Raw genomic sequence first — 139,869 nt, 5'->3', positions numbered from 1 at the left:
AGGCGGACGAGACGACTCCTTGTCTCCTCCAACTCCCATACCAAACTCCGGTGCGCCATCTCATAGGCGGAAACGGTGTCCGCCATGCACTTCTCCAAGGTATACGGCCCATCCGGAGGCGAGACAACATGAGCAATGGGAGCCTCGGGTCCCCGCACCGGAAGGTAGGTGAACGGAGCCTCCCAAAGCTCACTGTGCTCGAAGCGAAGACGGGCGATGGCTTCACGTGCCACCTCTTGAATGACCATCTGCACGGAGGTACCACAGGCGCGGAAGTTGTACTTCACGGCTCCCACCACCAACCTTGGCTCAAGGTGGAGGCTCGCCATGTAGTCCACCAAACCAACACCATAGCCGCGAGCATAGACCTCGTACTCGGGCTGATAAAAGTAGTGCGAGCTCCTCAACATCTCATTGAGGATCGCCGGGAACCCAATCGTCTCCTGAGCGAGAGTCGCCATGATCATCGTGGCCATCTATCCAATAAAACATAAGAGATTAAGCATATTTAATTAACAGGTGAAGCATCAGAGAGGATAATAGCTCTAAGACAAGGGGAGGAAGTTAGCAATCAATCCTTAAGTTCAAATTTTACAAGAAATAAATATTAATGCAAGTACTCAATTTTATTTCGCTCTCAACCCCCTTTAAGCAAAGTTTTAAGTTCACTTTATGGAACCTTGGCTCTGATACCCGCTGTGAGAACCGCCCAATTTAATATTATTTTAAGCGAAACCGTCGGTCTTTATCGTGAAGATGAGAGCTAATACGCACTCGCACAAATGGCGCGCTACGGGTTAACCCACATCTAAACTACTAAGGACCAACTTAACTTTTCGCCGAAAATAACATTAAACCCGGTAGTCCCGGTATGTGCTCCAACATATGCCCAAGATCACGCATATGCACATACCGTCACAAGCTCATACATCACCATTGATCCACGAAGAGCAAATTTTAATATAAAGTTAAGCCATTAATCATTACAACATTGACATAAGGGAAGGTTCCAATCTAAAATTTTAAGGTTCAATAAAGGATAGAAACCTCGGGCTCACAATAACATAGAAGAGATAAGAATCATAAAGTCTAATGTTTATCATGATAACCCCATAAACGATACGCAGCGGAAATTATAACGATAGATAATATAATGGCGTCTTGCTCAAGGACACCATGGACCATATTGGCCTATTCCTCGCCCGCGCCGGGTTCGGCGGGGTAGAAATGGCCAAACACCACTTCCGGCTCACCTGCAACTTAGTATAATAAAGCAACATGAGTACAAAGGTACTCGCAAGACTTACGCAAATTAATAGATCAAGGAAAATGCATATGAAGGCTCACAAAAAGACTTTAGGGTTAAGTAAATTAAATAAGCATGAGCTTCATAAATCCACCATCTAGCCTCCTAGCACTTTAATTAACTTGCCCAACCAACCTCAAATTTTAGTTGATTAGATAACTCAAATCCTAAGCACCAACAAGAGGGAACGTAACATGCAACCAACCATTTGACCAAAACTTCTACGAAGATTTCGTAGGATAAAGAGCTTGCTCATAACCGAGAGCGCGGCAATTCGAATTGATTCATTAACCTTGCAAGGGTGTATATCTTTACCCACACGACACTAGGACCATGCGACTCACCCAACCGATCACATTGGGCAAGGGGGTACTCGCATCAACCTTTTCCGATAAGTTGTAACCGTCGAACACGCCTAGCTTGCGCGGAGAGTTACCTAGGTCCACCGGGGACACCCCTAAGCCTCTCTACAAAGCCTTACGGCCACGCATCTAGGACCGTGCATCGACGATTAGAACTAGAGGGTATTCGGTTTATCCACCCCATGAATGGATATGTGGTAGTACGATAAGTGCTCGATTTCCGAGGTCATCCACGGACGGTCCTTAATCGGTTCAAGCGGACTAAACCTCCGAGACTCCTTTCTCTAGGCCCTACCTTCCACTCAAACCCCGAAACCACACTTCCAACTAGACCGATCCAAAACCAACAACCCGACACCGGACAACATGTTTAAGATAATAAAATGTGGGTGAAACAAGTGATCCTATTCCAAGTTTTCCCTACAAGACATCTACCAACTCTAGGCACGAGTAAGCATTTAGTTAATTGGGTTGCAACTAGCTACGTGTGCCAAGGGCATGGATATACAAAATCAAGAGAGGACATTGCATGGAAATAGGAATAACGATGCAATAGATAAATATTTAACATAAGCATAGATACCCCAAGTGAAATAACTAAATTTAGGCAAGTTAAGTAGGTCAAGGGATCATGCTTAGCTGCTTGCCTTGGTTCTCTTCTTGTTCAACAACACACTCGGCTCCCGGCTCGGTCTCAACGAACTCGGTGGGCTCAACGGGCGCGTCCTCCGGCGTCTCGGTCACTAAAATGCATGAATGAGATGCGTGCATTAGAATGATGCCGACGACATGAAATGAGATGGCATGATGTGGAATGGAAATGAAATAACACTCAACACAAGGAGGCACGCAAGCAACGTACATGAAGCTCGATCACTCAATTAAATTCTAAGCCCGAAGGCGAACTTGCTCATGCAACAAAATAGCAAGAATAAGACATGATTTAACTTCTGCACCCAGGGGATCTTAAAATAAACTCATGAGAGTTGAGTTTGCATCAAAAACATATTTGTGGAATTACTTATAATATTTATAAATTTCAGCCACTAAACTCAAGTTAAATCTTAAAAGCCATGCAAAACATTTTCAAAAATCCTAATAAAATTACCAAGGGTACAAGACATGATAACAAGGATAACAGAAGTGGCTTTATTCATTTTACAAGCTTGCAGGCAGCAAAACCAAAAATGCATTAAAAACCTATCAAACAGTACAGGAACAATTACATAAGCTGGACCATGAGATAGAGCATTTCATAAGGAACACAACAGTATTTAGTTTGACATTTTTAGAGCACCACAAAATAAGATTAACATTTAACTTGGTTTAGTAAGGATAAACTATAACTCAAGGTACAGGATTGTAGCATACATAACATTAATTTATCTAAGTAGATCTATTACAGAGGATTCAAACAAAACAAATTTCATAATTTTTGGAGATCTACAACAATTTCTACGCAATTAACAAGATCACACATGAAATGATAAAAACAAACGAGGCGGCTAGCGCTAGATCCACCCGGATCTAGCGCCCCTGGGCGCCGACAGGCGGGCCCAGGCGGCCAGCGCGCGGCCCAGGCGAAGTCAAGGCCAGCCGTGGCCTTGACTCGCCACGGGCGCAGCCAGCGCGCGCCCACGGCGCGACCCGCCCGCGAACGCGCACGCGCGCGTCGCGACGCGGCGGCGGCCGGCAAGCGGAGGAGCGGCAGGGGGCGAACGGGGGCGGGGCGCACGCGCACCAGCCGCGCGGCACGGCAAGGGTGCCCGGCCACGGCACGGGCGAGCGGGGCAAGGCGGGGAGCGGCGGCGCGACGGACCTCGGCGGCGGCGGGAGAGGGCGAGCGCCGGGAAGGAGCTACGGACGGAGGGAGAGGCGGCGGGTGGCCGGGATCGAGCGAGGAGGATGAGGGGGGTGGTGCGGGCGCGGCCAATCGAGCGGAGGTGAAGCGGCGGCGGTGGATTGCGGCGGCGGGCGGCGCGGAGCGGAGGGAGTGGAAGAGGCGGAGGCGGGCGGTTTGGCCGGGGGAGGAGAAAAGGCGCGGCTTGAAAGGGGAGGGAGGAAGGCGCGCGGGAGGCGAAGCGCCGGGCGGCCACGCTGGACAAGCCAGCGGCCGCCGGCGTGCGCCGCCGGCGCGCGCCACGGCACGGGCGCCCAACGGGCGGGCGCAGAGGCGCGGGCGGCGCGGAGGGGGAGGCTGACGCGCGGGCCCGGCGCGCGGAGGAGAGGGGGAGGAGGCAGACAGGTGGGGCCGGGAGAAGGGAAAAAGAAAGAAGGCAATGGTTCAACTTGCAAAATCAAAAACATGCATTTCCCGGGCTCCAAAATTCTCCAAATTTTAATTGAAGCAAGATTAAACCATCAGGGACACAATTCAACCACTAGAGCTCAAAAATCTATTATGGATTGTTCACAAAAATTCAAACAACATTGCAGTTTTCAAACTTTCCAAGAATTTTATGGCTCGGCAGAGTCATCCAAAAATTGAATAAAAATATCTACAAATCACCATTTGAAATCTAGTATTTGAATAAAATCTTTGGGGGCACAGTCACATAGCAGAATTTGAACTTGCTTCACAACTTACACATAAGTCACACAAGAAAATGGATGCTCATGATGTAATTAAGTGCATATGATGCTCCTTGATGCTTGGATGATGCTCATGATGATGTTTTAAACTTTTATCCTGAGCTTTTATATTTTGGGTCGTGACAATTCTCCCCCTCTTAAGAAAATCTCGTCCCGAGATTTGGTAGATAGAAACGATAATGCTTCGGGTGTAGGAAGGCCATATTCACCTAGACAAGATAAACATCGAAGAAAGGATGTACAAGGCATGGGTGGTGTGGAATGGTGGGACACCTTTAATTTCTTTTTGATGGTGATTGTGTACACATATAAGATATCTAGAAGGATGAACTTCTTAAAGAAAGTTGGGTGTGATGGGAGAGGCTTGAGGACTCACTCATGGAAGAAGAAGTCGGGGTAGTTTTGACGCATACGATCCTCGCGTTCCCATGTGGCTTCATCTTCGGAGTGGTTGCTCCATTGAACTTTCATGAATTTCACCATACTTCGTTTCACCTTCCTTTCAACATGATCTAGGATGGCAATGGGATACTCTTCGTAGGTAAGACCCGCTTGAATATTAAGCGATTCGAGGTCGATGGCGTCGGTAGGAACACGAAGGCATTTCTTCAATTGAGAGATATGAAACACATTGTGAACGGTGGAAAGTGATTGGGGAAGATCCAATTGATAAGCCACCATTCCAATCCTTTTAGTGATTTGGAAGGGTCCGACAAAACGAGGTGCCAATTTACCCTTAACCCGGAAGCGACGAGTACCCTTGTAAGGCCGGCCACCCGCCGCCTCTCCCTCCGTCCGTAGCTCCTTCCCGGCGCTCGCCCTCTCCCGCCGCCGCCGAGGTCCGTCGCGCCGCCGCTCCCCGCCTTGCCCCACTCGCCCGTGCCGTGGCCGGGCACCCTTGCCGTGCCGCGCGGCTGGTGCGCGTGCGCCCCGCCCCCGTTCGCCCCCTGCCGCTCCTCCGCTTGCCCGCCGCCGCCGCGTCGCGCCGCGCGCGCGCGCGTTCGCGCGCGGGTCGCGCCGTGGGCGCGCGCTGGCCGCGCCCGTGGCGAGTCAAGGCCACGGCTGGCCTTGACTTCGCCTGGGCCGCGCGCTGGCCGCCTGGGCCCGCCTGTCGGCGCCCAGGGGCGCTAGATCCGGGTGGATCTAGCGCTAGCCGCCTCGTTTGTTTTTATCATTTCATGTGTGATCTTGTTAATTGCGTAGAAATTGTTGTAGATCTCCAAAAATTATGAAATTTGTTTTGTTTGAATCCTCTGTAATAGATCTACTTAGATAAATTAATGTTATGTATGCTACAATCCTGTACCTTGAGTTATAGTTTATCCTTACTAAACCAAGTTAAATGTTAATCTTATTTTGTGGTGCTCTAAAAATGTCAAACTAAATACTGTTGTGTTCCTTATGAAATGCTCTATCTCATGGTCCAGCTTATGTAATTGTTCCTGTACTGTTTGATAGGTTTTTAATGCATTTTTGGTTTTGCTGCCTGCAAGCTTGTAAAATGAATAAAGCCACTTCTGTTATCCTTGTTATCATGTCTTGTACCCTTGGTAATTTTATTAGGATTTTTGAAAATGTTTTGCATGGCTTTTAAGATTTAACTTGAGTTTAGTGGCTGAAATTTATAAATATTATAAGTAATTCCACAAATATGTTTTTGATGCAAACTCAACTCTCATGAGTTTATTTTAAGATCCCCTGGGTGCAGAAGTTAAATCATGTCTTATTCTTGCTATTTTGTTGCATGAGCAAGTTCGCCTTCGGGCTTAGAATTTAATTGAGTGATCGAGCTTCATGTACGTTGCTTGCGTGCCTCCTTGTGTTGAGTGTTATTTCATTTCCATTCCACATCATGCCATCTCATTTCATGTCGTCGGCATCATTCTAATGCACGCATCTCATTCATGCATTTTAGTGACCGAGACGCCGGAGGACGCGCCCGTTGAGCCCACCGAGTTCGTTGAGACCGAGCCGGGAGCCGAGTGTGTTGTTGAACAAGAAGAGAACCAAGGCAAGCAGCTAAGCATGATCCCTTGACCTACTTAACTTGCCTAAATTTAGTTATTTCACTTGGGGTATCTATGCTTATGTTAAATATTTATCTATTGCATCGTTATTCCTATTTCCATGCAATGTCCTCTCTTGATTTTGTATATCCATGCCCTTGGCACACGTAGCTAGTTGCAACCCAATTAACTAAATGCTTACTCGTGCCTAGAGTTGGTAGATGTCTTGTAGGGAAAACTTGGAATAGGATCACTTGTTTCACCCACATTTTATTATCTTAAACATGTTGTCCGGTGTCGGGTTGTTGGTTTTGGATCGGTCTAGTTGGAAGTGTGGTTTCGGGGTTTGAGTGGAAGGTAGGGCCTAGAGAAAGGAGTCTCGGAGGTTTAGTCCGCTTGAACCGATTAAGGACCGTCCGTGGATGACCTCGGAAATCGAGCACTTATCGTACTACCACATATCCATTCATGGGGTGGATAAACCGAATACCCTCTAGTTCTAATCGTCGATGCACGGTCCTAGATGCGTGGCCGTAAGGCTTTGTAGAGAGGCTTAGGGGTGTCCACGGTGGACCTAGGTAACTCTCCGCGCAAGCTAGGCGTGTTCGACGGTTACAACTTATCGGAAAAGGTTGATGCGAGTACCCCCTTGCCCAATGTGATCGGTTGGGTAAGTCGCATGGTCCTAGTGTCGTGTGGGTAAAGATGTACACCCTTGCAAGGTTAATGAATCAATTCGAATTGCCGCGCTCTCGGTTATGAGCAAGCTCTTTATCCTACGAAATCTTCGTAGAAGTTTTGGTCAAATGGTTGGTTGCATGTTACGTTCCCTCTTGTTGGTGCTTAGGATTTGAGTTATCTAATCAACTAAAATTTGAGGTTGGTTGGGCAAGTTAATTAAAGTGCTAGGAGGCTAGATGGTGGATTTAGGAAGCTCATGCTTATTTAATTTACTTAACCCTAAAGCCTTTTTGTGAGCCTTCATATGCATTTTCCTTGATCTATTAATTTGCGTAAGTCTTGCGAGTACCTTTGTACTCATGTTGCTTTATTATACTAAGTTGCAGGTGAGCCGGAAGTGGTGTTTGGCCATTTCTACCCCGCCGAACCCGGCGCGGGCGAGGAATAGGCCAATATGGTCCATGGTGTCCTTGAGCAAGACGCCATTATATTATCTATCGTTATAATTTCCGCTGCGTATCGTTTATGGGGTTATCATGATAAACATTAGACTTTATGATTCTTATCTCTTCTATGTTATTGTGAGCCCGAGGCTTCTATCCTTTATTGAACCTTAAAATTTTAGATTGGAACCTTCCCTTATGTCAATGTTGTAATGATTAATGGCTTAACTTTATATTAAAATTTTCTCTTCGTGGATCAATGGTGATGTATGAGCTTGTGACGGTATGTGCATATGCGTGATCTTGGGCATATGTTGGAGCACATACCGGGACTACCGGGTTTAATGTTATTTTCGGCGAAAAGTTAAGTTGGTCCTTAGTAGTTTAGATGTGGGTTAACCCGTAGCGCGCCATTTGTGCGAGTGCGTGTTAGCTCTCATCTTCACGATAAAGACCGACGGTTTCATTTAAAATAATATTAAATTGGGCGGTTCTCACAGAAGCGAAAGATCCGGACAATGTCTACAGCTCGGCGGATGGGCCCGAGGCGTACACCAACCCAAACGCCTACGAGAAGATGGTCCAGTACACCGAGGCGGCTCGCATGCGCCATGGTCTGACCTACGATCCTGCTCAGCAGCCCCTAGATACAGACATCCTGATGAGGACGGGAGGAGGGAAACAACACGGCCGGTACTTTATTGCCCACAGCGCAATCGACCTGGCCACCGTTCCCACCCTTCGTCAGGTTCGTCGATCCGACAGCACGACCTCCTTCGACGTCCCCATACGACCTCGGCAGCCAAGCCACACGCAGGTGTTGGCGGCGGTTCAGGTAACTTTAGTTTCAATCGTCGTTCATTGGTTTTACATATGTACCTTTTCTTTTGCATTGTTTGAACATCGAGAGTATAACATTGCAGTCCGAGCTGGCCGAGTTGCGGGCCACGCAGGAGTCCTCGCGGGAGGCCTATCGGTAGGAGATGGAGGCCCGAGAGGAGGCCTATCGGCAGGAGATGGCGCGCTAGCTTGAGGCTGTCCAGCAGCAAACGCAGCGTCAGATGCAGGAGTTTGCCAACTACTTTCAGAACATTCAGATCCCTGGTGTTGTCATGCCTCTGTTGCCTGCCTCGATATTCGCTCCACCACCTCCTCCTGGCCCTACAGGGACTCCGGTGATTATATATGTTTGTCCATTGTTTTGGCTTGTGCGCCCATCATGCAGGTACTAATGAGATCGCTTCTCCTTTGTGCAGACACAGTCGGCGGGTTCGAACCCGACTCCTCGAGATGGCCCTTCTCCAGGCCATGCCGGGTGGGGGCACCAGTACCAGTCGGCGCCGCAGCACGGGCTCGAGCCAGGACAATCCTCGTGGTCTACGTGGCCTTCAGAACATGATGGGCATAGGGACGACGGGTCGCAGCACGAGTGAGGGCCTTTGTATGGATCTGTGAGACGTTGTTGGACATGTTGGACTTGCGATGTTGGACTTGTTGGATGTTGGACTTATTGGCTGCGTTTGTTATGTGATATATATGTAGATTTGTGTTATATATGTGTGAATTTATGTTATATATATATATATATATATATATGTGTGTGTGATTTGCCTCCTGTGATATATATGGAAAAACAGGAAAAAAAGAAAAAAAAGAATTTTCAGCTTATTTTTAAAAAAATAAAAAACATCTTTGCCGACTGCCTTGTCGGCAGTCGGCAAAGAGAACGCCAGACACATCGGTGCCGCTTCCTTTGCCGACTCCCTGTCTGGCAGTCAGCAAAGTCTTTGCCGACTGACCTTTGCCGACTGCCAGGTGGAAAGCAGTCGGCAAAGTCTTCGCCGACTGCATTCAGTCTTTTGCCGACTGCTTTCGGCAGTCGGCAAAGAACCTGTTTCCCGTAGTGCGGGTGATTCCTGACCGGCATTGCATGATTTGTACCTCGATCCCCGACACGGCTCACATGGCGCATCTGCAGCCGAACGATTAATGAATGACCTAACAGCGAGCAAAGACTAGAGTTCTGCTGCGTCCTATACGTACATGATTGATGGCAGTGGTATGCTATGCTACTACACGCACGGCTCTCAGCTCGTGTCCAGTCCTCGATGCTTTGGCACCATCCATGATGGAGTTTCCTAGCTAGCTAGGACGACGACGTGATTACTGATGGACGACGGTAGTACTTACTCAACTAGCTAGCTAGTTCAATTGTCGCGGATTCGTAACACGATCAGGTCGGGAAGAGTCATCCTCGACTCCTCGTAGTGCTAGCTGCTGGCTCCTACATGTCTCGTCGTGTTAAACGGACTGAATCGTACCAAACCTAAAATCGTATCGTGTTTGAGCCGGCACTGCATGCCGAGGTTGTTGCGGCCCAGATGATGCATTAGGTCGGGCCGGGACGACACTATTCCTATTAGGCCGTATTAGGTTAGGGTCGTGTTTTCTCGTGCTAAGCCTAGTGCCGCCCATTGGGCCAGGCTCATTTGGCCATCTATAGGATGCACAGCAGACAGACTAGCAGCAGCCGTTACTACTAAACTACTATATTAGTGCTGTATTATTTGTTGGAGTGCTGCTCTTTGTTATAAAACAATTTACTCTTACAATCCAAAACCATAGTTTCAGGTGCAGTTAGCTTCGAGGAAAGGTTCCAATATCTCAAACCAAGGACACGTGTTGCGGGCGACTCTGTCCGAAAGGCGGCTCCAGCTTGGTAAGTGTTATAACTAGGTCCTTGTGCTCATGTATAATTTCTTTTTTAATTCAAAGCTCTTATGTACCACACGTGTAGTTCAAATTTGGAGTAGTCCAAATATAGATACAAAGAATTATATTTTTGCCAAAAAATAATAAAAATTTTATACATAACAAACATATTAAATCGAGGCCATATTAGATTGTCGTATGCAAAAAATTGGTTTCACGTTTTCGCAAAAAAAAAAAGGTTTTTTACTACGTAAACAAACATATGGAATTGATTGAGGAAGGAGGTGGCCAACCGCGAGCTTGTTGGGCTGCAGGTAGGAAAAGGGCGTGAGAAAAGAAGCTCCGTTGGGCCGGCCTGGCAAATGGAGAAGAGAGGAGGTGGAGGTAGGCCTAGGCGAGATGGGCTCGGAAATGGAAAGAGGGTCTGGGCCGAGCCATGTTTGTTCCCGAGCGAGAGAGGATTTAGGAAAAGGTTTGCCATTTCTTTTGTTTTTCAGAAATTCAAACTAGCTTCAATTTCATTCGAGCTTGATCCAAAAAGAAAAACTAAAAATATCCTTGTCCCATTTAAAATGGATCTCATCCTTGAGGCCGGTTCACAAACATATGACTTTTTTCTCACACCATGCGTCCATGCTGCTCAGCTCTCATCTTCATTTGACAAAAACAGAAACGTGGAGTCATCTTCATCCGCCAGCTTCCCAAGCACGGTGAGCTCCTCAACACCAAGTCCAGAGTTCCAGCAATACCAAAGTTTCCCTCCACCTAATTTTTCCACAAATTTCCTGCCACCACCATATGGACCTAGTCATGAGCCGCGCGCATTTACATGCTTCATGGAAGGACGCAGGAGCATATGTTTGGCCTGTAGTGGTGCAAATGTGAGATCTAACTATGCTGAGCATAGTGCAAACGTGCAAATGTTCGCATTTTTTATGGGAACTGACACCGGCTCCAACTATGCGCCCACAAAACAAAATAGAAAAAAATCTTTACTGAATGACATGTATAGGGCCTGATGGTCTGGTCGGTAGTGATAAAATGATGACCGGTAAAATTTTGTGAGATGGATGACACACACTGCCATGCGTGCGTAGGGCCATTAATGATGACTACGTTGGTTTGGAGCTACAGTATGAACCACTTTGCAAGTTCACTAATACATGAAGCATTTGTGCACGATCTCATGGAGGTAGCACTCTGAACCTGCCTCCCGTGACCAGTCCTCCTCATCTAGATAAGTTTGAGGACCATGTAGTTTATCCAGCCACTAGCTAGTATATACAAGAACGCGAGTACAAATCGCCAGGCCAGCGGTGGCATCGTCACACATATTTTGCCTCACAAGATCCTAGATGAAGAAACAGCGTGAAAATATGCGTGCGGACGAATCACATGCATTTAAGTTTGCCACACAGGGCACGTGGTTGCAAAAAAGGATACGAAGCTGCGCAAATTGAACGCACGTGCGTGCGACCACACAGAGATATTTGGATGGAGGTGGGATTAGTTGAACTGTGAAAATAATAAGAAGAGTGCATCGCCGCCAAATGAAGGCTCGGGCGAGCAGCACAAGAAATAAAAATTAGCTGACTCTACTTGGCCGGATTTACAGGTACGCCGCGGCCCAACTAGCATACCCCTTAGCTCCGCTCCTGGTGTCTGCTGAGAAAAAGTTGGCAAACCCAGAAAAGATGGTACCGGAGCCTGCGGTGGCTATGTTAATCTTAACATCCGCCGTCCAATGTTTCGGATCCAATATGACCTCGTATGCTAGCAGAAGAACCTCACGTGTATTTTTTTTCCTCGATCACCGCATAGCTCGATCAAATATCATCCTTTTTTTTAATAAAAAAAGGCCCTTGCATTGCAGGGCCAGAACGGAATACGGGCGTGTGGACGCGAGACCAAACGAGAAAAGACGACGCCCCAGGCTGGCACGTCCGTCCGTTTGCCCTCGTGCAACGCGTTTGCGTCGCCCCCGGCCCCCGCGGCGCGCGTCGTCGTCGGGCCGGCGGGACCGGGTGCCTCCTCCGCGATCGACCCGCCACGAGGACTCCACGGGACGGGCATGTCACGGTCAGGGTCCATCACGGGCCAGGCCCAGCAGGAGCGCGAGTATGTCGCCGTCGTAAACCTGTCGAGGTTTTTATCGGCTTCGGTTTGACCTGATTAACCTAAATCGAGATATATCGTAGTGGTAAAATTAATTTTTTTTCTTCACCAGTTTTGGCTTTGACGGTCAAGCCGGTTTGGGAGAGTCCTTTCAAACAGCCCCTTAAAGAGCTAAATTTTACCAATCACCCCCAGACAGAATCGAATATGCATGCTTGCAATATATTTTCCAAGCAGAGATCGTCAGAGGAGATCTCCAACTCATCACGTTGTGCCATTCTGATTTTCAAACTCACAAACTACAGATTTCACTGCTACTACTGAGGTCATTTCGCTGGTGCTCCTGTTTTACTCAACATAAAAGGAAAGAGGGCCGGTGGTCGCTTAAAAAGCCCGCCAGCATACAAATATCCATAATATAGAGCCGAGCTCTCTTCTTCCTTCCTCTAATGCTCTGAATGGGACTTGCTTGAGATGAGCTCATGGCGAGCCCCCGGTACACTGAGTAAAAGGGGAGGGTTTCCATCTTGAATCTCTAGATGACTACCACTCAGGTCGTATTTGGATTGTTATTTTAGAAGTGCAGATTGATGACTCTTAGGTGCACCTTTAACTCTCTTCAATTTAAATATTTGAGCTAATTTTTTAAAATATATAGGATCTCATTTTGAAGAAGTAGTATAAATATTTGAACTAAAGAGATTGAGGATACACATAAGGATCATCAATTTACAGCTCAAATGACTTCCACCATTCGTTGAAATGGGGCATCGAAAGAAAAAAAAAGAAAATTAGCCTGAAAATTTGCACCACCCATATTCCAGCACGTGGCCGGGTACACGGATGGATAAGTCGATGGCTCGCTCCATCGACCCACCGTCTATAAACGGCCGGGGCACCCATACGTTTTGCCAACACACACCGAGCCAGCAACACTGAGTGAGATCCACCAGTGCAGTGCAGGGCGCCATGGCGAGCGCCAGCGCCACCTCCAGCATCCTCGTCCCGGCGACCCCTGCCGCCTCGACTTCCCCTGCATGCCCGTCCAAGAAGGCCGCCGGCGCCAGCCGCCGGCGCCGCGCCGTGTCGTGCCGGGCCAGCGCCGGCGGAAACGATGGCGGCCTCCTCTGGCTGCCGCGGCGGGACGTGCTCGCCGGCCTGGGCGGCGTCGCGGCCGGCCTCGCCGGGTACCCGGACCTCGCGTCCCTCGCGCTGGAGGCGAACCCCGTGGAGAGCTGCCGCCGGGGCGACAAGGTCACGGACAAGCTGGTGGAGTGCTCGGACCCGAACCGCGGCTTCCCGTGCCCGCCGCAGATGCGGATCCCGATCGTCGACTTCGTGCCGGAGGGCGCGGTGAAGCGCGTCCGGCGGCCGGCGCACCTCCTCGACCGCGAGTACCAGGAGAAGTACAAGGAGGCCGTCGGCAAGATGCGGGCGCTTCCGGAGTCGAACCCGCTGAGCTTCGCGGCGCAGGCGGCCGTCCACGAGGCCTACTGCGACGGGCACTACCGGTACGACCCCACGGAGAAGAACCGGCCCTTCGACGTGCACTTCTCCTGGATCTTCGCGCCGTGGCACCGCATGTACATCTACTTCTACGAGCGCGCCCTCGGGCAGCTCATCGGCGACGACACCTTCGCGCTGCCCTACTGGAACTGGGACGCGCCCGGCGGCATGGGGATCCCGGCCATCTTCAAGGACTCCTTCGCCAACCCGCTCTACGACCCCTACCGCGACCAGACCCACCGCGACGCCCTCATAGACCTCGACTACATCCACTCCCCCCAAGACGTGCCACCGATCCCTTTCGTGCGGACGCCGGCGACCGCCACAGCCTACGATGAGGCTGTGCAGAAGAACCTCTGCACCATATACCAGCAGGTATATATGCATTATTGTTTGTATATATGTTTATACGTATATTTGTATATACGTAACCTCACATGTTCACGATTATTGTTGCAGCAAATCCGGGGCGGCAAGGGCCCGCGCGCGTACCTGGGCGAGAAGCTCTGCAGCGAGGCGAGCTTCCGGGTGAAGGAGATCAACGAGCGCTCGAGGAGGAGGCAGGACGGGCAGAAGATCAAGCCGAACCCGTCGGCGAGCCAGGGCACGCTGGAGCGGATGGCGCACACAGCCGTGCACGTCTGGGTGGGGCGGCCGAGCCCCACGGGCGGGTGCACCCTCAACGACGGCGCCGTCATGGGGCACGACGGCAAGCCGCACTGCGGCAACGACATGGGCTTCCTAGGCTCGGCGGGGCGGGACCCGCTCTTCTACTCGCACCACGCCAACGTGGACCGCATGTGGCACCTCTGGTCCACCAAGCTCGGCGGCGCCGGCTTCGACGACCCGGAGTGGCTGGACGCCAGCTTCGTCTTCTACGACGACGTCGAGAAGCCGCGGCTCGTGCGGATGAAGTTCCGCGATGTCCTGGAGGCGAAGAACCTCGGGTACACCTACGACGAGGAATCGGAGAAGGCGCTCCCGTGGTTCAACAGCAAGCCGACCCGGCTCTCCCCCGGCAGCAAGGGCGGCTCGGGCAAGGCGGCGGCGGCGCCGGAGTTCCCTCTGAGCCTGCGCGGCAACCAGGCCGTGGTGGTGCCTGGCGTGGCCGTGCCGGCGAAGGAGGCGGGGAAGGACCTGGTGCTGGTGGTCGAGGGCATCGAGTACGACCCCCAGACGGACAACAAGTTCGACGTGGCCATCAACGTGCCCAAGGAGGACGCCCTCAAGGTGGGGCCGCAGTACAGCGAGTACGCCGGCAGCTTCTCCGCCGTGCCGAGCTCCAAGGCGGACGGCGGGACGCTGCTCGGGAAGATCAGCCTCTTCGTCGACGGCGTGCTGGCAGACCTCGGGGCCAGCGGCGACGCCACCGTCGACGTCGTGCTCGTGCCGCGCACGGCGGGGGAGGTGAAGGTCTACCTCCCGCCGACGATCCAGAACGCGTGAGGAGAATGCAGTGCGCCAGTGGCGATGTCGTCGCAACGGTGTCCGCAAGAATAAACGGCCGGCCTTGTAGTTTGCTTGTGACATTTGTATTATAATTTTTTTAAAATTATGGTGGGGCCGGGTGTTCCCTGGAATTGCATGGATAGTGCGAATTTTTTAATTAGACAGTACAACTTAGACATTCACAAGCACGCACACTCCCCCTATGAATATATGTACAAACCCTATCTCTATGAGCATTTTCGAGAACTGAGCCGGCAAATCCTCAAGATTGATGAAGTCATCACAGATATCTTGTTATCGATGGAAACATAACCTACCACTGAAAGCACAACGCCGTTAGATCCTAAAAAATTTGCTCCCACGGGTAGTCGATCGTAGAACCTGAGGTGCTACTGAGGCTCTTGCAACCACTAAGCAAGATTGTATAAATTGCAATTTTAGGCTAAAATCAAGATCTTGCTTTTCTTTTTATCTGCAACTTGAGCGACATAATTCAGATATGAACTTACATACCACAATGAATACAAATGCAGACGATCAGTACCATTTTGTTTGGGCTCTATCAGTACCATTTTGCTCCATGCTATATATAAGATTTTTCTTAAAACAAAATACATATGCAGACGATCGTATATGCATGCACACCGTGCCCCTATAGATACATATAAAAGATTGAATGATAAATCTTGATGTTATTAATAACGAACTCGCTGCAAGTGCGTCGCTGTTGATGGCGGGCATTTCAACTACCACTGGAAGAACATTTAGCAGGTGTTAAATTTGTTCAAAATGGAAAACTTGCGAAAAGTGTCAAATTTTACTTTTGATTAAACACTGGTTTCGATGCACGCGGAGGAAGAAATCCTGTGCGCGCGATCGACAGGCTTGGGTGGCATGGCGACTGGATCCTTACAACCCGGACGAGATCTGTATCGGCCAATCATACCGGTACCGGATGATCATACCCTGCCGACGACGACCAGCTCACGTGGTTGTGAGCAGTGGGCGAGCCATGCACGTGAAATGGATGTGTGGACGTGGTTGTCCGGGTCGCGTGCAGTGCCACCCTCACAACTAGATGTACACGCCGTCGGCTAGTACATGTACGCCTGCACAACACAGAATCAGCCACGTGCAAGTAAAAACAAGTCTGCTGCGTTCGGTACTCGCAGTTCTGTATTTTTTCTGAGGGGTTTCCTCTGAATTCTTCCACTAACAGCTTTTAGACGTTTCCAATTTTCAGCTGCAGTTCATTCATAGATGATTAGCTGAGATTGTGCGAAGAACGTGCTCCGGATGTGCTTTTGCTTGGAGCATGATTGAGTAACTCCGTTATTATGGATCATGCGGTGGTTAAAACCGATTCTTATAATGACCGTGTGGAAAATTCCAAATTTTCATGATTGATATCCAACGTACCAACACATACATGAATGTTGTTTAAAGCAACGACATGTATGCATGTCTTCATTGCTATATGTCGTTAATTACAAATATGTAATATGATGAAGATTGATGCACGTGGAGAGAATTTGTTTCTCGTGTAGCAACACGCGGGCAAACAGCTAATGCCCTTATAAATTTCGAAGAGATGGGAAAGGCGTTTTGGACCGTCGGATTTGGATAGGATTATTTAGATCTGCTTAGCCTTCTAATTTCTATTCTCCTTCTCTACTTCTAATATTTCGAAAATCATGGAAAAAATTGTTTTGCCTAGCAGGAACACGACAAATCAAACTATAACATGAAACGATGAATATTCCATCTAGAACAACATAAATATAGCTATATATTGTTTAAGATCGTGGAACAATTTAATTGTACTGCTAATAGAGCAGTTCATAATATAACATGGAACATTGGATATTTCTTATTGGATCAATCAAAGTGTACCTATATTAGAACAAGTTAATTATACTATCAAAACAATAAATTGTCACAAATACTTCCTCAAAAAATAAAATAAATTGTCACAAATGGAACATCCAAAATATAACACGAACAGTGTATTTTTTCCTACTGGACAATGAAAATATAACACGAACAATGATTTTTTTCCTACTAGACATGAACATTTTGAAAATCTTGGAACATTTGAGTGGTACTAGGAAAATAATAAAGTTGTCATGAATTTGAACAATCTAGAATATAGCATGTAACAATTGATTTCTCGTATTTGAATGATCAAAATATAGCATAAAAAGAAAGTAGAGAAAATGAAAAGAAAATCTAGGTAGACTTGCACTAGGCCACATTCTCCTTGGGCCAAGTTTTTCTCACTCTTAGCCAAAAAGGAAAAGAAAACAAAAAAGTGGTCTTTTTGCCCAAAATATAAGTCCACTTCAGCAAAACTGAGAGAAGTAGAAGGCTGATTATTCTCGAAAATCCTATCCACCTTCCGGAAGATAGAAAGTCTATTTTATCTTCCATTTTAAGATTCATGCGTACAGTTGAAAGTGAATGGTGGTATTTCTTTCCCCCCCTCTGTCGTGATGAGCAGGACAACATGTGAGGGCAGGCATGCAGAAAGGACGGGGCAGCTAGCAGGTTGAGGTTGATTGCTAGTAGTTGCTACCTCCAGAGGTTTGATTTTGAATTTGAAAGTTGATTTTCTCTCTAATGCCGCATTCAATTTTAATTCCATTTAAACCATAGTGTTTATTACAATTTTCTTAACAAAATGAGCTCTTAATACAATTCTGTTGCCGACCGGTGACCACGGTGGGGGCGGTGGCACGTACGTACGTTTAGCAGTAGGCCGTACGTTTAGCAGTAGGCCTGGAACTCGATCCTCGGGGCGCTGGTGATCTTGACATCCCCTTCGCGGGGCACGATCACGACGCTCACGGGCTCCCCGTCGCCCACCCCGACGTCGGCGAGCACGTCGTCAATCGGGACGGCGAGGACCCCCGCCCGTCGGTCGCCGGGCTTCTCCTTGGCGGCCCTCACGCCGGCGAAGCTCCCGGCGTACTCTACGTACCGCGGCCCCACATCTTTGGCATTCTCCGAGGGCGCGTTGATGGCCACGTCGAACTTGGAGTTCTGGCCGGGGTCGAAATCGATGCCCTCGATCACCAGCACCTCCAGCACTTCCTTCCCGCCGCCCGGCTTCTTCTGCCGCGGCACGGACTCGATCACCACGTTCTCGCCGACTTTCAACGTCTTCGGGAAGGTCGGCGGCTCCGACTTCGTCACCGGCGTTGCCGCCGACACCGGCGGCAGGCGTCGGGTCGGTTTGCTGTCCACCCAGTCCTTGTAGCCGGTCTCCTTGTCCGGCTCCGCGTACGTGTACCCAAGGTTGGCCGTGTCCAGGACGTCACGGACCCGGATTCGGACGAGCCTCATGTCGTCTGTGCCGTCGACGAAGTCGCAGAAGACGAAGCTGGTGTCGAGCCACTCCGGGTCGTTGCAGCCGGCGCCGCCGAGCTTGGTGGACCAGAGGTGCCAGAGGCGGTCGACGTTGGCATGGTGAGAGTAGAAGAGCGGGTCCCGCCCCGCCGAGCCGAGGAAGCCCATGTCGGCGCCCTTGTGCTCCTTGCCGTCGTGCCCCACCGCGGAGCTCCCCGGGTTGCCCGTCCAGACGTGCACGGCGGTGTGCGCCATCCGCTCCAGCGAGCCGGAGGTGGTCCCTCGCAGGAGCTTCTGGTTCCCGTTCCTTCTCCTGCCCGAACGCTCGTTGATCTCGTTTATCGTGAAGCTGGCCTCGGAGCAGAACTTGTCGCCGAGGAAACACCGCGCGCCCTTGCCGGTCCGGATCATCTGCCAACAACACCAAAATGAAGGTAAATTTCGAGTAATCTTTATGTATTCTACGTCCTAGGTGCGGCTGATTATTTCAACTCAACATTAACACTGCCAACCAAACTGAACAGAAGTTACTAAACTGAATATCCGTATTACTGAATCACGTTTAGTAAAAGTTACTAAATAACCGTGAGCAATAGTTATTACTCGAAATTTATCCAGTAATTAGTTAGGCGTAGCAACACCTAGAATGTAAAATACTTACATATAGATATAAATAGTACATCTAATATATATATATATACCTGATTGTATACGGTGCTGAGGTTGCTATCAAGAATATCCTTGTACATTTCGGGATCTTGTGGCTGAGACGTAAACTTGACCGGCGGCTTCTGTATGCGGCTGAGGTAGTCGAGGTCGACCATGGCGTCGAGGTGATCCGGGTTGCGGTAGTTGTCGTTCAGAGCGGAGTTCTTTTCCTTGAACATGGCCGGGATCGCCATGCCGGCCGGCGCGTCCCAGTTCCAGTACGGCAGCGCGAAGCCGCCGCCGCTGCCGTCGCGTTCCATGTAGTGGTTGACCATGCGCTCGTAGAAGTAGATGTACATGCGGTGCCACGGCGCGAAGAGCCACGAGAAGTGCACGTCGAACGCCCGGTTCCTCTCCGTCGGGTCGATGTGGTAGTGCCCGTCGCAGTAGGCCTCGTGGATCGCCGCCTGCGCCGCGAAGCTGCTGGGGTCGGACACATTGCGCTCCTTCATCTCGGCGAGGGCGTTCCGGTACCTGCGGACCTCGTCGGGTCCCAGCTCGTGCGCCGGCCGCCGCACGCGCACCTTCTTGGGCGGCGGCAGTTCGTAGAAGTTCACAGTCTGGATGCCCGCTTTGGCGGGCGGCGGGCACGGGGGGCCGCCAATGGTGTCGCACCCGAGGAGGTCGTCCGTGACCAGCGACTCTCCGGCGCCGCAGCCCTCGTACACCTTGGGGACGTCGGCGAGGGCGAGGCCTGGGAACGCGGCGACGCCGGTCAGGCCGGCGAGCAGGTCGCGCCGCGGGAGCCAGAGGAGCCCGTCGCTGTCGCCCTCGCCCCTGCCGCTGGTCGTCGCCCTGCACGGCGTGGCGCGGCGCCGGCGGCCGTGGCACGCCCCGGTGGCGGCGGCGCTCTTCTTCTTCTTCTTCTTCCCGGACTTGAAGAAGAGCGTGGAGGGGCATGAAGAGGTGACCGCAGCTGCGGGCGCGAGGACCAGAATGGAGGTGGCGCCGCCGGCACTCGCCATCCTGCCGCCGTGCATGCCTTTGCCTTTGTGATGACACGGCAGGCAGACAACGTCGTATATATACGGAACGGTGGCCGTGATGCACGTGTAGCATGTACCTCCACATACCCCAGGTCGTGGTCGAGTTTCTAGATGTTGCAACAAGACGGTTGCTGGTGATGCCGTCGGACACACGGCGAGATTCGAGGGGGTCGGGTAGAAGACGAACGAACTCGTGAGGTACGCGTGCATCCGTTGTCGCGCAGGAATGTATCGTTACACTTTATGAACTTGCCAATATTCCTTGGCACCACGTGGCAGCCACGTCGACATCAGAAGTTCATGTGCAGCGTTTGGAATCTCGGATGAATTTTTTAAAATAGTTGAAGGATTCAAAAATACATTTTAGAAGTCTAGGGACCTGATTTAAGATAGTGAGATAAATTTAGAAACATGTGGTGCATTTTACTCTAGTTTATATGATGAACCTAATAAAAGGCGGCCACATGTATTCTAGCTAGTTATCTGCATCGGCGGTAAATGGCACCAGCATGATTTTACCATGTTGCATGCGGCGAGAAGACGAAGCACACGGGCATGCTAGGAGCATGAAATGTGTATGGGAAACCACGTACTCGAGGAAGCTGAAGTATACATTAGCATTAATTTTTCCTTTTCATTTATATATAGATGCACACTAGAAACTTGGCGCGGCGAATCTGGTGGTGTTTAGCCTATTTCTACGATGGGAGAACAACAAGCATGAGAGTATTGTTTTGCTTTTTGGATGTGCCTTCTAAATCAAATCAACCATTAACATGCATTAAATAATAAAGACTCTTTATGAATAGAGCTATATACACATAGAGCCTGCGTGGTTGGGTGGCTAACACCCAACCAGGCTCCAGCAGCCTAACTAGCCCATGTTTGGTTGCCTGTATAGCCCACTTAGCCTGGATCCCCTTGTGCAAATCGACACCCCTAACCTGGCTCCGCGGGCACGGCTGAAATCCGCATACTACCGGGGCCAAGCTCCAGCTAGCGGGCCATACAGGCGGGCACACGGGTGGAACTGGCTCCGCGGGGGCACCCCTGGCTCCGCTTGGCCACCGTATATAAGCCGGTCGTCTCGCTAGGGTAACCACCCCGGGCTACTATTCAACACTCGCAGCCGCCGCCTCCTACTCCGCTCTCGAGCTCTCTCCTCTCTGCTCTCCTCCGCCTCCGCTCTTGAGCCTCTCCTGCCGTGCCCTAGGGTTCGGAGAGAAGTGGTTGTCTGGTATGCTCCCGCCATGGAGCCAACGCGATTTGCATCGTGTCTCGCCCCTCTCTTGCCTCCCCTTTCCCTCCTCTGTCGTTTCCTCCTATGTAGATCTGCTCGTACTACTTGAAAGTTTCTTCGATGTTTTTTGTTCATGTTTAGATCTGCTAGTTTCCTTGTATTTGTGGCCTATTGTTCATGTTAGTGCGGTATTTCTGTCTGTTATCTTGGATGCTTTGATAGATCTTTACCATGAACTAGCTCTGGACCAGGGGAGACTCTTTTTTTTTCATGGATGCAAGAAGTTCTGCGGAAGTTGAGGGAGGCGAGACAAGCAAGAGACGCACGGGAGGCGAGGAGCGGTGAATGGAAGGGGACTTACCCCTAGGGTTTCGTCGCCGGTAATAAAGCCGGTGGGATGGTAAGCTCACCTATGCGGACCGGCCGGTAAACGCACCAGGTTAGCCAACGGCAACCAAACACCACCAGCCCATCTCCACCAATGCAAGCCACGCATTAGCTGGGCCTGCATTGACTTAGAAGCCAACCAAACAACCATAACTGGCCAGAGGCTTGGGCTGCCTAGGCTAAAAAGCTAAGCCTAGCTGGCCTAAACCCAGCAACCAAACGTACCCATAGATGCAGACATGCAATAGCCCATTTACCTTTTCAGTATAGGATTGTTGTGTGTGCTTGAGACTTCAGATATTCTCCTCATTTATATGAACTCGGAAGCTCCGATCGGACTGTAACCATGAGGGATGGAGAATCGCGTTATAGAATTGGCGAGAAATGGTAAGCTTTGGAAATGGTAGAAACTTGTTTCATGCGTCGGCAAAACCGCTGGCGGCGGCGGTCACCCTGCAATGCCGGCCGTTGGCTTGGGACGGTTGCGTGCTGTGCTCTGATGCTCTCATCGCACCCAGCATGTCCGACCACAAGCATCCTCATATTAGTGCGGGCTCGTTGTGTCTCCACGTGGCCGCCCCTTGGACTGCACCGCTTTGACCCCACCAGCGTGTGAAGAGGGTGGCAGGGGATGCGCGCGCAGATGCTGCGATGCGGCCAAGCCCGACCTAGGTCAACCGTCAGAGGCAGCCATCGCCATCAGCTCGTGGTAGGCCCAGCGAGAGAGTAGCCACGCTAGTACGCCGACGAGGGGTAGCCTTCCGTGCAGCGAAATGACCAAGAATTCTTAGCCAATCGGAGGACGCTTGTGGTCGGATCAGAGAGCAGGTGAAGGTGGTGCCGAGCAACTGCGCGGCGCAGTAGAGCCCGGCGGTCGCCGGTCGGCATGACAATGTGGTTGCAGGTGGTGAATGCGAATGTGACGGCGGGGTTCGCGCGGCTGCCGGCGTCAGCTGCGATGAACATCATGAAAGCCTAGGCTCTTCTTGTGTGTTGCTCTTTGTAAGGGGAAGGGAGTTTCTGTGCATGTTCAATACGATGGGAAGCGGTGAGCGTTTGCCGGAGAAAGAATACCCAGGAAGAGTATAGAGATTTATCGAGCAACCCTTGGAATGTGCTGAAAAAAAAAATCCCTGCATGCTAGCTGTGTTCCGTCCGTCCGATCAAAACAACACATGGACCAACGATAGAGTTTTACCGTAGACGTGGCTCATCCGGCGCTCGTTTTTGGCCCGATGGCAGGGTCTAGTTTCGTCTATTAGAGATGTGCAGTTTTGCACAGATCGATCTACAAACTAATATATCGGAGCCTTAGTCAAAGAGAAGTTGAGAACAAAGAGAGCATGATCAGATCGACACTGCATGGCGCAGAGCATCGATGTTGAAGCAGTCAACCGGATCTTCCTCTGGTAATTCTGCGTCTACAACAGCAACCAGCAGAGGGTGATGGCAGCCATGCATGTCATGGAGCACCGCGACAAACAATTATGGGTACACGACAGTGGTACATAGCTACGGGCATTCGGTTAGACCAAACAGATCGATTCGGTTCTACAAATTTTTACAAAATTCGGTTACCTGATAAAAGTGTAAACCGATCAGTTTCATAAATTTCTTGAGACAGACGACTTCAGTTTCAGTCAGTTTGGTTTTCGATTCCGACCGAACTGATCGATTTCCAAATCCACGGACAAAATCGATCCTCATATTCACAGACTATCCAAAATCAAGGGGAAGGGGAGGAGAAGGTGCCACAGGGGCGGAGGCGCCGGATCGGGAAAAGGCGGCGCCGGCCACCGCTGCAGCACGATGGCCTACGAGCGCCGTCGGGCGTCACTGCAGCACAAAGAGAAGGTGGCAGTGGTTGCATGGGTGCTGACGGCCCGTTGTATCACTACTCGAGCTCGGGGATGGAATGCCGAGGTGGCGTCCGGGAGCTATGTGTGGCGTGTGGTGGGGCGTTGGGTGGGGATGGGACTCGGAACTGGGGAGGGGAAGGGTTGAGTTTGAGTGACTGTGTTATACAGATAGGAGGTTTTTAATGGTATGCTGTTGTGTCAGTTTGGCTGTAATTGTGTTAGATTGTAGCGTATATTTTAGTTAACTGAGGGTCCAAATCTAATTAACTGAGTTTAATTCCGTTAATTACTTCTTGGAACCAAATTTGTGACCCAATTCTTCGGTTTTAGTTTTTTCAGTTTCGGTATCGGTTATTTCAGTCAGGTCCCTCGGTCTCGATTAATTATATGCATTGGCTAGACCTTGGGACACAACGACTTCATGGTGGCATGTGACGATATCAGTGACCTTGTTTATGCTGTTAGAGGGTGCAGACTAGGATGAAAACTGTATTTATATTATCCAATTGAAAAGGTCCGAAAACTGTATAGGCTAGAGGGCAATTTCTATTTATCACGCGCGCGAATAGGATTGGAGATATCGCACGACTCCGTTTCCAGCTTTTATACGTGCTGGCACATCATAGCGCTATGGCTGAAGGCTGAATGCATGGCAGGCAAGCCATGCAAGCTACCTCCAGCGTAAGCATGGGCACGAGGACACATGCAAGGTGATCGATATTACTGCTTAGAAAACGGTTGGGAATACAAAGCTTCAATGCGCATTTTCTTCTAAATCGTTTCTCTCTTTTTTAGAAACCGTTTGCACGATATTGTTATACACAGTTAATACAATAATCAAGATCACACATGAATACATTTTGATTCATTTACATTCATCATAGTTTAATTTAAAATGGAGTATTGGAACATTTTATATTTGCTAAAACATTTTGTTTTGTTCACAAAACATTTTCCTTTTTATTGGATATTTTTATTCGGAACAATGTTTTTCTTCGAACTTCTTTACTTGTTTCAGAACAGTTTCTCTTTTTGACTAATTAGACAATATTCTAACAAATATCTCTAAAAGATCTGGATAAAACAATTATAAATGTTCCCAAGCAATTATAATTGTTCTGAAAATACAACTGTTCCAGCTTTGCGAGTAAATTGTTCTTACTTTATAAAGTAGTATTTGCTTAAAATGTCAATCCAGATGTGATATTTTGAAAATGTTATTATAAAAGATACAGTAGTATAATGGAAACTTAATTTTAGATCACTATTTGAAAATTATGGATCATTTAGTTGCTATATTTTCAGCACGCATGTCTACCTTTTAGTGGTACAGACAAGAACAATGCTGTCCGACAGACGGCAAGACGACGAATGGACACGTGAGGCACGCATGCACGCTTTGCCGCACGGGATGATTGCATCCTTCTCGATCAGGTTTGAGAGGAAAACATCTCTGCAAGGAGTCGGCTACCTTTTGTGTGAACTTTTCATTCGGATCATTGGATAATTGGGGGCCCTATGGTTTGAGTTTCCCTGTAGGTGGCCGTTTCCGCCTCATCTTGTCTCGCTTTGGGCCAAATCTGGATCGGCCTAATCTTTCTCTCTCATACCCAAGCCCATCTCTCACGCGCGCGCGCTGGGCCCTGGGCTAGTTCGACCGAGCTTTTCTTCCCTCCCCTACCCCGACCCGCAGCCCAACAGGCCCTTCGCAATCAATTTCATATGTTTGTTCAGGTAACACCCATAGTTACATATCGATCTAATACGGCCTTGATTTCATGTGTTTTATGTATAAAAACTAATTACCGTCCTTTTCCAGAATTATAGTTTTGGATATCGATGAATTTCTTCCTTTTTATCGATAAATTACTTCAAATTCAAATTATATGTGTGGCAAATAAGAGCTTTAAATTACAAAAGAAATTATGTAGGAGCACCTGGATACATCTATGATCATATGGAAATTTGGAAGGAAAAATGGAAATGTTTTGTACTTTGGATCTAGTTTTCTTATTCTCAATAACACCTATTTTTCTCAAAAAATCTTAAATTTGGCGTAGGACCAAACTACATTTTATGGTCAATGATCAGTTGTAAGAAAATGTTGAAAAATGCATGAGGTGAGGGAAAACCTTGGTGAAGTGATAGGGGAACCAAATTTCTCCTCTTTCTCTTTCTCCCTCATCATCTTATACTCTCCCTTCACCCTTGGAGCTCCTGTTTAGGTAGAGGCTCTTGCATAAGAGCCGAACCAGCCTTTTTACTATTTTGCATATAAGATCATGCAGTCTAAAAAATGTTGCAATCGGACACTAGTGTAGGCATGCAGTTCAGATGGAAATGCAGCTGGGCATCCAGAGAGACTGCCGAAAAATTGTTTAGTGCTTCAACTAGTTATTTGAATGAGCTGCCTTAATGTGCGATGGATAGCATTCTCTTATGGGAAAGGTATGCCATTTTTTTGGTGGAGCAAGACATCTTAATTGTGAAGTAGCATTCACTGCCTCCCGTCGCTCCTCCTTGGGGTGGCTCGGGCCGAACCTAGCGCCCGGTGCCGCCGCCTCCCTTCCTCGCCGTTGCACGAGCGGCCGCCGGAAGCCCGCGCGGCTACAAGGAGGAGCGGCGGGGGCTCCACCACCCTCCTCCTCTCCTGTCACTACTATAGAATTGGTCTTTGCAAAACCAGCGGTGATACTCTATCACCGTTAGTTCGTAACACGAGCCGGTGATGATTATTTTTTTCCCTCCATTTTATCTGCTCCGATCATTCAATCCCCCTCTCATTCCTCTCTTCTCTCTCAGCCACTCAAATTTCCATACCCTCTCCCTTCCCTTCCCCGTCCCCTTTCCTCCATTCTTCCGGCGCCACCCCCTCCCTTCCTCCCGCCAGTCCTCTCTCCTTCCATCTCCCTCTTCTGTAGTGCCTCCCCCCCTCCATTTTCTTATCCTGCTGCCACCTCACCACTCCTCCCCTCCCCCTCTGTTGCAGCATGCAGCGAGCCGCAAGCTTGCGGCGAGTGGGGGGCCTCGACGGGTGCGCGGCGGCCAGCGAGCCGCAAGCCGCGGCGGGCGCTCGGGGCCTGAGCGGGCCGGCGTGCAGCGGCCGGCGAGCAGCTAGCACGCGGTGGCCGGCCCGCGGCGGGCGTGTGGCGGCCAATGAGGGTATCGGGTGCGCGGGGCCGGCAGCCACACTGGCATGCCGTGCTTGTTTTTTTTCTTTTTTTCTTTCTTTAATCAGCATCACCGCCGGTTCTAGACCCAGCGGTGATGTGCCACCCATCACCGTCGACATTAATCCAACGGACGGCCAAACTGGCGGCGATGCCGATTTGGACCCGGCGGTGATGAGGTGGTTGTTACTAGTGTTTCCTCCCCCTCGCGCTCTCTTTGGTGGCGACCATGGCCTCCGGATCCGCACCCTCGGCCTCCGGATCTACTTCCCTAGGGTGTTGGCCTGCTGGGGATTTGCGGTGGTGATGGCAGGGCCTAGCTTCGGCGGTGCGTACGTCGGGAGCGCTTGGCTTGGCTACGGCGGCGCCGACGGCCGGCGCGTGGTGGTGCCCAGCATGGGCGGCGACCGCCTGCCCGACTTCATGGCGGCAGAGCTTCACAGCGGCGGCTCGGCGGCGCCTGGACTGGCGTGATCCGGCGGTGGCGCCGGTGTCAGCAGCTGGCTCCGACCGGCATTGCGGCGGTGACGGCATGGCATGGTGGCTGCGGCGACTGCGCGTGGCCTGGGCCGGCTGCGTCTGTGTTCGTGGCTGCCATGGCTTGTTACGGCGGTGATGTAGTGGACGCGGTAACAGCCCGACTTTGGCTTCTGGCGGCGTCTGGTCAACCTGTGCAGCAGTGTGTCGGCGGCACCGTGGTGGTGTGTGCTGACAACGGTTTGCTTGGACGTATGCCAGCGTCGCCATGGTGGCATCATTGGCTACGGCCGTGTGGAGGCTCACCAGCAACACCATGGTGGTGGGGCTGGTGACGCATCGCGGTGACGATGCAAGTGAAAACCCATCCCTCGGGACGGTGTCAATGGCGCCTTTGGCATCATTTCCTTCCTGAAGATGATGTCGAGCATCTCTGGCGCAGACCATGGCTCCTGTCTGAGGCCAACGACTTGGGCGTCGGTCTTCCCTGTCGGATGTGGTGGGTGAAAACCCAACCTATTTTGGGCTGGCATCAACGACGTCTTCAGCGTCTTGATCTTCTTGAAAGCGATGAGGCAATTCTGGCAAGGAGGCTTCCTCCAGCGATGGCTGCTTCCGAAATGGTGCTTTTCTCTCTTTTTCTTCCTTTCTTTTTTCTTTTTTCCAAAAAAAGAAAAAAAGAGATTGCAGTCTATGGCGTTGGTTGTGGTGGCTCATGTCGACGTCCCAATCTGACTGGGCAGAGTTCGCGGAGGCTTGGATCGATGTCCCAATCTGACCGGGCGGAGCTTCGTTGAGGCTCGTGTTGATTTCCCAATCCGACCGGCCAAAGTTGAGAGAGTTCCGGTTAATGTCCCAATCTAGCCGGCTGTTGTTGTGTATTTGAGGCTGTTGTTGTGTATTTGAGTTTGAGTTTTCTGTGATACGGTGCGTGTTGATATCCCAATCCAACCGGCCGGTATTATTATTATTTTTGTGCCCAGTCTGAATTTATTCTTCTTTTTATTATAATCCTGCCTGGTTCGTTTCCAAAAAAAGACATCTCAATTATTCAAATAAAAATATTGAATCCAAAGATGTATGCACCTTTGGAGGGAATTAGGGCTATTTTGTGCACATGATACAGTGGAACCTTCTGTCGTTTTACCCTCTACAATGATCTGAAACTGTCTTACTTTTTTTTCCGTAAATTTTCATATCATATATGATATCCAGGTTTTGTATGTTGAACTTGTCCCTGGAAGTGATTTGAGTGAGTGAGTGCGTGCGTGTGTGTTTTTGCAATTTTGCCATATTTTACACTCAAGGATCTAAAAAGGTTTTATTAACATAGGGATGCAAGTGGATTATGTGGGTTCACAGACTAACCACTTGACTAACTTTTGTAACCAACTAACCATAACAAGAAACGGCATTTGTAATGTGTTTCTTCACAAACCACTTACAACATAAAATACTTTGGTTTACTACATTACATAATAATATGTACATCAAAGGATTCATTTCCATAGTAATCCTGTAGAATTCATGTAAGGAATTACACCTTCCATTTCCTATAAGATTGTCACGAATCATGCTTCTGAAGGACTGCCACATGGGAGGCCCTGGAAGACTTCTCAAAGGGCTTAGGTACTAGGAAAGAGTAGAGGGTTGAAGTGGAGGAAACAAACATATACATGCTCGAAGGACCATTATTCTCAAACAAACTATGTCTGCCTCTCTTGGGTGGGCGGTGTTTCTGTACAGCAATGCCCAACCCAGGAGCCTGCAAAACCTGGATGGTTGCATCCGACAACAGGCATCATTAGTTAGTTTCTCAAAATTTGGACGCCGAATGGTAGAGCTCGATGTAGTCCAGAGCAGGCCGGTTCCACGACCAGTCTTGCTCCATGACCCTCTTGCATAGGGAGTGGAACCAGCTCCGGGCGTCAAACCAAGCGGAGATCGCCCTGAAGATTCGGGCAGGAACGATGAGTAAACAATTGCTGAGTTCAGTGAACCAGGCTCTGCGAGATTGTGCTTGCCTGTTAAGGGCGTAGTCAACACCGCGGCTGTCAGCTCCGTCGAAGCTGAACCCATTCGGCTCAAGGCCTCGTGCCCGGGCCCGTTCCTTGTCAGTGTCCACGTCAAAGACAGTGTCGTGAAGACCTGAGAAACATGAGAGATCAGGTTTTGTGCTCACTTCAATCCAGAGCAGAGTGCATTGCAGTTTGATGGCAATGGAGAATAATGGTTAAGAGTTGCGGCAGCACATACCTCCAGTTTTCCGGACAATAGGGATGGCTCCATAACGCATAGCAACCAGCTGAGTTAACCCACAAGGCTCAAACATAGACGGAACCAGAATGAAATCAGAGCCGGCGTATATCTGTAGCCGGACATGGACTTGTATTAGATGGAATTTTAAAGGTACTCTAACAAGGGTTTTCATGTGGGTTGTCAGCTCACCAGATGTGAGAGAGGTTCATCATAGGTTAAACAGAGTCTCACTCGGCCATTGTTTACTCCATGGAGAACATTTGCAAAGTTAACAAAATCACCTTGGATTCGAGGGTCTGGGGCCGCACCGAGCAAAACCACCTAGAAAGCAAACATATCATTTTCAGTTTTAAGATTGCAGGCAGAAACAATTAAAAAATTTGTGTTACAGGAAATGTTCAAAGTTTTTGCTGTGATGCAAGGGAGGGACCTGTCCGTTCCATTCAAGTGTTCGATGAATCGCATGCTTGATGAGGTGTATTCCCTTCTGGGCTGTCAAGCGAGTGACTATTCCAACGATGGGCACATCGATTTCCTGTAACCCAAGCTTCTGTTGCAAGGCCTTCTTTGCAGCGCTCTTGCCTTCAACAACATTCTCAGAAGTATAATGGACCTGAATTGTTTGAAATAAATATTTAAACAGGAAACTATCTGCCACACTGGTATGCATTAGCATTTATGAACAATCAGTAACAGCCAAAGAATGGAACGTGATGCAGATTAATAAGAAAAGCATCACATGAACATTACTTAAATGATTATTCAACTTGAGAGTGTACATAAGTGGCCATCTAAGCAAAACTAGGTCATTTGTGAAATAAACAAATGTGCTATTAATAGTACTCTTTCTTTTCAGTTTACTAAGTTAAAGCAGTAGAGAAGTAGAGATGTAATAAGTAGATTATAATAAAAGCAAAATTTGTATGCAGAAAGTTTACTGGGATAAAGTTGTCGCTGTACGGATCCCAAATATCTGGATCAATCCCGTTGAGAATACCATAGAATTTTCCAAGATGAGGAGCAATGGCGCCATGACCTGACACTTCCCTTGAGTACGAATTAGAAACCTGCAGGGAATGGAAACATGTGAATAGGATAAACATAAACAGAACATAATTTATTTACCGCACCACAAGGGAATTGACTTCGCCGACGCATTTATGTACAATATTAAAACCTGTAAGAGTGTATCACTCACACATTTTTTAAAAATACATTTCAAAAAAGCGTATCACTCACAGTTGTGGCTTTATCACAATATCGCATTGCTTTCCCAATATAATGTGCTCCAAATTCAAGATTATGGATGGTAAATACAACCCCTGCATTTGCCAAACTGGACTGTGCATAGTTTTCCTTGTATAGCCAGGCAACAGGAGCACTTGACCAATCATGGCAATGTAGTATATGCTGCAAGGAGGAAATTTCAGTGGCTTTAATGAGAAGTTAAAAGAAATAACCCAATGAGGCAACTAATCCAAAAGTCGGGAACTCGGGATACACAAAAGTTAAAATACATTTTTAAATGAAAAGCCAATGAAAAAGCAAAAGAAGGTACTGAAGGAACAGAAAATTCCTGTCAGCCAAAAACCGTCAGGAATGGCCTAAATATAGATACAAGTTTTTGAACATAATGAACTGCAAGTGTGCCAAATAGTAAAGAAGGTAACCCGTGAAGAAACAATATAGCCCCACTGTTGTAATTTGTAAATAACACGTACTGGAGAAGATCCACTCTGGAGGAGAAACTCTAGAGCAGAATGACAGAAGAAGCCAAATCGACGGTCATCATTCCTTCCATATACACATCCAACTCCAAATATCCTGAGTAGTAAATGCCAAATTATTATCTTTTCAAACCTCTTGCAAGATAATGTCACCAGACAGTGAATCAAATTAGACAAATAGATCATTAAACTGATATACTCATAAGAATGAAACCACAGTATTTGGATTAAAGAAAAAACAAAAATGGGGCCTGGAATATAAAGCCAAACGTCTCAGAAAAGGTGGGCCAGAGGATTACTGAGTTTTGCTTCCAAATATTAGAAATGAAACTCAAATTAAAGAGAACTATCTCGGTGATTGATCAACTCAAATCGAACACTGAATAGCACCAAGGAAACAACAGAAAATGGAGTGGTATTTGTTAGTAGCAGAATTTTCACTCTCATTGAGAGTGAAGATGACACTAGGAGTTGGGAATTTTTCTGGGTTTACTTCTCAAACTCTACCACAATGCCATACCCTCTAGAGGGTTGGGGATACATATTTATAGGCTGCTAGCCAGCCAAGGATATGCTAGTTGCTAGTCTAAGATGCCAAACTAGATGCTGTTCTAAAAGCAGTCAAGATGCTGCTGTCCTAGCTGCTCTAAAACTGCTGTCCTAGCTGCTCTAAAAGCAGTCCAAGATGCTGAGAAATGCTGAGAAAAAACACCCTGCCCACAAAGACCAAGTACAGAGACTTATTCCCATCATTCTCCCCCTAAGTCTTGTGCGTCGTCTTGTGGGAAATCTGGACCATCCCAATCTTGGAGCAGAGCTCCAGGAACCTGATCCTCCCAAGAGGCTTGGTGAGCAGGTCTGCAAGCTGGTCCTTGGTGTTGATGTAGCCTGCCTTGATGCTCCCTTCCTCCAAACAGCCTCGGATGAAGTGGTACCTCACCCGGATGTGCTTGCTCCGTTCATGGAAAACGGGGTTCTTTGCCAGGGCCAGAGCGGACTTGCTGTACACTCGGAGATCCCCCACTCTAGCGTCTCTGCCGAGGAGATCACCGAGCAGTCGAGCGAGCCAGATCGCTTGAGTCGAAGTGGTGGAGGCCGCGATGTACTCGGCCTCACAGCTGGACAGAGCTACCACCTGCTGCTTGATCGACTGCCAGCTGACGAGGCACTTGCCAAGGAAGAAGAGGATCCCGCTAGTGCTCTTGCTGGTGTCAATGTCGCCGGCGTGGTCGCTATCACTGTACCCGACGAAGTGTGCCGCTCCGGGGCACCTCGGGTAGTAGAGGCCGTGGTCGAGAGTCCCCGCAACATAGCGGATGATTCTCTTCACAGCCTGCTGGTGCTCCGTCGTCGGTCGCTGCATGAACCGACTAACGTAGCCGACGGAGAACGCCAAGTCCGGCCGTGTGTGGGCAAGGTAGCGAAGGCTCCCCACAAGACGCCGGTACTGGGTAGCGTCCACCTCCTCTGCCCTGCTATCATGGCTCAGCTTCAGCCTTTCCTCCATCGGAGTGAGAGCTGGGTTGCAGTCAGTGAGCCCAGCTAGCTCAACGACGCGCTTGGCGTAGGCAATCTGCCGAAGTGTGATCCCGGAGTCGTCCTATTGCACCTCGATCCCCAGGTAGAAAGAGAGAGGCCCCAGGTCACTCATCTGGAAGGTGGCCTTCATCTCTTCCTTGAACGCCGCCACCTCCGCAACCTTGGTGCCGGTGATCACCAAGTCGTCGACGTAGACGCCCACCAGCAGGACATTTCCTCCATTGCCCCGCCGGTAGACGGCCGCCTCGTGCGGGCTTTGCTCGATGCCCATCCTCCTGAGCGTGGAATCCAACTTGGCATTCCATGCCCTTGGTGCCTGCCGCAAGCCATAGAGGGCCTTGCGCAGGCGCAGCACCTTGCCCTCCTTGCCGGGGATCGCGAATCCCGGCGGCTGGTGCACGTAGACCTCCTCCTTCAAGTCGCCGTTAAGGAACGCCGACTGGACGTCCATGTGGTGGACACGCCAGCTCTCCTGGGCAGCCAGCGCAAGGAGGAGTCGCACGGATTCCATCCGGGCAACGGGAGCGAAGGCATCGTCGAAGTCGATCCCCTCCCGCTGCAAGAAACCTTGTGCCACCAAGCGAGCCTTGTGCTTGATGATGGCGCCGATTTCATCCCTCTTCAGCTTGAACACCCACTTAAGGGTGATCGCGCGGTGACCACAAGGGAGATCAGCAAGCTCCCAGGTGCGGTTCTTCTCTACCGCATCCATCTCCGCCTTCATCGCGGCACGCCACGCCGCGTCTTTCTCGGCCTCTGCGAAAGACCGAGGCTCGCCGTAGTCGCACGCAAGGTGCAACTGCCCCTCCAGGTCGTGAGGCACTAGTCCCGGCACTGGCTGGTCGCCAAGAAGATCCTCCATCGTATGGTACCGCAACGGCTCGCCATCGTAGCACGCGTCGATGCGCTCCTCATCGTGAGAGAGTGGGGTAGCGAACTCCACCAGGCTGGGCTCAACGTGAGCTAGTGCTGGAGTAGACATGACCGGAGAAGTGGCTGTCGGTGCTGGAGTGCATGGCGTTGCCGACTGAGGTGGAGCCAACGAGGAACTCGTCTTAGCCGGAGTCGTGGCTGGAGAGCATGGTGTCGCCGGCTGTGGTGGAGTAGGCGAAGACGATCTCGTCGCAGCCCGAGTCCTGGCTGAAGAGCGTGGTGCTGCTGGGGTAGAAGGCGCCAGGGACGGTGAAGGCTCGGGGACTGGGGTAGGCACGCTCGTCGAAGAGGGGCTGCCTACTCCCCCAGCTCCCTCGAAGTGGAAGTACTCGACAGTGAAGTCGTCGTACGCCGGAGTCGAGCCGTCGTCCACTGCCTTGTCCCACGCCCATCCCCGGCCTTCGTTGAACACAACGTCGCGCGCGGTGCGCACACGCTGTGTCTTCGGGTCGAGGATGCGGTAGGCCTTCGAGCCCTCCGCATAGCCGATGAACACTCCCGGAGTGCTCCTGTCGTCGAGCTTGCTGACGTGGCCAAGCTCCTTGGCGAACGCGAGGCGGCCAAAGACCCGCAGGTGGGAGATCGCCGGCTTGCGCCCATGCCAAGCCTCGTATGGCGTCCTACCGTCGAGTGCCTTGGTAGGCGAGCGGTTGAGGATGTAGACGGCCGTCACCACGGCCTCTCCCCAGAAGACAGCCGGCATCCCCCTCTGCTTGAGGAGGGCCCAGGCCATCCCTACAACCGTCTGGTTGCGCCGCTCGACAACGCCGTTCTGCTGCGGGCTGTATGGCGCGGAGTAGTGGCGCTGAATGCCTTCCTCAGCGCAATACGACGCGAATTCAGCCGCCGTGAATTCGCCGCCGTTGTCGGTGCGCAACACGCGCAGCTTGTGGCCACACTCCGCCTCCGTCGCAGCCTGCGTGCGCCTGATGGCGTCCGCAGCCTCTCCCTTGCTGCCGTGGACCATCACCCACATGTAGCGGGAGTGGTCGTCGACGAGCAGCAGGAAGTAACGTCGTCCTCCCGGTGTGGCCAGTGTCACCGGGCCACACAAGTCCCCGTGAACGAGCTCGAGCCGCTCCTTGGCTCAGAAGCTCGCCTGGTGGGGAAACAGGAGCTGTCTCTGCTTCGTCAACACGCATACATCGCAGAACTGCTCCACATGGTCGAGGCATGGCAGGCCTCGCACCATCTCCTTGGCACTGAGCCGCTTCAGGGCCTCGAAGTTGAGGTGCCCGAAGCGCTTGTGCCACTGCCACGCCTCGTCGTCCCGACGAGCAGTGAGGCAGAAGGGTTGTGCCACCTGCACATGGAGGACATAGAGGCGGTTTGCGCCCCTAGTTACCTTGGCAATAAGGCGACGCTGGCGATCCCAAATCCTCATGACTCCGTCCTCAACCATCACGCGCGAGCCGTGCTCATGTAGCTGTCCCACGCTGATGATGGAGTTCCTCAACGCGGGAATGTAGTAGACTCCGGTGAGCAGCCTGTGCTCACCGGACTTGGCGTTGAAGACCACGGAACCGACGCCCTTGATCTCCACGCCGGAGGCATCTCTAAACCTGACGAGGCCTCGGACGCTGGGGTCAAGCTCGGTGAAGAACTCCCGTCGGCCAGTCATGTGGTGGGTGGCACCGGTGTCGAGGCACCACCCGTCGGTCTTGTCGTCACCGGAGCCGTCGCCGAGAAGGGCACGTGCCTTTGGCTCGTCAAGGTGGAGGAGAGCCGCTGCGGCCGATGCCGCTGGAGGTAGCTCGATGCTTGTGTGTGCCAGGAGCAGAGCTGGCTCCTCCTCCTCCGCCTGTGCGACGTGGGCCTGGCCGTGTCGTGGCTGTCGACAGTCCCTAGCCCAGTGGCCAGACTTACCACAGTTGCGGCAAACATCGTCCTGTGCCGGCTTGCGCTTGCCGACGGCGCCACCCTGGGCACCTCCGCGCGCGCCATCCTCGGCACGTCCTCGAGCCCCAGCCTGGGCACCTCCCTGCGCCTTGCGCGGCTTGCCGCGCTTGCGGCCGTCTGTCGTGGAAGAAGGCTCCCCCTTCTTCCCGTCACCTCGACAGACCTCCCACTGCTTCCCAGCGAAGTGGAGCTTGCCGCCAATGGTGATAGTGTCTGAGGAAAGCTGTGGCTCGTCGGCGTCGACGACCTTGAGTCAACCAATCGCCTCCTCGATCGACATCGTGGAGAGGTCCACTAGAGACTCGACCGAGCAAACCATCTGCTTGTACTTCGGGGGGGCGCAACGAAAGAGCTTCTCGATAGCTCTTTCCTCATCGTAGGAGGCGTCGCCGAACTGCACCAACTTCTGCCTCAGGGTGTTGAGATGGAGGGCGAAGTCGTCGAGGTCCTCACCCGGCTTGAATGCCAGGTTCTCCCACTTCTTGCGAAGTGTCTACAGTGTGGACTTGCGGGCGCGGTCGCTGCCGATGCGTGCCGCAGCGATGGCGTCCCAGGCCTCCTTGGCAGTCTCCTTCTGTGTGAGCGAGAACTGCATCTCGGGCGGGACTGCAGCAATGAGGGTGTCCATCGCCCGTCGATCCTCGTCGAAGTCGACGTCGCCATAGTACACCGCCTCCCACAAGTGCCGCACCTGGAGCCTGATCCTCATGATCGCGGCCCACTTGACATAGTTGGTCTTGGTGAGGGTAGGCCACCCACCGTCGCTGACGACGGCCTGGACCCCGTAACGGCCTTGGCGCCGGTCTGGGGAGAGGGAGTCGCGCCGCCTGTGAGGGGCGCGCTCTCTGTCGAGCCTGCCGTGTCGTCGGTCACGGGCCATCTCAGCCTCCAGCTGAGCAACCCTCTCCCGCAACCGCTAGGCCTCCAACGCGCGGCCATCAGGTGTGCCTCCGCCCGGAGCGCCGCCGCCGTGCGCGCCTCCGGCAGGAGCTCCACCGCCGTGCGCGCCTCCGAGAGCACCGCCGCCATGCTGGCCTCCTCCGGGAGCACCGCTATAGGCGTGCTCGGCTGCCCACCGCGCCGCACGCTCTCGAGATGCATCCATGGCCAGCAGCTCGAGGTCTGCGTCGGCGTTGTCGTCAGCACAGACAGAGCTGCTGGCATTGCTACGCAGAGCATCGGCCTCTGCTGCCGCCACACATGCTGCAGCCGCCGCTGCTTCCGCCTCCACCTCCGCTCTGGCTGCAGCCAGCTCCGCTGCTGCCAGCCTCGACGCCCTTGCCGCTGCGGCAGCGGTCTCTGCTGCTGCCCGCTCGCGCTCCTCCGCTGCAGCGAGTTCGGCCTCCTGCTGGCGCCGCACGTTCGAGGCGACTGAGTGCCGAGAGTGTCCTGCGGACATGGCGCGCTGCTGGGGGGCTGCTGCTGCTGCGTGGAGTGGATCCTCCATCAGACAAGCTGCTGCTTGTCTGTACAGAGGAAGGGGGTTGAGCAAGAGCAGCCGGAACTGCTGCTGCTGCCGCTTCTGCTGCCGGCAGGGGCTGCTGCGAGGCTATGGAAGGGGATGAGCAGGAGATGTTTAGGCTACAGGATAGTACGGCTCTGATACCACTTGTTAGTAGCAGAATTTTCACTCTCATTGAGAGTGAAGATGACACTAGGAGTTGGGAATTTTTCTGGGTTTACTTCTCAAACTCTACCACAATGTCATACCCTCTAGGGGGTTGGGGATACATATTTATAGGCTGCTAGCCAGCCAAGGATATGCTAGTTGCTAGTCTAAGATGCCAAACTAGATGCTGTCCTAAAAACAGTCAAGATGTTGCTGTCCTAGCTGCTCTAAAACTGTTGTCCTAGCTGCTCTAAAAGCAGTCCAAGATGCTGAGAAATGCTGAGAAAAAACACCCTGCCCACAAAGACCAAGTACAGAGACTTATTCCCATCAGTATTGACTTCTGAAACTCTAATAATCAGACAAGTGAAGAATCTTCCCAGAGATTAGAAATGAAACTCAAATTAAAGAGAACTATCTCGGTGATTGATCAACTCAAATCGAACACTGAATAGCACCAAGGAAACAACAGAAAATGGAGTGGTATTGACTTCTGAAACTCTAATAATCAGACAAGTGAAGAATCTTCCCAGAGATCCCAATGCCTCTAACCTATACATGTTTTGTTTTGAGTAACATAAGTCGTCACCTTAATATTCTTAAAGTATCCAAGTGGTTACAATTTAGTATACAAAATGAATAAGTCAGTGTCTTTTCGTTATCATTTCCTAGTTTTGCCAAATAATTTGTCTCCCCAAAAGAGATCATGAAACTGTCAATCTCACATATCATCGACGCAACTACTTCCCAACCATAATTTCCCTGTGAGGTCCAATGATTCTAACTACGTAGCATATTTACTGTTTTTCATAGTAAAAGTCACATAAATTTACAAAAACATGTTACAAATCATAACAAACTTTTCTACTCCAAAAGAGATTACAGAGCTCCCGGTCTACATTGCTGTTTACAAACCAGTATAAGGCTCAAGCACTTTGAGCTTTGTGAAAGATTGTTAAGGCGTTTATATCAGTAGCTACTACATACCCGTTTTTAGGTTCCAAGAAGTAAACACAGAGGTCTTCAACCAGTCCACGCCATACTTTTATTTCAGAACCGCCAAAAGAAAAACTTTGATGCACGTGTAAATTCTTCACCTGCATTGAAATAGATGCATATTAATTGATAAGAGATATAAACTTATCATATACCTTACTTTTGTCTTCTTATGTTTTCCTTATCACTTGGTAAGTAGTGTTTACTGTTTGCCTCCATCATTCTTGCATAATATTCAATACTCTACAAAGGAATCAAAATGTGTTTGCAAACCAATACAGATAAAACAAGGAATTCTACTTGATATGTTAAGCAACACATTGACAATTTCAAGGCACTACACATATTTAACACAACCTATCCAACCATACAAGGAATGAGTGGCCGAACTATGAGGAAGCACATGCATAAAGAGTAGCACAGTAGACTTAGATGCTTTTAACGTAGAGATGTAAACTTTCACTTCTTGCTACAAAACCACTACACTAGTCACAGCAGAGAAGCAGCAACGGATGCAACAGTGTGGTTTTAACTTACATTGCTTAGATTCAAGCAGTCGTGCTTTGGAAGAATAACCTCAACATTGTGTCCTAAATCCTGGACAGCACGTGAAAGACTAGTAACAACATCAGCAAGACCTCCAACCTATCATAGCATTGGTCAGACAGCATATATACTATCAATTTAATGCAACAATAAAAGAGAAAAGGTGTTGCATCTCATGTGTTGCTAATTGTAACGACCCAAATGTAAACAACATGTTAAGCATTGCATCATGAGCATTCTTGTTTGCATTTATAAAAATTTTGTGTTCATTTGAATGCATTTGAATTTAACTTTGAATTATTGATACATTTGGAACTCATGCTTTGTGAAGCAACATGCATTTTCATTATATGACTTATGTTGGAAGTTATTATGATAAAATACTATTTTGAAAGACTTGAATTTAGGTGATTTTTCCCGGATTTTAGGAAACCATCTTGAAGCCAAACAGCTCAGCCAAAAATCCAAAAGTAGCATTTCAGGAAGAATTTTCATTTCAAACCTACAGCAGCTTTTCTACCAAGTCCAAGCAAAATGGGTTGCTCTTGATTTCTTGTATAAACACAAAAGTTGGTGGAATTTTTTAGAGGCTTGGAAGACCAGTTTTGGAGATTGGAGCAAAGAAAGAAGTTTGTGTACAGAACCAACATGTTACGTGATTTTGTTCTCCAGACTGTCCGCTTCTTTCTCGCGGACTGTCTGTGAGAAGACCGTGTGCGCGTGTCGCCTGTGCAGAGAAGCTATGCCACGTGCCTCTGCCGAGCCCCACCCGACCCCCACCTCACCCAGCGCCTCCTCCCCCCGTGCTGCTCTCTCCCACATAGAAGTCTCCTCTTCCTTCCGTTGCTTTCTCCCCAACCAAACCATGGAGGAGAAACCCATCCAAACCTACATCCACCACATCCTCGTTGGAGTTCATAGAAGGATCAGCGGAGCACAGCACCGACGAGCTTCTCCACCACCTCGAGCACTTCTTCCTCGCCGGAGACCTAGGAGAAGACCATCCCCAAGCCTTTCCTTCATCTTCCCCAAGCATCTCAAGGATGAACTCGACCCGATCTACACCAACGCCGCTCTTCTCCAACAAGTGGCCACCCCTTGCTCGTGCTCTACTCGTCGCTGGTGAGCTCCCCTCGCCGTTCCCCTTCCTTCTTTTGCCCTCAATCAAGCTCCCTAGCCCATCTATGGCCTTTCACCATTGATGACCTATAGCTTTAGAGACTCCATGCATGTCAAATCTACTAGCCAAAGTGAGTTCCCCATATCTTTAGGAACCTATAGGAACAAACCGCACTCGAAACCGATGCCGAAGCCTCCGCCGGCGACCTCGCCGGTGACCCTCGGCCGACGAGCGGACGGTCTGGCACCTACGGTCAGACAGTCCACGAGTCATGACCTCCACCACCAAGCTTCTGCACAAAAATACGTCCCTAGAATTTTCTACGGCGGACAGTCCGCCACCTGCCCTTGGACGGTCCGCAGTTCACTTCCGAACTACACATAGAACCGAATCGTTTCTAGAACTCATCCTGACCTTGTACGTCAGTCCGTCCGCCTGTCTGGGCCGGACGGTCCGCAATACTGTTGCAACACAGTAGGCAGACTAGTTTGTTTGAGTGCATAAGCATGTATCATCTTGCATAATTCATATAAAATTAAATATAGCTCCGATTGATGTGAAATAAATTTTGTTAGGTTTGCCTCGATGTTCTCTACCTGTTAAAAATATGTTTTCTCCCAAAATAGTTATGTTAATTGTATAATTAATTCTCTATTAGTCCAAAAAATTATGAAACCAATTTTGCTAGCTTCCTTATGGAATGTACTATCCATTGGACCTGTTTGTTGGTATGAATTATTTCTAGATTGGTACAGTTTAATCTATGTTTGTTTATACCTAGTTAACTTGTAAAATTGCACAATAAATACATATTTGTCTCTAAAATTGTGGATCCAATTTTATTAACTTTGTCTAACCTTTGTCTACTTTCTGAAATTGATAATACCTATGTAATAGTTATATATTCATATGCTTTGTAATTTATTGATTAAGAGGTTGCTACCTAGTTGAATGCATGACCAATTATTTTTATGATGCTCCTAAAATCATGAAACAATTTTGTTAGTTGGCTACGGCCATGATATGTTGTTGTTAAATGTTAGCTTTCATTATATGTTTGTAGAAGGATACAAATTTGGATATGTTTGTTCTAGAACTAATTTACTTGCAAAATTCCTAGCAAATCAATTATGCTCATGTGAGCTATCAACTTTCCTTTGTTAATTAAAGATAAATGTGATATGCTTGATGATTACAAATTTTCATGATACAACTTACAATGATGATGCTTGTCTTAATTAAATATAACAAACTTAGCTAGTTGCTCATTTGTAGAAGGAAGTTATTACCTTAATTAAGATGTGCTAAGATGTGATGTTGCTAGCTAGCAGCTACCCGTTAATTCTTAAATTATCTAAATTTAGCTATACTAATGTTATTGACTTGTATGAGCATGCTCTATTCTCTAGTACTCTATGTTCATAGCAAGCATGAGCTAATTTTTATGGTTGATGCTTCATGTTGTGATGAGTTACTTATTCTTAATTTATATGAAAAATAATAATAGCACAACTAAATTTTGATGACATCCTCATATTACAACTTGTCTTGTAGAGTGTGTGCAAATGTATGAATAATTGTTTTGGCATCTTCACCCTATATAATGTTTCTGTACCCTAATTTCCCTCTTTCAATTGCTTACTTTATGACCTCGAATCATGTTAGCCTTTACCACCTCTCATGACTCATTGCATCTCATAAGCATATGCATTCATAGCATCTTTTCTAATTCATGCATTTGTCTACTTTCTTAGAGAATGACATTCAGGAGTGTCGCGGTTGCGGAGTACCAAGGCAGGCACCTATGTATCTCAAATCTTACTTTTGAATCTTAATTTGCTATATTAAATTATTGCTTGTGCATGGGCTTAACCCTACCTAGTTCATGTGATATATGTAGAACCCACTTGGCGTGTTTTCCCTTCTAGCTCTAGAATAATTTATACTAGGTAAAGTATGTATGTTTAGACTTCTCGAATTAATTTGCTTAGCCATGCTTAGCTTACGGTAGAAGTCGAGAGATGGCAAGGTCACCATCACTCGCGAGTTATAGGGTGTTTGCCTAAATATACTTGAGTAGATGACAAGAATTAAAATATGAGCAAGGTATGAATGATGGATCGAGACTTGAGCAAGTGAGATAGGGCCATGTTGGGAGTGGAATCCAAGTGGCATAGGCTTGCTTGAGTTGGTTAAGGACCAGTCGTTATCACTGTGATACTTGAGCACTTTCCCGTACAGACCACATGCTTAAATATGGTAATGGTAAGCTAAGTACCATACGCACACCCCTCACTGAGCGGATTTGGCGTGATTTGTGATGGGGTGTTGTCAGCGGTTCCATTGCACCTGTCCATCCCGGCCGTTCGTTCAGCGTCGGGGATGGGTATGCGAACGGTTGACACGTGAATCATTGCTTACGGACCGATGGGTTGTATGGCCTATGGTCCCGTGTCGTGTGGGAAAAGTTGTACACCCCTGCAGGGTATTAATCTATTGCAATAATTGCGCTCTCAGTCATTGAGCATGCTCCTATACTTGGACTTTAACGTAGAGTTTCATGAAGAGCTTATGGAAGATTGAGCTCATGATCACATGATCATTTTACTTATGCAATTGTATTGATGCTTGATATAGGAATGTTGATGCCATGTCTTTTGCTTATTCACTTGATAAATTATGCTCGCATTTCTATAGATTAATGTTAAAAATTGACAAGCCTCATGCATCCACCAAATGTATAGTATTATGGATAAGTCCTGCAAGTACGAAATGTACTTACGGTGTTGCCGTTAAGTTGTTTTGCATGTTCTTCTAGGGAGTGACGACCACGTTCATCCCGCCGGAGCCGGCAATGTGGATGTATGGTGGAAGTTGCTCAAAACTTATCCAAGTGGTGTCTTATGGACAATGACATCATTATTGCTAATTAATACTCTTTTTCTTTCTGCTGCGTTTTAGCTCTCAATCTAACAAAAACATGATAGGATATCCATCTAGACCTAGGATACATTACCTTCATGATTATATGTTATAGTTTCAATTTATGAATTTTTGTAAGATGATCAAGACTTGTAATTAAAAGTTCAAAATTTTGCTCTCATATGTATCCTTGTGATGGTTGCTATGTTGTACAAACGGTATGCAAGTTGTTCCTGGGCAATGCTCAAGGCGTATACCAGGGACTACCGGGATTATTTCACTTAAGCTGTGTTGATCAATGGATGATAACCCGGTTTAGTCGAGATAATTTGGGCGGTTCCTCACACTAATCACAGGAATTTAACTTAGGAACATGGATTACCTTTGCAATGGGAGCCATCTCAACAGCAATGTGGACTATGTGCATAGGAGGCTCCTTTGCAACAGAACCAAAAACAGGAATATGATAGTCCAACCCATTCCTGTTGTCATAAATTCCATCTCCTTCTAACTCCGAGAAAACAAAATCCATCATAAAGGCATCTCGTGGCACGTTAACTGGAGAAGGAGCACTCTACTTCAGAAATAAGATCAAATAAGGGGGAAAGGAGCATGCATATCTGTGCTACATTAAATAATTACAAGGGAACTCAAGGAGAAATAATATCCCACTGCATGGATATGAACGATGTTCTAAAATAGGATACACGCAGCAGACAGGATTCAACATGAACTCAAGTCTGTCTGCCACTTTGTTCCAAGGCCTGTCTGACTGTCCAAGGGACAAGCAGCAGTTTGAACTCTTCTTTCTAAAAACTCCGTAAAAAGCTTAGCACATCTCTTATGGCATTAAATTACCTAGCTCTTCTAAAACAATTGAGTCGTGCCATCATTTTATTCAGAATTCATAAGTAAACACTATATGTTATATATATATGGATCAAAATCTAGAGGACAAATGTGCTAGAATTACTTAACCTACTTGACCAGTGCTCTAGCAGCTCTTGGCTATATTAATGGCATAAAAATGAACCACTGAAAAAGTTATTGATACTAGGAAAAATAACCTGGGAGGCTCGAACGGGCTCGAACCTGTTGCTTTTAAGTGTGCACCATTTCCTGCTTTTACCATCTTCTGAGGTGGCAACACACCACCTGGATGCATCCAACGGTTAAAGGAACATTGAAACCAAACCTCCGGCTTTCCAGTTAGCACCGTATTAGAAGGATTGTAAAGCACATCAACAGTGGTTCCGGCATGTATTTCAAGTGGTTCAGTATAAACAATGTGTTTTTGAGAAACCAGAAACATTTTCATAGTCTTTTTCTTCATCTCAGCTTTCAGTTTTGCCCTTCTCTCAGCCTGTATTAGCAAAAAGAAGCAAAAAGTCAACTAAAAGACTCCTCACATGTCATTAAAATATCAAGAATTCAGTCTATCGGGCAGAAAGAACTGCTCCCTTTTTTCGATAACATAAAGCACTACAATCAAAGCTCTGAAGAAATGCTGGCTTGGTTGGGCCATCACGAGTTACTGGTTAAACAGTTAGCAATTAACTTGAAAATTTGAAGTGATGATAATTCAAATGTGATGTCCGGCTAAACCCAATACATTCTGCAATTTATTCTTCTTCATCTCAACTTCAACCTTCGCTTGTGCCATGTCAGCTTCATCTTCTGCCCTTTCTTCTGCCCTTCGTCGCTGCTCTTCAGCTTGTCTCATCCTTTCAGCTTCTTCAATGGCAAGTCTCTCAAGTTCTCTTTGCTTTTCTTCAGCCAAGAAACCCTCAAACAGATGTTCATCCATGGTGCTTTCTATTTGTATCATAAAATCGTTATTGCCATCATTTTCATATACCGTGCGGCCATTAAAGAACACAAAATCTAATCTATACGCCTGCTTGGGAATGTACAGTTTGCAACACCACCAGTCCCCTCCCAGTTCGCTCATGTGCAATTTTTCAGTGAAAAACCTCCACTTCCACCCATTGAATGCTCCTTTGATGAGTATGTCAGGCTCATTGGCCAAAGTTGATAAATCACGATTGAAATAGAGGTCAATAGTTGAATCAGCTTTCAATGCCTCCGGAAAAGCAAAAAGCTTGCTTCCCAGCGAATAATTTTTGTGGGCAAGTTCTTGAAGCGTCCTCTGTAGTGCCTGTGGATCCACGTTATCGTGAGGTAAGTCCTGGATATCTTGTTCAGCAAACATAGATGTCTCATCAACTTTATATTGTTCTTCATCCTCAGTTATCCGCACTCCATCTTCAGCCCATGAACTCTCCTTTTTAGAAAGCAGAAGAAGAAATTCAGCCGCGTTCACAGAGATCCTTTCCTTTGTAGCAATCCACTGTTCTTCATCCACTTTAATGCTTTTCTGCTCTTCAATCATCTCAAAATGTTCCTCCTTGTTAAGCAATGCATCATGAGTCCGAACAATTGCATGTTGCATTGTTTGGGACTCTTTGGAGTTGCCAACAATTGGTAAATCTTGTATATGGAAACCAACTATGCATTGTTTTTGTTCAGGGATATGAACAATTGACTGGTGCTGTTTGGGCAAATCATCAATAGATTGATCAGATGTACTGTAATCAATGATGGATTGGATTTGTACAGGAACACCGGTAATTGAATCATCCTGTTTGTGAGAAACAATATTAGATTCGTCTGATTCATAGTAGCCGACAGTGGACTGGATTTTCTTAGACCCACCAACAATTGATTTATCTCCTCTATACGAACCAACAATAGATTGATCTGATTTATTGTAGCCAACAATGCATTGGATTGGCTCAGGCACGCCTACAATTGATTCATCTTGACAATGAGAACCATCAAAAGATCGGTCTTGTTCATGCAAACTAACAATTGTTTGATCTTGTTTATAGGAGCCAACAATTGCTTGTTTTTGCTCCAAGAAACTAATATCTTGTTTTGGGAAACCAAAAATGGCGTGGTTTTGCCCAGGAAATTGAACAATAGATAGGTCTTGTTCACGGAATCCGTAAGTCAATTGCTTTTGTTTATCAAAATAAGCAACATTTCCCCCTTGCTTATGGTAATCTTCAACTGGCTGGTCTTTTACACAGGAATCAATAGTTAATCCTTCTTCCTTGTCAATATCAAAAACTAAATTGTGTCGTTGATGTACGCTCTTTGAATTTTCAGGTGAATCAATGGCATTGTCCTCCATGGATGTTGAAGGGAGTGCTGGACATTGCCCTTGCTCATTCTTTCCCTTAGCTAAGTTTTCTTCTGATGACTCCGCTGCAATATACATTGCTTTACCTGAAGAACTGCTTAAAAACTCCATCTCGAATATATTGGTCCCAACCTTAGCATGATCCACCACATTCAGCTCCCCCAGTTTTGATACATCCATCTCAAATGTGACTTCTTGATCGGCCCATGGTTCACCAACCTCATCCACATCCCCATATGTTCCACTGCTTGAAGCACTGCCTGATGAATCCACATTAAATGTCTCATGTATAGCCTCAGCTTCATCTACCACTTCCCCCACTGCAGCACTATCTGATGCAATTCTTGACAAATCTACTACAAATATGTCTTCTTTATCGTTAGCTTCATCCTTTGAATCCAATTCCCAAACTGCAGCACTGCTCAATGCGATTCCTGAGAAATCCACCTCAAATTTATCCTCTTCGACCTCAGCTTCATCCACTACTTCTAGCTCCCCTAATGATATATCAATTAATGCATTTCCTGGAAGTTCTGCCTCAAACAAGTCCAACCTAACTTCTTCTATTTCCCTAAATACTGGATAGCTTGAAGCATTATGAAGCAGATCCTCTTTGGCAGTTTCTCCACCTGTGCCACTTGTTGACTCTACCACATCAGTCCAACCTAACTGCCTATTGTATGTACCAATAGTTTCTTCATCACAATCATGGTGTTCACTCTTCTTCGTGCTTGTTTGAATGGTAACTTTTGGAGCATAGCCTCTAAAAGCATTGACTTTTATCTTAGGATACACCATTCTCCTTGATTTCCTATTAGGACGATCTGTATAATGAAATATAAGAAAACATGAGATTGGCAAAATATCCAACAGACCAAATAAGCTCTCAACAATATAGTTCTTCATACCTGAACTTGCTACTGGGCATCGAATAAGCCTGCTTCTAGCACATCTACTAGTCCTCAACAAAGCCTGAAAATACGAAAACAACAACAAAAGTAAGTTCTGCAGCTTAAGATGTTTCAATTAAGATATCTTAAAAAATCTTCTTTTCAGCTAACACTTAAACAACATAGAAATGCAGTTACTAACAGAACGTTACGGTAAATTGTTAGATTAACCATACTGCAATTCTTATTTTCAATAATTCACTATTGGACTATTATGCTGCTGGAAAGTACATACAGATTTCCCCAAAAAACCAATGTGCCACTGCATGCTACATCCCCCACTCCCCTTCCAGGGATCACTTCAAAGATTGTAAGTAATCCAAGATTGCTCTTACCTTAATCAAACTAATCAGCATCAGCATGGATACTCAAAGTAAGAAACCAATATTTCGCTAATCATACAGACAAAAACAAATGAACCAGAAAAAAACAACAAGCAGAGCACTTTTTTTTCATAAGCACTTTCGAAAAGGGGAAACAGTAAATCACAATGCTTTCACACAATATTAACATGCATTGCCAGAAGGAGAAGATTGCCCCAAATGGAGACAATCAAACCCTCCCACGAATCACAGGACCTGCCATAAAAAAAAACATGATGCAATATTCGCCATGATCCCCAAACCAAATGGACCCAAAATGAAAGATCAAAACTAAGAGGAAAATGAAATGTAATCAATAAACAGAGATATCAAGGGATCAAATAGCAAAACATTCGCGGAGTTTTTTTTTTAACATGCATCAAGGGATCATACACAACCATACCTGAGCAGGGCCGTTGCCCACAAAGGCTGGACGGATCACGACCACTTGGTCGCTCAGGGAGCAAATAAGGCTCTGGGGCTGGAGCATCATCTCCATTGCTTGAGAAAACCTCCAAATCCCCACAAGAACCACAGCCCGAGTGTCGTGGCTCTCTTGGCTTCCTAGTCTCCCTCCTCTCTCTCACTCTCCTGCGGTAGGAACTGAAATTAAATTGGAACGTGTACACGGACACCACAATGCATCTCTTAAGAGACCACAGCCCTCACTTTTAATCAAATTGAATTTGATCCTTTCTTCTCACCTTGTCACTGTAAAATGCGGGTCTATATGAAAACTAGAGATGCCATTTTGTGGGTCCAAAGGTTTTGCTATGTAGCTGTGGGTTGCCTTGCCTGCCTACTTCATGAGACGCACACGGGGTAAAGTAGGAGTGATGTGCAATGAGTCCTACCATTGTGTATATATGTTGATGTGTTCCAAGATATCCAACATGTGCCGTCCGAATTTTATGCCTTTTACTTTAGTGTGTTCAGGTCAGTTTTGATGGGCACTTCGCACATTCGGTTACGTCATCGGAAGAAAAGTATTCACACGTGTTGCATCTCTTGATGTAACCCGGCAAGTTAAGTGGGCTATCCATATTATTGACATCTAAAAACAGTGAGTTTATTTTACGAATTACTCTAATACCAGGCTGGCATTAAATTGAAATTACTTGTGTGGTAGGATGTCGTGCAAAGAGTACTAGTGTTCCTTGTGGTTATAGATTGCTATGAGAATCTTCACATGGGCCATATGCCGCGTGAAAATTCACACTTCAGTTTCATCAGTTCCATGCATTTGGGTAGGCTTCACATGTACATGTACACTTTACTTTCATCACTTTCATCAATGAATGGTGATTGTGATCGGAAATATTTGCCTAGTGGTGGATGATGACGAGGGTGGGGCAACGAAGATGCATTAGGCGCAAGTCCATATTATTAAGCAAACAACCTAAAGTCGCAGAATTTGGGGTCCGATCCGTGACCCCGGAATGCCGTCCTGTTGCCGCAGGGGTTCAAGACGGTACGAGTTCCAAACCTCGGCGGGTCGCCGCACCATTGCCGAAAGGGACGATCCAAGATGGTACGAGATGCGGATGGAGAAGAGTACTGAGCTTACAGACATGGCGTCGCGGCATCGCCTCCTCCGTTCCCGTCGACGACGAAGACGCGGGCGGCGGAGAGTCGATCGGCGGCGCTCCCTGGCGCCGTCACAGCGGAGGCCGGCCGTTCACCCGCCGCCTACCGCACGTGGCCCGCCGGCGTCTCCTCGCTGCGAAATGAAGCACGGACGAGGGATCTCGTCGCCGGCCACCTCCAGTGTCCTTGAATGAAGGCCAGCTCGACTCCAAGTCTCGATCGAACGCCTGGCGTAAGCCGAGGCAGAAGCGGAACCGTCGTCAGATGCACGTATTGGATTTGTGTATTTTTTTTTATTGGATTTGTGTTTTTTTTATTTGATTTGATTTTAGAAGTACCCTGTCCTTGTCTTTTAGTTTTCTGTTTTCCTAGTAAATATGTTTGTACCTTACCACGATTAAAGATCTCATCGTTATGTTTTCATATGCTTGTTGTATTCAAATCCGTTTAGTTTACAATATAGCACTGTATTCGAATCTGTTTAGTTTACAATACAGTATTGTATTCGAATCTGTTTAGTTTATAATATAGTATTGTTGTTGGTTCTTATTATGTACGCTTCGGATACAATCGTCGGTGATATATATTGGATCAAACCAAAACATTTTATTGAAACGTTTTAGAAATATAAAAATTTAAACGGGTTCATGCGCCCAGCTCAATGTCAGTCGCATGTAAATTTTCTGCGAGTGAAGAATGAAGTCACCAAATGCCAAGCTTTTGTGTTAACAGGTTTATGCATGGCGAGCTGGGCGGAGACGTATGATTATTTGGGCATCACTTAAGCATTAGAACAATTTGTCCAAGGTGGCATGGATAATGTCAGGTTTGTTGTTCGTGCTTTTTCGTTTTCACAATGTCATGTTTTCTAGAAAAAAGTTGACGTGCCCGAAATAATCAATGTTTTTAATTACGGCTTTCTCAACTTAATGTTTATGTAGGGGCCGTCTAGAAGGACATCTCCCAAAACTATTTTACTGGTGAAGTCAAAACCAATGAAGGAAAAGAAGCAATGAAGCAAAAAAAAAAGATTTTATCTGACTTCTAGTTTAATTTTATCTCAGCTTACAGAACAGCTCCATCTTATAGGGCTCGATTTGCACAGATGAAACTGAAACCGGTACAAATCCTCCCAAACGCACCTTAGGCTCCTATAATCCACATCAGCTATCACGGTCGTTCAGTAGTGCTTTTTTTTTAAGAAAACAGTAGTGATTTTGTTAAGAGGTTCGCAAACCTGCTGAAATCTTTCCGTTATTAGCCATTAACCTGCACCGAATCTGGAAACGAGATAGGGACTTGGGAATATATGTTATCGTAATGAAAAATCTATCAAACTGCCATCACATAAACACTTACGACTAAACACTTAACAAAATATTTCAATGATATGCATAAATATACATAGATTGTGTACGGTTAAGCTAAAATAAAATACGTAATCTTTTGGGGACCTAATTAGGCTGGCCAGCCGTGTTGAGTGGTTTATTGGTGTTGGCCCAAGAAAGTAGGAACGGCGAGCTCAATGAATGCCGAAACCAAATCCGCCTTCGTGTCGACGTTCGAGGACCGAGCGAGTGCTCGGTTGGCTAGCATCGTCAGTGGACGTACCGCCACCTCTTCGAAATCGCACTCGCATCTCTCACAGGGGTTTATCGTCAGTGCCGCATGCCTTCACTGGCTATGGTGAAGGAGATTCGTCACTATCTTAACATAGCATGCCAATTGGTGCTTCTAAAATCTTTGCCCTACTAAGAAAATTTTTAGAATGTTAATTAAATAAAATAGATATATATAATTCTTACAAGACAATATAGAAATTTAATAAATCTTGATACTTTTATAGATGTTTCTAGATAAAAGATTTTATGCACAAATGATATTTTCATTTCTACATAAAAATAAGATAGTTCATATGTTATGACTATAATTATATGGGAGCACTAGTAACTTTTTATACTTTTAGTAGAACAACTATAGAGATTGATCATTAAATATCTACATAAGCCAACTGACCAATGAGTACCTCATGGCTAAAGTTTGGGAGTAACCGAGTGTGCATGATACTGCTGAGGTAGACATGTAGAGAGAGAGAGCAGACCCAGAAAGCTCAGGAAACCTTTTGAACTCGCAACTTCCAAAGCATATGAAAATTTTTTGCTCTTATGTGTTGAGGATTATTAGTTTTTCTTAAATGATTAGTAAACTTTTATTTTCACTTAGCCAGTTATTCAACAGGTTAAGATTTATATTGTTGAATGATAAATAATTAGAAACAAAATATAAATATTATGTACACCTATTTATAAAATCTTGTATCCGCCGCTGCTAGATATGATATTAGGATGAGAGATTGAATCCTGGAGGAGAGAAAACATACATTGGTCTGTTGGTTATGGGTAGTTTCACGGTTGGGGCAGCACATACCTCAAGCATCCCTGGCAACTTGCACGGGAGAGTTTGGGGGTCACCTTCTAGCGTGCAGCGACGCCCTTCGATAAAAAAATAAGGAGAAGCTAGACAGGGGTTGTTCTATTCTTGAGCCATGGCACATCCTGTACTTGTAGACATTCCAAGCACAAGTGTATATTTTCATGCTTAAATTTTGTAAGCTTAATGTGTTCGAAAAAGGTTTCACAAGTGGATTGTTTACTGTGGCCTGCCAAGTTAAATAGGTCTCACATATTATTGACACCTCAAAAACCATACGGAACTGCTCCGGTGGTTTTTTCATAAAAACTTTGAAAATATCAAAATGAGCAACTTAGTAATTATTTATTTACTAATTATTTTTCATCTTGAATCTCACTGGGTCCCGGCTCTGTCCATGCCAGCAAATGGTACCTAAAATCAGTCACTGTTCTCGGCCAAAAACTCCCAATCCACTTTTGTCAATCAGTCCATTCCGCGAGAAGAGTGGAGGGAGTGTGTGGCGGGCGGCATTTCACATGGCAGCCCATCCATACGCAGGTATGCATTCTCGCTCCTAACTAGAGCTAGAACTTAGACAATGTTATTATTGTATGGATGTGGCACAATTTTTTGGCATGGCACAAATACGAGGGCTAGCTGTTCCATGACTAGGATCATAGCACGATGATCGGCACAGCACAACCTACATTTTGGTAACCTATCGTCCTGTGAGTAGCCTGTTATTTTAACATCAATCAATTTATGTTTTTTCTAATTAACAAATATTATTCACAAAAGGAGTCATTTAAGAAAGTGATGAATTTTGCCTTCTATATATAAAAGAAAATCTCTTCGTGCAGAGACGAGTACCAAGCAAGCAAAGGTCCATAGAAAGACAACTACAAGTATTCTACTAAAGGTCATGCTTGAGCCGGTATGGGATGAAGATATGCTGGCGTGCCATGGACTGTGCTTGGATCTAGTAAACAGTTTGTGGTGCCATTGCGGCATGATACGACGTGCCTAACCTACCTAGAAGCCTAGGCAGGCCTGACGCCGCACGAGGTATGAGAGGGTCAGATTGGACCGGCACGACACAGCCCAAGGCCCACCTCTACCCCTAACGTGAGGCATCCTCCCCTGTTTCCTGCCCAGACACACACTAGGCTCCTCAGTGAGTCCTCCATAGCCCAAAGTGCCCCGACACGGTGACGCTGTACTGCAGGAGCAGCAGGACTTTCTGCTGCCGTAGAGCCCTGGCATTGTATCAATGCAACTTGAAATTTTTTCTTTTTTGCCCTTATCAGGGATGCCCTACAACCACCGCACGTCCTCTGCGTCACTTGATGAATTCGAAGTTTTTCTTATCAGGGTTTGTTTTTTTACTGATTTACTGAATCTTAGTTAAATTGTAGTCTCCATAAAACCCACTTGCTGGTTTGATGGACGTTGTGCAAAGAAGTGAAGGAAGCAAGGAAGAAGATGAAGATGTAGAGAAGCTGGGTGGGCAAAACTCAGAGGAAGATGTTTAGAGAAAAGGTGAAAGACTGAACTAGTTAGGAGCGATGTTACCAAGCACACCTAGATTATCGGATTCTCGACCACAACTTGATGCCGAACAGCGGTACAGAGCCTGACCCAGGGTTATAGCCTTATAGGATTCTCGACCACACCTAGATTATGGCTTGCAGGCCACCCTTTCCTACGGCTCCATACTGGACTCGACTTAGAATTATTAATTGCAGTCCGTGCTCCAACTAACCAGATGAAAATGAAACCTTTGAAGTCATATCCTTGCTAGATGTTTCATTTTATTTTTATTTTTTTAGGAATGCTACAGCAGGCAAGAAGCCAGCCTGAACTTTCATTAAAAGGTGTGACAAACTATAGATTACAAAACATAGAGGTACAACTCAACACAGAAAAGAACAGCAGGGAAACACAACTTGTACAATTCAAAGGACAATACGTGATTCGGGCCAATGGGCGACCACCGATCGCCGAAAAGAGTCGCCACCGAGCAACATGCTCGCCGGACGAACTAGGCCAAAACGCATCCGCACCACCCCTCGTAGCTACACCGCTCCACTGTCGCCCTCCAAATGAGGGTCTACCTAATGAAGTGGGGATGGAAGGCGTGTCAACCGCAGCTCGCCGAACACGACCATCTCCCCTGAAGTTGGAGGCAGAACCAATTATAGTACATCCAAGCTCCACATACCGTTATCCAACACCATGAAAGGAGAGGAAGCCTTAAACGGGAATAACAGAAGAGGTGAATAACATCACCTGGCATTTGATTCGATGATTCACCAACACGGATAAAGCCGACGAAGTAGAGGCGCCGAAGGAGAACACTTGCCGAACCACAGCAATGGCCACCGACTAGCATCAAGCAAGGCCAAGAAGAGTACCAACATAGAACAGAGAAGAAGATAGGAGACTCCAGGAAGAAAGGATCAGCAAGAGGATGACAAATGTGAAGGAAGTATAGATGCTTGCACGATGGCAAACCTAGCGGAGGTCATAACCTCCCCACGCACCGAGCGTGACGCTTTCGCTGTCGGACCGCCAATAAAACAAGCGCCCAAAAGGCAACAAACAGGGTCAAGAACACCCAGAAATTCACCGGATCTGCGGACAGAGGTAGGGCACCTCCCCAAACGGAGGTGGGGCACCTCCCACGCACCGAGCATAGCGCTTTCACGGAGCAACAATGGTGAATCTCCACAGCTTGGCCTCAAGATCTTTGCAAAATGCCGAGGATTGACACAAAACCCAGCAGGCCCAATATGCCCTGCCTCTCTACGACATAGGGCGACTATGGGCTACTCACCCCATGGATCGCCACCAACTGACGCAGAGCAGAAATAGGGTCTCACTGACCAAGTGGAAGGAACGCTAGGCGAGCCAAAAACAAACAAGCAGGCCGCATGAAGAAGGAGGTCCCGGCAGCACTAGGAAGCCTCCCCCCCCCAAAAAAAAAGATGGAGGGCGACAGTGCCGAAACCCGGCCGATGGCCCTGGGTCCGCGAGGGGTGGGGTGCAGGGCCCCGCCCAGATCGAGGAAAGGAGCCGCCACCGCGGCCATGAAGCAGCAGCATGTGGATTCCCGTACCAGTAGCGCCGTGGAGCAGCCTCACACAGCGGCAGCGACGAGGGACAGGGAAAGGGGAGGGGCTAGCGGTCGCCGCGGCGGGTGGGGCGGGCCTGGAGGAGCCACCAGCGCACGGCACCGGATAGCCGAGGCGCAGTGGCCTCAACACCGGCAGATCTAGGAGGGGGCGGCCAAGGGAGCACGAGATCCGACCCCGTAGAGGGCGGATCTAGGCGCCGCAGAGCACCATGGACGGCTACAGCATGCGGGCGGAGCTCGGCGAGGCTCTGGCGGAGGGGCAGCGAGGGGGGAGAGGGTGTGGTGGGGAAGGCGGAGAGGCCCCACCGCCGTTGTCCTGCACGGACTTCCGGCGTGATGCTCCAGCGGCAGCGGGAAGGCTGAAGTGGGGGCGCAGTTCCGCCCGAGCCACCCTCGGGGGTGACGCGGGGGAATATCGTGAAGGGTGAACTTTCACCTTGCTAGACGTTTTATACTCAGTAACTATTGGAGTAGGTGTTTAATTCTAAAGATCACGAGGCTGGTGCTTCAGAAACCATAACGGTAACTCCATTTTCAGGTCACAATGATTCAAAATATTTACTCCCTCCATACCGGTAAAGAAAGTCGTTTAGGACAGCATTTAGCATACTAAGGAGTGATTAATTAGGGTGGAGTTTTCCTTATTTGCCTTTATTAAATAGGGTGTTGGGTATGTTCCTTACAAGAAAGTTTCACAGGTTCACCGGGTAGCGCAGGGAGGTCCACGTCTTTTTTGTTTTTCGCGGATTTTGCATGGCTGAATCGCTTGGGCGGCTGATTAAATGAGCAAGGCGCGGACAGCAAGCGAAGCGGCGCATTGATTAAATGAGTGCGGCGCGGACGGCAATCGAAGCGGCGTAGGGCAACAGCGTCCAACTTCACGCATGGGAGCGCCGGGCGACTTCCTTTGCGCAAATGGATGGAAGGGCTAGAACGACTTCCTTTTCATATACGGAGGGAGTAGTGTTCTACAGCACATATTTCAACATCATTTATTTCGAATCCGCAACTTCAAAATGCAAACATAACTTTTGGTCCGAATGCATAAAACATAGAGCATCACATATACCCCCATTTCCACTCCCACTGCCACACACCTGTGACGATAGAATTTGCACACACATTGACTCCATGATCATGATCTTGTACTCTTGCTCCATTTTTTTTCCTTATACTTCTTCTCTAGGAACTCTCAACTTCTCCTCTTCAATCGCCACCTTGTCCCCCTCACATATGCCACCTGCACTCCTCCATTGCCTTGACCTCCATCCACCTTGATTCCTCCTCATGCCTAGCTTCCCTGGGCCTCCATCTCCTTCCTTGTTGTGATCACACGATCGCCATTTGGTTGGGTTCTCACAGTTTGGACGCCGAACGGTAGAGCTCGATGTAGTCCAAGGCAGGCCGGTTCCATGACCAGTCCTGCTCCATGACCCTCTTGCAGAGGGAATGGAACCAGCTCCGGGCGTCGAACCAAGAAGAGATCGCCCTGAAGATGTATCATCGGGCAGGAACGATGAGTATACAATTGCAGAGTGGTCAGCTCTGCGAGATTGTGCTTACCTATTCAGAGCATAGTCGACACCATTGTTGTCAGCTCCGTCAAAGCTGAACCCGTTCGGCTCAAGGCCTCGAGCCCGAGCCCGTTCCTTGTCATTGTCCACGTCGAAGACAGTGTCGTAGAGCCCTGGGGAACACGAAAAAGATCAGTCATCAGGTCCTGTGCTCACTTCAACCCACCGTGTGCAGAGTGCAGGGAGTTCGATGCATGGCAATGGGAAATAATGGTTAAGAGTTGCAGCACATACGTACCTCCAGTTTTCCGGACAATAGGGATGGCTCCATACCGCATGGCGACCAACTGAGTTAAGCCACAAGGCTCAAATATGGATGGAACCAGAATGAAGTCAGAGCCAGCGTATATCTGCAGAAAGAGCATCATGACCATGCAACAATTATATTAGACAGGATTACAGAAATTCTCTGATGAGGCGTTTGGTGTTGGTGATCGATCATTTCATTCGTCAGCTCACCAGATGTGAAAGAGGCTCATCGTAGGTCAAGCACATCTTCACTCGACCATGGTTTTCGCCCTGGAGAGTATTTGCCAAGTTGGCAAAGTCACCTTGGATCCGAGGGTCTGGGGCAGAACCAAGCAGAACCACCTGGAATGCAAATGCATCATATTTTCAGTCTTGAAGATGACAGGCGGAAACAATTACAAAAACAGAAATGATGTGCAATCTGCAATGCAAGGGGATGGACCGACCTGTCCGTTCCGTTCGAGTGTTCGGCGCATCGCATGCTTGATGAGGTGAATTCCCTTCTGGGCTGTCAGGCGACTGATGATCCCAACAATGGGCACATCATTCTGCTGTAACCCAAGTTTCTGTTGCAAGGCCTTCTTTGCAGCAGCCTTGCCTTCGACGACATTCTCGGGAGTGTAATGGACCTGGAATTTATTAAAATAACCATTTAAACATGAAGTATCCATCACACTGGTATGTGTTAGCATCTCTGAACAACCAGTAACCAGGAAACAGGGTGCAGACTAAAAAATCACATGCATATTACTTAAAATGATTGTTCAACTTATTGGCCATCTAAAACAAATTTGTTATTAGTGAATTATGCTTTTGTTTCAGTTTACTAAGTTCACCTAGAAATGGAATAAATAGCTTGCAACAAAAAGCAAAATGTATATGGATAAAGTTTACCGGGATAAAGCTGTCACTGTATGGATCCCAGATATCTGGATCAATTCCGTTGAGAATGCCGTAGAATTTTCCAAGATGAGGAGCAATGGCGCCATGGCCTGACACTTCCCTTGAATATGTGTTAGAGACCTGCAAAGAATAGAAAAATGTGAGCAGATAAACATATCAAAAGAACATAATTCTATAGTAAATGACGAGCCATTTTGTGTCCATGACATAAAAGTGTGTAACAAAATATTAAAATATGTAAGATTGTGTATCACTCACAGTTGTGGCTTTATCACAATATTTCATTGCTTTGCCAATATGATGTGCTCCAAATTCAAGATTATGGATCGTAAATATGACTCGTGCATTTGCCAAACTGGACTGCGCATAGTTTTCCTTGTATAACCAAGCAGTAGGAGCACTTGACCAATCATGGCAGTGTATTATATTCTGAAAGGAGGATAAAATGTCAGTGGTTTTAAATGAGAAGTTAAAATAAATAGACAAATAAGTCAACTTCTCTGAAAGTCAATACACAAGAAGTTAAAGATTTTAGAATGAAAGCTTAATGAATCAAATTAAGCTAGTGAAGCAGCAGAAGATAGAATGACTAATACAAACTTTTCTTAATACAATGAACTGCATGTATCCCTAACACATGAAATTCCAATATAAGCCTAAATGTGTAAACAAAGCTTACTGGTGAAGATCCACTCTGGAGGAGAAACTCTAGAGCAGAATGACAGAAGAAGCCAAATCGACGGTCGTCATTCCTTCCATATACACATCCGACTCCAAACATCCTGAAAAAGTAAATGCCAAGTTATTGTCTTTTGAAGCCTCTTACAAGAAAATCTCAGCAGATAGTGAAACAAATTAGGCAAATAAATCATTAAACTAGTATACATATATACGGAAAAAATCACGCTATTTGAATTACAGAAAAGCTAAAAAGAGGCTTGGAACATAAATTCAAACATCTTACAACAGGTAGGCCAGAAGATTACTGAGCATTGCTTCCAAACATTAGAAATGAAACTCAAATTAAATAGGACCATCTCAATCAACTAAAATTGAACAGGAAACTGCACCAATGAAACAGCAGAAAATGGAGTGGTACTGATTTCTAAAACTACTATCAGACCAAGTGAAGACTCCCAATGCCTCTAAGGTATACATGTTCTTGAATAAAATAAGTTATCACCTTATTTTTTAAAAAAAATATCCAAGCTGTTCCAATTTAGTATACAAAATGAATGAGTGGTTATTTATTCTTTTTCTTTTACTAGTTTCCCTATACTTTGTCTGCCCCAAAAGAGATCATGGAACTGCCAATCTAAAATATCATGTTGCAACTAGTTCACCAACCAGCATTTCCCTGTAATGACCAATAATTCAAACTAAGTAGGATATCTACTCTTGTTGATAATAAAAGTTACATGATTTTAAAAGAAAAAATGGATTTGCTGATCAAAACAAACTTAGCAAACACACTACTCCAAAACAGGTTACAGATCCACCAATCCGACATGAGCCAATGTGCTGCAGCAAAAGAAAAAAAATACTATTGCGTGCTAGGATTTAACAAAAAGTGTTCTGATTCTCCATGTTGATAGTACTTATATGAACATTAAGATTAATCAAAAGCAGGTTAACAATTCTGCATTGCCACTTACAAACCAGTATAAGGCTCCAGTACTTTGAGCTTCGTGAAAAAGTGACACTAAGGCTTTTATATATGAAGAATAAGCTTCTACATACCCATTTTGAGGTTCCAAGAAGTAAACACAGAGGTCTTCGACATGTCCACGCCATACTTTTATTTCAGAACCGCCCCAAGAAAAACTTTGATGAATATGCAAATTCCTCACCTGCATTGAGATAGATGCAAGTTAATTGCTAAGAGATAAACTTTATGGTATACCGACCTTCTGTCTTCTTACGTATTTCTTATCACTAGGTTAGTTGTGTTTGCCTGTAATTTTTTTCATATTATTCAACAATTTACAAAGGAATTAAAATGTATTTTCCAACTAATGCAAATAAAACAAGGAATTATACTTGATATACTAAGCTACATATTGACGACTCCAAAGCATTCCGCATAAACAAAAGCTACAACATGAGGAATATGAGTGATCAAACTGCGAGTAAGCACATACATACACAGTAGCCTTAGATGCTCTTAACAAAGAGATGTCAACTTCAGTTCTAGCTATAAAGCCACTACACTTGTCACAGAAGAGAAGCAGTAAAGCACTTCCACTTACACTGCTTAGATTCAAGCAATCGTGCTTCGGAAGAATAACCTCAACATTGTGTCCTAAATCTTGAACAGCACGTGAAAGACTCGTAACAACATCACCAAGACCTCCAACCTGTGATAGCATTCGACAGACAGCATACTATTAATGTAACGCAACACTAAAACGAGAAAAAAGTGATGATGTCTCATGTGTTGTCAATCACAGAAATTTACTCAGACATATGGATTACCTTTGCTATGGGAGCCATCTCAACAGCAATGTGGACAATATGCATAGGAGGTTCCTTTGCAGTTGCACCAAAAACAGGAATATGATAATCCAACCCATTCCTATTGTCGAAAATTCCACCTTCTTCTGACTCCGAGAAAACAAAGTCCATTATATAGGCGTCCTGCGGAACGTTAACTGGAAAAGGAACATCTACTTCAGAAATGAGAACAAATAAGGGGAAAAGAAAGAGCTCTGTGCATCTCTGTGCTACATTAAATAAATCCAAAGTAACTAAAGGAGAAGTAACATCCCAGTGCTTGAATATCAAAACAATTTCCAAAAACAGGGTACACAGCAGCAGACAGGAAACCAACATGAGTTTGACCTAGACTGGATGAAAAGTTGCCACATTTTTCCAAGGCTTGACTGACTGTCCTAGGGACAAGCAGCAGTTTGCACTCTTCTGTCTGCATTCTCTCAAATACAGCCTTTTTAAAAACTCCAATAAAAATCTTTATAGAACATCTGTTATAGCATTAGATTAACTAGCTCCTCTAAAATAATTGATCTGTGCCACCTTTTTATCAGGTTTCACAAGTAAAAATTATATCCTATCTATAAACGGGTATAAAATTCTATAGGACAAATATGCTAGAAGTATTTGGCCGACTTGACCAGTGCTCTAGCAGTAATCGACCATACTAATGGCACAAAAATGAACAACTTGAAAAGGTATTAGCACTAGGAACAATAATGTAGGAAGCTCGAACCTGTTGCTTTTAGGTGTGAACCATGTTCTGCTTTTACCATCTTCTGGGGTGGCAACACACCACCTGGATGCATCCAACGGTTAAAAGAACAACGAAACCAAACCTCTGGCTTTCCCTTTAGCACTGTATTCGAAGGATTGTAAAGAACGTCAACAGTGGTTCCAGCACGTATTTCAAGTGGTTCGGTATAAACTATGTGCTTTTGAGAAACCAGAAACATTCTCATAGTCTTTTCTTTCATCTCAGCTTTCAATTTTTCCCTTCTCTCAGCCTGTGCATGTAAAAGGTAGCAAAAGTCAACTAAAAGATTCCTCAGCATATATGCATTGAGATATCAGGAGTGCAGTGCTGCTTCTTTTTAATAACAGTCAAAGCTTTGAAGAAATGCTGCTACTTCGTTAGACCATCGTGGGTTACCGGTTAGCAACTACCTTGCAAGTTTGAAGAGATGAATGATTCAAATTGTCAGGTTAACTACGTTTTCTTCAAAAGACTAGTCACTATGGATGAATTATTTAAAAGTGTACATTTGAATGTGAGAAATAATCAAGCAGAGATGGAAGTTGTCAACTGCCTAAAAGGACTAGTTATGGGAAAGTCAGTCATTGATGAACTCTTAACTTGATTTAAGAGCAATAGGTCTGTTGCAACTGACCTTCATTTTAATAGCCTCCTCCCTTTCTCTCCTCTCTTGTCGAAGCCTTGTATAGATCCTCTGTTCTTCTTCTGCCCAATATTCTTCCTCAGTCATGTTATTGGGAAGGATAGAATGAAAATCCTGTCTGCCATTGTTATCATAAATCCTTGCATTCCCTGGCGGCCCATCAGCAAACACCCAGTCCAACACGTATGCTCTTTGAGGTAAGACAACTGTACAGGAAAGGCCAGGTGTTATCATTGTGGTTAATGGAGTAAATAACAAACATAAAGAACCAACAATAGTAAGAGACTGCAAAGCTTATGTGGCTTCAAGTTAGTAGGATTTTCTTTTTCTTCATGGGGACTATTAAAATACAGAAAGCCATGATACATTTAAATGTGTACCCTTCTAACATTAGAGTATGTTAAGATGGTATAAAATATCAAGTGCACATAACTATGAGATGCCATACCATCTGCATACCACCAATCACCATCTTTGTCATCATGATGAATAAGTCTTTCAGTCAAAGAGAGTCCATCAATCCAATTGTTGTAGCCCCCATGCATCCAGATCTCAGCACTGTGAACAAGGGGTCTCGAGTGTCTGTTGTAATAGAGTCTGACAGTAGCCCCTTGCATAGTAGTGATAGGTTCTATGTACCACAAACTATCAACAGATCCTTTGGCTGAATCCAATACATTCTGCAATTTATTCTTCTTTGTCACTATCTCAGCCTTCGCTTGTGCCGTGGCTGCTTCATGTGCCGCCCTTTCTTCCTTTATTTGCTTCTCCTCTTCAGTCTGTTTCTTCCTTTCAGCTTCTTCAGTGGCAAATCTCTCAAGTTCTCTTTGCTTTTCTTCAACCAAGAAATCCGCAAACGAATGTTCATCCATGGTGCTTTCTACTTGTATCACAAAATCTTTATTGCCATTATTTTCATACATTGTGCGACCATTAAAGAACACAAAATCAAATCTGTATGCCTGCTTGGGAATGTACAGTTTGCAGGACCACCAGTCCCCTCCCAGTTCGCTCTTGTGCAATTTTTCAGTGAAAAACCTCCACTTCCACCCATTGAATGCTCCTTTGATGAGTACATCAGGCTCATTGGCTATAGCTGATAGATCACGATTAAAATAGAGAGCAATAGTTGAATCAGCTTTCAATACCTCTGGAAAAACAAAAAACTTGGATCCCATTAAATAATTTTTTGCAGCAAGTTCTTGAAGCATCCTCTGTAGTGCCTGTGGATCCATTTCATCCTGTGGTGATTCTTGGATAACTTGTTCAGGAGACACAGACGTCTCCTCAACTTCATAGTGCTCTTCATCCTCAGATATCCCTACTTCATCTTCAGCCCATGAACTCTCTTCTTCAGAAAGATGCAAAGATTTGTCCTCGCCTGTTTCCATCACCTCAGCCGCTGAAATGCCTTCATCAGTAACAATCCATTGTTCTTCCTCCAGGCTTATACTTTTCTGATCTTCAACCATTGCAAGGTGTTCATCATTGATTTTGTTGCTAGTTATTATCTCCAGCGCTTCTTTAGTGAAATCTTCCTTATGTTGTTGTAGCAAATCAACATCAGACTTTGCATGAAGCTTATCCCCATCAGTATTTTGAGATGTGTAATCTCCATCCTTAGCTTCTTTTTCCTCCATACGAAGTGCATCATGACTCTCAGGAATATCAAGTTTCCTTGTTTGAGACTCTTTGGAGGTACTAACAATTGATAGATCTTGTTTATGAAAGCCAACTATAGATTGTTTTTCTTGAGGGATATGAACAACTGATTGTTGTTGTTTGGGCAGACCAATAATAGATTGTTCTGCTTTACTGTAACCAACAATGGATTTGGTTTGCTCAGGCACGCCAGCAATTGATTGATCTGGTTTCTTATAACCAATAACAGATTGTATTTTCTCGGGCACAGCAGCAATTGATTCATCTTTTCTATGAGAAGCAACAATAGATTGGTCTGGTTTACTGTAAACAACAACGGATTGGATTTGCTCGGGCACACCAACAATTGAGTTGTCTTGTCTACGAGAACCAATAATAAACTGGTCTTGTTCTTGTTCATCAAAAGTGGTAATATTTTGCTCTTGCCAATCACAGTCTACCACTTGCTTGTCTTCTTCATGGGTATCAAAAGCTGATCCCACATCGATACCGAAAACTAATTTGTCCTGTTCCTTGACCCTGACAACTGTCCTGGGCTCAGGCTCCAAATGTTCATGTGTTTCATTATTGGCCTTGTCCTCTATGGATGTTGACGGCAGTGCTGGATATTGCCATTGGTCATTATCTACCTCAGAGGTTTCTTCTGAAGAATCTGCCGCGAACATGTCTTCTTCAGCCTTATCTTCATTTTCTGGATCCAATTCCCAAGCTGCAGCACTGCCAAATTGGACTCCTGTGAAATCTACGTCAAATCTATCTTCTTCGACCGCAGCAGCATCTACTGCTTCTTCTGCCCCTAATGATATGTTAATCAATTCATTTCTTGACAATTCCACCTCCAACATGTCAAGTGCATCTTCTTCTGCCCCATCCACTTCCCCAGAAACTGAACTGCTCAAAGCATCTTCCTGCAAATCCACTTCAGCAGTGTCTAAATCTGTACTACTTGTTGACTCTTCTGTATCAGTACTTAACAGCCTATTGAATGTACCAATAGTTTCTTCATCGCTACCATGGTGTATACTCTTCTTGGTGCTTGACTCAGCAGGGAGTCTTGGAACATAGCCTCTAAAAGCAGCGACTTTTACCTTAGGATACACCATCTTCCTTGATTTCCTAGTAGGAAAATCTGCATAAAGTAATGTCAGAAAACATGATGTCAGCAGAACAGCAAACAAACCAAATTAGATTTGCAAAGCTATTCACAAGACCTGAACTTGCTACTGGGCACCGAATAATCCTGCTTGCGGCAAACCTGCTAGTCCTCAATAAAGGCTGAAAATATCATAAGAACAACAAAAGTAAGTTCTGCAGCTTAAGGTATTTTAGGATAAAAGAAAAATTTCAGTTAATGCTTGAGTATGATAGAATTGTAGTTACTATAAGAACATGACGGTAAAAAATCACCTACCAGATTTTGTATACCTCTGCATTACTAGATAAAGAATTATTCACCAAACATAGTGAGATACTTAATTTCACAAAATCGCTATCAGATTATTTAGGCTGTGGGATACTACATTACTAATTTTTCCCTAAACTTGCTTCAGTTTTTCAGGTCTTTCGCAAATCAAGCTAATTCCTATATGTCGGATGCCCAAATTAATAAACATTTCCTTGATCGACCAGTCCAAAACAAATGAAATGAAAAACAATAGACAGGCCATTTTCATTTATAAAATCACCTTACACTAAACGAAAAAGGGTAAATCCTGTAATATTTGCAGAAAGTTCATTTAGGATTGCCCAAAGGAGCTAAAATCTCCCGAACATGACCAACCAAATCCTTCTAAATCCATCAAACAACACCGACCCACCCACCCACCCAAGAAAAAACATAACACCTTGATCCCCAAAGAGAATGACCGCAAAACAAAGGAATCAAATGTTCAAAACCCGCAAGAAATGCAACCCAATCAATAAGCATAGAGAAAAGAGGAATAAAACAACAAAATAGTGACCCCGTCATCTTCAACATGCACCAAAAGGATGAGATGCACCAACCAATACCTATAAGAATCAAGAGCTTTAGAGGGTGTAAGTTTGAAACCATACCTGACCGGGGCCACCGCCCAAGGTGGTTGGCCGGAGCATGAGCGTTGGTCGGCTCCGAGAATAGAGAGGGCTCTGGGGTAGGAGAGTCATCTCCATTGCCCAAACCTACCTCCTAAACCCTGCAAGAACTACTACCAAGTGATGCACCTCCCAAGGCTTATCAACCCCTCCCTCTCTCTCTCTCTTCTCCCTCTCGCTCACAAGGTAGGTTACTAAAATCAATTCGTAGTGCGCAAGCGAACACCACAACACGCATTGAAGAGGCCTCCCCTCTCACCTTTTAATCAAACTGAATTTGACCATTTCTTCTCGCGTTGTTTTATCTGTGGAGTGCGGTCTTGTATGAAAACTGGAGGTGTCATCTTGTGGGTCCTGAGGTTTTGTTGTGCAGCTGTGGGTCACCTTGATCGCCTAGTTCATGATACGTGCACACCGTGTAAGGTGGGTGTGATGTGCCATGAGTACCAATGTTGCTTGTGGGCCGATATGTTCCCGAATGGTCCATGCATGTCGTGTGGGTTTCACATTTTACTTGTACGTGCTCATGTTCGTTTCTCATGGCATTTTGCCCTCGGTTGCTTTGTCGAAAGCGAAGGACTTCACGTGTGATGTGCCGGCTCTTGATGTGACCTGGCAAGTTAGGTAGGCTACATTGGTGCCAGCTCTCAAAACCGTCAAATGTGTTTCATGAGTTACTCCAATGCAAGATGGCATAAAATTGAATTACTATTGAGAAGGGCAATGTGCCAAGGTTCACGCATGCCGTACGTATGTAAATTCCCTCTTTACTTTCATAGCTTTGATGTGTTTGGGTAGGTTTCATGTGTGCCTATTTTGCCTCTTGATGTGGCATGGTGCCTTAAGTAGGTATGTTATCCACGCTTTCATGAAAGCACTATTAAGCCCCTTGTTTTGCTTAAGTAAGGAAAAAGTGTAGTAATTATAGACAATGCATCTATTAACATCTTAGGTAGAGAATAGCATGGCACCGCCCACTAATTTGTCACCAGTGAAGGTAGAGACATTCTAGTGCAAGGTGGTGTTATATTCTCAATCAATGTCATGGTATACAGCTCAAAGTTCCGAAACATTCCACACACATACGTCCATGCAATAAAGTTGTTTCCATGTGTGCGTCATACCGACTCTTAACATGAGTAGACAATTTAAGTGCAGTGCTGGTTGCTTTATGCATATGTTGATATGTTCTAGAATATTCCGTGCGTGATGTGAATTTTCACCTACTTTACCTTTGCAGCTTTGTTGTGTATGTACACATGCTGGCCCTTTCCGCTGCTCGCCAAGTTAAATAGGCATTACAGGTCACATGTTGAATTGCATCTTAGGTAGGGAATAGCATGACACCGCTACCGGTCTGTCACCAGGGAAGGAAGAGACGTTCTAGTGCAGGTGTTGTTATATTTTCAACTGACATCATGTTATATATATAGTTTGGAGTTCCGAAACATTAGACACGCACGCGCCTATGAAATAAAGTTATTGCTTTAATGTGCTCGAGTGTATTACCATGTGTGCTCTTAACGTGAGTAGACAAGTGAAGTACCAGTGTTGATTGCTTCTGCATATGTTGATATGTTCTAGAATATTCCGCGCGTGATGTGACTTTTCACACTTTATCTTTATAGCTTTGTTGTATATGTATCCATGCTAACTCCTTTGCGTTGGCTTGATAAGTAGGCATTACATGTGACATTGTTGTCGCCAGCCTTTCAAAACCACGAAGATTATTTATCTATGAGTTACTTATTATGGTCTTCTTTTTATGACCGCGGTGTGCGAGTGGCGATGTGAAGCAGGAACATGAGTTTGATTTATTTTATTTTATTTTTTAAAGGAGAGTTTGATTTATTTTGCTTGCAAGTGAATCTGTTACCGGGAGCGGGAGGAGCATCGACGGACACACGAGAGGTGCAAGGCAGGCGCAGGCCGCCGGTCGTCCAAATCAAAAGGCGAGCCACGCCAACGCCGAGCCAGCGAGCGAGCGAGCGAGCAACAACTGCCCCCCGCATCGGATCACATGATATGATCCGCATCTATCTGGTTGTTCGTTCCCTCCCTCCCTTCCTTTCCGTTGGCCATCCCAGCCGGGGGTTCCTTCCACGGCACGGCCGTCGCATGCATGGGCGGGGGTGGCAGTGCGCCGCACGGCTCCGGTAGCTTAGCGGATCATGCAGTGCGTGCGTCTAGAAGACTAGCAGAACCTTTACGCACCGAGGCGTCCGCAGCTGCCTGCCTTCTTTATCCGTTAGCTAGCTAGCGTGACCGGTCGCGATCCAAGTGCGCCAGCCCAACTCGGCTCGACGTGGTGGCGTAACGGGATTCGACCGTGTGCTCCTGCGAAGCTTCTGGGGGCGCGCTAGCTAGCTTGCCGTGCCCGTGTGCTCCTCGATGCGCTGCCCCCTTGCGAGTGGCGACTCGACAAATTACCTCGAGAGTCGAGATCGTCTTTTCTTTTTTCCATTGTTTTGCGGGGCGGGTAGGCATGGCCTATTTTTTTTCCCCCCCATCTCATGCTTTTGTGGTTGTTTACTAAAACAAAGTGATCGATCGACACGCACACTCTGTTAAGTACAAGCCATGAGCGTACAAACACCACCACGTGGTTACTCGCACAGATAATCCAGGTGGGTGATGTATATACCGTATGCCTAGACAAAGATACGAAGCTCACATCATGTATTTTAATAAGTGAGCAAACTTGTAGAATAGTTAGGGTCCCTTAGTCCGGCGCCAAAGAGTTATGTAAAGCAATATTATGCCGTAATTTACGGTGAGGAGAAAATAAACTAGAAATAAGTGGGAGCTGGTGAAGCCAGTTTTTCGGATGGATCGTCTTCCCAAAGGGCCTCTAACATCTCACGGCATTCAATTTTAGAGACAAGCACCCGTGCCAAGTTTAATATTGATCCGAATCCCGCAGAGTTCCCGAGAGAATAGAAGAAGTAACCAACTGATGTGTGAGCTCAACCAGATATCCCCTTCGTTTCAAATTTATACACACTCCTTGGGTCGCAGAGGCACCCGGCGGCCTTTCCATCTCGGCACGGCCGGAGCCGGCCCCAACCCCACCGCCCGGCCCCACCTGCCAGTGAGCCAGCCCGCGCGGCCCCGTGGCCGCCACGCCCCTCGCCCCCCCCGGCGGCCGCTCGCCGCGAGCCAGGAGGTGGGCCAGCAGCCCCAGCCCCGCAGATCCAAGGAGCTAACCAGGGTTAGCCACCCCAACCGGGCCCCGTGGTTAGTTCGCGCCGCATCCATCCATTCCTGGATATTTCCCATCAGCCCAAACGGCCAGCAAACCCCCCATCGCCTCCACCAACCCCCCAGCTCCGCTCCGGGCTCCGCCTCCGGGTTTATTGATCTCCGCTAGCCCACCACCCACTTGCGGCCTCCATGTATAAAGCCGCCTCCGCCCGCCTCCTCCTCAGATCCCTCTCCTCCGCCTCCTCCGTGCCCGGCAAGTCGCGCCTCGCCCCCTCCGCCCGCGCCGCTCTCTCGCGCCCCTGCGCCGCGTGGGTCGGCCGCGCCGGGCTCGCGCGCGCCGCCGGGACCGGGCCGCGCTTCGCCGGAGCCAGGGGGCAGATCGGGGCCGCCGTGCCCGCCGTCGAGCGGTTCCAGCGCAGGATGGCCACCCAAGGTGCGTGCGTCCGTGCGTGGGGTCTGCCGTCTGGTTCCGGGTCGTCGTGTGGTCACGGGCGTGGGGCGATCTGGGTGACGCTGACGCGGCGGCCTGCCTCGTGGCGCTCGCCGCTTGCTTCCTTGTGTGCTTGCGCGTTTGAATTTTGGAGAGGTTTGGGCTGGGAGTTTAGTTGATCGAGCTGCCCCCGAATTCGATCGAATTGGGAGTGCCGTGTTCGCGTCGTGTGGATTTTGTTCTTTTCGTGGCGTTCATCAGTACTTGGGGGTTTTGTGGTTCAAGCGAGTCATGTGATGCGATGGCCAGATGCGTTCGATCAAGGAATGGATATCGGATTCGTTGGCCGCCAGGCAACCAGCTGCCCCATTTCTCGTGTTGGCCCGCGGAATGGTTCCGTGTGTTTTTGCATCACGAGATTCGGGATTGGATTCCTCTGATTGGAATTTGTATCTCGATGGGACGTGTTTTGGATTCGTTTGGGGGCTAGGGGTTTAGGGATAGCGGCTGACAGATTCCTAGTACTACTTTTACTTTTGTCTAGAGATTCGAGATCGATGTTTTGCTACTTTTTTTTGAGGGGTATCATGGCATCTGATCGTTAGCAGTCCAGTCAGCTCAGGTTGCATCTTACTTAAGCTAGCGCTTTTCTCGTGTCATGCTGCCAGCAGAAACAGAGCTAGAGCTGAGTATGTGATGGATTGTGATCGGTAGTTGCAACTCACAAGCAGGGGTTGTACTGGTTAGTGTCATTTGTTCTGGATACAGCTAATTTATTCAGGGGGATACTGAATTAGTGATTAGATGAGGAACTGGTAGTTAGGCAGTGATGTCATACTTGTTTTGGTGATCCCTGGTGGTTGTGACTTGATTGTTTCCTTCTGAAAGGCCTCCTTATATGAATCTAATAATGCCTTCAGTTGTGTTTCCTATGATTGGTTTGGTACTATAAAGATTGGATTACATTCATGTGATCGACGATTAGCTGGGATTTGATACAATACTATGACCCTTTTTCTGAATTGATGCCTGCAGTAGCAGTGCATGATCAGTTGCCCAGAAATAGTTAAAAAAGTCTTGTTTGTAGATGATGATGATGATATGTGCCTTTTTTTTATGTGGCTGCTCCTAGTCTCATTGGCATGTTAATGATATCTATAATCGGGTAATTTTCAATGAACCATCAACTTGATGACTCATTCAGTTGACTTTGAATCTGTCTTTATACATACTGTATCTCACTTCACTCTTAAGTGCATTAAGACAAATGCAGTCTAGAGAAATGCACCTTCAATAATTTATGGCATGAGTAATTTATCATGGAACAGGCACTACTAGTGATTTGTTAATGCACTATAATCATGCTTCTTTACTTCGCTTTCAGCAACTGAGCACACCTTCAAGAATATTCTGACCAGCCTCCCCAAGCCTGGAGGTGGTGAATATGGAAAGTTCTACAGCCTTCCTGCACTAAATGATCCAAGGATTGGTAATTTTTCTGCTTGCATTTTGAAAAATTTTCATTCCCTTTGCTTCTGTCATTGCCAATTTATTTTGTACGTTTTCAATTGTGCTGTGTATGTTGAGTGTAATTTTAGCATCCTAAACTGCAGAAAAATAGTAGTACATGCTTAATATTACTTCAGTGCCTATTCTTCCAGTCAAACATGAGGGCTTGTTTGTCTGTTTTTTCTCAGTCGATGATCCAGATTTTTTTTAGAAATAAAATAGCGGCACGATTCTATGCTACTCCTTGAGAAAACTATGTTTCCGCATCAAAACTTGAACTTGCGAACATTTTACATGAGGACATGTTATTGGTTATCTTTTACATTAAACCACCTCAAATAGGCGTCTCCCTAATCATATCGCTTGTGTTTCTATCAATGCTATGGTTTGTAACAGTACTACTGTATATTATATTTTCTATTGTTGTTGCTGAATGTATATTACATCTTTTATTTTTCTTTACTGAGTAAAGGTTTTTTTCGCGATCTATCAGATAAACTGCCCTACTCCATCCGTATTCTTCTCGAGTCAGCTATCCGCAACTGTGATAACTTCCAAGTTACCACGAATGATGTTGAGAAAATCATTGATTGGGAAAACACATCTCCAAAGTTGGCTGAGATACCATTCAAGCCAGCACGTGTTCTTCTTCAGGTTTGAACTGGCAACATCACAAATGATCTCATCTGTTTGTAAATGCCTTTCCTCATCATTGACATAATTTCTTCAGGACTTCACTGGAGTTCCAGCAGTTGTTGATCTTGCAGCTATGCGTGATGCGATGGCCAAGTTGGGAAGTGATGCCAACAAGATCAACCCATTGGTACATATATTTTCTCTCATTGCTACCTGAAAACTGAATACTCGATCTATTTCCGAACCATTAGAAATTCCACGAAGGTTATTTCAAGTAGTACAGATGTTTGGGTCCTATATGGCATCATCTTAACTTTGTATTTTCCTGTTGTGGTCATTTTCATTTGGAATACAGGTCCCAGTGGATCTTGTTATTGATCACTCAGTGCAAGTGGATGTAGCAAGGTCGCCGAATGCTGTACAAGCAAACATGGAATTGGAATTTAGTCGCAACAAAGAAAGATTTGGTTTCCTTAAATGGGGCTCTAGTGCTTTCCAAAATATGCTTGTTGTTCCCCCTGGTTCTGGTATTGTGCACCAGGTAAATGCTCTGGACTTATGGAAAATTTCTGCAGTGCTACCATGACTCCTGAGTAACTCCAATTTTTTTTTAATTCATACACAAATATCAGGTCAACCTTGAATATCTTGGCCGAGTCGTTTTCAACACAGATGGCATTCTCTATCCTGACAGCGTAGTTGGTACTGATTCACACACCACAATGATTGATGGTTTGGGTGTCGCTGGTTGGGGTGTTGGGGGTATTGAAGCTGAGGCTACAATGCTTGGTCAGGTAAATCTCAAGCGGCCCCCCTTGTCATTTAATGATAGATTGACAATTATTAGCATTTGTGCTGACGGAAAAAACGCTTTTAGCATCTTTTTCTCTCACCCCAAATTACATCCACATTTCATTAAATCAGTTCACATTGTAAGATGCTCTTTACGGAGCTTATCTTGAAATGGTTTAATTGCTTATGACCTTTTAGTATGTTGGTTGTACTTGGGATTCAGTTAAGAATTTTACTCTCTTAAATAAATGCTGTTCTGTTTGTTATTTCCTTACACAGCCAATGAGCATGGTTTTGCCTGGTGTGGTTGGCTTCAAGTTGACTGGAAAGTTACGGAATGGTGTCACGGCTACGGACCTTGTTCTTACAGTGACACAAATGCTAAGGAAACATGGTGTTGTTGGCAAGTTTGTTGAATTCTATGGTAAGTACTTCATGTTGGTAGATGGAATGTGCCAACCTGATGCAATTTGATTATACACTGTTGACACATTTTCCCTTTTCTTTTGTCTCCAGGTGAAGGTATGGGTAAGCTGTCTTTAGCTGACAGGGCCACAATTGCAAACATGTCACCAGAATATGGAGCTACCATGGGCTTCTTTCCTGTGGACCATGTGACATTGGACTACCTTAAACTGACAGGCCGTAGCAATGAAACTGTATGTTTTCACTGTCGGCAAACTCTTTTATTTGCTACCTTCACATTAGTATTTTCATGTCAGATACAATCATGAAATATTTGGCGATGCGTAACATATCCTGGTATTTTCCCCATTCGTGGCATAATATTATTCTTACTCCCCATGGGGATGTGGCTTCAAGCTTCTCCAGTTGGCTTTCTTCAGTAGGAAACTGGTCCATATTTGTTCTAGAAAAGGGTTTGGTAAAATTCAATGGATAGAAAGTTGTCTCCCCCAAAACATTATGTCCTGTTGCCATCCATACTATTGTTTTTTTGTCCTCTTAGTTTCATTTATAAAAGTTATTGTTTTTGTCTGATGAATTCTGCATCCGCTCCATTTTGTAATTTGAATCTTCAATGTTTCATTTAGGTGTCGATGATTGAAGCATATCTGCGAGCCAACAAGATGTTTGTGGACTACAGTGAGGTAGCCCCCTTTTCTCACGGCAGCCCATGAGTCTCAGCTATTATTTGTTGTGCAAAATATAAACATATTTGCATTATGATGGCAGCCTCAAACAGAACGAGTTTACTCCTCTTATCTTGAGCTGGACCTTGATGAGGTGGAGCCTAGCATGTCTGGCCCAAAGAGGTATTTTCTTGACTCTGTTCTGATTGGACAATAGTGCTGCAGTTCTGCTTATTAGGAGGTAGTACTGGGTCTTACTGTGTTTCTTAACTTGTAGGCCTCATGACCGTGTCCCTTTGAAGGATATGAAATCAGATTGGCATGCTTGCCTGGACAACAGAGTTGGATTCAAGGTAACTGCTTGGTTTTCTATCATATATTATGCATAACAGTGCTTCATCTGACGTTATTAATCAAATATACGTACAAAATTCCAGGGTTTTGCAGTGCCAAAGGAGCAGCAGGATAAGGTTGTCAAATTTGACTTCCATGGGCAGCCAGCGGAAATCAAGCATGGTAGTGTTGTTATAGCAGCAATAACTAGCTGCACAAACACCTCAAATCCTAGCGTTATGCTTGGTGCTGGCCTTGTAGCCAAGAAAGCCTGCGAGTTGGGTCTTGAGGTTTGTTCTTTTGTAATGTAATCACATGCTATTGTACTAAATACTTCGCTGCGCTGCTGATGTGAAATGGCTCTTTTTCTTTAGGTGAAACCATGGGTGAAGACTAGCCTTGCCCCCGGATCAGGAGTTGTCACGAAGTACTTGCTTCAGAGGTATCTTGTCATCGCTTAATAAAGAATAGTGAAACTAGTGCATATCAGATGGCATCTTAGAGTAGCATCTGGTGATTTCTTTTTACAGTGGTCTTCAAGAGTACTTGAACCAGCAAGGATTTCATATTGTTGGCTATGGATGTACCACTTGCATTGGAAATTCTGGTGATCTTGATGAGTCTGTATCAGCTGCTATTACAGAAAATGGTAATTTGAGAACATTGCCTATCTAGTTTCGGTGAATTTCATTGTGGTCTCTTAATGCAATGACGCAGCTCTCCTGCGTATTCGAGAAAAAAAAAATTTCAGTGTGGTCTGTATGATTGACTTATGGCTTATCTTTTTGCATAGATGTTGTTGCTGCTGCTGTTTTGTCGGGCAACCGGAACTTTGAGGGTCGTGTGCACCCTCTGACTCGGGCTAACTACCTTGCTTCGCCACCTCTTGTTGTTGCTTATGCACTTGCTGGCACTGTAAGTCCATGTTGTTTTCTCACACTGATAGTTACCATAACAGGGGGTGGTAATGGATCATGGGCCTAGTTCCCTCTTCACAATCCAACTTGGCCCTTATATATTTGTAGCTCAAAATTGTATAAGATAAGAGCTTGGCCCTTAGATTATCTAGGCTAAAATTTTTGAGGCCCTTTACCACGTCCTATTTCTGTAGGAAACGCTGGCATGGCCAAATAAATTTCAGTATACCTGGGCTTTAAATTGCAGGTAATTGGTTAACATTGTCAGTTGTACTTTTCAGGTTGACATTGATTTTGAGAAAGAGCCCATTGGAATTGGAAAAGATGGCAAGGAAGTCTACTTCAGGGATATATGGCCCTCAACTGAAGAAATTGCACAGGTATATTATATGCTGAAACTTTGTTGCCTTTCAGTTATTTGTACACAATTCAGAGTTGTGACTATTTTTATCATTACTTATACTGGAGTACTTTCTGTCTCCACTTATTTCGTGGCAATAATCATTACTAAAATGGTACCCAACAGGTTGTCCAATCTAGTGTGCTGCCTGACATGTTCAAGGGCACCTATGAGGCTATCACAAAAGGCAACCCAATGTGGAACCAGCTAACTGTCCCTGAAGCGTCGCTCTACTCATGGGATCCAAAATCCACTTACATTCATGAGCCCCCGTACTTTAAGGACATGACCATGTCCCCACCTGGTCCCTTTGCAGTGAAGGATGCCTACTGCTTACTGAACTTCGGGGACAGCATTACGACAGATCATATTTCACCTGCTGGAAGCATACACAAAGACAGTCCTGCTGCTAAGTATTTGATGGAGCGTGGTGTGGACAGGAAGGACTTCAACTCATACGGTAGCCGCCGTGGTAACGATGAAGTAATGGCAAGAGGAACATTTGCAAACATTAGGATCGTGAACAAGTTCTTGAATGGAGAAGTTGGACCCAAGACCATTCATGTTCCTACTGGGGAGAAGCTTTATGTTTTTGATGCAGCCATGGTACGTTAGATGAGACTACTGTTATGAGGTCTGTCACTTCATTTCTCTCCATACAATCTCCTAATGCCCATGTCCCCTTTTGCAGAGATACAAATCTGAGGGCCTTGCCACCATAATTCTCGCTGGTGCTGAGTACGGAAGTGGCAGTTCTCGTGATTGGGCTGCCAAGGGACCGATGCTCCTGGCAAGTTCTTCTACCCAGATTTTGTGTCCTTATTTGATTCATGTCTGGGAAGACATAGTATTGACAGATTCGGTATGGCATTGTTTTCAGGGAGTCAAAGCTGTGATTGCCAAGAGTTTCGAGCGTATCCACAGAAGCAATTTGGTGGGGATGGGAATCATTCCTCTCTGCTTCAAAGCTGGTGAGGATGCTGATTCGCTCGGCCTTACTGGGCATGAGCAGTACAGCATCAACCTCCCTACCAACCTCAGTGAGATCCGTCCTGGCCAGGATGTGACTGTCACGACCGAAAATGGGAAATCCTTCACCTGCACCCTTCGCTTTGACACTGAGGTACATGCACTTCAGAACATGTATTTTTATTGTATCATTGAACTAGGCTAAGTGTTCTCAATTGGTTCGCAGTTTCGCACACTAAATCATTTTCTTGGTTGTGCTGCAGGTGGAGCTGGCGTACTTCAACCATGGAGGTATTCTCCCCTATGTCATCCGCAACTTGGCACAGAACTAAGGCAGATTATACCGATTCACCAGTGACAGCAGATGGCAGGCTCGTCACCCCCACGGGGTGTACGGCCTGGTTGGATGTAGAGTTTTCGCTATGGATCTCAGGGCCTTTGTCTATTCAGTCCTATCAATAAACTGTGAAATAAAAGCCGGAGGCAGCAGGGACCACCAGCGGGTGTGAGTGCTGATTGATTAGCTTTGCCTGCTGTTTGGTTACAATGATGAACCGTGTTGCGGAACAGACTGTCCTGAAATTCCTGTTTCACAGACATGTAGGGCGCGCTGTAAATGATTTCGGTGCTAGTACCATGCTTGTGCTACATTGCTTATGCTCTGTACCGATGTACCATTTGGTATTTTGGTGGTTTTGAATCACATTTATGCTGCTGGTACAGATTCCTGTAGGTAATTGTATGTTTGGTTTATTTGTTGTCTCATCTAGTCTTTGCTTATGGACAAGAAAATTACTGTGCCTGGAGGAACAAATTTTGCGTTCGTGGTTTCGTTTGGCTTGAAAAGGCGGCTGAGAATTCTATTAGGCTGCGAGCGATTGCACGTGGGTTCATTGTGAAAACGGACGGGCGAGTTAGCCTGCTGCAGTCGCCAACGTGCCGTCTGAGTAGCAGTAGTAGCCGCACCTGAGCTCCGTCCTCGTTTGGTATTTTTTTTTAATTACACATTACAACTTAAACACTCACAATATATGCATACTCACCCTTATGAACACATGTACGCAAACCTTACTCTATGAGCATCTTTGAAGACTTAGCCGGCAAATCCACCTGTAACCGCTAGGCTACATGCACTTTCACCCTCATTTAATACGTTACCATGGAAAATAGATGCATGGTGTGAATAACCTAGCAACGAAGATTTTCAGTGAACTACCAATGACGACAGTTTTTCCCTAGCTTACGTCATCAATTTTGAGTGACCCAGCCGCCTAGCTAAGGCATATATACAAATCAGCGGTAGACCACCGCACCAGCTTCTTGATTGACTGGCTCATTCATAGACATTTCAGATAATGTCCGAGTCATTTGTCTATCTTTAGGTTGGGATCAGGAAGCGATCAAATAGTTGACCATATGAAAAAAAATTACAGTGATGCTGAACGATCATGAACAACAGCATATCTAGCAAGCACGCCAGTACTATTATTAAGATCGGTAATTTTCTCCATTGAACTGATCATCAACATTCATTATTGCATCTGAAAACATTTGGCGCTCCACGAGATTGTTCTGTTCCGCCGCCGACCACTGCGGGGGCCAGCTAGAACTTGTTGCTGTACCAGAAGACGCCGGCCTTGCGTCCGTCCTCGTCGGGCTCGACGTAGATGCACTCCTTGACCTCCCGCCACGCCGCCTCGGCAAACGGCGTGGGGTCGAAGCGGTAGTACTCGCCGAGGACGGGGCGGATGGCCCGGGTGGCCTCCGCGGCGTGGTAGTGCGGGATGGCGGGGAAGAGGTGGTGCGCGACGTGCGTATCGGCGATGTTGTGGAAGAAGGCCCTGCCGAGCACGCCGTAGTCGCGGTCGACGGTGGCGAGCGCGCCGCGGAGCCAGTCCCACTCGGCGCCGCCGTAGTGCGGCAGCGCCGCGTGGGTGTGGTGGAGGTACGTGACGAGCACCAGCCACGCGTTCACCACCAACAGCGGCGCGCCGTAGACGCGCGCCAGCCACCAGGCCCCCTCGCCGCGCGCCACCGTGACGCGGCAGAGCGCGAGGGAGGCCGCCAGGAGGCCGGCGTCGGAGAGCGCGACGCCGGCGCGCTCCCGGCGGCCGGCGAAGATGGGCGCGCAGGGGTCGAGGTGGGAGGCCCAGCGCGGGTACGCGCGGCCCCAGGTGTTGAACACCAGGTACATGGGCCACCCCACGGTGAGCTGCACGGCGAGCAGCGCCAGCCGCGCGCCCGGGTGGTCGTCGCCGCCGTACACGCGCTCGGCGTACCACGGCAGGTCGGCCTTCCGGCAGGGCACGTAGACCTCGTCGCGGTCGAGGGAGCTCGTGTTGGCGTGGTGGCGGAGGTGGCTGTACTTCCAGGAGAAGTAGGGCGCCAGCAGCGCCGAGTGGAGGAGCAGGCCCAGCGCGTCGTTGAGGCGCGGGTGCTCGGAGAAGGCACCGTGCCCGCACTCGTGCGCGATCACCCAGACGCCGAACAGCACGCTGCCCTGCAGCACCCAGTAGAGCGGCCAGGCGGCGAGGCGGAGCGCGGGAGGGAGCGCCGGGATGCCCGCCAGCGCGAGCCACAGGAGGCACCCGGCGACGGCGAGGTCGCGGAGGAGGTAGGCGGAGGACCGGAGGAGCGAGCGCCGGAAGCAGTGCGGCGGCACGGCGCTCCTGATCTCTGCCAGCGTGAAGGGAGGCTTGTCCGTCGGGGACCGCGGCAGCACGGCCGCCGCCGCAGCGGCCTCCGCTTCTTCCCCGTAGTCTCCCGCTGCTTCTCGGCCGCCATCCTGCTCTTCGCGCGAGCTGCTGGCTGTGTCTGCTGTTGAAGAATAAAAGGAGGTAGAGAGCCGCTTCATTTATTACTTTCTGTTTGGGTTCAGAAAATAATTTTTAATCCGAATCTGTTTAGATACTAATTAGGTATACTAAATATAAACTAACTATAAAACTAATTGCATAAATGGAGACTAATTCATAAGATGAATCTTACTTAATTCATTATTAGCACATATTTACTGTAGGACAAAATATTGCCAAATCATATTTAATAGATTCGTCTTGCAAATTAGTCTATATTTATACAAATAATTTTTTAATTAATCTATATTTAATATATCTAATTAGTGTCATACATCCGATGTCAAACATCCGATGTAAGCTGGAACCGGAGTTTAGTCAGAGGCACTGGTTTGAACAGGTGCGTGACTTGTATGTGTATTCACCTCGGTCTCAACATCATGAGCAGGTTGGATCTGGGGCACGCGTTGTAATGGCGGCTATGACGGCACCTCGCTCCGGACACTCCGCACGGTCATCACCATTGTCCTCGCATAACTGTATAATATTACAAACACTATTTAATTAAATATAATAGTTTGTCCGTTCTAGCAAATTATCTATTGTTGAAACTGATCCCTTCTGACAACTCGCTTATCCTAATCACAATAGTTTGTCCAAATCGTGCATGCCGCTGGACCCAAACAAGATGTTGTGCCATCCCATTCAAAGCCTATCGTTGTGCCATCCCATTCAAAGCCTATCCATTTCATTATTAGTGAAATTCACCTCTTCCAAACATGTTTTTTTTCAAAGTCACACACATATCTACTACTACTAACTTCTTATGACCAAAAAAGTTCTTCAGCCTGAAAACCAAATTGATATCCCCATCATTTATCTGTCTAGGATACCCAAATGTTTTATAGGACAAAAATCATATTTTGTAATTAAACATATATCTGTTCTGGATATTTAGATAATTACAACAACAGAAAAGCCCTCCGGTTTTCTACTATTGCTGAAACTTTACCTTCAATCAATTTAATGACAATGTTGAGGTTGGCCATGTGCCATACACGCAAATGGATGGATTACATTACATTCCTGGCTGTGTATAGTAACATAATGGCACGATCTACAAATAATCCTCAACGGATAGAAATCCTTTGTTCTCCACTCCAACTGCGGACCTCCAGCCCGAATTTCAAAGAAATTTACTTTTTTTAGGTTAATTTCAAAGAAATTTACTGGCTCTGGGTTTCAGCAAACCGATTTGGTCAGTTTTCAACTTGGGCCCAACTCACGCCAACATTTTCGTCCGAATTGGGCCCATAGAGCAGGAGGTATGTCGGCCGAGCCGTGTTTCAGGCCTGGCCCAATGAGTCAGGAATCCAGTTCGCCCAACCCTCCTGAATCCGGCCGACCCACCGCCACCGCCTTCTCCACTCTTACCCCGTCCGGTCCCCGAGTCCCAACCGCAAGAACAGCAAAGGAATCGGCGCCGGCGGCGTCGGCGATGGTGTGCGCCAAGTGTAAGATCCCCTTCCCTCCTGGCGGCCCTAGATGTTTCTCCTGCCGGATTTGGCCGATTCGTCTTTGCCCTAGGGGTTCCGTGCTGGGATCTGTTTTTTTTTTTCGGTTCTCTCCTAAGATGGGTTGGTGGGATTTGGGATGCAGGCGAGAAGAAGCTCGGGAAGGTGATCGTGCCGGACAAGTGGAAGGAGGGCGCCAGCAACACCAACGAGAGTGGCGGCCGCAAGATCAACGAGAACAAGCTCCTCTCCAAGAAGAACAGGTCAGCCTCCCTCCTTTCCCGATCCCCCACCGAACCATCTCCTCCAAAGCTCCACTATAGTTCTTTGCGGTCAAGGTTGAGCTGATGCTTGTTTCTTAGGATCTCAATTTCATTTACTGGGGTCTCTCGAACAGATCAGGTAGGGCTGGGGTTTCTTTAAGAAAACAGGCAAATCACCAGAGTTAATGGCTCCACTGGTCACATGACAGACATACAGTAACCGATCAATCAAACAGATTGTTTGTTAGTTGAACTCAATGGACAGGCTGGTAGACTTGATTACTAAGTACTAACTTTGAGGCACCTGAAGGAATTTATTTCAGAATTTTTGGAACCTCTCATTTCGCCCTCAACTGAATCTGATTGATAAATTGATGATATGCCAGGCGGTACGAGAGTTCATGACAGTTTGGGACAAGGGTCTGGCTGCATGATGTACTGCAATAGTGGCACCACAGCAGCCTCATGCCCCTGCACCCCAACAGTGCATGTATCTTCAATGCAGGGCCTTAGTGCAAGATGGCCTTTCTTAACTGAATAGATAGTGAAGTTTTTGTTGGAAGTGTCACAGATCTGGATCACAACATGCTACAAATACCACATGGAGTTCTATAAACGATAAACTATTTTATCGGTTATTTCGTGTTTTAAGACAAACAGTTACGCTGAGTGTTATATTTGGGCGAACATAGGAATAGGAAGACATCACCTGTCAAGTTAATGAGCCTTTCATCACTAGTTGTGGGAATTGACGGGGGATGAGTAGAAAATGTGAGGGGAAGGCATAGGAGTTTTGATTCTGTATGGGATGAAAAGTTGAAAACAGGTGCTGGATATGGTTTCTCATATGGATATGGGGAAATAGGGCCAAGATTTTCAGTTTTCATTTAGGCTTCTGTAACTCAAAATTCATATTGTGGTTAGATCCTTATGTTCAAGGAAGGTGCTCTTGAATTTCCATAGAAATATCTTATGTCGCCATTGGCTGGTCTGTATTCCGTGTGTTTGCTCAGGAGTAAAGATCTGCTGCTTCTAAATCTGCAGCTTAAAATTTTAACTATGTTTTCTGCATCCATGGATTCTTTAACCTCTTTGGATATTTTTCAGAACAAGCCATCTTTTCCTTGTCTCTATTGAAATTGTATCATGGTTTTTTTTGTAAATTATAAATGTTCAAATCATATCTGTTGAAGGTATTATATTGGGATTGTGGTCTAACTCTATGCACTTCTGCTTAATCAACAGGTGGACTCCCTATGGAAACACCAAATGTATAATCTGCAAGCAACAGGTGCACCAGGACGCTAAATATTGCCACACCTGTGCTTATTCGAAAGGTAAGAAACTCCATTAGAGTCCATGACTTCACGAGATGCTATCTGAAATAAGTTAATTCCTGATTCTGATCATACTGCTGACTTACTTTCAGGAGTGTGTGCAATGTGCGGGAAGCAAGTGCTGGACACAAAGCTCTACAAGCAAAGCAACGTGTGATCCTAGCTGTATACTAAACTGCTAATTACTTGTATTAAATCTGGTACTCGCAATCTAGCCGTCAGATGTACTGATGTGTGTTATAACAGAAAAAAAATTGTACTTGGCTAACTGTTATGGAACATGTAACGTTTCCAAAATTAAAGCCCCAGGCTCCAGCAACTCGAGTTTGTGTGTTATATCTCTAGGAGTCTGTTGTGGCTGTTGCAATTGAAAGCAGTGAGTTCCGTGAGTCTTGATTTCGCATCATTTCACGATACCAAATCGGAACTAGCATGCATTTTCTTTTTATCAGAATTCATGTGACCTCCATGCCGACAGTTTCTGCATAGGTTTCCATTTCTGAATATCCTGCATTTTTTAAGCGAAAACACATTTCAGAGGTGTTACAATTCTTCACTGCCAGTGGTACAGTTTGCCTGAACAGTGCTTGTTTGCTGCTACATTACTGGTACAGTTGGTCTGAAGCTTCTGGTTTACCGCTACATTACGCACAAAGACGACGCTATAACCTGTCAAATGTACTGCCACAATTAGACAGATGCATCAACTATGGCCAGGTCAGCCTACTAGGCTACAGCTAGCTATATAGTTCTATGAAGTAGAAGCACAAGAGACTAAGTTACATTCTACAATGCACAAGAGAAATGAAGTAAAAATTCAATGCTTGGAATTTTATTTCTGGATGCGAACTGCAGTTCTAAATTAGGTTTTCTGGTTGAGCACATGACGAAGCTGAATCTTCTGTGTTTCCATCCGGGCTTCTAAAAGCTTCGCCTTGAGGCTCTGCCTCTGAACCAACTCCATGCAACCTCTGAAACCCCGGTTGAGCTGGCTGTTCATTGAATCCGGTGAGCTCCACTGTGCTGTACTTGGGGTGCTGTCTCCCATATCTAAATTCAAGCCTTTGGCATTTGAGAACACACCATTGGGAAGACTTGCACTCGATGATCTCCCATTTGTCATCTCTGCAGCATCTTTCGTGCGGAATTCGTAGTTTTTCAGAGGGGATGACTTCCAGAGCTTCGATATGGCAGACTCTTTCTTCTTGGGCTGTTTCATGTCGGTCAGGTACACATTGCTCAAGTCATCACACAGCTTGTTGGTCTGCCCACCCTCAGAATCGTTTCCACTCGTCCAGGAAATTCTGTCAAAGATCTTGTTGACTGAAGGATCGCTTCCATATGGCGAGTGGCTTGAGCCCTGCATCTCTTCATGGCTCATGGTCTCCCAGCTGCTGCCATCTTCCATTTCGCTCTCATCAGAATGGTTTCCATCTTGAAACAATTTGGCTCGATTTTCCAGAAATATATCAGACGCTGAGCTAGCTTCTTGGATTTCTGATTTGCACATTGCATAGCTCTGCTTTGGGCATGGTTCAGTCTCCTTTGTAACAGTTTCGTCACTTGGGCGCAGCTCTTCAAAGATGGACAATATATCTTCCGATGCTCGTGGTAGCTCATACGTGAATTTGACCTCTTCCTCTCTAACCGCTCCAATGGTCTGTGCAATATTGCATGCTGCTTCAACAACTGTGCTGTCTCCTTTGGAAGAGCTAAAAGTGGAAATGAAAGCCTCTACATCCTCCTGCAGTTTGCTCAACTGATCATATTTGGCCTCCAAAGTGAGTTTGGCATCGACAAGTTTCATCTGCACTCGCTCCTCACGCCACACCTCAGCCATCTGTAGCAATTTCCTGTCCTCATCCAGCTCACCCCGCAGTTTGACAGAATCCTGCTTCAAGGCTTCAATCTCTGACTTGTGTTCCTCTATCTCCCTCACCAGCTTGTTGCACACCTCCTCTGTGAGTTCCCGCGTCTTTTGCTCGTTGTCATACTCCTGCAGTAGCTGCTTCGCTGCCATTTTGACCTCTTTCAACTCATCAACAAGTTTGAAGTTAATAGTCTCCAACTGCCTCCGGTTCTTTTTCTCATGCTCCAGGTCTGCCTTCATATCTTCAAGAATGGCTCGAACCTTCTTGTGCTCTCTGTTCCGCCAAGCTGCTTTCTCCTCTGCGAGTTTCTTGAACAAGTGATCAAGTTGCTTCTTTGCTGAAACCCGCTCCGCTTCTAGCTTGCTTACCCTATCCCGCGCCTGCTGAAGCTCCATCTCAAGGCTAGCAACATAACTTCCCCCATGCTGTTCCTCAACGAGATTTAGTTGACTGGCAATCACATAAGCACCATCTGGTTCAATGCTCTTTATGTTTACAGGCTCCCATTTTGTCGCATCCTCCATGCTGGAGGCAAGACGAAGATGTACCTGCACAGTTAATCCACTGGATTAGTTCACAGCATGGAATCGAGAACAGCAATTTAGGTGCAAGTGATTTCTAGCTTTACCTTGTGGAGCTCTCCACTATGTGGCTCCAGGACGGAGTTGGGGCTTGAAATGTCATCCTTCAGACGATGGTGGTGGCCAAGAGGATCCTTCCTCAGAAGCTGACCTTGTAGATGCCTTGGTATATGCTGTCATACAAGGAAGTGAAACCAACAAGTGACTAAGAAAGAGCAACCAATTGTCACAAAAGCAGTATTTCCCTCCCTTCCCAGCAGAAAGCCATTACTGTATGGCTAAAAAATTCAGACAGCTCTACAAGATTTACCCATTCTAGAAGTTACAGCCAACAGTTATTTCTTAATATAAATCATAATAAAGAATCAAATCTCTGAAAGCCGAAGGGGGACATGAAACAAAGATGAATCGTCTGTGTGAGTATGCCTATAAATCTGGACGACTCTGTTGAGTAGATCATTCAGATCTCATCACCAGATGACAAATGACAGCGACGAGCTCAGTGAAATAGCATACCATCCTCCGAAGCAAGAATGTATTGTTCACGGAATGAACAATAGCCGCATCGCAAATCAGCAAGGTTAACTCATTCAGGTGGAAACTAAACTCACGACCAAGTTTACACTGAACATCCCACTTGGTGAGATAGCACAGCAGTGACTCCAGTAAATAGCCACCTGCACACCACAAGCAGGTGCGGGTAGCTGCAGGAGACAAGCGGGTTACTCCGGCATAAGAACCCTAGCAAGGTACATCCGTGCCCCGCGTAATTGCACGGCACGCCGACGTTTGAATGAGCCCGGAGTAGATCACATGAGCGGGATCGAGTTGGTTGGGTGCGTCACAAGGAACGCGCCCATGGCCTGACCCATAAATGCCGCCCGGCGACACTGAAACGGGCGCCGTTCATATAAAAAAAGAAAGGGAGCACTGAAGGGGACGAGACGCCGCCATAAATGGGGATCTGGGCTTCGACCCGGCAGCCGCCGTGCGACGCCGCAACGGCTAGTAACTGCTTGCCGCCACGGTCTGAAACGGGGCGGTAGGGGGTGGTACGAGGGGTAGGGCGAGTACAGCCTCTTGATGGAGGAGGGCGTCGCCGTCCTGCCGTCCAGGATTCGCCTCCCCGTACGCCGAATCCGGCAGCGTTCGAGCGGAAGCAGCTGATTCGAGCTAAAAATTCGAACTTTTTTTTTCTTTTTATTCGAAATGGGGAGCGCGGGTTGGGGAGGATGCGTACCTCGAGCCCGACACGGGCGGCGGCGGCGTCAGCGCGCTGGCCGGCGGCGGGTGCCTCCTCGGGTGGCCGCAGCCGCCACACCGCCGCGGCCAGCCGCCTGACGGAGGAGGGCGGGTCCCCACGCGGCTTCTCCGCGCCGGCATTTCCCTCGCCGCCCCGTGCGGCCCACAGGACATGCGGGGTCGAGGGGCCGCCGCCGCGGCTGGCAGCGCCACCGGCGGAGGGGGCGGCGGCGGGTTGTGCCGCCTTGAGCGGGCGGCGTCGGCTGAGGCGGCGGGGAGCGCGGGGCAGCGGGGGCGGAGCGGAGGAGGCGGGGGCGGGGCGGGAGGCGGGCGGCATTGGCGGGGGTAGGGTTCCGGCGGCTGGAAGGGTGGAGGCCGGAGCGGGGCGGAGAGTGGGAGACGTTGGAGCGGAGAGCAAGAAGAGGCCGCGAGGGGTCGGAAGCGACAAGGGGAGAGAATTAAGGGGCATGGAAGGAAAGAGGACGTTTTCTACGGGGGGCTGTAAGGAAAGTTGGCATTGATGAGCAGCACGTGCCATGCCTTCTGATTTGATTGCAAGTACGAATGTTTGATGAAATTGTTTCAACTGGGTTAAAATAGGCCAACTGTTTGTTAGTATCCCTGAGACGTGTGTTTACATATTTCGTTGAAATGGAAGGAAAAATTTGTGTTATGAGAGGATTAGAGAAAGACTTCAACCCCTAAGGCCCTAAACCTAGACCTTAATTAACCAACTTGCCCTAGATCGAGATGGAGGGGAGAGGAGACCGGCCGAGAGCATCAATGGAGTGGGTAATGAGCGCTTAGGGGCTTCAAAACACCGGACATTACTAAGTACATTCCCCACTTTTGTTGATCTATGATTTTCCCTCTCAAGAGCTTTTCAAGATCGCCATTAGGATTGGCCTTAATCCTCGGCTAACAATAGGTGGTGGAGGGTAGTCATTCTGTGATTCAAAATTTATTCTAGAGAATAAGTTATTATACTCAATTTTGCATGTGAGCGTGCAACTATCAATTCGCGCCAAATATGACTACTAAATAGAAGCAATCAAGGTCATTTTACTTCCTTGTCAATCCGTTCTAAAATTTTTAGTTGACTCTTTTTTTTAGGACGAAGGGAAGGAAGTATATGGCATCTTCTAAGTTTTTACAGATTCATTCGGAGTAACTTAAGTTAATTATCCTTAATTGTTGCTAATCCCCACTTGGGAAATATTGCACGTACCACCATGGATATAGTATTATTCCTGTACAGCCATGTGTCTTTTAACCTTTAACCTTCCGACTCCTAGTGCACCACTTGATATAGCTACAGCAGTAGTGTTCCCTTAATATTTTTGTTCACGTGCACAAGTTGATAATGTATGATAACCCACATAAACTTAGTTGCACAACACAAGTTGATTTATTCCCCTTTGCTTGTTTACAGATGCAGATAAGTGTCGATATTAACAGACTACATCGATCAAGTTTGAAGTTTGGAGCACCTGAACTTGAGAGATCAGTTCATATGCACCGGAGCCTCGTCACTGAACATGGAGGGATACTGAAAGAGGCCAGTGGCGATCAGGTGGTTGTTCAGACATCACTGGCATCTACAGTCCATCCAGGGAGGGCAGGGACATCCCATGTTGCAAGAGGGAGGGAGCATTGGCCCAAAGAGTCTAACTTTAATTCCATCCTTATCTGGGGGCTTCAATGTATTTTTGGAAGCTTCTGTAGTATAACTATACACCTAATCATAGTGTAAAAGCAGGGACTAGAGGCCCCTTCTAGGGCCATATTTTCTTGAGACAAAGGCACTTGCTAGAACAACTTGTGACTACAATGCTACTTCCTTTCAAGAAGATAAGATTCATCATTCAGCTTTATGTAACTGGATGGAATCTTGTTGAAGATTACACACAGTACTCTATGGCCCTGATGTTCTTGCACTGTTGATCTGTAGTGGTTTTGCATGTACAGCTCTGATTGGGGCCCATCTGGTCTGCAGAAAGAACCGTCAGCAGCTCAAGGCTTGGGCTCAGGATTAGGGTCTGCACCACTGACCCTGAAGATTCTACAGCCCATGGAGATCTGTGAGTCCATGACTGGATGGACAGTAGATAGCCTGCACATGGAGATAGAAGCCTTGGGGGCTAGCATAGTAGATGTTTCGGGCAATGGGTTCCTGAAAGAAGGGGGAGCTGTTACGGAGCAGACTTCTAGAATGGCATGTTATCTTGAAATGAATTGCAACTGTGCATTCTATATGAACTATGAAGTACAAATTCTTAATCTAGATGATTGGAAAAAAGTGTACAATTATATGGCTAGAAACTTTTCCAAAAACCGCCACGTGCAAAATAAAAGAGAAGGCCTTTCACAGGGACCCTGAATCATTCAATGCTGACCAGAGGACTTCTCAATGATAGTAGCAACATCTTTCAGTTCATCTGCTGCTAGTAATTGCAGGGGCATGAGCTGTGATAAATGTGGAACTCAAAATTAAGTTTTTAGCATGCCACCCTAATGATGGTAATAAAAAGGAATCCACTTCTAGAATATTTAAAATCATCGACTGAGTACAGCACACAAGCATCAAAATGTTCAGCTGAAGCATTGCATGATCATACGAACTACTCTTTGTAAAAATCAATTATTCCTTAAATGTAAGTTACCAACTGGATCTACAGGTATAAACACAGCATAAACTTTTTATGATTACGGGAAGCCACTTCATCTTACTACAAAAGCTCAGATTGGGTATCAAACAGAACCTTTTTATGAGAACAACAAGAAGTGATAGGTCTAGTTATGCACCCAAATCATCTAAATATTCAGATCCAACTTCTTCAAGACTTCTGTTATCACCAGCAGGATATACAAAAACTTGACAAATCCAAATATGGACCAAAGTCCTCTGCATAAATCTGATAATTTCTAGGAAACAATGAACAATATGAGAAGCACTGTCGCAAATGGTAGGGAAAATAGTCAGAACTGATCTTTAGAATCAGTATGAGTATGATAGCATCAGTCACTTGGTTTGATATCCACTTCTTATTCTCCAAAATTCTTGTACAGCGGTCAAAATCTATACATTTCCTTCGGTAACCCCTCTACACTCTTGCTGCTAGAGGGTAAACCTTTAGCCTATCTGCAATTTGCCTCCCAATGTTGTGCAATTTGTAGCTTCCTTTTTCATCACCAAATGCATAAGCTCTAAATCTATTCTCAAAAATCTTCCTTCTTGGGACCATCCAATGCAATGTTCAAATAGCCTTGGCGACGGACTGGTTTTGAGTGGTCATTAAGATTGCATTTTTTTCTTTTTTTTAAAAAAATGGTAGATTGCATTTCCTTTCCCTTGCTGGTTAGATCCCAATGGAGCCACAAGCCTGCTCCGTTCACTGCTGTCCTTGATCTCCCATATATCATCTAAAACTAGCAAGACTCTGCGGCCCTTCAGTTCATCTTTATTTAAGCATCTCCTCGAGAAGAGTCGTATCTACGCTGCCTCCTTTGGTCCATTCCTGTTATGCACTCTAATATGTCTGATACTGAGATGCAATGCCAATGGAAGAGCTCCAGTGGTCCAGGTCACATTGATAGCTGATACCAGCTGACTTAAAAATTCCGCAATAGACAACAAATGAACAACTACAACTTGATGGAGAAAAATAGATCAGAGAAGACGAACAGTACTGCAGCGTGAAGAGATTGACTCAGGAACACGGTGGCGCGTGCGCACACAGCTCTCTGCGCATAGACGCATTACGTCGAGCACATCACCAGCGGAGCAGCGCTGCCATCACTGCAGCTGCAGCGCGGCGTGGGCGGCGCCAGGAATTCGCGTGAGCATTAGAAAGAGGGATGGGTGAAGAAGGCAGACCTAACGCACCACCAGCAGAGCGGCAAACTACCGGTGCTTCTGGCGCTTCACGGACGAGGAGAAGCTCCCAACGCCATGGCTGTGGCCCGGACGGCATCGAAGGCTCGAAGCCAACTCGCCACACCGCCGGCGGGGAAGACGAAAAAGTAAAAAAAAAAACACGGTCTTTTCTTTCAGTTAAGACTGGAACTTTAATTTGCCCTAAACCCTAAAGATCCATTCTATATGCTGGATGGACCATATTTGTTAATTAATTTAATTGCGCTTTCATTCTCACTTCGCACGAAAGGTTGCAACTGGAATTAATAGCTTCTAGAGACCAGCATTTTAAGATGGTCTAGCTCTCCGTGAACTACCAGTACGGGACTCAAGTCCTGAAGCTACAACGCATTCGGCCCAGTTCACAAGACCGGCCCAACTTAGCCCATGGGCTGGGATGTCACAGTCGAATCATTAGTGTTCGCGAAAAGAATAAAGATCTAGATGTTGAAGACAATTCGAGTGCCAGAGTGCAGTCCAGACGACACCTTAAGGATATTACATCCCATGATTTTCATGGAAAATATCGTCAAGAAAAGGTCTCAATGGCTAGACCCTCAACATTTGTGGGGACCCGAATAAAAAGATTTCAGTATTTAGGTTTAATTTGCATATCTTTCACTATTCGATACACAATTTGCAAGCCTTATAAAATTGGACATTGAGACATATAATTCTTCGTTTCAGATGTTTCTTTTCATTTTTCTTATTTTCTTTTTCTTTTCCAGCTGCTCACATGAATGCACAATTTTGCCCCTGGCTTATCTTCTTCTTTCTCTTCTCCTACCATCAGCTCTCAGCAGCCATGTTTTGGACGGCTAGCGCTAACCTCGCGATGATTGTTTTTTCTTTGATACCAATTCCTGATTGATTCGATCGTTACTAGAAACCATGGATTGCTTAATTTGGACGGTAGTACTGAGCCTGCATAGCGCATACGTGCATGGTTTGGGTCTTCAGGTCAGGTGAGTACCATCTGCTCCTCATCGCGGGCTACGGCGGCGGTGCCGTGCCGGTGATCTTGCCGCATGTGGCCCCTCCATCTACGCGCGAGTCCGCCAATGCCGACACCGGCGTGCTCTCGCCGAAGTAGCTCGAGGCCGTGCGGCGCCCAGTGGCGGAGGGCCCAGTGTGGCGAGGTGTGGCGCTCGCCACACCTCGGCCCGGCCCAAGCGGGAATACGTCGGCCCGGCCCAACTAAAAAAAACTCTAACCCTATCCCCAATCCCCAGTTCCCCACTGGCACTTTGTAGCTCTGCTCCCGCCGTCCTGCACTCCCGCGCCCGCCGCCCCGCAGCCGCAGGCCCCGCGCGCCGCCGCCTATGCGCCGCAGGCCCCGCGCGCCGCCGCAGGCCCCCCGCGATGACGGCTCCTACCCGCAGAACTGCAACCCCGACGCCGCCTTCAACTCGTCCAAGTTACCATGCCGCCCTTCCTCCTCAGTTCCTCCTCCCCCTTCGTGTTCTTCTTCCCGGTTGCCATGCCCCCGCCCCACGCCGCCGCCCGCCGCCCCGGTGCCCCCCCCCCCCCGCCCCGCCGGCCCACCCCGAGCGAGCAGCGCCGGCGCGCCGCCCCCCGCGCCCCCGCCCCGGCGGCCCGGCCCCCTCCGCCCCACCCCGGCGCGCGGCGCCCCCGCAGCCCGCCCCTGCCGCGCCGCCGGCGCGCCGCCCCCCGCCACACCTCATTTTTTGGCCGTCCTCTGCCACTGGCGGCGCCTGCACCCGAGCGATGCCGCCGTCGATCACGAGGACTCCATCAAGCTCTGCGTCGGCTCGCAGGATGCGCGCCGTCGGCTCGCACGTGCTAGAGCCCTAGGCCGCCACGATGCGCGCCGCTGGTCCGTGAGCTGACGAGTAGGGAAAGAGGAAGAAGAGGATACGGCATGCAGGGGTACGGTAACGTTGTGCGTTCACTTGAGTTGGAAAAGGAAAAGAGAGGGAGAAGAAAGAAAATGAGAAGAAACACCTAAACTGAAGAATTCGCATATCTCAAGGTCAAATTTTTTAAGACTTACAAATTAAGTGTCAAATAGTAAATGGCGTGTGAATTAAGATCCAAATACTGAAATCCCTCCGAGCATTGCCGGCATGGGCTATGTATGGATCAAATGGTAGGACCTTTGTGGTGTTCGTTCTTTTTCGTAAACACTTAACGATTTGATCCCGTTGATCACTCTCCTCAGGCCGGATGATCCTCCGCCACACTGAACAAAGTCCATTCTCGAGATCCCCCACCGCTAACACCACTCACCAGCCGTCCTCTTCAGCCCGCGGCGCTCCGTCTAGCCGCTCTGCCCACAACCCGCTTCCTCCACCGGTCAGTCAGTCTCCCCAGGCTTCACACCTAAACCCTATCAGCCTAAACCCCAAACCTAAACCGCCTTGGCCATTGATAACAGCATACATCCTCAATCGGCTGAAAACTTCCTAAATTTCAGGCATATGATGTTTTAGGAGCTATGGAGAACTATAGTTAAGAGGTTTGAAGGAAAACTTGCTTGAGAAAGTTTATGTATTTATTTCTAATCTCGTGCCTGTGATGAAATTAAGAAACATACATTAAGAGAAAAGTTCTTATTAGTTATTTGATTTGTGAGTTTAGGAGGGGAAGTTGTGCATAAGTCATCATAAAGGATTATGATTTATCTATCCTCTCCTATCAGTTATCTCTGACCAAATGCAACAACCCATGGGAATGGGAAGCGTGAAATTTCAATGGCGTTCGAGCAAAAGAAAGTAACTAGTATTCAACTGTATAAGCAAATTAAATTATCTCAAGAATATCCTCTCTTGTGTATGTAACTGTGACGCAACCCGTGTGACGTTTTGAAGTTGCGTTGGCTACTCAAATTCCAAAGACCCCAAACATTGCATCTAGGTCATCTTTTAGTGTTTGTATCTTTTACTTTGTATACGATGATCTATCAATGACAAGCATGGACGACCAATTCTAAACCCAATAGCTAGCGTAACTGTGATTAATTATTGTTTGGCTATATTACGTCTCACAAATGTCCACCCCAACTTGGAGCAAGCCAAACCATGCATACGTGTTACTGAGACTTGCAAAGCATCATAATCTGGCAAAGAATAAAAATGACCCTTGCTTTGCTTGTGAAATGATCGTACTCCTAGCCAATGGGGTGGTGGTGCGCGCATGCGTGCGTGCGCGCGTGTATGTGAGAGAGTATATGTATTTGTATTTCTTAAAAAATGTTAACAAATTCCTAACATTGCCAATAACATATATATAGTCCCCCACAAAGACAAACTCATTACCTGCAGTTATGTAGCTAGTTAACAAAATACACTAGAAACTATGCATGTGCTATTTGAACACACTCATTAGATGATTAGAAGAACAAAGCGATGTCTATGTCTTACAAGGACAAAGTCCAAAAAAATTGTCCTAAATGGACGAACCAGAAGTAATTGCTTTATGTAATTGTGCTTAATTTTTGCCTAGGTCATGTCCATCGTATATGTTTACAGAAATGTCCAAATCACTTGAGGTAGTTTGCTCTAATAGCATGAACATAATCATTAGGATATTATTGTGATTTGCAAAGGCATATATCTAATCCAAATCAGCGAGCGTTGTTTAAGTCAACTTTGTCATTTATCACTGAAAGTGTTGGATATTATCGAATATGAATTTGGATTCAGATAGATAAAATTAATAAAAATCGGATTCAGATGTATCAACTTTAGCACCACATTAAATTCGAATATGAATACACATCCATATTAATATTTTAGCAGATACAGATACTAGATATTTAAAATATCCATATTCATGTTTCCATCCTTGGTCGGATCCTCTTGCAGTCCACGTTCTGCGTAGCTAGAGCAGGGCTGCACCATATCTAGAGGATTTGCAGCCGGGCTGCACCAAAGTTTTTTTTTCCAAGCAAGCGACCTTGCGTCACCCCGGCCCACGGCTAGATCTAGATGAAGGCCGATCGAGATATTGTGCACTATATATAATCTTCGCCGTCCGCCAAATTAATGTGCACTCTATATAGAACAAAGTTATTAGTGGCTTAATTCTCACCGGAGATCGAGGAGATCACGAGTGCAATAACAATGGAGGTTGCGACGTGCATGACGACGATGCTGAAGCCGGTGAACACCACCCCGCACCCGCTCGCCGGCGAGAAGGTCCCGCTGACCGTCTTCGACCGCGCGGCCTTTGACACCTTCGTGCCCACCGTGCTCGTCTACCCCGCGCCGGCGCCGCCCAGCAACCGGGCGCTCAAGGAGGGCCTCCTCAGGGCCGTCGCGGCGCACCCACACTTTGCGGGCCGCCTCGCCGTCGACGACCAGGGCCGGCCGTTCCTCTACCTCAACAACGAGGGCGTTCTCGTAATGGAGGCGACCGTGCCGGAGGGCGACATGGCCGCGGCCGTCTTGCTCGCCGGCGGCGTCGCTGCAAACGACCACTACAGCAAGCTATACCCACCGGCCCCAAAGGTAGATACATATATAACTTCTTGATTACTTGTTACCTAGCATATATATCTATGTATGTATGTATATATATGATGTCACTGTACGTACTACTATACTGGCATGCATACTACCACAGGAGAAAATTGGGGCGGCGGTGCTGCAGGTAAAGCTCAACCGCTACAAGTGCGGCGGCCTCGTCATCGGCATCATCACCCACCACCGTGTCTCCGACGGCCAATCTTTCAGCAGCTTCCTCGCCAAGTGGGCGATGCATGTACGAGCGGATCACAACGACGGGGACTTTGCTGCCCCGCCGCCCTTCCTCGACCGTGCGGCAACCGCCGTGCCCCGTAGCCCGCCGATACCGGTTTTCGACCACCGGTCCGTCGAGTTCAACGCCGGGGACGCCCACGGATCCAGGTCCTACGCCGTCATCCCCACAGAAAAGATCAAGAACCTAACGGTGAGCTTCACCGCCGAGTTCGTTGCGGAGCTCAAACGCAAAGCGCGCGTCGGCGGCGGCGGCGCCGCCCGGTGCAGCACGTTCCAGTGCCTCCTCGCGCACGTGTGGAAGAAGGTCACGGCGGCGCGGGACCTCAGCCCGGGGGACTTCACGCAGGTGAAGGTGGCGGTGAACTGCACGCGCCGGGCCGACCCCCCGGTGCCGGCGGACTTCCTCGGGAACATGGTGCTCTGGGCGTTCCCGAGGCTTCCGGTCGGGGAGCTCCTGACCTCGAGCTACGGCCGCGTGGTCACCGCGATCCGCGACGCGGTGGCGCGCGTCGACGCCGAGTACATCCAGTCCTTCGTCGACTTCGGGGCGGTGGCGGACGCGAGCGGCGAGGACCTCGCCGCCGCCGCCGCCACGGCGGGCACGGTGCTGTGCCCGGACCTGGAGGTGGACAGCTGGCTGGGGTTCCAGTTCCACCAGACGGACTTCGGCACCGGTCCGCCGTGCGCGTTCCTGGCCCCGGACATCCCCGTCGACGGGCTGATGGTTTTCGTGCCGTCGGGCACGGCGAGGGGCGGCGTCGACCTGTTCATGGGCCTCGTGGAGGGTCACGTCGAGGAGTTCCACAAGATCTGCTACGTTCTGGATTGATCAATGCACGGCCCAATCTAGTATGTTGTTGTTGGGCTGGTGCCTGGTGGTGGGCCTTCACTCGAATCCAAATGGTTCAAATGGTGTCCGGTCATTTTCTCTTTTGTAAATTTGTAGTATCTTCTATCTGTAAAACCTAGTGCCTGCTAATACATCTCAACCGTTAAATCGTCATCCAAATGTCCAGATTTTGTCTGCAGCCTCGTGTTTTATTCATCGCATCATTGTTCCTGTCACGTTTACCAAACTTTACATTGTACTTAGAGTTGCCTCTTCCAACTAAGAATGATAAATTTTTTTAAATTTTAATCTAGATAATCTAAAACACAGGCTAAAAAAATAATATATAAGGGTCTGAGTTACAAAGGATCGGACTCTTATCTATTTGATACGATGTTTTCATGCAACCAAACAAACAGCACACGTATCGTCCTTCCAAACTAGTCTCAGATCCGAACCGTGCCCCAGCTGGAACTCTAAACTATTGCAACAAATCACGCCCTGTAATGCTGCCACTTGTCCACTATCCTCTTTTCTCCTGGATCTTACATGGCCATAGGGTATTGACTCTTTGAGATCCTGTTTGGATCCTTTCATTTTGAGGAGTTAAAATCTACGTAATAGAATAGACTATTTATTTTGGATTGTGGCATTCCACAACTTTACAAAGTATATATATAAGCTTATATTAAATTCATAGGGGTGGAAGATGGAAATTGATTCTACAGATCCTCATGTTATGTTTCTAATGTACAACTAGCACACTCTTAGATTCGCTTCCCTATAGCAGAAGTACAGTGCATAAGTATCTCTGCCATATAACCAACAATAATATACAAATATATTACACATACAACTATATTGGCTTAATTAATTTATATTTAAATTATGATTATTAAAATGGATTTCAATTCCAAGGATCCAAACGGAGCTTAATAGAAAAGATCTTTTAGGTTTTAGGATTAAGGATTTAGTAGCCTAAAATAAAAGCTCTCTTATCTGATTTGTTGTTTCAACGTAATTTTGTGAATCATGTTGTCGGTATTTCGGACCGCCGACCAGTGAATTTGTGTTTGCGCGTCTGGCTTGGATGGTGTGCAAAAAAGACACAAGGGTTTATACTGGTTCAGGCAGAATGTCCCTACGTCTAATTTGGACCGCTCATGTTCTTGCACTAGTTTGCAGTAGGGGTTACTAATGGCAGAGAGAGGGAACGGGCTCCAAAGTCTCCGGTGGCAAAGTGTTGTGCGAGTCCATGAGCGTCTGAGAGTTCGGTCCCCTCTATGGGGGTCCTCCCTTTCCCTTTTATAAGCAAAAGGGCAGGGGTCGGATACATGAGAGAGAGAGTAGTAGAAAGTGGAGGGTGGTCAGGATCCTGCTGCTCTCCTTCCCTTTTACATGGCCCCATGGGCCCTATAGATGACGCCGGGAGTGTCCCTGCGCCGCTCCCTGGTGCGACGTGCAACGTGCGCCTTAACAGGGCAGGCGGCAGCGCGAGCTCCCGACGTGCACGGTGGGTGACATGTTCTGACAAGATGGGCGACGTGAGCCCCAGCATGTTTTGTGGCTTAACCCCAGCGTGGCGGGTGACGGGGGGCTCGCCGTGATGGCCTGTCACCTCTAGAGGTCATGTCAAGGCGTGCCTTCGCCTGCTCTCTTGTCAGAGGCTTGACATCTAACGTGAGCCTTTACTCCCGCGGGGCCCTAAGGGTCCCACATCCCTGAGACGGGCGCGGCCGCGTCCGTATACTCGAGGTCGGGCGAGGCCGAGCTCATGCCTCAGGGTCGGGTGAGGCGGAAACCTCTCCCATACGGGTCGGATGAGGCCGAGCCCGCCCCTCTAGGGTCGGGCGAGGCGGAGTTTTGCTGGCATGCTCGCCCTCACGTCTTGATTGACGTGACCGATGAGAGATCTCCCTCCGCTTGACTCACGTGTGTGCGCTCGAGCGCACCCAGTGGGTGTAGCCCCCGAGCCTCTGGGATTTGTGCAGAGGGTTAGCTAGCGTGTTTGGAGGGTACTCCGGGGTGATGCCTTGGTCTAGGCGCCCCTTCGTCGGGTCTCGTTTCTGCTGATTGCAGCCGGCAGCAGCCTTTGCAGGTGTCGAGTCGTCTGACGTGGGTTCTCCAGCTGCGCCCATCCTTGCTTGCTTCAAGGCTCGTGCAACCTAGAGCATTCCCCTGGGAACCCTGAAAACGCATTTCCTCGAGGTTGAGTTTGACGCTATTCGCTCAGAGTCCGGCGAAGGTTTGCTCTAGATCGGCCACCAGCTGGTCGATCCGCTGGAACTTGACCATGGTGCCATCTACGTACGCCTCAATGGTTCGTCTGATGAGATCGCCGAAACACCTGAGCATGCAGTGCTGATACGTAGCTCCCGCGTTCTTTAGACCGAATGGCATGATGACGTAACAGTACGATCCAAAGGGGGTGATGAAAGAAGTCGCAAGTTGGTTGGACTCCATCGTGATCTGATGGTACCTGGAATACGCATCAAGGAAGCAGAAGGTTTTGCACCTTGAAGTTGAGTCGACTACCTAGTCTATGCGGGGCAAAGGAAACGGATCCTTTGGGCACGCTTTGTTGAGGCTCGTGTAGTCAACACACATCCTCCATTTCCGCTCTTCTTTCGTACAAGAACAAGATTGGCTAACCACTCGGGGTGATACACTTCCTTGATGAATCCGACCGCCAAAAGTCAGGCGATCTCCTCGCTGATGGCCCTGCACTTCTGCTCGGCGAAACGGCGTAGATGTTGCTTGACCGGCTTGGAGCCTGGCCTGATCTTCAAGGCATGCTAGGAGACTTCTCTCGGTATGGCCGGCACACCCGAGGGCTCCATGCGAAGATGTCCTTATTGGCGCGGAGGAAGTCGATGAGCGCACTTTCCTATTTGGAGGAGAGTGCTATGCCGATCCGCACCGTCTTGTCCCTAGAGTTGTCGGGGTCGATGAGGATCTCTTTGACGCCCTCCGTGGGCTCAAAGGATCCGGTGTTCCGCTTGGTGTCGGGTGCCTCCTCCGTGGTTTCCTCCCCAATGACTGTGAGTTCCTCCGAGGCGATGACCGCCGAGGTAAGCTCACAGCTCTCCACCTCACGCTGGTAGGCACGTTGGAAAGAGGAGCCGACGGTGATGACCCCATGCAGGTTCGGTATCTTGAGCTTGAGGCACATGTAGTTGGGGACGGCCATGAACTTCGCGTGGCACGGCATCCCCAAGATGGCGTGGTAGGATCCATGAAACCCGACCACCTCTAAGGTGAGGGTCTCCATCCCGTAGTTGGTCGGATCCCCGAATGTTATGGGCAGGTCGATCTGCCCAAGCGGTATCACCTGCTTCCCCGAGGCGATGTCGTGGAATGGCGCTTCAGATGGCCGAATGCGCAACCAGTCGATGCCCATAGCATCCAGGGTCTCAGCATACATGATGTTAAGGCCACTGCCCCCCGTCCATCAGTACCTTGGTGAGGTGCTTTGTGCCAACGATCGGGTTGACCACAAGCGGGCACCCCCTGGCTACGGATCGCTGCTTGGGTGGTCGGACCGGTCGAAAGTGATGGCCGACTTCGACCACCAGAGAAACGTAGGTGTAGCCAATTCGGCCGCGTAGACCTCCTGGCGCGTGAGCTTCTGGCGGCGTCTGGACTCGTAGGCGGCCAGCCCGCCAAATATCATGAGGCAGCCGTCGGTGGCGGGGAAGCCGTCGTCCTTCCCCTCGGTGTCGCCTTCGCCCGACTTGGGCTTCTTCCTCTGCTCCCTCCTCTTGGAGCCCCCGGACAGGTACTTCTTCAACAGGACGCAGTCCTTGTGCAAGTGCTTCATGGGGAAGGCGTGGTACGGGCATGGCTTCTCCATCATCTTTTTGAAATGATCGAGGGTTTCCCCGGCGGCCGCTTTACCTCCATTATGGTTGGCGGCGGCTACTAGGGAACCCCTGTTGTTCCTCTTCTTCTTCTTCTTCTTCTTCTTCTTCTTCTTCTTCTTCTTCTTCTTCTTCTTCTTCTTCAAGACACCCTCGCCAGCGCTCTCGTCGCGCTTCGTCTTGCCCTTAGCACGGTCAAAGATCGCCCCAACCGCCTCCTCTCCCGAGGAGTGGCTCATTACGATGTCGAGGAGTTCCTTAGTGGTCCGCGGGCTCTTGCGTCCCAGCTTCGGGACCAGGGACTCGTAGGTGGTCCTAGACAGGAATGCCCCAATAACATCAGCGACGTTGGGCAATGCGTTGCACTGCCTAGAGAAGCGCTAAATGTACTCGCGGAGAGTCTCTCCCGGCTTCTGCTAGCAGTTCTTGAGGTCCCATAGGTTTTCGGGGCATTTGTAGGTGCCCTAGAAATTCTCCACGAATATCTTCTTTAGGTCCGACCAGTTTTGGATCCGGTCGGATAGGAGATGTTCGAGCCACGTTTGCGCCACATCGGCCAGGAACAGTGGTAGGTTGCGGATAATGAAGTAGTCACTATCCGCCACACCGACCTGACACACGAGCTAGTAATCCTCGAGCCATAGGCTGGGGTTCGTCTCCCCAGCGTACTTCGAGATGTTCACCGGGGGACGGTATCGAGGCGGGAACGCGGCGCTGCGGATGCGCGAGCTGAAAACCCTAGGACCCGACGGATCAGGGCTTAGGCTTCAATCCTCAGAGCTGTCGTGGTGTCCGCCTTGGTGAGGGTGATACCCTCGGCTCGCAACTGCTTGCTCATCCTCGTTCCCACGCTTGGGGGCATTGAGAGTGAGGCGCGCGTCGCGGTCGACGCTGAGGCATCCCCGAACACGGGCGTTCGCGGGACCTTCTCCCCCGTGTGGGGCTTGGTGGACGGACACATCCTTGACACCCAGCATCGAGCTCTCCTTGACACCCAGCGTTGGGCCCGCATCGCTGAGACATCGAGCTCTCTGCCTGTTGTGGTGCTGCGCGCTCCAAGAGCGTACGCAACTTGTGGTGGGCGCGATGTGCCTCGGGCACCGCAGGTTTCAGGAGTCCTTCAAGCAAAGCCGCTGTGGCAGTGACATTCTGGCTAGCCCGAGCGAAGAGTGGGGGTCCCTCATCATCTTCGAGGATCCTCCGGTTGACGTCACGGGCGTTGGCGTATGCGCGCCTGCCGTCTCCGCGGCGTCCGATCTCGCGCTCAAGCTTGGCGTGTTCCTGCTCTAGCTGGAGGCGTGCCTCCTCGAGCTCCTTTTTCCGCTCCCATAGCTGCTCCAGCCGAAGGCGGGGCGGGGCTTGGTTTCTTTCCTGGGCTTTGCCGTCGGAGGCGTCTAGGGGAGTGTTTCCATCGTGGGTGCTTTCGACGTGCACCTTAGTGGGGTCCGCCACGAAGCACTCGCTCGAGGGGTGATGGCTTCCCCCGCTGGAGTTGGAGTCAGAGATCGCCTCCGATTCCCCCGTGAAGAGGTCATGGAAGGACTCAGAGACGTAGTCCGTCATCCCCATGAACTCGCTGTCCATGGGGAGCGAATCAAAGCGCAATGCTATGAGGCGTTGTACATCCTAGGCCGCGTTGCGCAAGCCGAACAGGAACGTTGTCGAAACGCTCCCAGTCAGGATGTCCAAAGAGAGCGGTTCTCCCCCGGAAAGCTGCGCCGTCACATTGGCGAGTGAGAAGAGAACGCGACGCAAGTCCTCCTATGTTGGTCGAGGACCCAGGAAGGTGTGAAGCTGTCGCCCAGCCTCTCGCAACTGAAATCGAGGGGCCCGCTGCCCTCGGAGGCGCAATTCTCCAGGGTGGTCAGCCGCAACCCCCCGAAAGCCTCAATGATGGGGTTGAGGTTGGGGGTGTGAGGGGGTCGGACCGGAACGTGAACCACCTCCAGCCCCCCTTGATGGCGACGATGAAGTCCAGGCTCTCAAAACGCACGAGCGCGCCTGGAGCCCATCCTCCGGCGTGGTTAGCCACCCGCAGCTTTGTGGAATCAACGAGATGTGCAAAAGCCCTCTACCTGGCGCGCCAAGTGTCGGTGTTTCAGACCGCCGACTAGTGAATTTGTGTTTGCGCGTCTAGCTCGGATGGTGTGCAAAAAAGACACAAGGGTTTATACTGGTTCGAGCGGAATGTCCCTACGTCCAATTCGGGCTGCTCGTGTATGCAGTAGGGGTTACAAAACGGTCGAGAGAGGGAACGGATTCCCAAGTCTCCGATGGCAAAGTGTTGTGCGTGTGGCAGAACCAACCTGAATTACACCGGCTCAAGTACGCGAGTCCTCTCTTGAGGGCTACCTCGTGCTTCAAACGGTATAATCCCTTGGCCTGTCGGGTAACGTCCCGATAAACCACCGAAAGCAGGATCCAACAAGATACCTCGCACGAAGGCGAGTCCAAAGATATAGAAGCCATTGCACTTTACATCACAGGCAGATATATTACAGATGCATGTAAAAGTAACGTAAGTGTCCAACGAGGAACATTATTACAAAACAGTTCAAGTTTTAAGCCACAACAGCGGAGTTTGAAACACGAACACTGTACACGTCGTTATTACAGATATCATGCTAGCCCTGGCATGATATCACTCGGCGGAATCTGTGTTGGCCAGGGACGGATCCTATTCCACGGACCAACCATCAGGCAAGGGGTAGGGCCACAAGGTAATGAAAGCTGGCTCATCAGGGAGGTTACCTGAAGTAAATAATTACAAGGCAAGATTGAGTATGCTAATACTCAGCAAGACTTACCCGCTCATGGTATACTTAGCCATGTATCTAGACTTATGCAGGTTTTTCAGGTTTTGGTTAAAGTTTTCAGCTGAAAAGCAACAAAGACTAGATCCTTAATTTCAACTTTTAGTTTTCAGGTTCTAGTTGAATAACCATTCTAGGTAAGCACCTATGTCTACTCAAACATGGTAGTATCTTGAATCAAACATCATCTTTGATAATCATAAAGTTGCTCTTGTTACTCTATGTGGCAAAGGGATTAAGCAGTCTCAATCTCCGCGAGAAACGGACGATTCCTGAATCGAATTTCAAAACCTTGCAAGGGTAAACCTAACACACACGCTTGGAACACCAAAGGGTCGTTCCGAAGCAACCGTTTACCTTTCATTCTGACTCGTGGATCAGATCCACCACAAGCGACTGCAGGACCATACGCACTTCCAAAGTGCAGGACGTACGTCTGTAGCGCGACTACAAAACCCGTACTTCTGGTTGCCCAGCAACACGTATTCCTACACGTCGAATCAAGTAACCAAAAGAAACAAATACATGTGGTGGGGGGTATGTCCACTCCTCGGACCGATTGGCTACTAGGCTTAACGCTTACCATATTTCACGGCATGTGGCTAGTACTTTCAAACGCTTAACCACCGCTACCACACACTGCGACCTTATCCAGTTCAACAACACAGATGGGGTATCATCTCAACCATGATACCTCACAAAACTCGCTATAGTGATAACAGGAATGTAAACTTCACAATTCCTATATCGCGCGAGTGACAGGGAATCACTCGACTTCTACCGGTCCTATTAGCATAGCAGCTAGTCGGATTCGAGTTCTAGTGTTCAGTACATTGGTTCCTAGAATTATGCAACTAGGGTTCCAAACAATTCTTAAGAACTTAATGCAGAGATAAATATAAGTAGATATGAATGGCAGTGTAATAAAATAATGGGTTATGTCCGGGGCTTGCCTTCTTGCGTAGGATTGGGAGCGGTAGGGTCAAAGTTATCCGAACTTTGGTTCAGAGTTTCAGTTAAACCTTCGACGATGTTCCCGGGTTCTTCAGTTGCTTCCACTCCTTGTTCCAGGACAAGCTCGTAGTCACCGTCGGCGAGAGCGGTTGAGTCTACATGAGATGCACAGTTATAAGTTATGGAATGCATATTTTTGTATTTTAAATCCCGATAAAATTACAATCCAATTAACGATCATTATATTTCAACAAACAACCTAATTACCCTGTACTGGGCAGTCATTTATCGAGTATCAACCAAACTAACTAGTTACGTTAAGCAACAGGGTGGGTTACCCTAAACATCCAACTAACTACATTAGGTAGCATGTTTGGTTACCATAAGCAACAACTAAACACACTTAGCAACTTCATTTATTTTATTAACTAAACATTGTTATTAACCTTAGGTTATTATTTAATTATGGCTGATTTTTTATTAATAAAGCAAACCTTAAATTAGGGAAAATAAATTAATACTACGAAAATTATCCTAAGTGGGTTTAATTGAAATAACATTACCCTAGATTTTTCAGAATATTTAGTGCAATAAATAAATCACAACAGTTAACTTAATTAAACTACATAGATAACTTGAATAAATTTTACAGAGCAAGATACTTCAAAACAGGAGCTACAAAATTTACTGAGCATAGATTTGTATTAGATATATTTACTGCAGTTTTATTGGAATTTTAATCTAAAAGGAACTAAACCACAAAATTTAACAATATCAAAATTGAAATTTCAAGATGCAATTATAATTGGAGTTTTACACTAAAACTAGGGTTCCAAATTTAAGGACATCATAAACTACTCAAGACTAGTATTCCAGAAAAGTTTCATATTTTTTCATGCATAATAATTATTATTTATGAATTACCTTTGAATTTAAGCTTGAAACTTATAACTCAAGTTATATTAGGTTTCTGATTCTCAAATTTTTATGATGGATCATACTTATAAGGATCAAGTTATGGTAGAAATTTCATCCATAAATATGCACAGATGCTTTTGAAATTAATTTGTGAAGGTTTCATTAACATATGACAAAGGTAGCAAAATATTCTATCTAGAGGGCTGATCTAAGCCTCAAAATTTTTCATAAGGCTACTCAAACTATATGCAACATATGCTCCAAAAATCAACAGCAGCAAGGCTATGGATCATAAGATTTAATTAAAGCATCCTTTTACTTGTATTTAAAATATAGAACAAACTATGCATTTTCATAGCATGATTATGAAACAAAAGTTGTAGAATTCATCACAAGGATTCTAACCCAACAAGTTTGGTATTTTTTTGATTTTTCTATGATTTTTTACACATTTTTGAACTTCACTGATTTGAAAGAGAGGGAGGGACTGAAACTTTGCGTAAAGGACCCTAGAAGAATTTGAATGCTTGCAATGTAGCCCCTGGCCGGAGTCAGAGCGGGGGACACAACTTTGACCGTCGATTCCGGCGAGGCTCGTCGCCGGCGGCGGGGGAGAAAAGAGGGAAAAGCACGAGGGAGTCGAGGGCGACCTTCGGGAGGTCTCGGATGGGGTCGGGGAAGTCTGTGTGGGCCTGCCCACGGCGAGGCAGAGGCGGCGGCCGGGGAGAACGGCGCGGCGGCGCTCCGGTGTCCGAGCGGGGAAAAGGATTGGCCGGACAGCTGCGCGAGGATGAGGTGGAGCTGAAGGCGGGGTCAGTGCAGGCGGAGCAGCTGTGGAAGGGTGGGGCGAGGGTGAGCTCGAGCTCACCGGCGTTCGGGCGGCAATAGTGACGGCGTTCCGAGGCGTGGGAGTGGAGAAGGAGGAGAAGAATGCGACCAACAGCTCGGCGGGATAATTGTAGTGCTCAAGCGCGCGCAAACACAGGGACTGGGCGCTCGATTTGGGGCTTGCCACGGCGGCGGCTCGGTGGTGGCCGAGCGGCGGTGGCGCGCGCGTGGCGAGCTCAGGAGACGCGAGGGAGGGAGGGGAGCAGAGGTGGGGGAGGTAGGGGGCGACGCGTGGGCACGTGCAGGAGCTGGAGGTGGAGCTCGGGGTACTGCGCCGGCGGTGAGCGGCGGTGGCAGAAGCAAAGTAGAGGGGAAGCGGCGGTGACAGAGGAAGAAGAAGCAGACAGGAGTCAGAAGGACCTGTTTGCAATTTGAGAAAATTCCAGGGACTCCTCTGTAAAGAAAGATTTCCCATTGATACGAAATCCTAGTAAGAAAAATGTCTAAAGCAAAGTCGTAAAGAATTTCAAACCCTACAATAATGCTTTAAGGTTCAAGTTCAAAATCTCAAAGGATACAGTTTTATTTTAAATTTTTGAACCAAACTCAAATTATAAAACTTTTGTTATAATTAAGCAAAATGCTTTAATGTTTAGGGTCTTTTTGCCAGATTGCATGCAGTGTAATCATGACTAACCTTTTTACACTTTAGCTCTTAAGTAAATCTGAGTTTTACTTTTATCTTTCAACCATTTCACATGTAAACCCTTATACCTTTGTGTTAATTACACATAGGTCCTTAGTTTCCAACAAAAGCCTATTTTTCTTAGGTTTTTCTTAACTTTTGCACTTTTCTTATCTATAATCATTTAGGTTTGACACTTAATAATATATTCACCCAATTACACTCAAGGACTTTTACAAATCATAATTTACAAATATACCCCTAGCTTTCTTTACAACTTATATACACCATAGCATGTATACATATAAGACATCCAAACTTAGTGTCTAAGTTGCTAACTACCTGGATGTTAAAGTGCGAGTGCATGATTATGAGAGTTTGGTTCCTCGATAGGGTCCTCCCTTTCCCTTTTATAAGCCAGAGGGCCAGGGGTCAGATACATGAGAGAGAGAGGGAGTAGAAAGAGGAGGGTCGTCAGGATCTCGTTGCTCTCCTTCCCTTTACGTGGGCCCTATGAGCCCTGTAGATGATGCCGGGAGTGTCCCTGCGCCGCTCCCTGGCGCGACGTGCGACGTGCGCCTTTACAGGACAGGCGGCGCGGCCCCCGGCGTGCATAGTGGGCGACATGCGTTCTGATAAGACGGATGGCGTGAGCCCGCGGCGCATTTTGCAGCTTAACCCCGTCGATGCGAGCGATAGGGCTTGCCGTGATGGCCTGTCACCTCTGGAGGTCATGTCGAGGCGTGCCTTCGCCTGCTCTCATGTTAGAGGCTTGACCTCCGACATGAGCCTTTACTCCCGCGGGGCCCTAAGGGTCCCACGTCCCTGAGACGGGCGCGGCCGCATCCGTACACTCGAGGTCGGACGAGGCCGAGCTCATGCCCCGGGGTCGGACGAGGCGGAAACCTCTCCCATAGGGGTCGAATGAGGTCGAACCCGCTCCCCTAGGGTTGGACGAGGCGGAGTCCGCGCCCTCAGGGTCAGGCAAGGCGGTTCACGCCCCGTTACTGTACCGTTGGCGTTGTTTTGGCCGGTGGCCATCCTAAAGACCACCGTAGTTTGGGCATCACATGTTTTGTAGCTCAAATAACACTAACAAAATGCCGATTTGAAATATAATTTCGTTTAAGTAAATCTTTTGAAATGTTCCTAGGAAAATAATACCTAATAAATCCGATTTCTTTTATTCTCCACCGCGCGTCCACGTTCCCCACTTTTAGGCCCAGTTGCCCAGATGCTTCCAGGCCGCCACGGCCATCCCGTCACGACATCACCACTCCTCGTGGTCCCACCCATTCGCCAGCGGCGACAAAAATATCTGGTCTGACCCCACACGCGTAGAAAGGTCCGGATCCAAACCCACCACCACCCCCTCTTCCTCTCCCTCGCCTCACCCTAGGTTTCGCCCGCCCGCCCGCGCCGCCGCCATGATGCCGCAGCCGCAGCCCGGCGTCGCCCCTCCTCCCCCGCAGTCCGCCCCGGGCGCGCCGCAGCACTGGGGCGGCATCCCGCCGCCGATGGGCCCCCAGCACCAGTACGCGCCGCCGCCGCACCAGCAGGTCCCGCCCCCGTCGCAGATGTGGGGCCAGGCGCCCCCGCCGCCGCCACAGGCGGCGTACGGCCAGGCGCCCCCGCCACCCCAGGCCGCGTACGGCCAGGCGCCTCCCCCGCCGCAGGCCGGGTACTACGGGGCGCCACCCGCGCCGGCGCCCACCGCCGCACCCGCCGGGCCCAGCGAGGTCAGGACGCTCTGGATCGGGGACCTGCAGTACTGGATGGACGAGAACTACGTCTACGGGTGCTTCGCGGCCACAGGGGAGGTAGCGCTTTCTCGATGCCTGCACTCCTCGCGGTCGGAATCTGCCGCGTGCCGCCCGTGCCTTGCTTCGATTCGTTTGATTTGAAACCCTTGATGCTTGTTTCCAGAGCACACTGGGTGTATGTAGATGTCAATCAGCTATGCTTATCGTTGTTGTAGGATTATTAGATTTCGATTCAATATGGGATCGATTGTGAACTCATTTTTGATGCTGTATTTGATTATGTGTGCATCCTTAAGGTTTGAGTATGATGTTATGGGTATTAATTGTGGATTTAGAATTTCTGTCCATGAATGTATATGACTGTAGGCACTAATCGCGTGTAGCGCTAGCATCAAATCTGAATTCACAGAAATTTAAGAAACTATTTCCATACTTCCATTGAGATTTTACTTCAGATGCATTGATGCTTGTTTTCATTGTTAGCTAAAGCAAAATTGCACTAGTGCTGTGACCACCCTGATGTTTGCAATGTTGCCTTGCATTCTATTTTAACTGGCTGGTTGATTGATTCTAGAATGTTTGTGCTGCCACTGTACCCAGTAATTATTGACATATTGTTGTATTTTTCACACCATTCTTTTTTTGGTTTTGTGCATAGGAGTATTTTGATCTTCTGTTTTTTTCTCTCTTGAATTTCTTAAATTTGTAGGTACAATCTGTGAAGCTTATTCGTGACAAGCATACTGGACAGCTTCAGGGCTATGGTTTTATTGAATTCATGAGCCGTGCTGCCGCTGAAAGAGTTCTTCAGACTTACAATGGGACAATGATGCCCAATGTTGAGTTACCATTCCGATTGAATTGGGCCACTGCTGGTGAAAAACGTGATGACTCCCCTGATTATACAATTTTTGTTGGTGACTTGGCTGTTGATGTTACGGATTACATATTACAAGAGACATTCAGGGTGCATTATCCTTCTGTCAAGGGTGCAAAAGTTGTAACAGACAAACTAACTATGCGCTCAAAGGGTTATGGCTTTGTGAAATTCGGTGATCCTAATGAGCAAGCTCGTGCAATGACTGAAATGAATGGAATGCTCTGTTCTTCAAGACCCATGCGTATTGGGCCAGCTGCAAACAAGAAAGCTACAGGAGTTCAAGAAAAAGGTGAGGAATAACTTAAGACCAGTTGAATTTATCTTGTTTTAATAACTGCATTTTATATTTTCTTTGCATTTGCACAATCACATCTGACTTCCAGATTATTTCATACATCAGCTTTGTTACTGTGTTGTGGTTGCTGTTACTTGCTATGTCAGTTTCAATTTCTGTGGTTTTGTTTTGTATACTTGTTCCAAATGTATTGAAGCTTGGTTGCAGTCCTTGAACAAGTGAATAGCTCCACAGCATTTCGTTCCTGAATTCGGATCATTTGATACATTAGGATTCTGATGAAATACTCATGAAACTCCTTGTCTGGAAGCAGGATACCACGAGGCTCTTCATATAGGGAGCCTTGGAACTGACTTGAGCTGCAATGCATGTCTTGTGTAATGCGTGGCCTCTGTTAGGTCAGTGTTAATTGTTTATGTCCTAAATTTGATCTCGGTTCCTACGGTATCTACTTTATGTCTTAGTTTTTTTTGCCTTCCTGCCACAGTCCAGTTATTGTCTTCTTTCTTTTATGAAGTCTAATACCTGTTTAAGAACCTTTTGCCTTTCATTTTCTTCCTGCCACAATCCATTTATTTCATTTTTCCTTTATTAATGCTATTACTTAAGTACCTTACCACTCAAATGTTCCAAGTTGGAGTGCTTGTATATAGTGCGTAAGCTTCAAAGCCTAGTGATGGGGAGCCTGCACTTATTTTCACATGGATTCACGTTTCTTACACCGTCCTTTCGATAACCTTTTTCTTTTGGCAAAGATGCTATGTGTGAACATCTTTTAGGGGAAGATTTCACATTGATCTTTTTGGTAAACTTCCATTTGACATTACGTTATCATTCCTTTTCGTATATCTAATTTACTTTCATGACTTCAAAGTAACATTGGAAAACGTGCAAACTGCTGATTCTTTTAGTGTGTTTAGCTAATGTATCGATATGATATGTTCTACAAATATAATGGTGTGCCTATCCAACTGGTAATGCTTCTTTGCAGAAGCTTTCATGTTCCTTTCTAGGGGAGGAGATTTGATGTGAGATGCCAATAATCAAACCTTTTCACATTTTGTGTAGCTGGCCTCCTGGGACATCTTAAGTTGTCTTAGGATCCTTCAAATAAGCATGCTGAGGCCCATCTGCCACGTTTGAATGTGTGCACACGAATAGGAAAAATAAGTTCTAGAAAACACTAAAAGCGGTGACTTTTTTCTGCTGATCTTCCTTTCCTTATGTATTTGGACATTTATTTTCAACTTGTTAGCTCATTGAAAGTAGTGTGAATTTTTTAGCTTTTGTGATCCTGAGATTTTGGCGTCACATTCTGCATGTGGATTTCAGTTACCTTAGTCGCCAAGTCATCTGGAGATAAACCTTTATGATTTGCTTGCCTGGAACAAATCCCAGTCTTTGCTTTTTTCGCTTTGTGCCTGTGGATGTATTTTGAATCTTCCAAGATATTATGAATTTAGATGAAAGTAGCTGGTTGCTGACTTTCTACTAGTATCTAATATCAACATTTATGAAACCAAAATTATCAAAACTTTCTTAGACTTCTGATTTCAGGTACACTGGATACAAGCATAGTTGAATGAGTTCATGCTGTAACAAGGTCTAGTAATGAATTTTGTAAACAAAATGCATGTAAACATCAATTGCTAGAATTTTACCTTTTAGCTGATGAAGTCCCATAATGCAATGTGCTCTCTGATATTATTCTTTGAATGTGAGATTGAAAAGTGAGCAACCAATATTTGATGCACCGCTTCCCCCAAAATTTTGACTTCTTTACTGCTTTACACTTTTGTCATCAGCTTGTGATTCTCTGTGCTTGTTAGTGTGGTATATATCTGTGAGCTAGTAATTGTGAATCTGATTGTCTGAAACGTATTCTTTTGTGGATGCAATATGTTATGGAATATCTGCATATGATTCTCTTAACCAAACAACATTTTACAACTATTCAAGCTCATACTGTACATGATGATCATCCACATCCACATTTTATTTTCTCAATATTCAGTAAATCTTACATTAAGCTTTTTTTATTTGTGTTTTATTTACAGTACCAAGTGCCCAGGGAGTTCAGTCTGACAATGACCCTAACAATACAACCGTGCGTTCTTTACGCTATTTTCCTGCCTGCAGGTAATTGTTTTTAACCAGTTACTAATAATCTGTCGCTGTTGTTGAGCACAGATTTTTGTTGGCGGCCTTGACCCCAATGTCACTGAAGATATGTTGAAACAAGTTTTCACCCCTCATGGAGAAGTGGTCCATGTGAAGATCCCTGTGGGCAAAAGATGTGGTTTTGTTCAATATGCTAGCAGGTTGCCTGAATTTGTGCTCTACTTTTTCCTTTGTTTGCCGATATCTGCTTGATTGTGTGCATCCAAGTAATCAAAGTTCTGTTGCTGTGCGTCCAGATCCTCTGCAGAGGAGGCATTGGTAATTCTGCAGGGTACCCTGATTGGAGGGCAGAATGTGAGGCTTTCTTGGGGTCGCAGCCCTTCAAACAAACAAGTTCAGGTTGGTTCTCGCATATTAACTTACCTTTTCTGTACAATCAATTGAAGCTAATGCATTTATATTTCCAGCCTCAACAGGATTCGAACCAGTGGGCTGGGGCTAATGCAGGGTATTATGGCTACGGGCAAGGCTATGAGGCATATGGGTATCCTCAGTCTCAGGATCCTAATGCTTATGGTTATGGAGCCGGAGCTTATGCTGGCTATCCAAATTATCAACAGCAACCTGTGGCACAGCAGCCACAGCAGCAACAGGTGAGATTTTTCTTACTTGTTGATCTCATCTTAGAATTACGAGCTGGAATGCCATTTGCTTATATTCTTCACAACTCTTAGATGCCAGTTCATTTAACTTAGTAATGCAGTATCTCATGTAACTCTTAAGATTTGACTAGATTTGATGGAACTTTATTATTTTCATTTGGCTGATTTGTATCAGCCATCATGTGAGTAATGATATATTTGCACGAAAAGAAATTAGAGTTACATTTGCAGGACCCTCTATGTTTAGATATCCTCCTTTTTGTTAACAGAGTACTTCTTTTTGTTTAGGGGGGTACTTTCGTCTGAAATGACCAACGTTGGACATTGCTGTAGAAATCTTGAATAAACAGTTAACACTAGATCAGTTGAAACTGGACTAATTGAACTAGGCCTATCTCTTGGTTTGTATTGTTTTCTAAAGTGCACAATCCTTTAAGCCTTCGTGCTCTGAACCTTTCCTCTCCTTAGTTGATATATAGAATATATTGCCATATACATGCTGAATTTTATATATTTTTTTTATTTCTTGTAGACCAAAATAAATTGATGCATTGACCTTGATCCCACTGGCCTCGAGATATTGTCGACCTTTTTGTCTACATATGTTCATACTTTGCGTATTTATTGCTATGATAATCTGACAAATTCTTTTCATCCTTTGCAGTGAGATGCAGTGACAGACCTATCATTTGGGTGCGTTTTACTGAGTTGTAAGATATAGAGCGCCCGTTGCATGTCTAGCTGAAGGCTATACAAATATGATTTGTAGTACTCCAGAGTTTTAGCGCCTTGTATGGTGCCCTGTGGTTCTATTTCATGATCCTAAAACAAGATGTTGCGTGCCATGGTATCGTTAATTTGTCTTTGCTAGCTCGTATGCTATCGTGTCATGTCTTTTTATTACTGGCATTTTCTTTATACTGTAGTGTTCTAAAAATTTGAGGTGTGGCCCGGATGTTTGCCTTCGGATATGTTATGTTAGCTAACGAGCATGCAGATTGAGCTGCACCTTTGTCCATTTTTCTTGGCGACAGGATTAATATGTTATTATCCTTTATAATCAGAGTTCCCTTACCTCAGCGGTCTCCCAATTCGTGACTGCTTTCGCTTTTGGATTGCTCTTTTTTCACTTGGTATTCATCGAGTCCCTTGCAAAGGTCGATCTTTTGGTGAGGTATCCCTGCTGCTACTATGAACTATGCGGGGCCCCACCAACACAATCCTATGGTGGTGTTGAATCCTCCCGCGTATTTCTAACGCCTCTCTGGGTTGAATCGAGCTGGTGTGGGGGCGTTGAAGAGAGATGGCGGGCGTAGTGGGGAGAGGTGGCACGATGGGAGCTGACGTAGCGGGTGGATGTCATCTTCCTCATGGCCGGCACCGTGACCTTGAGCTGCCTGGCTCTAGAGAGAGGTGGTGCAGCAGGGAGACAGCGCGACATGCAAGTGGAGACGATGAGGCGGTGGGCTGTGGTGGGCCGGGGAGGTGGAAAGAGGCATAGAGATGTGCGAGGCGGGCAGTTTCTTCTCCTTATCGAAATTAAAAGGGTCATATTGATTGTGCAGATGGTAGCTGCAGATGGTTTGATGACACGTAAACTTGCCTTTCCGCCTTTGTGAAACACCCTCGTTAAGTTTAGGAAGCAACATATTTACTGTTACGAAAATAGAAGTTACTCCATCATGTGTTACAACGTGTAAGGCCTTGCACCTTCTTACAAGATCAAACACCCACCCCCCCCCCCCCCTCCCCCTGTTATGGCTCTCATGCACATTCTGCATTTGAAATTCTTTCTGTATAATTGCATCATGAGTCAGCTGCCAATTTAAAATTACTGCTATCACTTTATTAATGCAAAGGTAAACTCATTAGTACATCGCATAACATTATTTTGATACAAACTCTACTTTCGCAACAATTTGAGGGCCTTAAACGTACTTGGTATAGAACTTGACACATGCCATTTGCTTTTATTGTTGTTACATAGAGATCAAACACAACACATGCACTTCCTGAAGATTCAAGTTATGCATCATCTCACATGCTGTAGTTTTTAGTAGTGGTTGTTCTCCCAGAACTGAGCCTGGAGCCAATCGATTGTCCCCTTCTCCACCTGGAATGCCTTGGCCAAAACATCATCAGAGATGGGTGGCTTTGATCCAAATACCGCGTTGGCGATAGTAATGGCTCCAGGGTTTTGGCTGCTGAGCGCAGCAATGGCAACCGCTGGCTTGTCGTGGATGGGGTTGAACTGGAAGTGGATGAGCCCTTCGGGGAACACGAACACGTCACCCTTGTTGAGGACCTTGGCAAGCAGGGTGTTGTTTGGGTTGGAGGTGACAAACCCGACGTACAGGGTCCCCTCAAGCACCGTGAGGATCTCAGTGGCACGTGGGTGGGTGTGCGGCGGGTTCTCACCTAAGGGAGCATAGTCGATGCGGGCCAGAGAGATGCCAAGCGTGTTGAGGCCAGGGAGCTGCATGACATTGATCAAGGTGACATTAGACCCCACCTTGCTCTTCATGGTGTCCCTAGGCTTGTCAAGGTTGGCTGCCTTGAAGAAGTCATCTGCACAAACAGCCATGGGGTCCTTGCACACGAATCCATTCACCTTCACTGTATGGATTATAGATGCACAGGCATAAGAAATTATAGGCGGTACATGTATAAATGTTTGCAGTAAGTATTTGTGTGTTCTAACGAATGGCTACTGTTCTGGTAAGTGATTTAGCATAATAGGAACATCAGAAAATGACATAAACTAAGTGTACGCATACCAGGAGAGTGCAGGTCGGCGACACAGAAGTCCTGGAGCGGGCTAGGATCAGAAGCAATGACCTGAGAGGCCACCAGTGCTAGAAGAGCTGATATAAGGAAGTAAGAGGAGGTGGCCATTTGGTTCGAATTTAGCTTCTCCTCCCTTTTGTGTATTTGTGCTCTGTACAATGGACTAATTAAGCACAGGTGTGTGTGTGTTTGTTTTGCTGATGGTTCGCTATGGAGGGAGATGGATGTGCTTATATAGCCACAGCACGCGGCAGCGTGAACTTGTGAGCGACTGAACCAGTCAAGTTGAGCCGAGCAACAAAAGAATTAGTCTCTGGGTTTGGTAGAGAAGAACCTGCTGATGAAACTACGTATACATGGTTATCTTTATGAACTTTTCAAAGCTACCCCAACTTTTAATTGTTTTTACTCTGCCAACTATTCTGACGATGTCTCTTTTGCTCTAGCAAAACTTTAGTAAAATTTCCTTAAAAAAAAACTTTAGTAAAACGATATATACCTGTTCTTTTGTTCATGTATATATGTTGTGTTGCATATTCAAGATTTATCGTCCTAGCGTGGTATCCGTCACCTATATCTTAGCTTACAATACTCACTAGTACTGTTTGACTTTTCCAGCAGACATGGATGAAATGGTCTCTGTATCAACCTTTCAAAGCTAGCATTCTATTACTACTTTGCAATCTACAATATAATCTGACGTGGGGGTGATATGTGCGTGTTTTGGGAAACTCTGTGCTCAACCTTGAACACAGCCTGTTACGAATGGAGTTTGCCATAATCTCTTACTCCGGTCGAACGATTAGCGGCACTTGGAGTATTGTGTTGGCTTTCTTAGATGGAGACGTTGTCCCTGGCGTCTCTTCATGCCTGAATATGTGCTTGGCCTTATTGTTTTCTTTTAAAAAGATGAAGTTTTTATGGTTTTATGTTAGTTGGCAGGTCCATGACCATTATAGACATTACAATATTTTAGACGAAAGCTGGTAGCTAAATAGCTTATTTAACATGCTGGGTATTAATAAATAGGTGTTGGACTGACTAGCAGTAATCTATTTCATAATTTTGGCTGCTTACAAAATTTCTAGGAATTTGAGAATATTGGCTTCAAAGTTATAGGTATTACATTAGAGAAGCGAGTCTTTCAATAGCACAGAAAAGATCTTTCATCTTTAGAATTAGTCTCAGGTGGCGTTAGGCCCGGGACTAACGGAAGCATTAGTCCCGGGTCTAAAAATTAGGGGAGCTGGGGGAAGTTAATCTCGGTTGGAGCCTCCAACCGGACTAAAAGTCTACTTTTAGTTCCGGTTGGTACCACCAACCCGGGCTAAAGGGCCACCATTTAGTTCGGTTGGTGGTTCTCCATGGGTTAGTTCAAAAGGAAGCTAAAGTATCCCAACTAGAGTCACATAAAGCTATGCGTGAGGCAAGAGATCTTATGTTCGAGTCCTGAGTGCAGACTAATTTTTTTGATTGCTAGACCCTTTAGTTCTGGGTGCGGGAACAAGGACTAATAATCCAGCTCTTTAGTCCCGAATTCATAGTCCCGGTTCTATAACCGAGACTAAACCGGGACTGAAGGGGTTAGCAACCGGGTTTCAGTTACCGCTAGTAGTAACTGAGAATAACCTGATTCATTCCATTGAATTGGCCCACAAATTGTTCAAAGGGTTACAGTTCTACAAACTAGGTTTGTAAAAGTTCTACAAACTAGGTTTGTAAAAGGAAGTGGGTTTGTTTGTCCAAGTGCTGTAGTGGCAACGGTAACAGCCCTAGATTATGGCTAGCTAGGCTTGTCGTAGCCCCTCAGGGAATACAAACACGTCATCACCCTTGTTGAGCACCTTGCAAACATTGGCAACTACCTTGTTAGTTTTCTTGAGTGGACGTGATGAAACAACCATAGAGTGTGCCCTCAGGGGATTCCCTGTAGGGTGTTCCGGCCATTGATCGATCTGCATGACGGACCCCACCTTGCTCTTCATGCATATCCATAGGCATGTCAAGGTTGGTTGCTTTGAAGAAGTCGGCTGCCGTCAGTCACAGGGTCTTCGCAAACAAATCTATCCACCTGCACGGCGTGTAGCAGTGTGAACTCGTGGGCAGCAGCAGAGCAAGTTCAAGTAGATCGATCCTATCAATGGATGGACATGGTCTGCCTTCTCGAACGGTCGAACCTTACGAGTCCACATCGATTCTACTTTGCACTGTACAAACTAATCTGACTCAGTCTGGCACATCCATGGTATACGAAAAGTACGCCTTCTTTTTCCTCTCACTTTTATGTTTCTTGTCAGGAGGCTCACGGATGTGGTGACCTCAGTGCTTGTCTCGAAGCAATTGGTTACTATGTTTATTTTGTCAATCTCCCAACAAGTCAGCTAATGGTTGGTATTCCAGGGATCCATAAATGCACATACGTAGCATAGATTGTTGCATATTTCATCTTGCTACTACTAATGAAATAGTGAACAGTGTGATACCGTCATTGATCACACGCGAGTTAGCAAAAAATGTTTTAATCATTTATGGTGGTCACGATCCGACCTACGTAATGCTGATTGGAGGCATACGGCCCACCTCTGTTTTTTATATTACAGTATATATAATCCCTCTTATTTTAAACTGCAAACCTTAAAGTTTTTTCAGGAGTCTTCTTGATCAAGTGGCAAAGTTAATCAAGAAGACTCCTGCAAAATCTTTATGAAAAGATGCTGTTTAGGCCGGGCGGCTGCTGCTGTAGTAATTACTAAGTACTAGTACATGCTTAGCCATTTCTTACTTGACAATTTATTCCTAATTTCAACCCTAGCATCCTTCCATTTTTAAATATATGATATTTAATAATTATTTTTTAAAACTAATTATCTGGTCAGAAATGTGTACTATATTAAAAAGCAGAGGGAGTATACTACATACGAAAAGCATGCCTTCGGGTTTCCTCCTACTTTCATGTTGTCAGCAGGCCACACGGAAGCTGTGACCTAAGAGCTGATCATCACCTGGGAGAAATTAGTTTCTATGTTTATTTTGTGAATCTCCCAAGTCAACTAATGTTGGGTACTTTGGGTACCCATAAATACACATATATACGTAGTGGAGATTCAAAATGTCAAGGAAATCACAATCCAGCTTGATGCATATTCCATCTTGCCATTGATCAAACAGTGAACAATGTGATTTTTTTAATTGATCCACGCCAGTAAAGTCACAGAAGATTAGTGTTTCCAATATTTACTTCTTGTTTAGTTGGAGTAGATACTTGCAGGAATTATTCATAGTGCAACAGTGCATCCGTACCAAGAGGGGCAGAACTGGTGCATATGGGTAGCTTTCGCACATACATTGCTTGAAAGTTAAACAACAAAGGCTTCTATCAATACCAGATCAACGACTAACACATGATCTACCCACAGTCAACATCTTTACTTGATTGTATATCACACCATTTTGTAGTTGGTCTCAGTTTCTTCTAAATTTTAGTTTGCTTGGTCATATATATCCGGAGGGTTGAGTAACATGGGTTATTTTATTGGGAAAAGTCCGGTTTACACTCTTGAATTATCATATAAGTCTGATTTTTAACCTTCAACTCTAAAACCGGATAATATAGGCCATCCAATTATCAAAACCGGATGAATTTGGCCCTTTGAGTGGTTTCGAAGGTGGTCTTCATTTTGTGAAATTAAAAATATTTAAATTTAAACTAAAAAAATTCATAACTAATTCGTTTTAAATAAAAAATACGAAATAAGTATCAAAAGTTTTCTAAAAAAAATGTAACCTATCTATTGCCACTATACTTGTCAGTTATTCAGATCTATTTTTTTATATTCATAGTATTTGGTGGCCTGTAGTTATGCCTATTATTTTTGAATAAATCAAATTTAAATAGAGCTATAATAGATAGGTTACATTTTATAAAAAATTTTGGCACTAGTTTTATATCTTTCTGATTTAAAACGAATTAGTTTTGATTTTCTACATCTAATTAGATTTTTTTATTTTTAAAAAAATATAAAACCACCTTCGAAACCACTCTAAGAGCCAAATTTACCCGGTTTCGACAGTGGACGGCCTATGTTATCCGGTTTTTTAGTTGAAAGTTAAAAATTGGACTTTGCGATAATTTGAGGGTGTAAACCGAATTTTTTCCTATTATATGACCATATCAAAATTTTGAGTATTACAATAATATTGAGAGAAATTTTGGAAACTAATAATCCATTTCTATATTCAATTATTGGATGCAAAATTCTTGGCATTGAGAAGAGAGGGGAGTTCCGATTGGTAGCAAGCAGAAATTTTAGTTGCTAATAGATTTCTTCGAGTCAGAAAATGAATCCCTAGTAAATAGTTGTTAGATATTACTAGGTGCATGCGAAAGAGTCTGCAGGCTAGTGGTTATAAGAGCTCTAGTAGCACCTTAGATCCTAGGTTTGACTCCCAGTGGGAGTGAATTTTTTAGAATTTAACGGTATTGTGTTTTTAGTGGTAGCCGACGTTCCCGTCTACAGCGAAGCGCCTATGATGACTTCGTCAATCTCGAGGATTTGCCGGCTCAGTCTTCGAAAATGCTTATAGAGATAAGGTTTGCGTACTTGTGTTCATAAAATTGAGTGTGCAAGCGTCGTTAGTGTTCATATGTTTGGAGGAGTTGACAGTGCCAACAAATGACATTGCAATCAGAGCTTAATATAATACTTTTACATTGCACCAAATCCAAACCCAAAGTAGTAAACAATCTCACAGTTTGATGAATCACTCGACACATTTAGTATATTATAATGTTCCCAACTGGTCTCTCATGGTTAGATCCTATGCATCGGATGATGCAACTGGTCACCCACAGCAGGAAACCCACGTTAGCATTCTGTGACTACCATGATGGTTTCCTCGGCTAGCTTAGTCCACATGGAATTGTTTTTTCATGAAGGAAGCTCTTATTGAAATCAAGATCACGTCCGGGCTTGACATCATGGGGCAACCATGCGCTGTTTGTGAGCCCAGAATGCCATCGTTCGCGGTGTGTGCGTCTAAAGTCCGAGATGGCGGGCTGCAGGAGCATGACACCTGCTCCCTCCGTTATATAATATAAGGCATTCTAGTAATTTTTAAATAAATTCAGAAAGAGAATAAAAGACGCATGATAGGTCCAGGGATCCGAGATCCCCAGCGGGCCCACTTCCTGTCAGCATTTTGAATGGTCTAAGATCACGCGTGGGTCAAAATGGCGCCTCCTAGGCCGTGACTTTCCCCAGGCTGTCTAGGCCAACGGTCCCGACCGGCCGTCCGGTCAGCTGGAGCCTTGGCCCGCGTCCCGGACCAACGGGACGACCGAGATCTAGATCCGTACTATGGTTCCGACCAAAGACGCCAACCAAACTTCGCCACACACGTGTCATTTTCCCCGACCGACAAGGTTGGGGCCGGCCGGGCCTCGCACACTGACTGTCCTCAGAGCCAGGTGCTGAGGATAAGGACGTACACACCACATTCAACTACCATACAAGGCCAACCACTTCCTCCATAGGGTTACAATTCCTCTTACTGTCGCTGGAGGATACTGTTTCACCTACCCGTCCTCACGAAGGAACGGGACGCAACGTCATCACGACGCGGCGGATACGCCTCCGTCACAACAGAGTGACGGTTCGTAGCACCAGGGATGAAGCGTGACTACTCTACCGTACTTATCGTCGCACGCTCGCCCCCTGACCGATGGAGCATGACGCACACGAACAAGACAAGACAACTGTCCCACGACGCAGGACTTGGGCGGTGGTCTTCGGACGGCCCTGACAGAGTTGGTGGCCCCGACTGGCGGAGCTGACGACCCCAACCAGCGAAGGAAGGAACACTCTCCCTTTTTACCTCACTTTCTCTACCTTTAGTTCCCCCGTAATGGATGACCCCCCTTTGGACTATAAAAGGGAGGGTCAGGGAGGATGCGAAGCTAGACCTCAACAGATCTCGATCATACCACATCATTCACTCGTAAGCTTGTAACTCTCCAAACTCTCACGAGCACCTGGGCTCAAGCAATACAACCAACCGACCCCGACTAGACGTAGGGCATGATTGACTGAACTAATATAAATGTTGAGATATTGTGTGCTAGACCACATCCGATCATGACACGCGATACACACTTTGAGTTGGTTTAGCTGCCGACCATTTCTGGAACCGACAACGCATGTGCCTTCCAAGAGCTCTTTCTTTACCAGCTATAATTAAAGTTGTTTCTAAGATTAAGCAGGGGAGGAAGGAATAGAAAAGGTAAGTATGCATCTAAGAGTCAAGAAAAAATAAATAATACTTATCCAAAAGTCCTACGATACCTTATATTTGGGTACAAATTTTGAACCTTCCAATACCTTATATTCCAGGATGGAGGGAGTACATTGGTTGTATAGGCATCAATGATATGGTGAAAGCACCTAGGGCGTGTGCTACATGGAGGAAGGCCGAGGTGATTGTATTTGAGCATGGCTTCACTAGTGTCGGTATTTTACTACCAAGCCCACCGAGAGATACCCCGAGGTGGTAGGTTTTAGATGGGGTGTCGTCGAGATCTGGAACTCGAAGGTGCAAGGAACATAAAGATTTAGACAGGTTCGGACCGCAAGGAGCGTAATACCCTATGTTCTGTGTGGTAGTTTGTATTGCCTTAGATGTGGATTGGTTTGGAAGGAGTCCCTGCCCGTCATTATAAAGTCTTGGGGATAAGCTTACAGATGTCCTAACCAGATACGAGCTCAGAAGTCCTACCCGAGTACTACACGGGTAGTTTCCTTCCGTTTCGACTAGTCCTACTTGTGGCCGAGTAGCTTACAGTAGATAGAAGGTATGAGATATGCTCCATCCCTATCCTGGAATATTCTACACTAAGTGCGCAGTCCTGTGGCCCCGGGTCTAATAACAAGGCCTGGAAGATAAAACTCAGCCTGCGAGGGGCAAGCCGCCCCCAGTATTAAAGTAAGAAGATAGTCTTCTCACGTAGACCGAGAAAATCCCTGACCAATTCCCCATGTGAGAGCGGGCCCGATACCGGGCCAATCCACTTTCATTCGCTTTCCCTGCCCCACCCTTACACAGGGGACTGTAGCCCTGACCGATTCTCCACGTGAGAGCGGATCGATACCGGGCCAATCCACTTTCATGTGCTCTGAGAAGTTAAACCACGAACTTGAGGAGTACTACTGAGGCCACCTAGCCAACCCTGCTAGGCACCCACTCGCTCACTAGGCCTAGAAAGATGCTCAGCGGCCCATAAGCTTTGCCACCCCCAACGCCATACCTATTTAACCACTTGCTACTTGCTGAGTATAAGTTCTTGTTTCACATATCACAATTGTCTGTCACGGTCTCCAAATAAACCCATGCACTATATATATTCATATGTAAATTGTGGTTCATGCATAATTATTATTTTATGTAATCAGACCAACAACATGAATATATATTCTTGAAGAAATTGTATACAAGCTTCACTTCAAATTATCCAAAGGGCAGTAACCCTCGCAGGTACACAATAACATTGGCAGTACATAAATACTTGCCATTTATTTTACCAAACATATATAGCATGGAAACTAAAAACAAGTAGTCGTATACAAAATGCATGTAAAGCAAACTTTTTCATACTAGAAACCCATGCTTGATTTGATTTAGTAGTGGTTGTTCTCCCAGAACTGAGCCTGGAGCCAATCAATTGTCCCCTTCTCCACTTGGAATGCCTTGGCCAAAACATCATCCGAGATCGGCGGCTTTGATCCAAAGACCGCATTGGCGATGGTGATAACCCCAGGGTTTTGGCTGCTGAGCGCAGCGATTGCAACCGCTGGCTTGTCGTGGATGGGGTTGAACTGGAAGTGGATGAGTCCTTCGGGGAATACGAACACGTCACCCTTGTTGAGGACCTTGGCAAGCAGGGTGTTGTTTGGGTTGGAGGTGACAAACCCGACGTACAGGGTCCCCTCAAGCACCGTGAGGATCTCAGTGGCACGTGGGTGGGTGTGCGGCGGGTTCTCACCTAAGGGAGCATAGTCGATGCGGGCCAGAGAGATGCCAAGCGTGTTGAGGCCAGGGAGCTGCATGACATTGATCAAGGTGACATTAGACCCCACCTTGCTCTTCATGGTGTCCCTAGGCGTGTCAAGGTTGGCTGCCTTGAAGAAGTCATCCGCATTCACGGCCATAGGGTCCTTGCAAACAAATCCATTCACCTTCACTGTACGCATAGAAGAAGCAAAATAGATATACAAGATCAGAAACTAGGTAGCACATATGGTAACGAGTTCACTGTGCACATATAAGAAGCAACACAGATACACAAATATATATGTGCCCTCTGACAGATGAGTACTGTTTTGATTTTTGTTTAGTACATTAACATCAGAACTACATGAATTACAGCAAGTGCACGCATGCATACCAGGAGAGTGCTTGTCAGCGACACAGAAGTCCTGGAGCGGGCTAGGATCAGAAGCATTGGCCTGATAAGCCACCAAAGCTAGAAGAACAGCCAGAAGGAAGTAGGAGGAGGGAGCCATTTTCTTTCCTCTCGTGCCTTTTCTGTTGGCGCTCTTTGCAGTAGGCTAACCAGCTGCTTGTGTTTGTTTTGTTGATGCAGGGAGATGGGATGTGCTTATATAGCCGCCGTAGCACGCGCAGCAGCGTGAACTTCTGAACAACTGAGCAAGTCATGTTGAATCGACCAACAGAAGAAATGGTCTCTGGTTGCTAGAACCTGCTGATGAAATAAGGAGCTATATCAACCTTTCAAAGGTATATCGTTATCAATATCTTTACACGGTAGTACCAAATCTGATCGGGTCGCTTTGTTACATACTTTTTGTTTGGTTACTTGCAAGTTAAAGAAGTAGGTCCTCCGTCGTCAATACCAGATCAAAAAGTAGGTGGTCTGCCTAGTCACCTTCTTGACTTTGTTCTATCACAACACCCTCCTTACCTGCTCCGATCCTCAGGAAACATGCAAGCAGCTGCGCTCATGAAAAATGGTATTTATTAGTTAGGCCAAGCATATGGCGCTGTGGTGTAAAACGATATACATCATGTATCTTTTGCGAAAGAGGATACACATGTATCATAGACTCAACTAACAAATTTGATGTGTTCTCTTTGCTATTATCAAAACATTAGAAAAAAGTATGCCTTTTCCGTTCCTATGCTTTTGGGATGCAGGTTCAAGATGGTCACCTTTTCTAAAAAAATATATTTTAAATTAGGGAGTAGATCATGAAATTAGAGAGATTTCCAGTAATCACAAAAGTGCTCATGATCCCCATGAAAAATTTTAAAGCACGTAAATGATTCCTTGATATGTGTAGTGGTTTGTTAATTATTACTACTTACTGTTATCGATATGGTTTAGAACGAAATTAAAAATAACAAGCGTCCTCATTCTTATTTACAAATTAATTGGCAGAAAAATGCTAATATATATGTAGATGATCCAATTTTCTAAAGCGGACAGAGTCACACGATATGAGACCCTGGCATATGCGCGTAGCTGGTGCACAGTGATGGATGTGAAAACTGGAAAAATGGACCGGTGCATCGGTCAACCTATTGCGCTCAGATCACATACGTAAGATGGGATGAACTTGTCAAGTCAGCAGTCGTGCACGTTTTACTTTTGGGCTCACATACCTTGGCATCATCTGTGATCATGTGATGAGCAATAGAAGGAAGATTTAGTCCAGTACAATGCATCCGTACCAACAGGGCTCACATACTAATTGACCTGTTCATGTCACACCCGTATCTGCTGTCCATCTGAGGCAACTTGGAGCTGCATGTGAAAGTGCTCTTAAATTTAGGCCAACTATTCTCCTTCTGCTTCTCCTCCTCCTTCTTCTTCTTCTTTTGCGAAAATTTAGGCCAACTATTCGGCTCTTTCAGTTTACTATCATGACACAAAAACTACAAGATTATTAGGTAATTGCTAATCGTGCCTTAATGGACATAACTCATTATTTAAAATACTGATATTACCAAACCGCAAAAATTCTTTTTTATGTTCAGAATTAAATCTAAATCATGAATGTGTACATCCACATAAAGATTATTTCCCCATTAATCTTATTATAGGAGTCCTACACTGATTTGTTTCCTTACAAGACTAGTTTTAACTTAAAACATCTGCACCCTTTTTTCCTGAGTGTTTTGTTGCTTGATATTTTATTAGTGTTTGGTTAGAGGGGTGTTTCTTGGCCTGCATCCACCACGCCTCATTTTTAATTTGTAAATAGTCAGGCATATATAGCCCTTTTGTAGAAGAAGCTGGTGGAAGCGTGTAGCTGGTGTAAATTAAACTTTGAAGAAATTAAGTAGCCTCAATTCTCAGTTTAGTCATGCATCCAGACAGAGATCCAACGTCGTCATGAAGAACTTAAAAATAGACCTTTTAATATTTCTTCTTTGTACCTAACATAGCTACTAAAAATATCTTTATATTCATCGATGATCACTGAGGCATAGAAGATCAGTTTTTCCAACATTTAATTTACTTGGGCGACCATTTTGTTGGAGCAGTTACTTGCGCGACTTAGTCAAACGCATCCGTACCAAGATGGGGAACAAGCTAAGTAAGGCTTCTATCAAATACCAGAGTAACCACGTGGTCTGCCTAGTCAACTTCTTGACTTGTTCATATATCGTACCCTTCATTACCTGCTCCTTCTGACGCAACAAGCAGCTATATATCAAAAGTGCTATTTAGTTGGGCCATGTATAGGCTGACTGCTGGATAATGGTCTACAGTATTATCTATGTATCGTACAAATCGTTGTTGTAATTTTTAGTTTTTTTGCATGAACTAATTAAAGCACGGTTACAACTAACACTGTTACAATCATGATTTGGAAGAGGGTTTACGAGTATACGCTATCAAATATTTGAGCAATAGAATGACTAATCTTTCAAATTCTAGCCTTATGAGAAGTACAGTTACACACCAGCAAATTACTAATTTCTTGGCTTGTTTAATTATAAGCACTTTACTACACTTCTTTTTGTGTTTTTGCATATGAGATTACTTGGACGCAGCATATATGCATGTATAATAATTATTCTCAACTCTCCAGTGCTGCAATCCTGATAATAGGACTCCATCTTCACAATATCCTGAAGCAGGATCAGCGTTGGAGGCCTTGAATTCTTGGCGTCGTTCGTCAGCCACGCACAAGTCGCTGACCCATTGAAGATAAAAGCGGTCACGTCAGCCACGCGCACAAAGCGCTGGCGGCGGCAAGGTCAGCGATGTGCTTGGTGGCCGGCCGGCAAAACCTCACTGAGCTAGATGATCCTGTGCTGCCTCGGCCCACATGCCTCACACAGTTTGCAAAGTCCTGGGTGGCCACAGTCACAGTGGTTGTTTTTTTATTTTTATTTTGAGGGGAACGAAGCACCGTGGTTCAATTCTTGGGACTGCATCAGATAGGTATGCCGTCTCCAGCGCCACAGTCACTACACCTACTCATGGCTATTTGATGGTCTAACGTCTTGAATAACAGGCTCCATGTTTTGTGACCGGTGAAATGAATTCGCATTGTGAGGACAATATGCATGTATATACGAATATGCATGTTTTGTGTTTGTTTTGTCACTAGAAACCCAGATGTCATGTATATGCATGTATGTACCCGGATGCAGGAATATTGTTTAATGTACATCGCATCATGGATATACATTCTTCAAGAAATTTTATACGAGCTCCATGTAATTAACTTTAATTTTGCAAAGAGGCATGGTACAGCAGTGTCAACGAGTCAGCAGTGACAATATGTGAGTACTTGCCATTTATTTTATTGATCATAACATCTATAAACTCAAAACATGTAGGAATATGCAAAATGCATATATATAAAGCAAACACTGAGTGCGATGAACCTAAAACATTAATTATCTAGTTGTGATTGTTCTCCCAGAACTGGGCCTGGAGCCAATCAATTGTCCCCTTTTGCACCTGGAATGCCTTGGCCAAGACATCGTCTGAGATCGGTGGTTTTGATCCAAAAACTGCATTTGCGATGGTAATAGCCCCAGGGTTCTGGCTGCTGAGCGCGGCAATAGCAACCGCTGGCTTGTCATAGATGGGGTTGAATTGGAAGTGGATGAGCCCTTGTGGGAATACAAACACATCACCCTTGTTGAGGACCTTGGCAAAGAGTTTGTTCGGGTTGGAGGTGACAAATCCAACGTAGAGTGTCCCCTCGAGCACAGTGAGGATCTCTGTGGCACGTGGGTGTGTGTGTGGTGGATTCTGACCGAGGGGTGCATAGTCAATACGGGCCAATGAGATGCCCAGGGTGTTCAGTCCAGGCAACTGCATGACATTGATCAAGGTGACATTGGATCCAACCTTGCTCTTCTTGGTGTCCATAGGCTTGTCAAGGTTAGCTGCCTTGAAGAAGTCATCTGCGTTCACGGCCATAGGATCCTTGCAAACAAATCCATTCACCTTCACTGGACAGATAGACAAAGATATTTGTAAAAAAAAAGAAATTATTAGGGTCAGTAATAATGATTTTTTTATATATGAGATTTGTGTTCTAGTAACAAATGATTATTTTCGTGAGCAGCGACTTAGTTAATGAACACATCATTGCTTAAAGCATGTATATTCATACCAGGAGAGTGTATGTCGGCAACGCAGAAGTCCTGGAGCGGGCTAGGGTCAGAAGCAATGGCCACAGAAGTGACCGTTGCTAGAAGAGCTGCGAGAAGAAAGTAGGAGGAGGGAGCCATTTGGGGTTCTCTTGCTTTTGTGCTTGAGCTCTCTGAAGTAAACTATCAGCTGCTTGTGTGTTTGTGTCTGTCTTGTTGATGCTTTGGGCGTGGCCATGGTGTGCTTATATATAGCCTGCCACAGCAAGAGGCAAATATGAAGTTAACTATCTGAATAAGTCTAGCTATGTTGAACCTACCAACAGAAGAAACGGTCTCTGGCTGTTACAAGCTGCTGATGATACAACACAATTATCTTATATGAAGAACATTTCAAAGCAGCCCCACTTTCAATATTTTAAAACTTTACTAATAAATCTGACGTGTTCTCTCTTTGATCCTATCTCTACATACAAAAATATATGGTCTTTCTTCAGTTATGTTTTTTGGATGCAGGTCGAAGATGGTTACCTTTTCTAGAAAATAAATTTTAAATTTGGGAGTAACCAAAATACGTGAGATTCCCAGTAATTACAATAATAGTGCTCGAGAGAACCCCCAATAAAAAATTAATTCGGGTAAATGATTCATTGATGTGTAGTGGTTTGTTAATTGCTACCATGCAAGTTACTATTGATATGGTTCAGAAAGAAAGTGTTCAGCTATTTACCTAATTTAAAGAAAAAAATTGAATTTGGAGATTATTCAAAACTTCCTAAAGCAAAACAGATAGAGTCACACATGTGAAACTGGCGCAGGTGCGTAGTTGGTGCGCTGTGATAGTTGTGAAAACTAGAAAAATGTTATGGTGCAGTGCATCGGTCAATCTATGCTAGCTTGTGCTCACATATGTATCGGAAGAGTCAACAGTGTGTAGGAGTTTATTATTAGAAAGGCTTCTATCACTACTAGATAAGAAAAAGTACATCTGTATATTCAACTCCTTGAATTTCTTTTTTTGACTCGAACTCCTTGAATTTCTCGTATCGCACCTATATAACACCCGTATGTGAAAGTGCTGTTTAATTTAGGCCAACTATTCGGCTGCTGCTGCGTGGTTTATGCCATTATTTAAAACACTGATTAGTACTACACAAAGCAAAAATATTTTTTAAAACTCAGAATTAAATCTAAAGCCTTGAACATGTCTATCCACATAATGATTATTTCTCCGTTATTCTTAGTAATTTTAACTTAAAAAGAAAATATGAGCAACTATTTTTTACCGAGTCTTTTATTGCTTGATATTTTATTAGTGTTTGGTGAGACACATTTTCTTTCTTGGTCTGCGTCCACGCCTTGGCTCATATTAGATTCAGTTTTGTGAGGAATATATTTTCCCTTGGTAGAAGAAGCTGGTGTAACCGTGTAGAAATTATGAAGTTGCCTCAGCCAATTTACTTCTGCATCCATATAAAATCCAGTGTCGTGGTGCACTAACAATCAGACCTTGTATATAACATCTTTGGTTTTTACCTAAGTACCTAACATATAGCTCATAAACAATCTCCTTATTGTCATCCATGATCAATTGATTCCTAGAAGATCAATGTTTTTCCAACATTTACTTGGCCAAAATTTTGTTGTGGCAGTTACTTGCACGACTTAATCCAACGCATCCGTACCAAAGATGTGGAGTATGTTGCACACGCTCGTACGTTGAAGAAGTAAGGTTTCTATCAATACCAGGTCAATAACCATGTGGGTGGCCTAGTCAACTTCTTGACTTGTTCATATCACCCTTACGTGCTCCTTCTGAGGTGATAAGCAGCTGCACATCAAAACGGCCGATTAGTTGGACCATGTATATACCTGCTGCATAATGGTGTAAAGTCACTACTACAGGACAGCACATCCTAAACGCCTCGTCACCACCAGTTCGAACCGAACCAGTGGTGATGTGCTATCACCGCCGGTTCCGGCGGTGATAGCTATCATCACCGCCGGATCGTATTATAGGTATGACGGACATCAAATACGAACCAGCGGTGATACCTGTTGTGGCAGAACCAACCTGAATTATACTGGCTCAAGTACGCTAGTCCTCCCTGGAGGGCTAACTCGTACTTCAAACAGTATAATACTATTGGTCTGTCGGATAACGTCCCGATAAACCACCGAACTCAGGATCCAACAAGGTACCTCACACGAAGGTGAGTCCAGAGATACAATGCCAAATTAATTTACACCACAGGCAGTTATATTACAAAAATATACAAAATAACACTTGTCCTTACTGAGGAGAGTTTATTACAACACAAGTTCGGGTTTCTGGTCAAAGCAGCGGATTTTGAAAAGTAGAGTCGATATACACGGCGTTATTACAGATATTATGCTAGCCCTGGCATGATATCACTCGGCGGGGTCTGCGTTGGCCGGGGACAGATCCCATTCCACGGACCAACCATCAGGCAAAGGGTAAGGCCATGGTGTAATGAACGCTGGCTCATCAGAAGGGTTACCTGAAGTAAATCAACAAAGCAAGGCTGAGTATACTAATACTCAGCAAGACTTACCCGGAATTGGGTATATCTTAGCCCATAACTAGACTCATGCTGGCTTTTAGCTTTGGGTAGGGTTTTCAGCTGAAAAGCAACAAAGAGTAGATCCTTATTTTCAATTTTTAGTTTTCAGGTTCTAGTTGAATTAACCATTCTAAGTAAGCACCTATAACTATCCAAACATGGTAGAATCTTTACTCATCATCATCTTTAATAATCACATGATTGCTCTTGTTACTCTATGTGATAAAGGGGATAAGCAGTCTCATACATCGTGAGAGGCGGACGATTCTGAATCGAGATTCAACCCTTGCAAGGTAAACCTAACACACACGCTTGGAACACCACAGGGTTGTTCCGAAGCAACCGTTTGCCTTTCATTCCGACTCGTGGATCAGGGCCACCACAAGCGACTGCAGGTCATACGCACTACAAAAGTGCAGGACGTACGTCTGTAGCGCGACTACAAAATCCGTACTCCTGGTTGCCCAGCAACACATATGCCTACACGTCGAACTAAGTAACCAAAAGAAGCAAATACATGTGGTGGGTGGTATGTCCACTTCTCGGGCCGATCGGTTACTAGGCTTACCGCTTACCATATTTCACGGCATGTGGCTAGTACTTTCAAATGCTTAGCCACCGCTACCACACACTGCGACCTTATCAATTCATCAACTCAGACGGGTATCATCAACCATGATACCTCATAAAACTCCCGTCCGGCATCCTTATAGTGATAGCAGGAATGTAAACATTACAATTCCTATATCGCGCGGGTGACAGGAAATCACTCGACTTCTACCGGTCCTATGAGTAGAGCAGCTAGTCGAACTCTAGTTCTAGTGTTCAATACATTGGTTCCTAGAACAATGCAACTAAGGTTTCCAAACAACTCCTAAGAACCTAATGCATAAAGTATATAGAAATAATATAGGTTGCAGTGTAATAAAGTAGAGGTCATGTCCGGGGCTTGCCTTCGCTGGTGGGGTTGGGGTTAGTCAAAATATTTTCTTCCGAACCTTGGTTCGGGGCTTCAGAGAAATCCGTAACAAGAGTCCCGGGGTCTTCCAAACAAACTTCTTCTTGTTCTGGGATCAACTGATAATCCCCGTCAGCGAGAGTGGTCGAGTCTACATGAGATGCAAATTACAAGTTATGGAATGCCTTTACTTTTAGTTTACTTCCCGATAAAGTTGCAATCCAATATAAATAATATTTTATTTTGATATATTTCCCAATTACTGGTACTGGGCAGTCATTTATTGAGTACTAATAAATTTACTTAGATTCATTAAACAATAACTTTAGCTAGGTTAAGTGTTCAATTAGTAGCATGGAGCAGCAAGTGGTGGGGTTCCCATTAACAATTATATTAAAAGCTCTACATATTATCCTCTCAAGTCATATGATTTTTAAGTTACCATCACCTTCAAAATTAAATATATAATATCTAATTTAATTAACATCTAATTCATAGTTGAAAATTTGATAATATGTTGCACTAATACAAAACAGAACATTAATATATTTTTCATGATTTTTGAATATATGAAAGTGTGTGTATTATGTAAACTACACATTATTTCTAGCAAAATCTATACAACAAGAAAATATTACTGGAGTACAAGATTAATTATTTTTCTTCATTTCTACATGTTAAAAGAAAATTATTGGCACTGGTTTTACTAATTTATCATTTTTCTATGAATTACTATGTAATTCTTAAGTCTACAAGCAATCAATTTTGATATTTAAATTAAGTCATTAATTATTCAAAAACTGAAGTCGACCCTTAAAACAAAGTTACAGATCTTTGTCTAAAGATTCCAACAAAATTTAGTTTACCATTTTATGATTTTTCCTTAAAGAGATATGGTATTTCTAAGTTAACAGCAAAAATTACATAAGGAGGTCCTTGGCTACTATTCCACTGAGTCTAGGGCTTTGCAAGAAACCCCCTGGGTTTCTTTTCCTTCTAACCCGAGGTCCCTGGGCTGGGAACCGAGCAGAGCAGAGTAGTGACGGCCGTGTTCCGGCGACGGTGGTCGCCGGCGGCGAGGTCCAAGGGCAGGAATCGGGTCAGGGGCTTACTGCGGTCGTGTTGAGCTACGTGTTGTGGACGAGGACGGCCGGAACAGTGAAGTTCGACTTGAGCCCGAGGTGACGGCGGAGGGGTCAACGGCGACGAGGGTGCTCCGGCGATGAACGTCGGCCAACAACCTACGCACGAGAACCAGTGAGTCGTGGGGAACGTGCACGTGTCATCAATTGGATGAATTCATGCTGGATCGAGGGAGTTCGACGGAGACCGAGGCGGCGGCGGCGAGGATGAACGCCGGCGAGCGTCGGGGAGGCGCTGTGGTGCACCCGAGGGTCAAGGGATGGGTCGGACAGCTTCAGGGGGATGATGTGATTCTGTTAAGGGTGATGTGGTGGCTCGGGAGTACCTGCAACGAGCTGCCCACGGTGAGGCCGAGGGCGGCGGCGGATGGCGATCGTCGGCGACGAGGTTTCAACAGAAATTGGAGGACCACGAGTGGTCGGGGAGCACCAGTGGACTACGGGTAAACTTGTGCAAGTGCTGGCTGGGGCGGAGGTGGTCCGGTGTGGGCTGTCCACGGGCGGGTGGTGCACGGCCGGAGAAGAAGAGGACGACGGCGACGGAATGCAGCTCGGTCACTGGGAATTGGGTGCTGGGGTTAGCAAAACAGCAAATGAGTGTGGGTGTGGTGCTGCTGCGCGCGAGAGAGAGGGAGTTAAGGCACTGCAGCGAGCTGTCCACGACGGCGAGGAGGTGGCGGCCGGAGATGGCTCGGGCACGTCGTGGCGCGCGTGGGAGAAGCCACCAGGGGAGAGGAAAGAAGTCGAGACCGGGAGGGGAGGACGCGTGGATGAGTTCTGCAGCTGGAGGTGGCGCTCGGGGCGCGGGATCGACGGCGAGCGGCGGTGGCAGGAGCGGCGCAGAGAGGGAAGCGGCGCTTGCCAGAGGAAGACGAAGCAGGGGGTGTCAGGAGGACTAATTCGTAAATTCCAAAGAGTTCAGGGACCCCACTGTAATCTAAAATTTTCCTACTGCTACAAAGGTCAAATAGAAAAGTGCTCAACATGAAAGTTGTAGAGAATTTTAAATCCTACAAGATTACTTTAGGGTTCAAGTTCCAAATTTCAAAGAATAAAGTTTTATTTTAAACTTTAGAGCACCATTCAAATTATACACTTTGTCTTGTAATTCAAACAATTTGCTTTAATGCTTAGGGTCTTTTTGCAAGTTTTCCTGCAGTCATCATTACTAGTTCTTTTTACACTTTAGTCCTTAGGTAAAATTGAGTTTTACTTTTATCTTTTACCATTTCACATGTAAATCCTTATATGTTTGTAATAATTACTTAAAGGTCCTTAATTTCATATTAAGCCTATTTCCCTTAGTGTTTATTTATCTTTTGCTCTTTTCTTTTCTATAACCATCTGAAATTTGACACTTAGGATCATTTCCACATACTTGCACATGAAAATTTATAAAACTTAAAATTTACAAATGTACCCTTATTGCTTTGTACACTCGTAAACACTATATCCTGCTTACATATTCTACACCTAAACTTAGTATCTATTTGATTAACTACCTGGATATCACAGCCTTCCCCCCTTAAAAAGAATCTCGTCCCGAGATTCCGAAGCTGAACAGAATTGGATAATTAGATTTGGGGATTGACTTGAAGGAAGTCTGGAAAATTCCGTTGAAGATAAGACTCAGTTTCCCAAGTCGCTTCTTCTTCGGTGTGATGATCCCACAAGATCTTGTACATCTTAACTGCTCTTCTTCTGGTGAACCTTTCCTTAGTATCCAGAATTCGAAGAGGTTGTTCGATGTACGACAAATCAGGTTCTATCTCAAGGGTACTTGTCTCAATGATTTCTGTGGGTATTTTGACACACTTCTTAAGTTGAGAGATGTGAAAGACATCGTGAATAGCGGCCCATTGAGATGGAAGACGAAGTTTGTAAGCTACTGGGCCACAAACATCAAGAATTTCAAAGGGTCCGACATACCGAGGTGCTAACTTCCCCTTTATGCCAAAGCGTTGGACGCCTTTGGTAGGTGATACTCGGAGATAGACGAAATCTCTTATCTGGAATTGCAGAGGTTTTCTTCTCTTATCTGCATAACTCTTTTGTCTGGACTGAGCGGTTTTAAGATTAGATTGAATAACCTTAACCTTATCTTCGGCTTCAACAACTAGGTCTGGTCCGAAGATTTTGCGTTCGCCGGTCTCAGACCAACTCAAAGGAGTTCGGCATCTACGACCATATAACGCTTCGAAAGGAGCCATTTGAAGACTAGCTTGGTAACTGTTGTTGTAAGCAAATTCAGCTAGACCAAGACACTTGTCCCAACTTGTACCATAATGAATAATACAAGCTCGGAGCATGTCTTCAAGAATTTGGTTAACTCGCTCAGTCTGCCCATCAGTCTGGGGGTGATATGCAGAACTTCTAATCAATTTGGTCCCTAGAGCTGATTGCAATTGTTCCCAAAATCGTGCGATAAATTGGGGCCCACGATCAGATATGATAGTTTTCGGAACCCCATGTAATCGAACGATTTGTTCCAGATAGACTTCGGCATACTTCTTAGCAGAGTAAGTGGTATGCACCGGAAGAAAATGAGCTGTTTTTGTGAGTCTATCGATAATTACCCATATGGAGTCATGTTTCTGAGATGTGTTGGGAAGACCAACAATGAAATCCATGCTAATGTCTTCCCATTTCCATGATGGTATGGGTAATGGCTGAAGTGTACCAGAAGCCTTGAGATGACTGGCTTTGACTCTCTGGCATGTATCGCACTCAGATACATATTTGGCAATTTCTCTCTTCATTCTGGTCCACCAAAAATGTTGCCGAAGATCGTGATACATCTTGGTGCTACCAGGATGAATAGAGAATTTGGACAAATGTGCTTCGTCGAGGATTTGCTTACGAAGTTGATGATCCTTAGGCACAACAAGTCGATCGTTGAACCATAGGACTCCTTGACGATCAGTGTGAAAACACCGATACTTAGCTTCTCCCTGGGATAGCTTGGATTTAATAATTTTGACACCCTCATCATGTAGCTGCGACATGACGATTTTATCCCGCAAAGTAGACTCAACGGAGATCAAGTTTAAACTACCTTGGGGAATAATCTCCAAATTGAGTCTCCGCATTTGATGGCAAAGAGTGTCATTTAAAGTGGATATGGTCAAACAATGATAATGTGACTTGCGGCTAAGTGCATCCGCAACCACATTAGCTTTGCCCGGATGATAATGTACCTCAAGGTCATAATCCTTGATTAACTCCAACCAACGCCTTTGCCTCATATTTAAATCAGCCTGAGTGAAAATATACTTGAGGCTCTTATGGTCAGTGTAAATGTTACACTTAGCGCCCATAAGATGATGTCTCCAGATCTTGAGAGCATGAATAACTGCTGCCAATTCAAGATCATGTGTTGGATAATTTTGCTCATGAGTCCGAAGTGCTCGGGATGCATAAGCAATAACCCGGTTGTTTTGCATAAGAACACAACCAAGGCCAATTCCGGAAGCGTCACAGTAGACATCAAAAGGCTGAGTACTATCTGGCTGAGCTAGCACTGGGGCTGTCGTCAGAAGTTTTCTTAAAGTGTGAAATGCTTCCTCACACTTCGCGTCCCAACGGAACTTAACTTCTTTCTTGAGTAGCTCAGTCATGGGTTTGGCTATCTTGGAGAAGTCTGGAATGAATCGGCGATAATAACCTGCCAATCCAAGGAAACTCCGTATTTGATGGACTGAGGTGGGAGGATTCCAGTCCATAACTTCTTGAACTTTGGTTGGATCAACCGATATGCCTTGACTGGAGATAGTATGTCCCAAAAATTTCACACTATCCAGCCAGAATTCACATTTTGAAAATTTGGCATAAAGGCGATGATCTCGTAATCGTTGAAGAACGACACGTAAATGGTTAGCATGGTCTTCTTTGGTTCTGGAGTAGATCAGAATATCATCGATGAAGACCACGACAAATTTATCAAGCTCCGGCATAAATACGGAATTCATGAGATACATGAAATATGCCGGTGCATTTGTAAGTCCAAATGACATGACCAGATATTCATAAAGTCCATATCTGGTTGAGAAGGCCGTTTTTGGAATATCACAAGGCCTGATCTTGATCTGATGATAACCGGAGCGTAAATCAATCTTAGAAAAGACCTTTGCTCCAGCTAGTTGATCAAACAAGATATCAATGCGGGGAAGGGGATACTTATTTTTAATGGTAACCGCATTGAGTGGACGGTAGTCGACACATAATCTTAGGCTATCGTCTTTCTTCTTGACAAAGAGAGCAGAACAACCCCAAGGTGAAGCACTGGGGCGGATATAACCTTTATCAAGAAGATCTTGAAGCTGGATTTTCAATTCTGCCAACTCATTTGGAGGCATTCGATACGGCCTTTTTGAAATTGGAGCTGTGCCAGGTTGAAGTTCAATGATGAACTCGATGTCTCGATCTGGTGGCATTCCAGGCAGATCGTCGGGAAAGACATCGGGAAATTCACATACTATCGGAATATCCTTAACTTTGATATTTGTGATAGCATATGCGCAAGGGTGTAAACATTCTGGCTGGGGCAGATAAAGAGTGGTAACCCCATAGTATGGTGAATCAATTTCAACCACTCGGGAAGATATATCTAACTGGACTCGATGTTCAGTCATCCAGTTTGTCCCGAGTATAATATCAATTCCCTCTAGACTGAGTAAAACCAAATCAGTTTTTATTTCTTTACTACCTAACTGAAGTGGTACATTTCTACTTATTTGGTTGGAGGTGATTTTTCCTCCAGGGGTAGTGATCATATATGACCCCTGGATAGGACAAGATTCAAGTCCTAGTCGGGTTCCACAGTTGTTACTAATAAAGCTATGTGTTGCTCCAGAGTCAAATAAAGTAACAACTGGTTTGTGATGTATAGAAAATGTACCCGACATGACAGGAGCTCCATCTGGAAGTTCTGCCAGAGTGGTGAAGTTAATCCGTCCTTGACGGACTTGCATCACCGGCTTCTTTCCCTTATTCTGGTTTCCCTGGGTGGAGCTCTGCCCTTGATTGGATTTCTTAGGTCGCGGGCAATCTCGGATAAGATGATCCGCACTTCCGCAATTGTAGCAGCGATAATTGTTGCCCTTCTGTGGCACTTGCGGAACATTTGGCCGTTGGCCAGATTGTTGTGCTTGTTGTGGTGGCACAGGGGGTCTAAACCTTCCTTGCTGCTGAGGCGGCCTAAAAACCAATCTTCCCGTAGGGGCATTGCGTTGTGGTGCTCTGGACGGTGTATTAGAAACAACCCGATACCTCGGTGGTTGAGCACTCGAGGGTCCAGCAGAGTTCTTCCGCTTCTTCTCGGCAGAATGCGCCACAATACAGTCTTCTTGAGTTAAGGCCATGTTGACCAACTCACTGAAAGTATTGGCCTTCACAAGGTTCAGGCGTTCTTTGAGTTTGGTGTTCAGGCCCCGACGGAAACGGTCTTGTTTCTTGGTATCATTATCTGCGTGATACCCAGCATACTGGCACAGATGATTGAAATTCTGTGCATATTGCAAAACTGTATTGGCACCTTGGGTAAGAGCCAGAAACTCGTTAAGCTTTCGCTCCAATAACCCTGCGGGTATATAATGCGCTCTGAAAGCGACCCGGAATTCATCCCATGTGATAACATGCCCTGCAGGTTGCATGGCATAAAAATTGTCCCACCAGATTCTAGCAGCACCATGAAGTTGTTGAGCAGCAAAGGAGGCCTTGCTAGAATCCGCACATGGTATGGTCAGGAGAGCGAACTTCGACTCAATGATGTGGAGCCAGGCATCGGCATCTAACGGTTCCTCGGCCTTACTGAAGAAAGGCGGTTGGGTACTGAGGAAATCCTGGTAGCTAGCCACAGGAGGATTACGATCATCCCGGCCTCCTCGGAATTGTTGCTGCTGATTCTGCTGTGCTTGAACTAGCAAATTAAGCAATTCCGTTTGCCGAGCCATGACTTCGGCAAGGTTGGGAGGAGGTGGTGGTGGTTGCTGAGAACCACTGGCTTGATCAGCCCTAAAACCCTCCGGGGTTCCTCTTGTAGCTCCAACCATCTGAAATAAAGGAGATGTCCATTATTAACCATATATCCTTACTCCCAATTTCAGAAGACAATATCAATGCATATATTCTGCAAATCATCTCATCTCAAAATTTAAAGATAAATAACAAGATGATGAAACCGGAAATTATATTACATTGTTAACTCAGATAGTTCTCACATCGCATGTCGAAAGTTTACTACATAGGCCATCTATGTTACATCAAATGGCATAAAGTTCAACTACTTAAACTATTACATTCCCTTAAATTACATCTCGAAAGTTGACGATTTTACTAAAAATCGTCAAAATTTCCTACAGAAGACTGACTGCCAGAAAGAGAGTGATGGGGACTAATAACAGGGTCCCCATGCTCAGAATCAATCTCTGAAATACCCTCAATTTCCTCTGGGTCTTCTTCTTCTTCCTCTTCAGGCACTAGGGGTATAGCAGGAAGAATGGGTTGCTGCTGCAATTCTTCAATATGAGCCTGAGCATCATCCGCTTCGAGCATCAGATCATGAATATGCTCTTGTAGAAATTCTATAACAGTATCTCGTTGGGTGATAAAATGATCACTCTCCATGATCTGATCTTCGCGGTGAAGAATTGTTTCATCTCTTGCTGCAATAATTTCATCCTTTTGCGTTACCAAAGCTTGTAATTCTTCTATCTAGGTCACTTGGTGATCAGCATTCCGATAGTGGCTTTGAGCCACACCGGTTATCTGATTTACCCCATGACGCAGTAGCTTTTGGTAACGGTATTGCACATCCATAAACCTGGTAACAATACGGACGGTTTCTTCAGCTACATCCCCTAGCAAATGACCATAATGGTCTGTCCGAACATCCCAGTCCGAATTACTCGGGTCTATGGTAGGAAATAACCCAATAGGATATGCAGCAACTTCAATCGGATGTTGATTGCAGAAGAGTTTGATTCCTTCTAAAGCAGCAGTTTCAAGAGTATCCACTAGACGATATCCTACCACTTCCACTTCTATGGGAGGCCATAAGGAGCGGAAAGGGTGTTGAGGAATCATCATCTTAACCCTGCAGCGGAAAACTCCTTCTTCAAGATACTCTACCCCATCATACATAGGAGGCTCTGTATAATGGAACATACTCAAGGATTCCCACAAAAGACGAGGAAACCCTTCCCAATGTAAACCATTGGTGTGAAAATACCCCTCCTGATCCCAAAAGGTACTAGTAGGAGCAGCCATCTGCGACAACAATGCAAATGGTAAGATATTTTTACCCTGTTGAAAAAGCTTACAAGGTAAAATGGATTAAGATAGCGAATTCTGATAACAGCAAAGGCTGGAAATCAGATGGATGCCTAAGATACCCATCTAAGGATTCTTACTTACCCAAATTAAGAAATACCGACACATTGCCTATTTCTTAGGAAATATCAATTTAAACATTTAATTTGTTTGCTTAAAGGATTTATGCATGCACGTACTAAACGATCTCACAACTAAAAATAACTGCTAAGTAATCTTGGTCTTACGTGGTTAGTTACGGTGGCACAATATAGATACGTCTCTCACTATTAACTAGTCGATAAATCCTATTCGTCCTAGTTTCGGAATCGTGGTTAGTGTACCTGCAGAAAACCACAATGCATATATATATATCCAATGAACCTTTCATGCCAGCATGTCATGAAAGCGCCCCCATTCATTACTGTTCACTATAGAAACAGCATCTGTACCATTACCGCCGTACAGACAACATTAGCATACGTTATTGAATAACGTATTCACGGGGGTACCGCAAAATGCGGGGGTATGAACAGCGATCGCCATACCCTGCGCCGAACCATATACTCCCAATGTAGTCAACCAAGGTTGATACATTGGCAGCATCTCAAGTAGGCCACTGCTTGAGAATCAGCGTTCGGTTCGCATCACCGACGGGAAGGCCAAGCTCCCTCAGTTGGCTGAGGATTCTTACCTTCTTACCTTCCGATCGAAGATGTCGTTACATAATTGTAAAGTTGGATTGTGCATGAAATTAAGTTTCCACTGAAAGGTAATGCTGGAAGTTAGTCATATACATTTATATTATAGCCACCTCTAATTCCCATAATAGTATTAATATTACCCTAGGGCTTACGTACTATACATAATCCTTTACGAACCAACGTAGTTCGCAAATACTTGATTGATGAAATTTTATACTAAAAATTACTTTTTAAGGCTAATTATATCTCCAGGGTACACTTGTTAGCTCTGATACCAGCTGTGGCAGAACCAACCTGAATTATACTGGCTCAAGTACGCTAGTCCTCCCTGGAGGGCTAACTCGTACTTCAAACAGTATAATACTATTGGTCTGTCGGATAACGTCCCGATAAACCACCGAACTCAGGATCCAACAAGGTACCTCACACGAAGGTGAGTCCAGAGATACAATGCCAAATTAATTTACACCACAGGCAGTTATATTACAAAAATATACAAAATAACACTTGTCCTTACTGAGGAGAGTTTATTACAACACAAGTTCGGGTTTCTGGTCAAAGCAGCGGATTTTGAAAAGTAGAGTCGATATACACGGCGTTATTACAGATATTATGCTAGCCCTGGCATGATATCACTCGGCGGGGTCTGCGTTGGCCGGGGACAGATCCCATTCCACGGACCAACCATCAGGCAAAGGGTAAGGCCATGGTGTAATGAACGCTGGCTCATCAGAAGGGTTACCTGAAGTAAATCAACAAAGCAAGGCTGAGTATACTAATACTCAGCAAGACTTACCCGGAATTGGGTATATCTTAGCCCATAACTAGACTCATGCTGGCTTTTAGCTTTGGGTAGGGTTTTCAGCTGAAAAGCAACAAAGAGTAGATCCTTATTTTCAATTTTTAGTTTTCAGGTTCTAGTTGAATTAACCATTCTAAGTAAGCACCTATAACTATCCAAACATGGTAGAATCTTTACTCATCATCATCTTTAATAATCACATGATTGCTCTTGTTACTCTATGTGATAAAGGGGATAAGCAGTCTCATACATCGTGAGAGGCGGACGATTCTGAATCGAGATTCAACCCTTGCAAGGTAAACCTAACACACACGCTTGGAACACCACAGGGTTGTTCCGAAGCAACCGTTTGCCTTGCATTCCGACTCGTGGATCAGGGCCACCACAAGCGACTGCAGGTCATACGCACTACAAAAGTGCAGGACGTACGTCTGTAGCGCGACTACAAAATCCGTACTCCTGGTTGCCCAGCAACACATATGCCTACACGTCGAACTAAGTAACCAAAAGAAGCAAATACATGTGGTGGGTGGTATGTCCACTCCTCGGGCCGATCGGTTACTAGGCTTACCGCTTACCATATTTCACGGCATGTGGCTAGTACTTTCAAATGCTTAGCCACCGCTACCACACACTGCGACCTTATCAATTCATCAACTCAGACGGGTATCATCAACCATGATACCTCATAAAACTCCCGTCCGGCATCCTTATAGTGATAGCAGGAATGTAAACATTACAATTCCTATATCGCGCGGGTGACAGGAAATCACTCGACTTCTACCGGTCCTATGAGTAGAGCAGCTAGTCGAACTCTAGTTCTAGTGTTCAATACATTGGTTCCTAGAACAATGCAACTAAGGTTTCCAAACAACTCCTAAGAACCTAATGCATAAAGTATATAGAAATAATATAGGT

General features: G+C 46.3%; 14 protein-coding genes across 15 annotated transcripts; 5 read left to right on the top strand and 9 right to left on the bottom strand.

The window, feature by feature from the left end:
• The first annotated feature begins 13,144 nt into the window (after window positions 1-13,144).
• Window positions 13,145-15,329, top strand: LOC112896440 (polyphenol oxidase, chloroplastic-like). The gene is made up of 2 exons (XM_025964405.1): window positions 13,145-14,098; window positions 14,183-15,329. Exons 1-2 carry the CDS (start codon window positions 13,187-13,189, stop codon window positions 15,167-15,169), a joined length of 1,899 nt encoding a protein of 632 aa, XP_025820190.1. The 5' UTR covers window positions 13,145-13,186; the 3' UTR covers window positions 15,170-15,329.
• A 2,463-nt stretch (window positions 15,330-17,792) lies between these two features.
• LOC112897727 (polyphenol oxidase, chloroplastic-like) lies at window positions 17,793-20,209 on the bottom strand. Its single transcript, XM_025966121.1, has 2 exons — window positions 19,222-20,209; window positions 17,793-18,931 (listed from the first exon to the last, which is right to left on the bottom strand). Exons 1-2 carry the CDS (start codon window positions 20,206-20,208, stop codon window positions 17,939-17,941), a joined length of 1,980 nt encoding a protein of 659 aa, XP_025821906.1. The 5' UTR covers window position 20,209; the 3' UTR covers window positions 17,793-17,938.
• Window positions 20,210-28,918: 8,709 nt separating this feature from the next.
• LOC112896172 (starch synthase 3, chloroplastic/amyloplastic-like) lies at window positions 28,919-47,920 on the bottom strand. The gene is made up of 16 exons (XM_025964087.1): window positions 47,818-47,920; window positions 47,011-47,074; window positions 46,311-46,926; window positions 44,546-46,106; window positions 43,990-44,260; window positions 43,280-43,455; window positions 38,847-38,954; window positions 38,301-38,410; window positions 31,328-31,430; window positions 30,846-31,016; window positions 30,545-30,673; window positions 30,037-30,219; window positions 29,796-29,927; window positions 29,604-29,715; window positions 29,372-29,495; window positions 28,919-29,296 (listed from the first exon to the last, which is right to left on the bottom strand). Exons 1-16 carry the CDS (start codon window positions 47,911-47,913, stop codon window positions 29,164-29,166), a joined length of 4,089 nt encoding a protein of 1,362 aa, XP_025819872.1. The 5' UTR covers window positions 47,914-47,920; the 3' UTR covers window positions 28,919-29,163.
• A 7,748-nt stretch (window positions 47,921-55,668) lies between these two features.
• On the bottom strand, window positions 55,669-65,181 carry LOC112896901 (starch synthase 3, chloroplastic/amyloplastic-like). Its single transcript, XM_025965025.1, has 16 exons — window positions 64,883-65,181; window positions 64,039-64,102; window positions 61,614-63,956; window positions 61,157-61,371; window positions 60,502-60,772; window positions 59,751-59,926; window positions 59,525-59,632; window positions 59,016-59,125; window positions 57,955-58,057; window positions 57,534-57,704; window positions 57,267-57,395; window positions 56,819-57,001; window positions 56,583-56,714; window positions 56,362-56,473; window positions 56,113-56,236; window positions 55,669-56,038 (listed from the first exon to the last, which is right to left on the bottom strand). Exons 1-16 carry the CDS (start codon window positions 64,976-64,978, stop codon window positions 55,906-55,908), a joined length of 4,470 nt encoding a protein of 1,489 aa, XP_025820810.1. The 5' UTR covers window positions 64,979-65,181; the 3' UTR covers window positions 55,669-55,905.
• Window positions 65,182-68,229: 3,048 nt separating this feature from the next.
• Window positions 68,230-75,943, top strand: LOC112896475 (putative aconitate hydratase, cytoplasmic). Its single transcript, XM_025964448.1, has 20 exons — window positions 68,230-68,537; window positions 69,919-70,023; window positions 70,537-70,697; window positions 70,774-70,866; window positions 71,035-71,220; window positions 71,312-71,473; window positions 71,751-71,895; window positions 71,988-72,130; window positions 72,524-72,580; window positions 72,666-72,745; window positions 72,840-72,915; window positions 73,000-73,185; window positions 73,270-73,337; window positions 73,426-73,544; window positions 73,689-73,810; window positions 74,094-74,192; window positions 74,339-74,818; window positions 74,904-75,002; window positions 75,093-75,335; window positions 75,445-75,943. The coding sequence occupies exons 1-20, from the start codon at window positions 68,294-68,296 to the stop codon at window positions 75,511-75,513; spliced, it is 2,937 nt and encodes a 978-aa protein (XP_025820233.1). The 5' UTR covers window positions 68,230-68,293; the 3' UTR covers window positions 75,514-75,943.
• Window positions 75,944-76,468: 525 nt separating this feature from the next.
• Window positions 76,469-78,035, bottom strand: LOC112896900 (fatty acid desaturase DES2-like). Its single transcript, XM_025965024.1, has one exon. The coding sequence runs from the start codon at window positions 78,033-78,035 to the stop codon at window positions 76,785-76,787; it is 1,251 nt and encodes a 416-aa protein (XP_025820809.1). The 3' UTR covers window positions 76,469-76,784.
• A 1,315-nt stretch (window positions 78,036-79,350) lies between these two features.
• Window positions 79,351-81,434, top strand: LOC112898448 (cysteine-rich PDZ-binding protein). The gene is made up of 4 exons (XM_025966768.1): window positions 79,351-79,490; window positions 79,636-79,753; window positions 80,999-81,090; window positions 81,183-81,434. Exons 1-4 carry the CDS (start codon window positions 79,475-79,477, stop codon window positions 81,245-81,247), a joined length of 291 nt encoding a protein of 96 aa, XP_025822553.1. The 5' UTR covers window positions 79,351-79,474; the 3' UTR covers window positions 81,248-81,434.
• A 227-nt stretch (window positions 81,435-81,661) lies between these two features.
• LOC112898447 (myosin-2-like) lies at window positions 81,662-85,121 on the bottom strand. Of its 2 annotated transcripts, none has more exons than XM_025966766.1 (3): window positions 84,783-85,121; window positions 83,590-83,715; window positions 81,662-83,509 (listed from the first exon to the last, which is right to left on the bottom strand). In XM_025966766.1, the coding sequence occupies exons 1-3, from the start codon at window positions 85,119-85,121 to the stop codon at window positions 81,953-81,955; spliced, it is 2,022 nt and encodes a 673-aa protein (XP_025822551.1). In that variant the 3' UTR covers window positions 81,662-81,952. The 2 variants fall into 2 exon arrangements, with proteins under 2 accessions (XP_025822551.1, XP_025822552.1); XM_025966767.1 differs by lacking the exon at window positions 84,783-85,121 and adding an exon at window positions 84,059-84,328.
• Window positions 85,122-92,785: 7,664 nt separating this feature from the next.
• LOC112897939 (tryptamine benzoyltransferase 1-like) lies at window positions 92,786-94,408 on the top strand. Its single transcript, XM_025966344.1, has 2 exons — window positions 92,786-93,172; window positions 93,288-94,408. The coding sequence occupies exons 1-2, from the start codon at window positions 92,786-92,788 to the stop codon at window positions 94,251-94,253; spliced, it is 1,353 nt and encodes a 450-aa protein (XP_025822129.1). The 3' UTR covers window positions 94,254-94,408.
• Window positions 94,409-97,140: 2,732 nt separating this feature from the next.
• Window positions 97,141-97,677, bottom strand: LOC112896899. The gene has a single exon (XM_025965023.1). It carries the CDS (start codon window positions 97,675-97,677, stop codon window positions 97,141-97,143), a length of 537 nt encoding a protein of 178 aa, XP_025820808.1.
• Window positions 97,678-105,651: 7,974 nt separating this feature from the next.
• LOC112897540 (polyadenylate-binding protein RBP45-like) lies at window positions 105,652-111,050 on the top strand. The gene is made up of 7 exons (XM_025965852.1): window positions 105,652-106,131; window positions 106,784-107,243; window positions 109,307-109,356; window positions 109,440-109,570; window positions 109,667-109,769; window positions 109,838-110,023; window positions 110,697-111,050. Exons 1-7 carry the CDS (start codon window positions 105,739-105,741, stop codon window positions 110,697-110,699), a joined length of 1,326 nt encoding a protein of 441 aa, XP_025821637.1. The 5' UTR covers window positions 105,652-105,738; the 3' UTR covers window positions 110,700-111,050.
• An 804-nt stretch (window positions 111,051-111,854) lies between these two features.
• LOC112897543 (germin-like protein 8-8) lies at window positions 111,855-113,035 on the bottom strand. The gene is made up of 2 exons (XM_025965854.1): window positions 112,810-113,035; window positions 111,855-112,648 (listed from the first exon to the last, which is right to left on the bottom strand). The coding sequence occupies exons 1-2, from the start codon at window positions 112,925-112,927 to the stop codon at window positions 112,086-112,088; spliced, it is 681 nt and encodes a 226-aa protein (XP_025821639.1). The 5' UTR covers window positions 112,928-113,035; the 3' UTR covers window positions 111,855-112,085.
• Window positions 113,036-120,270: 7,235 nt separating this feature from the next.
• LOC112897542 (germin-like protein 8-7) lies at window positions 120,271-121,437 on the bottom strand. Its single transcript, XM_025965853.1, has 2 exons — window positions 121,257-121,437; window positions 120,271-121,052 (listed from the first exon to the last, which is right to left on the bottom strand). The coding sequence occupies exons 1-2, from the start codon at window positions 121,372-121,374 to the stop codon at window positions 120,490-120,492; spliced, it is 681 nt and encodes a 226-aa protein (XP_025821638.1). The 5' UTR covers window positions 121,375-121,437; the 3' UTR covers window positions 120,271-120,489.
• Window positions 121,438-124,629: 3,192 nt separating this feature from the next.
• Window positions 124,630-125,659, bottom strand: LOC112897544 (germin-like protein 12-2). Its single transcript, XM_025965855.1, has 2 exons — window positions 125,476-125,659; window positions 124,630-125,311 (listed from the first exon to the last, which is right to left on the bottom strand). Exons 1-2 carry the CDS (start codon window positions 125,591-125,593, stop codon window positions 124,752-124,754), a joined length of 678 nt encoding a protein of 225 aa, XP_025821640.1. The 5' UTR covers window positions 125,594-125,659; the 3' UTR covers window positions 124,630-124,751.
• Between the last annotated feature and the right edge of the window lie 14,210 nt (window positions 125,660-139,869).

This window comes from Panicum hallii, chromosome 6 (genome assembly GCF_002211085.1).
Source record: "Panicum hallii strain FIL2 chromosome 6, PHallii_v3.1, whole genome shotgun sequence".
Classification (NCBI taxonomy): domain Eukaryota; kingdom Viridiplantae; phylum Streptophyta; class Magnoliopsida; order Poales; family Poaceae; genus Panicum; species Panicum hallii.
This window is presented reverse-complemented; position numbering and strand designations above follow the sequence as displayed.

Excerpts from the sequence above, each read along its gene's own strand:
- LOC112896440 (XM_025964405.1), top strand. The coding sequence starts at position 13,187 with ATGGCGAGCGCCAGCGCCACCTCCAGCATCCTCGTCCCGGCGACCCCT. Across the intron at positions 14,099-14,182 it reads TCTGCACCATATACCAGCAG|CAAATCCGGGGCGGCAAGGG; the intron begins GTATATATGCAT and ends TTATTGTTGCAG.
- LOC112897727 (XM_025966121.1), bottom strand. The coding sequence starts at position 20,208 with ATGCACGGCGGCAGGATGGCGAGTGCCGGCGGCGCCACCTCCATTCTG. Across the intron at positions 18,932-19,221 it reads TCAGCACCGTATACAATCAG|ATGATCCGGACCGGCAAGGG; the intron begins GTATATATATAT and ends TGTTGTTGGCAG.
- LOC112896172 (XM_025964087.1), bottom strand. The coding sequence starts at position 47,913 with ATGGAGATGATGCTCCAGCCCCAGAGCCTTATTTGCTCCCTGAGCGAC. Across the intron at positions 46,107-46,310 it reads GTGGATGAGGTTGGTGAACC|CCCTTCAACATCCATGGAGG; the intron begins ATGGGCCGATCA and ends ATGTCCAGCACT. Across the intron at positions 29,496-29,603 it reads TATTGTCCGGAAAACTGGAG|GTCTTCACGACACTGTCTTT; the intron begins GTATGTGCTGCC and ends CATGTTTCTCAG.
- LOC112896901 (XM_025965025.1), bottom strand. The coding sequence starts at position 64,978 with ATGGAGATGACTCTCCTACCCCAGAGCCCTCTCTATTCTCGGAGCCGA. Across the intron at positions 59,633-59,750 it reads AGATGGCTCCCATAGCAAAG|GTTGGAGGTCTTGGTGATGT; the intron begins GTAATCCATATG and ends ATGCTATCACAG. Across the intron at positions 56,474-56,582 it reads ATGAGCCTCTTTCACATCTG|ATATACGCTGGCTCTGACTT; the intron begins GTGAGCTGACGA and ends CTCTTTCTGCAG.
- LOC112896475 (XM_025964448.1), top strand. The coding sequence starts at position 68,294 with ATGTATAAAGCCGCCTCCGCCCGCCTCCTCCTCAGATCCCTCTCCTCC. Across the intron at positions 75,003-75,092 it reads CCAAGGGACCGATGCTCCTG|GGAGTCAAAGCTGTGATTGC; the intron begins GCAAGTTCTTCT and ends CATTGTTTTCAG. Across the intron at positions 75,336-75,444 it reads CCCTTCGCTTTGACACTGAG|GTGGAGCTGGCGTACTTCAA; the intron begins GTACATGCACTT and ends GTTGTGCTGCAG.
- LOC112896900 (XM_025965024.1), bottom strand. The coding sequence starts at position 78,035 with ATGAAGCGGCTCTCTACCTCCTTTTATTCTTCAACAGCAGACACAGCC.
- LOC112898448 (XM_025966768.1), top strand. Across the intron at positions 79,754-80,998 it reads CTCCTCTCCAAGAAGAACAG|GTGGACTCCCTATGGAAACA; the intron begins GTCAGCCTCCCT and ends CTTAATCAACAG. Across the intron at positions 81,091-81,182 it reads CACCTGTGCTTATTCGAAAG|GAGTGTGTGCAATGTGCGGG; the intron begins GTAAGAAACTCC and ends ACTTACTTTCAG.
- LOC112898447 (XM_025966766.1), bottom strand. The coding sequence starts at position 85,121 with ATGCCGCCCGCCTCCCGCCCCGCCCCCGCCTCCTCCGCTCCGCCCCCG. Across the intron at positions 83,716-84,782 it reads CCGCCCGTGTCGGGCTCGAG|CATATACCAAGGCATCTACA; the intron begins GTACGCATCCTC and ends CTTGTATGACAG. Across the intron at positions 83,510-83,589 it reads ATAGTGGAGAGCTCCACAAG|GTACATCTTCGTCTTGCCTC; the intron begins GTAAAGCTAGAA and ends TTAACTGTGCAG.
- LOC112897939 (XM_025966344.1), top strand. The coding sequence starts at position 92,786 with ATGGAGGTTGCGACGTGCATGACGACGATGCTGAAGCCGGTGAACACC. Across the intron at positions 93,173-93,287 it reads TATACCCACCGGCCCCAAAG|GAGAAAATTGGGGCGGCGGT; the intron begins GTAGATACATAT and ends ATACTACCACAG.
- LOC112896899 (XM_025965023.1), bottom strand. The coding sequence starts at position 97,677 with ATGTATGCTGAGACCCTGGATGCTATGGGCATCGACTGGTTGCGCATT.
- LOC112897540 (XM_025965852.1), top strand. The coding sequence starts at position 105,739 with ATGATGCCGCAGCCGCAGCCCGGCGTCGCCCCTCCTCCCCCGCAGTCC. Across the intron at positions 107,244-109,306 it reads TACAGGAGTTCAAGAAAAAG|TACCAAGTGCCCAGGGAGTT; the intron begins GTGAGGAATAAC and ends TTTTATTTACAG. Across the intron at positions 109,770-109,837 it reads CTTCAAACAAACAAGTTCAG|CCTCAACAGGATTCGAACCA; the intron begins GTTGGTTCTCGC and ends TTATATTTCCAG.
- LOC112897543 (XM_025965854.1), bottom strand. The coding sequence starts at position 112,927 with ATGGCCACCTCCTCTTACTTCCTTATATCAGCTCTTCTAGCACTGGTG. Across the intron at positions 112,649-112,809 it reads CGCCGACCTGCACTCTCCTG|TGAAGGTGAATGGATTCGTG; the intron begins GTATGCGTACAC and ends TAATCCATACAG.
- LOC112897542 (XM_025965853.1), bottom strand. The coding sequence starts at position 121,374 with ATGGCTCCCTCCTCCTACTTCCTTCTGGCTGTTCTTCTAGCTTTGGTG. Across the intron at positions 121,053-121,256 it reads CGCTGACAAGCACTCTCCTG|TGAAGGTGAATGGATTTGTT; the intron begins GTATGCATGCGT and ends CTATGCGTACAG.
- LOC112897544 (XM_025965855.1), bottom strand. The coding sequence starts at position 125,593 with ATGGCTCCCTCCTCCTACTTTCTTCTCGCAGCTCTTCTAGCAACGGTC. Across the intron at positions 125,312-125,475 it reads TGCCGACATACACTCTCCTG|TGAAGGTGAATGGATTTGTT; the intron begins GTATGAATATAC and ends CTATCTGTCCAG.